General features: G+C 43.3%; 4 protein-coding genes, 1 non-coding gene and 2 pseudogenes across 12 annotated transcripts; 2 read left to right on the top strand and 5 right to left on the bottom strand.

Moving 5' to 3' along the window:
- Positions 1–1,731: 1,731 nt before the first annotated feature.
- On the bottom strand, positions 1,732–9,317 carry LOC142861122 (small ribosomal subunit protein uS5 pseudogene; annotated as a pseudogene).
- A 135-nt stretch (positions 9,318–9,452) lies between these two features.
- On the bottom strand, positions 9,453–17,358 carry ZNF134 (zinc finger protein 134). 2 transcript variants are annotated; one of them, XM_012763575.3, is made up of 3 exons: positions 17,094–17,358; positions 12,542–12,640; positions 9,453–11,201 (listed from the first exon to the last, which is right to left on the bottom strand). In XM_012763575.3, exons 2-3 carry the CDS (start codon positions 12,579–12,581, stop codon positions 9,967–9,969), a joined length of 1,275 nt encoding a protein of 424 aa, XP_012619029.1. In that variant the 5' UTR covers positions 12,582–12,640; positions 17,094–17,358; the 3' UTR covers positions 9,453–9,966. The 2 variants fall into 2 exon arrangements, with proteins under 2 accessions (XP_012619029.1, XP_075849422.1); XM_075993307.1 differs by having other exon boundaries at positions 17,261–17,347.
- Positions 17,359–64,156: 46,798 nt separating this feature from the next.
- On the bottom strand, positions 64,157–66,497 carry LOC105863870 (ethanolamine-phosphate phospho-lyase pseudogene; annotated as a pseudogene).
- An 8,118-nt stretch (positions 66,498–74,615) lies between these two features.
- Positions 74,616–86,370, bottom strand: ZNF530 (zinc finger protein 530). Its single transcript, XM_012751394.3, has 3 exons — positions 85,988–86,370; positions 82,455–82,584; positions 74,616–81,330 (listed from the first exon to the last, which is right to left on the bottom strand). Exons 1-3 carry the CDS (start codon positions 86,018–86,020, stop codon positions 79,064–79,066), a joined length of 2,430 nt encoding a protein of 809 aa, XP_012606848.2. The 5' UTR covers positions 86,021–86,370; the 3' UTR covers positions 74,616–79,063.
- Positions 86,371–91,948: 5,578 nt separating this feature from the next.
- On the top strand, positions 91,949–92,052 carry LOC142861535 (small nucleolar RNA U13). Its single transcript, XR_012912761.1, has one exon. It is a non-coding gene; the product is annotated as a small nucleolar RNA U13 (small nucleolar RNA).
- A 1,634-nt stretch (positions 92,053–93,686) lies between these two features.
- ZIK1 (zinc finger protein interacting with K protein 1) lies at positions 93,687–121,210 on the bottom strand. Of its 3 annotated transcripts, none has more exons than XM_075993306.1 (4): positions 119,012–121,210; positions 118,510–118,548; positions 98,907–99,033; positions 93,687–97,390 (listed from the first exon to the last, which is right to left on the bottom strand). In XM_075993306.1, the coding sequence occupies exons 1-4, from the start codon at positions 119,042–119,044 to the stop codon at positions 96,126–96,128; spliced, it is 1,464 nt and encodes a 487-aa protein (XP_075849421.1). In that variant the 5' UTR covers positions 119,045–121,210; the 3' UTR covers positions 93,687–96,125. The 3 variants fall into 3 exon arrangements, with proteins under 3 accessions (XP_075849421.1, XP_012606849.1, XP_012606850.1); XM_012751395.3 differs by lacking the exons at positions 93,687–97,390; positions 98,907–99,033 and adding exons at positions 112,310–114,472; positions 116,288–116,414 and having other exon boundaries at positions 119,012–119,629; XM_012751396.2 differs by lacking the exons at positions 93,687–97,390; positions 98,907–99,033; positions 118,510–118,548; positions 119,012–121,210 and adding exons at positions 112,310–114,472; positions 114,860–116,277.
- Positions 121,211–127,690: 6,480 nt separating this feature from the next.
- On the top strand, positions 127,691–142,493 carry LOC142860979 (uncharacterized). 5 transcript variants are annotated; one of them, XM_075993304.1, is made up of 4 exons: positions 127,691–127,967; positions 128,679–128,717; positions 135,658–135,814; positions 140,513–142,493. In XM_075993304.1, the coding sequence occupies exon 4, from the start codon at positions 140,635–140,637 to the stop codon at positions 142,372–142,374; it is 1,740 nt and encodes a 579-aa protein (XP_075849419.1). In that variant the 5' UTR covers positions 127,691–127,967; positions 128,679–128,717; positions 135,658–135,814; positions 140,513–140,634; the 3' UTR covers positions 142,375–142,493. The 5 variants fall into 5 exon arrangements, with proteins under 5 accessions (XP_075849419.1, XP_012606836.1, XP_075849418.1 ...); XM_012751382.3 differs by lacking the exon at positions 135,658–135,814 and adding an exon at positions 130,766–130,892; XM_012751383.3 differs by lacking the exons at positions 127,691–127,967; positions 135,658–135,814 and adding exons at positions 128,001–128,195; positions 130,766–130,892.
- Positions 142,494–142,975: the final 482 nt, after the last annotated feature.

Raw genomic sequence — 142,975 nt, 5'->3', positions numbered from 1 at the left:
GACGCTAGCCTGCATCAAGCTTGAGAGGGACATTTTCAGCCGATGAGTCACTTTGGGTCCTCATAATGGTGAGGGTCATGTTGTAAACTAGGCTAGCTGAGTTCTCCTCAGGCCCTGCCACAAGTTGATTTTTGCCTTTTCTCCATCTTGCTGTCCTTTGACATTTCCTTCCAGGTCTATCTCCCAGGATCTTGTTTGGCTAGAAGGTTATAGATGAAATTGCGATTGCTCCTTGTGGTTCTATTTTTTTTTCCTTTTTAGATATATAAATATAATTTACTTTTTTTTATTATGTCTCTCTTTCACAACAATCTATACATTTTCAACCTTGTGGTTCTAAACATGAAAGCAAAGCTTTCCCAGGTGAATTCCAAAGGTCTCTGTACACCATTCTGGACAATAGAAATAAATGTACCCTTCTCACCACTTCTTCTCAACCTTATATGGAATGTCTAGCTAATGTAATAAGACAAGAAAAGGAAATAAAAGGCATACAGATAGGGAAGGAAGAAATAAAACTATATTCACAGATAACACAAACATCTTTTTTTTTTTTTTTGAGACAGAATCTCGCTTTGTTGCTCAGGCTAGAGTGAGTGCCGTAGCGTCAGCCTGGCTCACAGCAACCTCAAACTCCTGGGCTCAAGCGATCCTCCTGCCTCAGCCTCCCGAGTAGCTGGGACTACAGGCATGTGCCACCATGTCCAGCTAATTTTTTCTATATATATTAGTTGGCCAATCAATTTCTTTCTATTTATAGTAGAGATGGGGTCTCGCTCTTGCTCAGGTTGGTTTTGAACTCCTGACCTCGAGCAATCCGCCCGCCTCGGCCTCCCAGAGTGCTAGGATTACAGGCATGAGCCACCGCGCCCGGCCCAGATAACACAAACATCTATGTAGAAAATCTGAAATTGACAAAACTCCTGAAACTAATAAGTGATTATAGGTTTCAGGATGTGAGGCTAAAGTACAAAAGCAACTGCTTTCCCGTATACCAGCAATGAGTTGGTGGAATTCAAAATAAAACCACATTAACATTTGTGTTATGTCTTAAAAAAAGATTTGTGTTAGCACCCCAAAAATGAAACACTTAGATAAAAATGTAACAAAACAAGGGCTGAGAGACCGCAGTGACCAACACAACTTTGCTTTTATCCTCATGGGGCTCTAACCCAGGGGGAGGTGGCATTCCACAAGGGGCTTGGGGGAGTCACTGAGCATCATTACCTGTGGTAGGGTCCCCATCTCAGGACAGGCAGCCAGTCCCTGGGAACCAAGGCCAGGGAATCTGCCTGCTCCTCCCACCTCCCTCGATGAACACCTTGTCCATCCACCAGCCCTCCTGCCCAGGTGATCCAGCAGCCTCCTCCCTGGTCCCTTGAGGCCACTCTGGCCCCCATCATCCATCCTTGAAGTTGACCCTGTGCCTGGGCGTGGGGCAAAGTTCTGATGGACGTTCGGGTGGACTGTGAGTGAACCAGTTTCTGATGCCTACACAGGACCCACTAGCTTGTCACATGAGTCCAGCCCCTCAGAGATGCAGCCACTCTGCCAGACACCTGACTGCCCTTGTGGCAGGGCCTGTGTGGGCTCAGAGGTCAGGGAGACTGACCAGGGTCATAGTCCTGGGAACCAGAGATGACCCAGGCTATCAAATCCAAAATTAAATAAAACATACACATTGTAAAAAAAAAAATCTAACAAAACATGTACAGAATTTATATGAGGAAAACTACAAGACTGTGATGAAAGAAATCAAAGATGAACTAAATCAATGGAGACATATTCCATATTTATAGATAGGAAGACTCAGTATTGTCAAGGTGTCAGTTCTTCCCAAATTGATCTACAGATTCAACACAATCCCAATCAAAATCCCAACAAGTTGTGTTTGAATATTAATAAAATGGTTCTAAAGTTTATATGGAGAGGCAAAAGACCCAGAAAAGCCAACTCAATATTGAAAGAGAACACAGAAGACTGACACTACCCAACTTCTAGGTTTACTATAAATTTACAGTAATCACAGTTTGGCATTGGCAAAAGAATAGACAAATAGATCCATGAAACAGAATAAACAGCCCAGAAGTAGACCCACATAACTGTGGTCAACGGATGTTGGACAAAGAAGCAAAGGAAATACAATGGGGAAAATATAGTCTTTCCAACAATTAGCACTGGAACATCTGAATGCAAAAAAATGAATGAATCTAGACACAGACTTTACACCCTTCACAAAAATTAACTCAAAATGGATCATAGACCTAAATGTAAAATACAAAACTACAAAACTCCTAGAGGATAACATAGGAGAAAACCTAGATAATCTTGGGAATGGCAATGACGTTTTTTTGTTTTGTTTTGTTTTGTTTTTTGGCATCCCATGAATGCTAGCTAAGCAATGAGTTTGTTGTTTTTTTTTTTTTAACAGACTTAATTTCACTTTATTTTTCTTGTATAAAAATGCCATGTTGCAGCCACAGCTGGAGGCTGGGTCCTCTGCACAGAGACGCTGGTGTGGGTCTTGACAGGATGGTCAGTGAATTCCTGGTAGGGAAACTTGGTGAATACTGTCTCTTTCCAGAGGTCAGGAGTCAGATAACTGTAGGTCTTGGAGATGGCATCAAAGGTGCCCTTTGCGAAGTTGCCCAGGGCAGCAGTGCAGCCCCTGGCTGAGGTGTAGCAGTCATCAATACCAGCCCTCAGCAGCAGCAGTTCTTGGGCACAGGGGCCGAGATGATGCCAGTTCCCATAGGGGCAGGGATGAGACGCACCAGCACACAGCCGCAGCGGCCTGTCACCTTGCAAGGAACAGTGTGGGGCTTGCCGATCTTGTTCCCCCAGTATTCTCTCCGCACGGGGACGATGGAGAGCTTGGCTTGGACGATGGTCCCTCGGATGGCACTGGCTACTTCCTTGGAGCACTTAACACCCAGACCGACATGGCCATTGTGGTGCCCGATGGCAACAATCGCCTTGAACCTGGTCCGCTGGCCAGCGCGGGTCTGCTTTTTCACCGGCATAATCTTCAAAACCTCATGTTTTAAGAGATGCCCTCAGGAAAAAGTCAATGATCTCAGACTCCTTGATGGACAAGGAGAAGAGATAGGTCTCCTCCAGGGATTTGGTCTTCATGTCCTTGACCAGGCGGCCCAGCTGGGTGGTGGGCATCCACGCTTTGTCCTCGGCCTTGCCTCCGCGGGCTCCGCGACCTCGGCCCGGCCGCGACCACACCCGCGACCACGGCCACGAATGCCGCTGCCGAGGCCTCCACGGGAGCCGCCGCGGTCCCATTCCAGGGCCCCCGGGGCCTCCGCGCCCTCCCGCTGCACCGGCATCCTCCGACATTTCGTGTTTTCCCGAAGAAGAAGCAATGACTTTTTAGATGCAACACGAAAGGCATAATCCACAAAAGAAATGATGAGTTGGACTGTATTAAAATTAAGACACTGTGAAAAGAATGAAAAGACAAGCCACAGACTGAGAAAAAATATTTGGAAATATTTTCTGTTAAGGACAGTTATGCTAAATATACCAAGAAAAACTGTTAAAACTCAACAATAAGAAAACAAACAAAACTTAAAAATGGGCAAAAGATCTGAACAGACACCTCCCCAAAAATATACAGATGGCAAGTAAGCATATGAAAGTATATTCAACACGATATGCCCTTAGGGTAATGAATGCAAATTAAAACAAGATACCAGTATACACTTATTATTAATAGAATGGCCAACATTAAACACACTGAGCACCAAACACTGCTGAGGATATGGAGCAACAGGAACTCTCATTCATTGCCAGTGGGAGTGTAAAGTGGTACAGCCACTTGGAAGACAATGTGGTAGTTTCTTACAAAACTAAAGACTCTTACTACGTGATCCAGAAATTATACTCTTGGTATTTATTCAAATGAGTTGAAAATTTGTGTTCCATAAAAACCTGTACATGGATGTTTACAGCAACTTTATTCATAATTGTCAGAACTGGGATACAATGCAAGACGTCCTTCAGTGGGTGAGTGGGTAAACGAACTGTGGTATATCCAGACAATGGAATATTAGCACTAAAAATAAATGAGCTATCAAGCCATGAAAAGACATGGAGGAATCTTAAATCATGTTACTAAGTGGAAGAAATCAATCTGAAAGGGCTACATGATATATGATTCCTGCTACATGACATTCTGGAAAAGGCAAAACGATGGAAATAGTAAAAAAGATCAGTGGTTGCCAGGGGACAGGGCTAAAGAAAGGATGAACACATAAAACAGAGGATTTTTAGGGCAGTGAGACTATTCTGTACACTGTTAAAAAAAGACCATGAGATATGAAGAGGAAATAGGAAGAGTTTTATTTTTCATTAAAAATAATTCTGTATATTGGGGAAGCTCAGCCTTCACCACAAGTGAAATTGTGTTCTCTGAAAAACAAAAGGAGAGTCTGGCTCAAATAGGAAAGTTCTTGACCCAGTCCTCAATCAGGTCTGTTTATGCAAAGGAAGGATCCAAATTTGTGTAGCTCTGATTGGTCAAAATAGTTGAGGGTGGTTTCCAAGCCCCAAATCAGAAGTCTCTGTCAGCCAGATGTCTTTCAAAGGGGTGTGTGTATTCCAGCCATAGTTTATCTTGGCACTGACACCCAACAACAAGAACTACCATGTTTCCCCGAAAATAAGACAGGGTCTTATATTTTTCCTAAAGAAGACACCCTAGGGCTTATTTTCAGGGTATGTGTCATTTTTTTTAAGTACGGTACAACAATCTACATTTATTCAAATATAGTTAAGTCGTCGTCTTCTGGAACATCATGATCACTCTCCAAACCCCGAATTCCATCCTGAATGTCTTGCGACTCTATTTCTTTCAGAACCATCAGCCCCAATCTCTCATGTGGGGCAATAGAGCTCTGACGGGGCAGATGAGAAGGGCCGCTCGTCTTCTTTACCACTCCATGACGACATGCTTGGGGTGTGCAGACGCGCTGCGTGGCCACGTCCATCACTAGGGCTCATTTTCGGGGTGGGGCTTCTATTGCGAAAATGCTTAGGCATCCTGCTAGGGCTTGTTTTATGGGGAGGTCTTATTTTCGGGGAAACACAGTGGAAAGGGGAGGTCCTGTGACACTTTCACATCCTTCTGAATCTTTCTGAGAACACAGAGTGTATGATGCTCCCACCCAGCCATTGCCACTTTGTTCTGTTTTAACTTTGAACACCTCAGCCACAAGGAGTGCATTTGTTGGCCAGGGGCATGCTTTAACGCTGTAATGGATACATGTCATTATACTTTTGTCAAAACCAACAGAATATACAATACCAAGAGTGAACCCTAATGTAAACTACAAACCTTGGGTGATAAGTTCATTGATTTTTAACAAATGTACCACTCTGGGGATATTGATATATTGGGTGATAACCCAAAATAAGTGACTGAGGCAAAGATCTCAATCAATGGAGGTTTATTAAGCCAAAGTATGAGGATGTGCCCAGGAAAAAGACAAACCACAGACTGTTTTTGAAGGGGGATTAGGGAACTTTAGTATTTAAAGGGGAGGAGACATACAAAAAGAAAAAGGAGGAGGGGGTGGGTAGAGAGGGAAGTAGTTACATTCTTATGAGGCTGAGGAAATCTACATTTTATATAAGGTAAGGTAAATTTCTGAAGAGAAAAAGGAGTGAAGAAAAAATCAATTATGCAGATATCCCCGGGTAGGTGGAAGAATAATTGATCTTATCCTTTCTCTGTTCTGCACCAGGGAAGATAAAGTTTTAATCAACATTATTAATGTGTAATGAAACAGACTTTAGTTTTAGGAGTTAGACTTAGCTTGCAGAGCTTATGGGAGGCCAGAGAGGAATTTTCTTATGAATGAACTGGGGGTGGGGGCTGAGGGATGGGCAGTCCTTGATAGATACTTGAGGCTTTTTACCTTCCCCATGGGAATCTGACTGATGCACAATGTTACAATGTTAGGAACAGCTGTTCATTTGGAGAAGGGTGTTGCATGATTCAGCCTCCAGGCTTGACTTTCCCTTTTGCATAAGGAGTTGGGGGGTCCTGAGATTTCTCTTTTCCTTTACATGGGGAAGGTTGTACATATTGTAGGGAAAGGGGGCATATGTGAACTCCTGTACCTTATGCTCAATTTAGCTGTAGACCTACTACAACTGCTTTTAAAAGAATACTCTTATTTAATTGGCAGGGAGAGGCCGGGTGTGGTGGCTCACGCCTGTAATCCTAACACTCTGGGAGGCCGAGGCGGGTGGATCCCTCAAGGTCAGGAGTTCGAAACCAGCCTGAGCAAGAGCGAGACCCGTCTCTACTAAAAATAGAAATAAATTAATTGGCCAACTAATATATATAGAAAAAATTAGCCGGGCATGGTGGTGCATGCCTGTAGTCCCAGCTACTCAGGAGGCTGAGGCAGGAGGATTGCTTGAGCCCAGGAGCTTGAGGTTGCTGTGAGCTAGGCTGACACCACAGCACTCACTCTAGCCTGGGCAAAAGAGTCAGACTCCGTCTCAAAAAAAAAGAAAATCAGGTATGGGTGAGGGTTTGAGCATAATTCATCCTGGGGCACACTTCCTCTCCATCTGTGGACCTGCAAAATAGAAAACTAGTTATCTGCTCCCAAAAGAAAAAGGTGGGACAGACCTAGGATAATAGTTTTAACGCATTTAACAGTAATAATGCATTTTTTCAAAAGGGGAGAAAATGGAAATGGGGGCATGAGTCCTAAAAAATTTTGAAATCCAGTTTAGCAAAATCCTTTAGGTATCAAGAGCTGGGAATGCCATCTGTGGTCAGGGCCCTGCCCACAGGGCTCCCAGCTCTGCAATCTGGGCTCTCCTTTGTTGAGTCATCCTTGCTTCTTCATGTAAGGTAGCAAGGACTGGCAGCTCAGATTTCTATCAGTCTCATATGTATAGAATGGAAGTTCTAGACTCCTTAATTTCATTCTCTCACTGTCCCTTTAGATCTACGGTGACAGTGTTCCTACTAGTATAAAATTTTCAAGCCAAGTGTGGTGGCTCACACTTGTAATCCCAGCACCTTGGAGGCCAAGGTAAGAGGATGGCTTGAACTCAGGAATTCAAAGTTACAGTGAGCTATGATCATGCCACTGAACTCCAACCAGAACAGAGCAAGACCCCATAATTTTCAAGAACTTTGTGAGTCTCCTGTGTATCACTGGGATTCCCTCCATTAGACAAGAGGTTTATCTGATTTTTTTCCCCTCTATAATCCCATTTATTTTTGGCTTTTGCTGGGATGATTGAAGAATACCTTTAAACTTCTTAGATGCTCTCTGTTTGTACTGAGGGGACCTGCAAGTCATACTTAATCTCTTAAAAGAGCTTTTTATGATGCAATATCCTGATCTTTTGATCTTGATATTAGCAAAAGGTTGTGTAGCCACACCCATGGGTATTTCTCTAGAGCAGGCGTCCTCAAACTATGGCCCATAGGCAACATGCAGGTGTTTTTGCCCGTTTCTTTACTTCAAAATAAGATATGTGCAGTGTGCATAGGAATTTGTTCATAGTTTTTTTTAAACTATAGTCCAGCCCTCCAACTGTCTGAGGGACAGTAAACTGGCCCCGTTTAAAAAGTTTGAAAGACTCATGTGTGAATATTTGTAGCAGCTTTTCAATATTTTAAAATGGGGGATATGCAAATGCCAATTAAGATAAATGGATAAACTGTGATGTATCCCTACAGTGGACTACGACTTAATTTTAAAAATGAGCTATTCATACATATAACATAGACAAATCTCAAATTATGTTGCATAAAAAACAGACCCAAAAAACCCAAAATCAAAACACTTAGATTTACACAAAATTCTAGAAAAGGCAAAATTTAGCTGTAGTGAAAAGTACTCAGTGGTTGCCTAAGGATCAAGGGAAGGAGGGCTTCAGAAAGGGCTGAGATTCAGTCACATTGTCTTCAAAAAAAAAAAAAGAAAGGGCTGAGAGAGGGGTTATGAAAGGGCATGAGGCTAACTTTGGGGGTAATAGATGTGTCCAATGTCATTGCTGGGGTGATGGTTTCATAGGTAATTAGATATATCAAGACATCAAGACTTACCAAATGGTACACTTTAAGTATGTGCGATATACTGCCTACTGATTGTACCTCAAAGAACCTATAAAAATTTATTCCATTTAAAAATCTGTCTTCCACTTCTATTGGAAAACTAGGTGACTGGACATCAATAGCAACTCTTCTACCTCACTCCAAATGCCTTGAGATGATCACCTTTTCTGTAGAAGCAAGAAAAACTGGCAAGCAGTGAAGGTCATTTCCAACAGTCACCAGGAACTTTGGCTGTTCACAAAAGCTACATCCTCGGACCACATTATCTTGTTACTCTCAGGGTTACTGCCTGTGTGGCAAAGACATTAGGTAGAGAACTCTAGGAGGCACAATAGTCTAAGAAAACTGCATCTTTTGCTGCACCAGTGACCTTGGACATGAGCGACACAGTCCTGGAAACCTTGAGAATTTCTGTACATCTGATCCCATACGGTCAGTGACCAAAATGTTTGTGAATGTGTTTTTACAATGGGGGACCTCCCCTCTAGTTTGCTGCAGTCTCCCCCAATCCCAATTATTCATACCCAATGTTTCTCTATCAAGTTAGTTTCCCTCCTGGATGCATTAGGTTTTACCCTCAGTGGTGACCTGTGTGCTAGATTCTGACCTTCAGCTCAGCAGGTCCTGAGGAACAGCTTTCTCTCAACGGTGTTAGGACTATGGGACATACACTGGAAACAAGACACCCAATCCATGCTGCTTCCAAATGCACTGTAGGTTGTCACAACAGTTGCACCCTTACGGTGATGTGTGGGCCCTCAAATAACTGAAATCCAGACTAATGAAGCCCACAAAGATCTGAATTCTTACTTAATAAGCTCTTGTCGGCCGGGCGCTGTGGCTCACGCCTGTAATCCTAGCTCTTGGGAGGCCGAGGCGGGCGGATTGCTCAAGGTCAGGAGTTCGAAACCAGCCTGAGCAAGAGCGAGACCCCGTCTCTACTATAAATAGAAAGAAATTAATTGGCCAACTGATATATATATAAAAAATTAGCCGGGCATGGTGGCACATGCCTGTAGTCCCAGCTACCCGGGAGGCTGAGGCAGAAGGATCACTCGAGCCCAGGAGTTTGAGGTTGCTGTGAGCTAGGCTGACGCCACGGCACTCACTCTAGCCTGGGCAACAAAGCGAGACTCTGTCTCAAAAAAAAAAAAAAAAATAATAAGCTCTTGTCAGCAATGGAATTTAACACCAAAACTGGACTGAGAACTGTTCTCCACGAACCCACTGTCCCATTTGAGGCACAAAAAGTTGGATGCCCCCACAAAGGCTGTTTTGTTTACCAATTCAGTTTGGCACAGCCTGTTTTCAATCCACTCTGGACAGTGAAAAGAACCCCCAAGATTAAAGGTGGCTTAAACTATAAGGCCTTTATTATCACAGAGCAACAGGAGGGAAGTACTTTCCCAGGCTGGGTGACAATGGAGGCTGGAAAATCCATCACAAGTATCACATGAGACCAACAATGTCCATAAAGAAGGTAAACCTTCTCTGTAAGCTACCAGCAGAATACAGCTTAGGTCCTCTTGGCTAAAGATGGGTCATTTCAACACCTATACTAGGCAGAGAGATGGGCATGAAGATCTCTGGTAAATTCAAGAGTCTCATGATTCTCTCCATTGGAGAGAATACAAAGTCCTGCTTTCTGTGAGGATGTTAGGGTCACTAAGCTGGTAGAGTTAAAATGGTTTCAGCCACAGTGACAATGACATAAATATGGCAAGGAGTCTGAGAAGGTGAGAAAGTGCAACACAGTCCCTGGAAACTTCCTATGTACCTGGCACTCAAAAGGTATCTCCCTCATGTCAATGTTCAGATATCTGAGGTTCAACATCTGACTGATGAGTCTTGTGTTAAAAGTACTCCTACAGCCTGCCTGCAGTATGAACTTTCTGGTGTCGATTGAGGTGGGAGCTTAAGCTGTAGGCTTTCCCACATTCACTGCACTCATATGGCCTTTCTCCAGTGTGAACTTTTTGGTGCCGAACAAGGTGGGAGGTTCTGATGAAGTCTTTCCCACATTTGCTGCACACAAAAGGCCTTTCACCAGTGTGAACCCTCTGGTGTGCAATAAAGTCAGAACTTCGACTAAAGAATTTCCCACATTCAGTGCATTCAAAAGGCTTTGTCTCAGTGTGAATTCTCTGGTGTTTAATAAGGGTGTATTTGTGGCCAAAGGATTTCCCACAATCACTGCAATCATAAGGATTTTCTCCAGTGTGAATGCTCTCATGCTGAACGAGTGTGGACTTGTGTCTGAAGACTTTCCCACAATCACTGCACTTATAAGGCCTTGCTCCATTGTGAACTCTCTGGTGTACAATTAGGTTGGAGTGATGGCTAAAGTATTTCCCACACTCACTGCATTTGTAAGGCATTTCTCCAGTGTGGACTCTTTTGTGCTGAGTAAGGTTGTCTTTTCGACTGAAGGTTTTTCCACATTCACTGCATTCATAAGGCCTTTCTCCAGTATGGATTCTCTGGTGTTGGACAAGTGTGGCTTTGCGGCTGAAGGCTTTCCCACATTCGCTACACTCATAAGGTTTTTCTCCACTATGGATTCTCTGGTGTTGGACAAGTGTGTCTTTGCGGCTAAAAGCTTTCCCACATTCACTGCACTTGTAATGCATTTGTCCAATGTAAAAGTCCTCCCCACTTTCAGTGTTCCTGGGTGTCTTCCTCTTGCTACGAGAAGTTATTTGCTGATGACTACCCAAACTATCAAGGAATTTCTTCTGGTCCTTTTCACACATAAAGGGCTTCTCTGATAGGTGAAGTTCTTCACAAACTGTACCATTCTTCCCAAATGAAGCCTTGCCTTCATCCCTTCTTAAGGGTTTCTCTACACTGTAATGCTGCTGGCCCACATTTGCACTGAACCAGAGTTGTCTCCCACATGCCCCACACGTGTGAGGTTTCAGTCCATGGTGTGTTCCATGGTGTTCATCCAGGTGTAAAATATCTTTCAAGATGGGGCCACATATGCCACAAGAGTGAGGCGTCTGTGTGGATGAACCTGCCTCAGAAGTATTAACATGTGACGCTCCAGAAATGCTCTGCTGAGAAGGTGCCTCTTCATCCTCCACCCCACGCCAACAATCTGAAGGCAGAAAAATACTGGTGATGTACTTTGGTTAGAGGAGGCAACCAGATCACAAATGTGTGTCTAGCCTACTCAGGATTGAGTCCATGGGTTGTTGGCAGAACAGAGCTAGGATGGGGTTGAAGAAAGGGTTGCTGTACAATACTGGGATTCAAGAATCACAGAATTGAGAAAGCCTCATGAGGGACAAAGACACAGAATGGGGTGTAGTGCAAAGAGAAGAGGCAAGCATTATCTCCAACTTAATCCTCTGCAAATGACTTTTAGCAGGGTCTTGGCTGGCTGGTGACAGGTGAGTGCTACACAGAAATGTGTGTCCAGGTGTTGGGGGCTGATTCTCATGTTATGCCTTATACTAATCATTCACTACAGCCTGTAATGTACATGTGCTGCCTGACGATGCAACAGTAGTCAGCATTTTCTTCAGACACGGTTGCTGCCTTGTGACTTGATAAGAGGCCTGAGTTGTTACACATAAGCAAATGCTCCCAACTCCCACACAGAGGGCCCCCATGGTGGGAGTCTGGAGGCCATGAGAACAAGAATAAGAAGAACTCTCCTAAGAACTGGCCCCCGATGGTTGGTAGTCAATGATGGGTAAGACTCCCCATGGGGGGGGGTGACCTAAAACAGGCACAACCAGGGGGCCAGGGAGGAGCCGCCGCCTGGGATTGAGACCAAGAAGCACTTTAAATGGCTGCGTTGTTTTATGTTGCCTATCTCGGCCTTGGCTTTTGAGCTCTGTCCAGCACCTTAACTTTAGTAACCATTCTGAAGTCTGAGACTATGGGAAATTGTTCCCTTTTGAAACAACTCCAGAATTGACTGATATCACTGCTATGCTCAGATGCTCACATACAAGGACTAACCTTGGGTCTGGGGGATATAAAAATAAAGCAACCGGTGCATTGGTCACTCAAGTCATTGTCATGTCCATGTGTGTCTGTGTTGTTATTTTGTGTTCTGTGTCATCCCCGTCCTGTAATTGGGCCACATCATGCAGGTCCAGGAAAATATGACTAAAAATGAGTAACTCTTTAAGGATAAAGGAACTATTTAAGGATATGTGCACATCTTATAACACATTAATGTAGTCTAATATTAGAAAGCACTGCAGAGGGAGCAGTGGAGAACCTTCTAGTAGAGAGTGGGGGAGGATAGCCCTGGGTATGAAGTCAGAATGGAAATAACAAGAGTGTCCACAATGGGGAGGAAAAGACAGAAATAAGTTATGATCTTTGATCTTGGCACCAAACAGTGGTGGCACAGGACAGGTTACTGGAACTATGTGAACATATATGACCCTGAGATCACACCATGCCCCAGCTCCCACTCACCAGGGCCTATCCAAGCCCCTCCTGCTGTGGCTAGAGTCATGCCCTCTTAGTCAGACATCCAGAGTTCTCTCCTGTTACAGTTCAGCGACCACAGAGGATCTGGAAGACACAAGTCACAGGGGAAAGATGGGACAGGTGAATGTACAAGCACTAGTTCAGAGTAACCTACCTGTGCAAAATCACAAGAAAACAAATATTACAAAATGAACCTTAGAAAACTGTCTTGTAGGACCAGCCCAGGGGGCCCCACAAACAGTGACCATGACTGAAATTCATGTCAATGGCAAACCCAAGGAAATGTTAATTAGAAGGAAAGGGTAGGTAGAGCCTGAAGCCCAGAGGTGTCATGAATATGGACACAGTCATCTGGCCAAGGAGAGGCCAACCAGGGTGGTATCTACTGAGTTGACCTTAAAACCCCTGACCCCCAATCTTTCTGGCAAAGCTTCAGGGAAGCAGGAGTTGGGGAATGCAAGAAGTAGAGGGGGAAATGCATACTGCTGAAGCTTGGCACCCAGAGGACCTATATGAGGCAGCAGAAAAACAGCAGTGCCCATAGGTCCAGCTGTGGGAAAGAAAGAGAAACTCCTGGGGCAAAAAAGAAAGGCAGAACCCAGCCCAGAAAACTGAGATACGTGAGGCCCTCACTGAGATACATGAGTGTTAAGTGCAAAGCACAGAAGGCATTATATCATGCTAGAAGAGTCTCTGAGCCTCATCAAGTAGCTCCCACTCCTCCAAGGAGAAGTATACAAACACTTCTCAAAGGTTGCATAGTCCTGAATGAACTAGATAATTGAGCACAGAGCAGCCTCTCCCCCCAGGACTCCTGGGCTACCCCACACACATCCAACTCTGACAAGATTATAAGGCCCTGGTGTGATTTTTGTCTATTCTCTCCTCATATTCCATTAAACATTTAGAACCACACACAGGTGGACAGATAAGACACCATTTATATTCTGGGCCTGCCATGCAGGGTCCCAACCCTTCTCTTGCCAGTCAGATCCCTGGGTCCACAGATTATTCCTCGTACACAAATCTGGAATCAACATTTTTCCTGAAGTTCTTAGTATCAAAGCCCTGGGCCCATGAATTCACACTCCATCTCTATGTGCGTGTCAATCTTCTGGCCACACCTCCTTCATATCACGTCCATGGACATGCACAAAACCCGTACCTCCTTGGTCTCCCCATATACAAATCTGCACACAGCATCCAGAGAATGCTTGGTTAATGCATCCAGATCACATCTAGCCCTGAACTCAGCTATTAAATCTTCCCATCCTTGCCCTATTTCTTATGTCAATTCAGCAATCCAGAACCATATGCAGATCTCAGTTAAACTTGGTCCCTTTCCACTTTGCTGTTGTACTGCTGAAGATGTTATTTCCTTATTAGTCATGGGCTTTTTCCCAACGCTTGACTTATTCAAAGCCCACACCACTGGGCCCCTACCCCAAGCACAGTTATTTTGCCAGCTGACCCAGTTTGTCCCTGAGCTAATCCACTAGCTTGATTAAAATTCCTCAGGTCCCATCAAAGGTGGGAGAGCACACAAAGAGGTGAATAAGGACCAGCTCTGGCCTCACTGCCAACTTAGTTTTATTACTACAATACTTCAGCATCCATCTCACATCCACAGTCTTCCTGGAACCCTCTGCCACTTGCTGGACCCTATTCTTCCCCTCCCTCCCAGGAACACCACCCTCCTTTTTCTTAGCTCTTAAATGCCTCCTACCGCCACCTTGCTGTGCCTGTACCTACAGTGTGACCCCTAATGGAATAGCCACCATGACATAAAGATGCTCTCTCTAAAGTGGATGCACAGCTCTACCAGATCCACATACTGGCTGCCACCTTGTAGATGTCTCCAAACTGAATCCCTTCCCTGAACTCCAGACTTGTGTTTCTAGCTATCCACTTGACACCTCCACTTAGATGTCTTTGGAATATCGCAGATCCCACATGTCCAAAACTATACTCCTCATATTACCTAAGAAAGCTACCCTTACCATCAACATTGCTATCTCAGTTGATGACAATCTTTTATTTTCTCAGACCAAAAAATGTGGGGTCAGCCCTGACTGACCTTCTCTCTCTCACCCTCCACATCAAAAAATCTGGCTGGTTCCACTTAAAAAAAATCCAGAAGGCAACCACATCTCCCACTTCCACAGCCACCACTCTGGTACAACCTGAACTGCTGCAGTAGGGTCCTCACTGTTCTCCCTTCCTTCCTCCTTAACCTTGGTCTTTTCTTCACTGCACAGCCACAGAAAGCTGGTTAAGATGAAAGTCTTCTAGTTCCAAACTTTCAGGGGCTTCCACTTCTCTCAGAATAGAAACCCAGGTCCTCAGGCTTCCATTCCTGCACTGAATCCTATTCCCTAGTCTCTGATTCCACCAGACATAACAGAGACTTTAGGTTGCATGAACACTTTCGGCTCAGCCTGAAATGAAGTATCTGCAAATGCTGGTTGCTGTGCCTGGGACACTATTCCATACTTCATCCCATTGCTTCCCAGAAATAGAAATTCTTCCACAGAATTCAGGACATAGGACTTTTGGCGATCCTAGGACCCACAAACCAAATGGCAAGAAGGGTAGGTGAAGATTCTCAGGATGCCACCATTCCCTATATTAGGTTGCCAGTATCATGGGGGTGAGCTGGGCTGAATGAGGGCCTGAGATTTTTGCAAGGATCACAGGATTCTGCCACCAACACAGTGAGGCTGGGATTAGGTTTACACAGTAGGGTCTCATGGACTAAATTGTTCCCCTAACCCCTGCTTTGCCCTTCAGTGGGTATGATCTTAGGTTTTCTCTTTAACATCAGGTAACTCAGGGCTCAGTGCTGCCTCCTACCAGCTGTGTGACCATGGATAAAAACCTGTATCTTTCTGTCCCCATCTTTATTGTGGGGGTGATAATGGTACCCACCTCATAGGAGTATTTTTTTGTAACAGACATGCTTGTACATGTCAAGTACCTCTGAAATAGCTATGACTATCCTCAAGTTTAACACTTTTGTAAGTGACCTGATGGGTTTTTGAAAACTTGAGTTTTACCTGCTTTTAAAGAAATATGGTATTTAAGACTTTCCATTGTAACCAAACACTGAGGCCCATCAGTATTTCAACCAATCTCAAGCATTGGTATAAATTTAACTTACTTTATGTACATGCTTTTGATTTTTAGTGGCTAACTTATGTCTACAGGCCAGATGTATACTAGCCCTCTCACCAAACTAGCCTACCTCGTGCACACTCCTCTAAAGGTGAGCTGTCAGTGGACCTTCATTAGAGTTGTTCATCAACTCTTCTTACTTGAAAGTTTGGGGAACTTAGGCAACAGTGCCTAAGATGGGGCTTCTCCACTAATCTGGCTGACCTTTCCTCTGCTCCACAGGCAATGCTCATCATGCTGAGCCCATAGGGTGGCAAATCTATAGCCTCCCACACCTTGGTCTCCATCACAGGGCAGGCCATGCTCCCTATACCCTACAGTCCTGTCTTCCTGCTAATACCACCCAAAATCCTTTCATTTGCCAGCATCCCTCCTTTCTGGAAGGAATCTCAAGGCTATCCACCCCTTCTTCCCTGGACTCTGGCCATAGCTCTCACATCTGTCACGTGAGGGACCACATAACATCCTTAATATCCCTCTTCCCTAAATCTGCTCTACAGGTTTTAACCTAATGCCTTGCCCCTTGGGATCTCCAGCAGAACTCCAGACCTGCATGTCCAGCTGCCCATATGATGCCTCCACTGTGAGACACCTTAGGTTCACCAAGTCCAAAATCCAATTCCTGATCCCCTTGAAAGGTGCTCACTGCTCCAACTTGCCCATTTCCCTTTTTTCAGATGTTCAGGAAAGGGAAAAGAGAGAGAAAAAAAAGGAAAAAGCAGCAACAGCTTAGATAACCTATCCCTCACCCTCACAATCACATCTGATGCAGCAAGAAAGCTTATTGGCTGTATCTTTAAAAACCTATCCCAAATCTAATGATTTCTCCACCTCAGCCCCTCCTGGCTCTGCTCTGGCCCGTCCACCACAACATTCCTGGAGTCTATCACAGTAGCCTCTTCACAGGTCTCCCTGCCTCTGTCCTCATCAACCCTCCCTCAAGCTAGTTTGTTTCCACGTCAACGAACATTGGAATATTTTAGAATCCTTTATCAGATCACTGCCCCCCACCCTCAAAACCCTCCATGGCTCCTAGAGTCCTCGCGACGAAATGACAGGGCTTCATTCTACCATCGCAGGCACAACCACCACTCCCACAGTGCTCCCTGCAGATACAGGAGCGTTTTCCCCAACTGCTCTAGGCTCAGTCGCGCCTCCACGCCTTTGCTCGCGCCAGTCCCTCTGCCTGTCACACCTTCCCACACCAGGCGTTAGAAACGGGGCTCCACTCGCGAGCAAACAAACCGCTGCCCTGGACACGGGCCCGGGCTGCGCCGATCGCTACAGGCGCTTCTCATTCGGAGCTTTAGCATGGCGAGGTGACAGTCGAGACGCGTCCAAGCCTGGGGAAGGCAGCACCCACCTGCCCAGGACCCAGCACCGCGGCCACCGCCATCGCACTCTGGGCCGCGCCGAGCGGTTAGAGGAGAGAACCGGGTCGGGACACAGGCCCCGCGGCTGGCCGGTCCGCCTCACACGCGCCGCCACCGCTGAGCCTCTTCGCAGTGGGGACAGCGTCTCCTCCCGCACCTCTCCGCTTTCGTCACCTCAGAACCACCGCAGCGTTCCCACTTATGCACGGACGGTTCCACCCCAACCGCCAACAAGATGTCCGCCGCGAGGAAGATGCCGGAAATCCCGCCCCAACGGTTTCCGTAAGCACAGAAACGCCCCTAAGAGAGCAGCCGCCGAACTGGCGCTGAGGTTTCTGGGCAATGTAGTTCCCAGGGTGCAATGGACCTGGTCGTCGTGTTGGACCTGTTCCCCTCGCCGCCCCTCGCCCCTCAGACAAAGGCCTCATGGGACCGCAAGGGGCGCCCGGAAATGGTGCCCTGAGGCTCCGCAGGCGGGAGAGAGCGTCGCTCCTCCTTAAGGGTCCGCACCCAGGTTCCAGAGGGCACTGTGTCTGGGACCACAGAAATACTCAGAAATGTTCTCTTTCAGATGTTCCCCCAAAGCTACAAAACCAAATGGACGCCACGTCAAATGTCACTCTGAGTCCACTCATATTTCCCTCAATTTTCTTTTTTTAATTTTTGAGACAGAGTCTGGCTCTGTTGTCCAGGCTAGAGTGAGTGCCCTGGGGTCAGCCTAGCTCACAGCAACCTCCAACTCCTGGGCTCAAGGGATCCTCCTGCCTCAGCCTCCCGAGGAGCTGGGACTATAGGCATGTGCGCTCACACGTGGCTAATTTTTTCTCTATATATTAGTTGGCCAATTAATTTCTTTCTATTTATAGTAGAGACGGTCTCGGTCTTGCTCATGCTGGTTTCAAACTCCTGACCTCGAGCAATCCGCCCGCCTTGGCCTCCCAGAGTGCTAGGATTACGGGCGTGAGTCACCACGCCTGGCCTTCCTCAACTTTCAAAATGAGCTACTGTAGAGGTAAAATTTAAGTCAACTTTGTGAGCTTCAGCTGGATCAGAGGAGAGAGAGAAAGATCCCTGAAGCGGGTCATGGAGTGGACGAAGAACTGTCCCCATGAGTGTCTATGGGGGCATGTTGGAGTCTCTGAGGCAAATGGACTAATGTAGCTCCTTTCCGCAGGGGAAATTCCTGTCATGGGCCCCAGGAGGAAGATGGGAGGGATTCCTGGGCTGCAGGGAGGCAGGTGGTTGGGGCAGGCACCTTTCCTGCCTGTGTGGTCACTGGAGGTGTCCAGCTAGGGTGCAATGCTCTCCCATCTGAGTGGTACTGCTTAACTCCAAAGCTGAGATAGGTTTCCTTTTAGGAATATGCCATCTGCCTGGAAAGGAGAACCATTATAAATGTCCTCATATGCCAAGACGGCGCTGATATGGTCCTAGTGACAGCACATGCGCAAAGGTGACATCTGTACCTGGAAATAAAGATTTGGAATGCTATGATGGAGTTTCTGGACTGGGGGGTGATTATCTTTCATTTGCAATTACAGGGGCAGTTTGACTTGAGATTTGAGATTATTTATGGAAAGAGAAAAAAGAGAGGGAGGGAAGGAGGAAAGAGAAAAATGAACATTTGTGAATTGTTTAAATTACTGAAAGTGAATAATAGTTCTGTAGTTATTCAAAGATATGTGCAGAAATAGCTCTGAGGAAACATCTGTGGTAGGTGGAAACCGTTAAGATGTCAGCAAAATTTGAGCAGGAGACATTGAAACAGAGCATGTGGCTGTGTTAGACCACAGCAGGTTTAGTCTCCAAAATGTAATTTCTTTTCGTTTTTAAAAATACAGAGTAATAGTTGTTGTGGTGGAGAGGGAGAAGAATTAAAGAGAACATTTAGAAAGTATTGCCAGGATGGTGAAGATGAACAGGGGCGCTGTAGTATTATGGTTATTCACATCTCTAACATATGTTCGCTGAAAACCTACTGCATTTCAGGCACTGTCATAAGTGCATGGAACACTTACAAACAAGAGACAAATGAGAGACAAAGACCTCAGTTATCAAGGAGTTTGCACTGTATTCAAGGAAGACAGAGGAGGAAATATGGAAAAATACATGAAATTACCTGGAATATTAGAATATGGAAAACACATGGAGAAGAGAAAGGTGGGAGCATCAAGAAGTGCTGGGATGAGCTGTAATGTTGCACAGCCAAGGGAAGCTAATTTGTAGCTGGGTCTTAATTTGTAAAGGATGTAGAGAAGCCAACGTCATTGAAATAAACTACTTCGGTATGGCGCTCACCGGCCGAGACACCTTGCCCACAGCCGGCACTTGCAGCAGTCTGTGCTGTGCATTGACGACGGATCCATCTTGCTCTTGTGTCATGAGGAAGGGTTGAAAGCACTGAAAGCTTGTTTTACTTTACAGACAGCTTTACTTGTCATGTAAATCAGTATAGGTAACATATACATATATGTTTTCATTACGTTATTTTTAAATGTTCACAATTTTATTTTGATACATGAAAAATTAGAAAAGTCAAGTTTTGTTATTAACGCTAAAGTCAACGCTTGGCTGTGTGCGTTCATCTGTGGCTATCGATTATAGTCCACGTTCGTCCCTGGTTAATGCTACTCGCAGTTCCGCTAGAAATGAGAGGCATAGCACGCCATGGCAGGGCCACAGGAAAGACGACTGGTTTTGGTCAGGAGACAGAAAACCTAGGCCAGAGCCTTTATTGTGTTTTCCTTGGGAAAAGGCAAGCAGAGCAAACAGCTGATGACTGGCTTTGGGCTATGGGCTATTGGGGTTGTTTTTGGGTTGCAGGGGTGATCTCTAGTTGCCTGATACCTGGCCCCGGGATGAATGATTTTAGACAGGAAAAATATTGATTTGGTGTGTAAGAGTTAAATAAAGGGGGTGGTTTGCCTTCCTATAAGAAGCCTGATCCTAAGTTGTGCACTATCTTTAGGAATTAGCTATCTCTGGGAGGGGCAGTCTCTCCCAAACCAGCAAGATTTTTAAGATTTCAAAATATTATAAAATACAGAAAACAAAAAATATAATTAATTCAGAGACCTCCTTAATGAGACAGTGGTCAAATAAACAGTTGAAGGATGAGGGTCCCTCACAGATCATGCCACAATTATACACGGAAAAATATTCACATAATATGTGTGTTTTTGGAAATTATAAGAGGTTCACAATGAATTTATGGGCTATTAATTTAGGCAAGATTTTAAGCTCATAAAATTTTAAGCTCATAAATTTTCAGGATGCATTTAAATACCTCTACATTCTGAGGTTATGAAGCCCCACTCAAGGTAAGCCACTGAGGGCTTAGGTAAAAGCTTAAGCTTTTCTTTTTTTTTTTTTTTTTTTTTTGAGACAGAGTCTCGCTTTCTTGCCTAGGCTAGAGTGAGTGCCGTGGCGTCAGCCTAGCTCACAGCAACCTCAAACTCCTGGGCTCAAGTGATCCTCCTGCCTCAGCCTCCCGAGTAGCTGGGACTACAGGCACGAGCCACCATGCCCGGCTGATTTTTATATTATATATATTAGTTGGCCAATTAATTTCTTTCTATTTTTATGGTAGAGACGGGGTCTCGCTAAGGCTGGTTTTGAACTCCTGACCTTGAGCAATCCGCCCGCCTCGGCCTCCCAGAGTGCTAGGATTACAGGCGTGAGCCACCGCACCCGGCCAAGCTTTTCTTTTTAAAGAAACAATTATTACGTTTGGGGGATGGACACGCCTGAAGCTCTTACTCGAGGGAGGAGGGGAGGCATGGGCAATATATGTAACCTTAACATTTGTACCCCCATAAAACGCTAAAATAAAAAAAATTAAAAAATTAAAAAGAAACAAGTATTATGTTTATAAAATTAGAGATAATAAAAGTTAAATGAGTATTTAGAGATGAAAAAAGGTGAAATGAAAATGAAACTCTTTAAACATTTTTTAAATAACAATGACTGCCAAATTTTCTGAACGTTACTTTCATTTCATTAAAAATATGATAATTTCAACAAAAGCGAGACTCTGTCTCAAAAAAAAAAATATGATAATTTCTAAGATATGTTAAAGAAAATTAGAGCCCTTGATAGAAGAAATAAGACCTAGTGTTAGATAGATTGGTAGAATGACTATAGTTTACAATAAACTATAGTTTAAAATAGCTAGAAGAGAAGAATTTGAATGGTTCTAGCATAAAGAAAAGAAAAAATGTTTAAGGTCATGGATAGCCCAAGCACACTGATTTGATCTTTACAAATGAATGTATTAAATTATTATAAGTACTTTCAAACTATGTACATCTATTATGCATTAATAACAAATGAAAATTAGACTGGGCAAGGTGGCTCATGCCTGTAATCCTAGCGCTCTGGAAGACCAATTTGGGAGAATTGCTTGAGCTCAGGAGTTCAAGACCAACCTGACCAAGAGTAAGACCCCATTCCTACTAAAAATAGAAAATGTGGCCGGGCATGGTGGCGCATGCCTGCAGTCCCAGCTACTTGGGAGGCTGAGGCAGGAGGATCACTTGACCCTAGGAGTTTGAGGTTGCTGTGAGATAGGTTAAGACCATGTCATTCTAGCCCAGACAACAGAGTGAGACTCTGTCTCAAAAAAAAAAAAAAAAAAAAAAAAGAAAAGAAAAGAAAAGAAAAGAAAAGAAAAGAAAAGAAAAGAAAAGAAAAGCAAGCTGGCCAGTAGTTACACCAGTAAAAGCAGATTTCGATCAGGAACTATTGCAATAGGGGGAAGACACCTCAGTATACGACTGGGCTCAGTTCTGAATACAGCATGGGCAAGTGGGAATTTATAGCCAAGAAACAGCATAGAGGGTAGGAGGGGTGTTCAGTAAATGGCAAATTACTAAGAGGAAACATCAGGGTAAAGGTACATTCTTGCAAAAGTAATCTAACAGGATTCTTACTGAAGGCAGGCCCAGGTGTTGGCCATCACCTGCAGGACATTGTGGGTGAAGAATTTGATCAGATATTAAGGTCAATCAGATATGGAGGGTGAGGGATTCTGGCTAAATCAACTTAACAGGATTCTTTTTTTTTTTTTTTTTTTTTTGAGACAGAGTCTCACATTGTTGCCAGGCTAGAGTGAGTGCCCTGGTGTCAGCCTAGCTCACAGCAACCTCAAACTCCTGGGCTCAAGCAATCCTTCTGCCTCAGCCTCCCGAGTAGCTGGGACTACAGGCATGCGCCACCATGCCCGGCTAATTTTTTGTATATATTTCTAGTTGGTTGATTAATTTCTTTCTATTTTTGGTAGAGACGGGATCTCGCTCAGGCTGGTTTCGAACTCCTGACCTTGAGCGATCCTCCAGAGTGCTAGGATTACAGGTGTGAGCCACCGTGCCCGGCCGGATTCTTGCTAAAATTGGGCAATGCAAAGATGAATGTGGAAATCTAAAAGTTGAGGCCTAGTTGCGAGGAAGGTTCAAAGGAGCCTGACTGAAGTCTGTTCTTGTTTAAGGAAAGAAGAGACATTCTTCTTTTCTTCGAACAGCTTAAGTCGATCTCTTGTGCAGTCACCTTTTTGTTCATTAAGGATCAGCTGAACCATTTGCTGGACTTGGTGGCACTGGTGTCAGTGTTACTGGGAGACTTCTCCTTCCCTACTTTATATCAGCCACAAAGAAAGAATACCCATTGGTAAGGCATTTAAGTTTTTAATCCTTTGACCAAAGAATGGAGAAGGGAAGAGCTTGTGTTCTTTTTTTTTTTTTTTTTTGAGGCAGAGTCTCACTGTGTTGCCTGGGTGTCCCCCTAGCTCACAGCAACGTCAAACTCCTGGGCTCAAACAATCCTTCTGCCTCAGCCTCCCAAGTAGCTGGGGCTATAGGCATGTGCTACCATGCCCGGCTAAGTTTTTCTATGTATTTTTAGTTGGCCAATTAATTTCTTTCTATTTATAGTAGAGATGGGGTCTCGCTCTTACTCAGGCTGGTCTCGAACTCCTGACCTTGAGCGATCTACCTACCTCGGCCTCCCAGGGTGCTAGGATTACAGGCATGAGCCACCACACCCGGCCCAGAACTTGTGTTCTAAAGGCACCTTCTCTCGGGAGGCTGAGACAGAAGGATTGCTTGAGCCCAGGAGTTTGAGGTTGCTGTGAGCTAGGCTGATGCCACGGCACTCATTCTAGCCTGGACAACAAAGCGAGACTCTGTCTCAAAAAAATAAAATAAAATAAAATAAAATAAAATAAAATAAAATAAAATAAAATAAAATAAAATAAAGGCACCTTCTTCTTGAGCAAGGGGAGATGTAGGACTTTTAAAGAGTTAGATACAGCCGGGCGCGGTGGCTCACGCCTGTAATCCTAGCTCTCTGGGAGGCTGAGGCGGGCGGATTGCTCGAGGTCAGGAGTTCGAAACCAGCCTGAGCAAGAGTGAGACCCCGTCTCTACTATAAATAGAAAGAAATTAATTGGCCAACTAATGTATATATATATATATATAAGAATTAGCCAGGCATGGTGGCGCATGCCTGTAGTCCCAGCTACTCGGGAGGCTGAGGCAGGAGGATCGCTTGAGCCCAGGAGTTTGAGGTTGCTGTGAGCTAGGCTGACCCCATGGCACTCACTCTAGCCTGGGCAACAGAGTGAGACTGTGTCTCAAAAAAAAAAAAAAAAAAAAGAGTTAGCTACAGGCCAGAGGAGGTGTAAAAGCATGTACAGGGTGGAGCTTTAGATATGCAGACCTTGTTCATGTACATGTTTTTAAATATATCACATGTACAAAAAATGGCAGTGATTTTTCATCTGGGGGAGTAATTTTTAGTATTATAATAACATGTTAATGAATTAAGGATAACAGAGGTCACCTGCTCTGGTCTGTACCGGCCAGGTCTGGACTTCTGGCATTTGGCAGAGGATCACATGGCTATTTGTAGCATTTGAGCCTTCTGGTGTCTTTGAGAAGCTGTGTTTTTAGTAATGAATACTTTTTAAAATGTTAAAAGAAAGAAAAGAGAAAAAAATGGTAAAATTTTTCCATTTGCTTTCCTGGGTCTGTCCAGGTGACAAGAATAGTCAGACATTTTTTGAGAGGAATTTTTATGAAAATAAAAAGAAAAACAAAGATTAATAGGTAGACACCCAGTTCCTTGTCATTCATTCAGTCAAGGAGGTTTCTAGACATTACGCTTAATGCATCTTTTGGTTTGAGTGTCTTTGGTTATGGCATCAGGTTGTGGACGGAAAAAATCCAAGCCCTGAAATATTTGAAAGAAGTTTATTCTGAGCCAAATTTGAGGACCGTGACCCGGAGCCACTCTCAAGAGGCCTTGGGCAAGTGGGCTCGCTGTGGCTGGGTTACAGTTCAGTTTTATACATTTTCAGAGAGACAAAGGTTACAGGCAAGGTCACAAATCAATACATGAGAGGCATACATTGGTTTGGCCCAAAAAAGGTGGGACATCTCGAAGCGGGGGCTTACAGGTTATAGGTGGGTTTAAAGATTCTTTGGCTGGCAATTGGCTGAGAGAGTTAGACTTTATCTAGAAGACCAGAAAGGATATGCTTATTTTAAGATAGGGTTGTGGGCACTCTGGGAGGTCCAGACAGGAGGACATTTTAAATTTACAATGGGCGCCTGCCAGGATGTTTTAAGATGCTTTAAATTTAAGAATAGGCGCCTGCTAGGATGCTGGAGTTAAGACATTTTAGATTTATGATAGGCATCTGCCAGGATGCTTGAGTTAAGACAGGGGCTTCTTATCTTTTAGGTGATGTTAATGCCATACCAGAATCAGGTCAGGATGTAAACCACTGCTTCGTTTGGTTAACAAAAGCCGCTTAGTGGGAATTTACCGTTTGTCAGCCTAACCCTGCTGGCCTCCTTAGGAAGGAGTTTTTAGCAAAGAAAATTAGAGTTCAGTCCTCAGTTCCCCCTGTTGGCCAAAGATCATTCCATGGAATGCATGTGTAGGCCAACAACCAGCATGAGGTCCCAGGGCGCTAGGAAGGCTCATCCCTAGAGTTGTCTATCTGGTCCCACGGTGCTAGGAAGGCTCATTCCTAGAGTTGTCTATCTGGTCCCACGGTGCTAGGAAGGCTCATCCCTAGAGTTGTCTATCTGGTCCCACGGTGCTAGGAAGGCTCATTCCTAGAGTTGTCTATCTGGTCCCACGGTGCTAGGAAGGCTCATTCCTAGAGTTGTCTATCTGGTCCCACGGTGCTGTAGAATAGGCGGTGTTATATCTTAGGGGAGGGACTTGACTCTACTTGATTTAGTAGTCAATTGTTAGAAGGGGCCAGATAGAGTCAGGCCCCAGGCTTAGTCTAAAAAATCGTCTTGGACCAGATCTGTTCTGCGAGCTATCATGATCTGGGCCTTTGATTGATTTTTTTTCCTTTTCCTGTATCTGGTATAGCATTTACAAGAAACATATAATAATAATACGGCAGTGAGTGTCATAAAAGTACTAAACAGAAGGTGCCAAAAAAAGCCATAGGTAGAATCAGAAGGTAGCAAGCAGCCTAACCAGCCAAAAAATCCTCTGCATGCATCATCATATTTTTTAATCAGACTTACAATATGTTTACCCTCTTTATCAACAGTCAATTGAACTTTATGGTAAATTTTATTCGAGGATTGCAAAACTGATACCAATTCAGAGTCTAATAAATTTAAGTTTTCCTCTGGCCAATTAGTCTCCATAGGTATAACATCCTGAGGAGGGTATAAAAAGAATTCGAGAAACATTTGATCTTCAATATTTAAATTATTATAGGACTTGTTTACAGTTAGCAAATTTATTTTTCCCACCACCTTTGTGTTACACCATATACTAGTATTTAGGAGGGAAAAGGAGGTTTTGTTACAAAAGAAATCATATAATTCTATAATGTCATTTTGTTTTCCCTCCCAGCAAAAACGGCCCTTTCCCATATACCAGATGTTATGTTCTATGGGGGTGGATACTAGGGGCAAATCTGGGAGAAATCAGGGTTCCAAGTGTTTTGAGGGCATAGCCATTCTCCTTTTCTATTCTCACAATCTGAGAGGGAAATGGGATGCCAGGTGTTTTCATCAGCTAAAATAGCCCATCGACTTCCCATGGGGAGTATTCTGATATTATTGACAATGGTTCCAATGCCAGCTAGTTGAACTACAGGATATTGTTGAGCCTCATTTAACTTTGGTGCCAGAATTTTTAAAATACAATGTTTAAGATCACATCTACCATCTAAAAATTTCCATAGATTTGGGGAACCATATATTTTCCATAGGTGTCTAGATTGAGCCTCAGCACTGAGTACTGTAGGCCATTGTTTTATAGCCCCTTCAGATTCCATTTGTAATAACATGGACATGAGTCCTTGTTGGGTCAGAGCACATGCTCGCTCCCACCTCTGGGTTAGGGCGTATGTCTTTAGGGTTTGTCTGGTCTCTTCTATCCACTTCATTAGAGCTGCATTATCTTTTAGGGCAGCTTCCCATCCCTTCTCTTCTTCTTGGAACAGCATTCCTTCTATGTGGCCTATTTTTGAGAGGGAATCCTTTTCTAGGGAATGTCTCTCCTCATTAGCTGCGAATTCAGCTTGCCCCAATATACCTAACCCAGCTCCAATTTTTCCCGTGAGATCGCATTTTAGTCTTTTGGATGGCCAATTTTGGTGTATCCACCAGGAATGCTGTTGCCATTGTATATTAATGGCCTCAGTGCAATTCGGATAAATGGAGTTAACCCAGAACCACTGGGTATCCCAGACAATTGTCAGATGGGTGGAGGTTACTCCTAAGTATGCCTTTGTCTGAGTGTGCCATGAGGCTTCCCAGAGGCGCCCTTGTCTTAGGGTGGAATTTGTACTGTCAGGGACTTCTGTCCACCAACCGACTCCCATAGATAGTTCTTTACGGGCAGTGTCAGTGTGGTTGGTGCTAGACAAGGGCATCCAGCCACAAGCACAGGGCTGGTGGTTGTCTGGGCAGCTTATGCTGCGACAGTTTACACAGGAAGCTGCTAGGTTTCTCCCATCATACCCAGGCAGTTGTCTGAGTTTGTCATCACCAATGTCTATTGTGACGCAGTATTCTACCTGATTAGATCCCCTCAATAATCGTCCTGAGCCATTATTCGGTAAATATTCCTGCAGGGCATTACACCTGGTTAAGGCTTTATAGTAGAGGTACCCTGCAAAGGGGGCCCCTCTAGGGAGATTTACAGTGGAACTGTTCCATTCAGTGGCCTTCATTTCATCCTGATCTATGTCATACCAATGATATGATTTCTACCGGCAGGGAAGGTAGTGAGGTTTGCAGGAAGCCAGGAAAAATTTTTAGGTTTGAAGAGAACAGGAGTGTGGGGTAGGCAGATAGGGGAAATTATGAGAAGGAGGGTGATCAGGTGAAATATTTTTCCAATCTTAACAAGGAAATTCATAACCATATCCATTTAGAAAGTTATACCAAGGGAGATTCCACAAATCCCAAACAACTTCTTGGGGGTCTTGGTTAAGGCATTCAGGGTTTGCAGCAATATACTCTATAGCAAGTGAAGTAAGAATGAGAGTTATTTTAGGGTTCATGAGGACTGGCCTGGTCCCATGTCTTGGGAAGACTGTCCGCTTCAGTTGTTGCTTTGGACGTTGCTTTGGAGGCCGGTTGAGACTCAGATGTTTTCTGAAGTCGTAGGCGGGTGTCAGAGATTAATTTAGAAGTCCAGGTGTGGTCGGGAGCGTGGTCAGGCACTCGTTTTAGATGTGAGACATGAATCCAAGAGGCAACCCCCTTTAATTTTGCAGCACAAGAGTTAGTTAAGAGTACCTGGTAAGGTCCTTTCCAGCGAGGTTGTAAGGAGTCTTTTAGTTGGTGCCTTTTCCAATAAACAAAGTCACCTGGCTGTAATCCATGATCCTTGGGGTCTTCAGCTCCCGTAAGCTCACTATGGAAAGACTCTGTTACCATCCTTGCATTATTTGTTAGAGCTTTAAGTAGTCCCTGACAATAATGTAGTATTTCTCCTTTAAGTAAGGCTGGCTCGTATAAGCCCTCGTCCAGCCTCATAGGTCTCCCTGTTATTATTTTATAAGGTGATAGACAGTGCTTCCCAAAGGGAGAGGATCTAAGGTTAAGCAAAACCAGTGGGAGGGCTTTTGGCCAGGGGAGGTTAAAGGCCTCAGTTAATTTAGCTAATTGAGTTTTTATTGTGCCATTTGTTCGTTCTACCAACCCAGATGACTGAGGATGTTAGGCACAATGGAAATGTTGTATTATGGGCCAAATTTTGCAGACGGATTGGATAATTTGTCCAGTAAAGTGAGTTCCACGATCACTGTGTTACTCAGAAGGGATTCCCCAAACTGGAATGATTCTTTCCAGCAGTATTTTGCCTACTGTTAAGGCAGTAGCCCTGCGACAAGGAAATGCTCCTACCCAATGGGAGAACATGCAAACCAGGACCAATACATATTTGTAATTCTGGGATGGTGGCATCTGGATAAAGTCCAGTTGCCAAACTTCAAATGGTCCTGCAGGCAAAGGAAAGTGGCCTTGGGAGCCATGCAAAGGCTTGCCAGGGTTATGTTTTGGACATATAGTACAACGAAAATATACCTTTTGGGCTATTGTGGGGGATGGTTTCCAGAAATATTGTTTTCCCCATAATATCATTTTCTCAGGGGCCCAGTGAGTCATTTCATGAATGAATTGAAGGAGAGGAAATTGTGCACCTAAAGGAACTATAGGTTTTTTGTTGGGACCCAGCTACAACTCCCTATTTGGGTCAAATACACCTCCCTTTTGCTGCCAGATTTGTTTCTCTCCAGGGGTTGGTGCCTGCTGGTACTGTAAAGGAATGTTAGTGAGAGGGTCGGAGGGTCGGAAGGGGCATTCTCGTGCAGGACGGGCCATCTTTCCTGGGGCAGCATTCTTTGCTGCAGCCTCAGCTAGATTGTTTCCCTTAGCTTCTTCAGTGCTATCTTTGGAATGCCCAGGGATTTTTATGATTGCCAGTTGTTTAGGCATTTGAATTGCTTCTAATAGCTCTGAGACTTGGTGCCCATTTCTTATAGGTTGTCCAGATGAGGTAAGAAATCCTCTCTGTTTCCACAGCATGCCAAAATCATGGGCTATTCCAAAGGCATAGCGGCTATCAGTGTATGTATTAGCTACCTTCCCTTCAGCCAAAACACAAGCTCTAGTTAATGCTATTAATTCAGCCATCTGGGCTGATTTTACTCCTTTGAGTTGGGCGCTTTCTATTATGTCTACTGTGGAAGTGACAGCATATCCCGCCTGATAATGTCCCTGATGGTCCTTGAAATAAGAACCATCTGTAAACCAAATTAACTCAGCATTCTCGATAGGAGTTTCCTGCAAATCTGCTCGAGGAGAGAGTAAGATACCAGTTAGTAGACTGCAGTCATGTTTTTCCTCTTGCTCACCTGGAAGAGGGAGAAGAGTTGCGGGTTAAGAATATTGCAGCGCTTCAAAGTGATGTTAGGGGCAGGAAGCAAAAGCCCCTCATAGGAGGCAAGGCGACTTACAGAACAGTGTTGAGTGTGGTGAGAGTTCAGGAGAGAGTCCACAGAATGAGGGGCATAAATTATTAGTGGGGACCCCAGGACAAATTTCTCAATTTTTTTACATAAAATGGCTGCAGCTGATATGGCTCTCATACAAGGGGGGTGTCCTTTTGCTACTGGGTCTAACTGTTGGCTGAAATAACCAACTGGCCTGTGACTGTCGCCACGCTTTTCAGTTAATACTCCAAGTGCATTTCCATCTACTTCATGTACAAAAAGGAAAAAAAGAAGACTATAGTTGGGGTGTCCTAAAGCAGGTGCCTGGGTAAGAGCCTGTTTTAAATCCTCTATATATTGCTTTTCACTTTCCCCCTAGCAAATTGGGTCTGGTTGGTGATGCTTTAGTTTCTTGTATAAGGGCTGGGCCATTAATGAGTAGTTTGGAATCCAACTCCTGCAGTAGCCTGTTAGCCCTAAGAACCCTCTTAATTGTTTTTTTGTTTTGAGCAAAGGAAAGGCCATGATGGCAGAGATTCTTTCTGGGTTTATAAGAAGTCCCTTTGGGCCGGGCGCTGTGGCTCACGCCTGTAATCCTAGCTCTTGGGAGGCCGAGGCGGGCGGATTGCTCAAGGTCAGGAGTTCAAAACCAGCCTGAGCAAGAGCGAGACCCCGTCTCTACTATAAATAGAAAGAAATTAATTGGCCAACTGATATATATATAAAAAATTAGCCGGGCATGGTGGCGCATGCCTGTAGTCCCAGCTACCCGGGAGGCTGAGGCAGAAGGATCGCTTGAGCCCAGGAGTTTGAGGTTGCTGTGAGCTAGGCTGACGCCACGGCACTCACTCTAGCCTGGACAACAAAGTGAGACTCTGTCTCAAAAAATAAAAAAATAAAAAAATAAAAATAAATAAATAAATAAATAAAAAGAAGTCCCTTTGGGGAAATTGTGTGCCCTAAGTATTTAACTTGGGGGAGCCTAAATTGTAATTTATCTCTGGACACTTTGTGTCCCTTTAAGGCAAGCTGTTGCAGCAGGTATATAGTGTCTTCTCTGCATTCACTCAGGGAGGGTGAACACAACAGCAAATCATCCACATACTGAATCAGAGTAGATTCATTTTGGAATACAATATCATCTAAGTCTGCCTTTAATATTTGAGAAAAATATGTAGGACTTTCGGAGTAACCCTGGGGCAAGACTGTCCATGTATACTGGCGATTTTCCCAAGTGAAGGCAAAAAGATATTGACTATCCTGATCTACAGGTGTGCTAAAGAAAGCACTGCATAAGTCAATGACAGAGAAGTGGCTGGCAGTGATAGGAATATTGGACAGTAAGGTGTGGGCGTTAGGGACGACAGGATGCCTCGGAACCACTGTTTTATTTATGGCTCTTAGGTCCTGAACAAACCGCCAGCCTTTCCCATTTGGTTTTCTGACTGGGAGGATTGGTGTGTTGCAAGGGCTGGTGCAGGGTATTATGAGTCCTTTATCTAAGTGGTCCTGAATGATTGGCTTGATTCCTAGTAAGGCTTCAGGCCCAAGGGGGTATTGTTTAATGTTTGGCAGGGGTTTAGACTCATCTATGGTGATCTCTGTGGGAACTGCTGACTTAATTCGTCCAATATCCGTGGAAGAGTTTGCCCATAGAGAATCTGGTATTTTGGATAAGAAAGGCTCTACGTCCCCCTGTTCAAAATCTCCATTAACCTCAGCAAGCACGATACTGCAAAACTTAGGGTTTTGTAAGTCTTCTGTGTCTCCCAAATTGAGAATCATTTCTCCCTTCTGTGAAAATGAGATGTGGGCATCATGGGTCTCTAAGAAATCCCGTCCCAGCAGGTGTATAGGAGCACTATCTACTAAAAGGAAAACATGCTGTCCTATAAGCTCTCCCAGTTGAAATTGGAGGGGATCAGATTTAAAGGCAACAATTGGGGAGTTTGAAACCCCTACCATTTGAATTTTTACTTTACTCCGAGGGAGAGGGTTTTTAATTAAGGTAGGGTTGAGGACTGACAGTGTGGCACCCGTGTCCACAAGGGCTCTGGTGTCTTCCCCATTTATAGATATTTCTATTTCCCCTAGAGTGTTTGTTAGAAGTAAGGGGAAAACCCTCTCTATTCCCTCGGAGCCTCCCTATTCTGGTTTTAAAGTTCCTTTGGTGCCTCCCTCTAAGGCCTTCTGCTCCTTTTGTGCAAGCACCCATTTAAGTTTCTCACAATCCTTTTTAAGGTGTCCCTTCTTTTTGCAGTAATAACAAATCACTTCCTCTGTGGCCAGCTGCGATCTCTGCAGGGGACGGAACCCCTCCGACCTTTTGACTTGGTTACTAAGTTGCTTTAGCTGTAAACTCATAATCTTGGAGGCCGTTTCCTTTTGCTTCTTAACTATTGTTTGTGACAACTGGTCGGCTAGGATGACCAGGCTGCTAGTGGGCAGAGAAGCCCAGGCCACATCATTTCTCTTTACCAAGGTCACTAACTCGTCGTCTAAGCCTTGTATAAACCCAGAATTTAGTAAGGTGTCACTTTTACCATGCTCAAAATTTTCAGAAGGTATCCCTGAATATTGCTTGAATGTTTTTCAAACCTGGTATAAAAGTCAGGTATGGTTCCATTTGGGCGTATTTTACCTTGTTGCACTTTTGCCCAATCTATAACTTTAGGGAAAATCTGTGGTAAGTTTTCACAGAGGCGGTCACAGAGCTCTCTGCATTTTTCCCTTCCATTTGCATCTATTTTATCAAAATCTTCTAAAGGTTGTTTCCAACTTGCTACCCTGAACCATTCCTCAGCTTTGTTTTTGGGGACTAGTAACTCAATTAGCTGGTACAGGTCAGAGAAACCTGGGTCACAGGTCTTAAGTGTTAATTGGAATTCTCTGGCGAACCCGAGGGGGTCTTGAGTTGGATCAGGGAACCCAGACACCAGAGCCTTCAACTCTGTCTTGGTCCAGGGTGTATACAATATATTAGGGTCCCCTCTCCCAGTGAGTTTTATTTTAAAGGGAGCAACAACTATTTTATCTTCTTCTCTAGCTACTTCCGATCCTTTTACAGCTTGAGGTGAGGGAATAGGGGAAGGAGGGGGGAAAATGAAATCATCAGGGTAAGGAAATTCAGAGAACAGAGGGTTAGGGAGAGCAGAAGGAGAGACAATTTTTGGAGCATTCCTGATTTCAGAAGCGGCTTCTGCTGGTTTCTTTAATTCTGAGACAGTCTCAAGTATTTTCTTATTAACTTCCTGGAGGGAGGCAAGTTTATCATTCCCTCTTTTGGACGATTCCAAGTGCCAGCAATAGTATGATTCCCATTCATTTTCCTTAATTCGAGAACCTAGTTTCTCTAGTTTAGCGCGCAAGAAAACCAATTTGGGAATATCAAAAGTTCCCCATTTTGGAAACCTCAGACCTAGGTCATCTTTAGTAAGATCTTCCCATTTATACAAATACTTGCAAGTAGAGGCGCCATAATCATCAAACATAATACCAGCTGGGGTGTCTAAAGGAGGTCGTTCTTCTTGCCTTTCCTCATTCTTACATAATTTGTTTCCCATTTTTTTTTTTTTAAAGAAGGAACCGAACTGTGGTCTAGGGTTTGGTGTCGTGGATCAGAGTGTGCAGCTTGTGTGTGGGGCTCCCCAGTGTTTCACCACTGAGTCGGTCCCACCCTCTTACGGGTCCCGGTTTCTCTCTCGGGGGTCTAGTACCTCCGAGAGGGCTCAAAACGCCGCCGAGTGATCAGCTCTTACGCGCGTCTCCTGGACGAGCCTTTTTTAATTAATTTGTTGGGGGTTCCCTGTGGGGCTACTCGCGCCTCGGGGACTCGCCCCAGGCAACTCCCAATCAGGGCCCTGGTCACCCGGGGCGGCCTTAGGTCTGGGAGGAGTGAGCTGCCCCTTATCTTCCGAGCTGAGAAACAGTCTCTCACTCATCTACGCATAGGACAGTTGGGCTCCTCACGCGAATATGCAGACAAGCCAATCGAAATTGGTCTTCGAGAGGGAAAAGGCGACGGAGAAAGCCCTTTAGCGTGCACTTCCAAATCAAATTAGGATATCAAACAACAATTCCTAGGAAGAGAACAGACAGCTCAGAATAACCCGGGACCCTCGGCCAAGAGTGGGAGGTCCGGATCTCAGGAGGACTCACCGGTTCCCGCCGGAGGAGCGGCTCAAGTCGGACGGGCTTCAATGGGCCCGTGCTGGAACCTTAGCTCCGGGTTCGGGCCACTCCTTCGGGGGTCCCGAGTCTTCTCTGAGATCCTGCCGACTACGCCAAAATTGTGGACGGAAAAAATCCAAGCCCTGAAATATTTGAAAGAAGTTTATTCTGAGCCAAATTTGAGGACCGTGACCCGGAGCCACTCTCAAGAAGCCTTGGGCAAGTGGGCTCGCTGTGGCTGGGTTACAGTTCAGTTTTATACATTTTCAGAGAGACAAGGGTTACAGGCAAGGTCACAAATCAATACACGAGAGGCATACATTGGTTTGGCCCCAAAAGGTGGGACATCTTGAAGCGGGGGCTTACAGGTTATAGGTGGGTTTAAAGATTCTTTGGCTGGCAATTGGCTGAGAGGGTTAGACTTTATCTAGAAGACCAGAAAGGATATGCTTATTTTAAGATAAGGTTGTGGGCACTCTGGGAGGTCCAGACAGGAGGACATTTTAAATTTACAATGGGCGCCTGCCAGGATGTTTTAAGATGCTTTAAATTTAAGAATAGGCGCCTGCTAGGATGCTGGAGTTAAGACATTTTAGATTTATGATAGGCATCTGCCAGGATGCTTGAGTTAAGACAGGGGCTTCTTATCTTTTAGGTGATGTTAATGCCATACCAGAATCAGGTCAGGAAGTAAACCACTGCTTCATTTGGTTAACAAAAGCCGCTTAGTGGGAATTTACCGTTTGCCAGCCTAACCCAGCTGGCCTCCTTAGGAAGGAGTTTTTAGCAAAGAAAATTAGAGTTCAGTCCTCAAGGTGTTCTGGTGAACTTTCTGGGTGGCCCAAAAAACAGCAGGCATGAAGGTGACCTATACATGGTCTATTGTGGTGATTTCTTTGAAGTTTATATCAAGTCTTCCAGCTTTAGCGTTCAGGGCTTCAGGAAAAGGGCACCTTTACTTCTCAATGATACCAATTCAGAGGGTAGATGAAAAATTGAAAATGTTAGTTTGGAGAATTGTAGCCAGATATTAGAGGAACCAGAATAATTGAGAACCCACAGGTCCATACAGTTTTCCACTGAAACATAAGATTTCTCTTTACAGTCACCCCCTTTTGATTCTTATTTGCAAAATTTGTCTAGATTCATTAAATTTGGCCTGATTATTTACATAAGTGGAACAAGAATGATAACTGACTACATAGGCCTTTGTAAGTCTGCTTTGCTGGAAGTTTTCACAAGGAATTTCAAATTAGGCATTTTAAAAGATTCTCAGGCTAGGAAGCCAAGCCAAGAACTTGCCACCAGATTTTGCCGTCAGTTTCTATAGATGTGGATAAATTCCTCTCCTCTTAAGATCCCTAAACTATTCCAAGTTTCCTAGGCCTACCAGGAAGTAAACTCCCTTACTTTCTGGAAGGCTGGGAACTCTGTAAGCCAGGTACCAGGTCAGCTTTTCAAGAAAGCCAACCTTGGTTCATTAAAACTGGTCTTCATAGCTGGGTGTGGTGGCTCACGCCTGTAATCCTATCACTCTGGGAGGCTGAGGTGTGCGGATCGCTCAAGGTCAGGAGTTCAAAACCAGCCTGAACTAGAGCCAGACCCCGTCTCTACTATAAACAGAAAGAAATTAATTGGCCAACTAATATATATAGAAAAAATATTAGCCGGGCATGGTGGCGCATGCCTGTAGTCCCAGCTACTCAGGAGGCTGAGGCAGGAGGATGGCTTGAGCCCAGGAGTCTGAGGTTGCTGTGAGCTAGGCTGACACCACGGCACTCACTCTAGCCTGGGCAACAAAGTGAGACCCTGTCTCAACAAACAAACAAAAAAACACTGGTCTTCATTCTCAAATACGACATTCCAGTCAAGGCCTTGGTAATATAATAAATGTTTCCAATAATGTCCTATCATAAGGAGAACAGACTCCTATTATGCTTGTACAAATGATTATTTTATTGTGAAAATAACAATATCCAAGAAGAGTTTCCAAATTCTGGATGGATAGGGGAGGAAGAAAAAAATAAAAGTTTTCTTTCTGTTTATGAAAGTGAAATTTAACAAATGTGATAATTATAGATAAGAGAAAAGGAAAAGGGATTTCTTATATCTGGAAAATAGAACACTAAAGATCCAGGAATATTCCAAACAAAACCATAATTATCTTTTATCAGTTCAGTAGGTCTGCATAATTAGTTCTCGTCCTGCTTGGTCTTGTGTTAGCAATTTCACAAACCCATGTGATTCTCCTCTGGAGTCCTGGGAATTCTTAGGTAGTCAATGGTATGACCTCAAAGTTATCTAGGCAATGTCATCATGAAGGATTCTGGCTGGGAGCAGATTGCAAGCTGATTGTATCTAGGAAAGAATCAGAGTAAAACAGTAACTATCCGTGAATGATAAACGGCTTTTTGGCTATGTTTAAGCATCTAATGAAAGTTCATTTAACAAGGAAATTTGGTTATTTCTGTGACAGAAAGCATTTTAAAATAACAACCAGATTTATCACTGATAACATTATACTAGGGCAGATCATGGACAGCAAGGACATTGAGAAGTTTCTAGAAATTTCATAAATATTTATATTAATAATATCTACTCATACGAATATAACCTAGGAGAGACTAAGTATCATTTGACAATGTGTTACCGGTGTGTCATCTTCCTTGGTCCTTGTGTCCAGTAACAAAGAATTGAAACCAAACACCTAAGTAGTGAAGCATGACCAGAAAGTTTTATTTAGCAAACACACTCCCAGACAGACATGGAAGTGGGATGTTAAAAGTGGTCAATAATGGACACAGTTATTTAAGCATGCATGACAGTACACTCCAAAGGGGCCAGGGCCGGAGTGAGCACACGTCCAAGTGGACAGTGGCCTGGGCGGGGTCTCTTTGGGTTCCCTCTTCTTTTCTCTTTTTTGATTGTTGTTTCCCTGACCAATCAGAAGGTTACCTCTGCCCATACATCGGGTGGGGAGTTTTTTACTTTGTTCAGGCCTGGATGTGTCATGGCTTCCAAAGCCCATTGAGGGGGGATAATAATTTATGGAAATGATGGTAGAATGAAGTAAAAGTTGCTTGAGGACAGTGCTGCCTTCCATCTGCACAGGCATTCCTGAGGAGCTTCCCCAAACTGGAGTAAACAAGGGACTTTTGCAAAAGTTACAATAACAGCAGGACTATGGCTTTTTTTTTTTCTTTTCTGAGACAGAGTCTCACTCTGTTGCCTGGTCTAGAGTGCCATGGCCTCAGCCTAGCTCTCAGCAACCTCAAACTCCTGGGCTCAGGCAATCCTCCTGCCTCAGCCTCCTGAGTAGCTGGGACTACAGGCATGTGCCACCATGCCCAGCTAATTTTTTCTATATATTGTCAATGGAAAAAAAGCCAAATGCTGCAAAATAATTTTAAAGAGATTTATTCTGAGCCAAATTTGAGGACCATGACCCGGAGCCACTGCCAAGAGGCCTTGGGCAAGTGGGCTGGCTGTGGCTGGGTTACAGTTCAGTTTTATACATTTTCAGAGAGACAGGGGTTACAGGCAAAGTCACAAATCAATACATGAGAGGCATACATTGATTTGGCCCAAAAAGGTGGGGCATCTCGAAGCAGGGGCTTACAGGTTATAGGTGGGTTTAAAGATTCTTTGGCTGGCAATTGGCTGAGAGAGTTAGACTTTATCTAGAAGACCAGAAAGGATATGCTTGCTTTAAGATAAGGGTATGAGCACTCTGGGAGGTCCAGACAGGAGGACATTTTAAATTTACAATAGGTGCCTGCTAGGATGCTTGAGTTAAGATATTTTAAATTTATGATAGGCATCTGCTAGGATGCTTGAGTTAAGACAGGGGCTTCCTATCTTTTAGGTGATGTTAATGCCATACCAGAATCAGGTTGGGAAGTAAACCACTGCTTTATTTGGTTAACAAAAGCCGCTTAGTAGGAATTTACCATTTGTCAGCCTGACCCAGCTGGCCTCCTTAGGAAAGAGTTTTTAGCAAAAGAAAAAGATCAGAGTTCAGTCCTCAATATTTTAAGTTGTCCAGCTAATTTCTGTTGTAAACCAGCGGATCAAGGGGACTCAGACACCAGAATCTAATCAGCCAAATTAGTTTATTGATACCTGTGCAGGGGCTGTCACCACTCCATGCATGGAGGGAGAAGCAGCAGCGAACAAAGCCTTTGTGGTTTTTTATACCCTAGGGTATAAAAAAGGCTGGCAGCTATGCAAGGGACTCTTCCTCATTAATCAAGCGAACAATGGAAAGGTACATGGAGGGACAAGGGACTCTTCCTGGAACAGGACCTCTCTATTCTTTTTGGGAACAGGCCTTCTCAACTCCCTCTTCCCTCTCCTGGGAACTTCTTCTGGGAACTTTTTTTTTTTTTTTTTGAGACAGAGTCTCACTTTATTGCCCAGGCTAGAGTGAGTGCCATGGCGTCAGCCTGGCTCACAGCAACCTCAATCTCCTGGGCTCAGCGATCCTACTGCCTCAGCCTCCCGAGTAGCTGGGACTACAGGCATGCGCCACCATGCCCGGCTAATTTTTTGTATATATATTTTTAGTTGGTCAATTAATTTCTTTTTATGTTTGGTAGAGACGGGGTCTCGCTCAGGCTGGTTTCGAACTCCTGACCTTGAGCAATCCGCCCGGCTCGGCCTCCCAAAGTGCTAGGATTACAGGCGTGAGCCACCGCGCCCGGCCTTCTGGGAACTTTTTAAACAGTCACGAACTTTTACTAATAGTTAGAGCAAGACTGACTCCATTTTAGATTTACAGGAGCCATCTTTAGTCTATCTACTTCATGTCTTTCTTTCTTTCTTTCTTTTTTTTTTTTTTAGTAGAGACAGTGTCTCGCTCTTGCTCAGGCTGGTCTTGAATTCCAGAGCTCAAACAATCCACCGACCTTGGCCTCCCAGAGTGCTAGGATTACAGGCGTTAGCCACCCGCCCAGCCTAGACTACAGCTTTTGTTTTCATTGATCTGTAGCTCAAATTCTGTACCCATCATTCTGCCCCACCAGTGTTTCCTATTATGATCTCCTGCCTCAAATGCTTCCTATGCAATTTAACATGGGAAATAAAAATAGCCATTTTTTTTGTTAACACTTCTCTTTTTACAACGTGAAAAAATAAATCCCTTGTAGATTTATTACCCCTAGGGCTCCTTGGGGGAAATCTTTTATTTAGTTTTATTTAGTGTTATAGTCCTTAGTGTGAGAAAAGACCACCTTAGAAACCGAATTGGGCAAAATTGTGAGTCTTTATTTACTGGCCAGGACTACTCCTGTTCTGCAGAGAGTCAGGCACAGCAAGTAGTGATGAGAATGGAAAAACGGCCCCTTTTAAAGGCATAAAACACACTCCAAAAATCTGATTAGCAAGCACTTTTACGGAAGTGAGAGAAAGCATCGATCTTATAATCTTATCTTGTTTTAGCACAATGGGGTGGTTGGAGCCTTGAGATGGGTTTTGTAGGAGTCACCGGCTGCAGCTAAGATTCAGCTGAGAAGAAGCCTCTGAAGTATCCTAATTACGGACAGCATCAATCTTAGTTGAAATCATCCTGCATCCTGTGATCTAAGCCCCAGCGCATTCCACTGGATACATGAAGCATGTCAGGCGTCTCAGGGGTCCAGGGTGCTTCGACTCTGGCCTAGACGCTATATTTTGTGGGCAGTTGTGCCATGCACCACCACCCTCTCCTTAGTTTCTAAACTTAATCACACTAGCAAAGTCAGGATGGCGGGTGTGGAGTCAGAAAAGTGTCAACTGAAAATTTCCCACTCTCCTAAGCAAGCAAGCAAGCAAGCAAGCAAGCATAATACAGAAGCTAATGGGCCGGGCGCGGTGGCTCACGCCTGTAATCCTAGCACTCTGGGAGGCTGAGGTGGGCGGATTGCTCGAGGTCAGGAGTTTGAAACCAGCCTGAGCAAGAGCGAGACCGTCTCTACTATAAATAGAAAGAAATTAATTGGCCAACTAATATATATAGAAAAAATTAGCTGGGCATGGTGGCGCATGCCTGTAGTCCCAGCTACTCGGGAGGCTGAGGCAGGAGGATCGCTCGAGCCCAGGAGTTTGAGGTTGCTGTGAGCTAGGCTGACGCCACGGCACTCACTCTAGCCTGGGCAACAAAGCGAGACTCTGTCTCAAAAAACAAAAAAACAAAAACAAAGAAACCTAATAAAGAGAGCACAGGGATTATCTGACAAAGCATAAATTTTTTTCTTTTAGGGCAATTACCAAAATTAAACAAAAAACTTTTTGTATTATATTACTTTTTATATTAAAAGGAAAAAAAACATGTTATAGAATTAAAACGAGTATACATTATGTCATTTTATTAAGAGTAAATTAATAGTGACAGAAATCTTTGTTTTGGCCAAAATTCTTTAATAAATTTTCTTTTATAAACTTTATCCTCACCTGCACGTACCACATATCATCTATAAAACATACCTTAAAACTTTTGATTTTGTCTTAACATTTTCTTTTTTTAAATAACCAGTCATTTTAGGACAAAAATTTTATGCAAGATCCTTTTTTTAAATTATTCTTTCTGTCTAACTTTTCTTACTAAAAATATATTTCTATATTCATTGCCCCTTTACATTTTTTTCTTATATATAAGTGGAATTTTGTTTTTAATTTCTTTTTAAATTTATTTTGATTTAACCTTTAAATAACCTCTGAATTAGACAAAGTTATATTATTTAATAAGAACACATTTTGTTTTATAAATTTTTTTATTGAAAAATTTTAGTTTTTGGTACACCTTATATATAGAATTATGCACATTGACTAGAATTTTTTATTTTTAGTAACTTTAAATTTTAGTGAAAGCTTAAAAAGTAGGAAGTTATAAATTGTTTAAGACACTTGTCATGAAACAAGATTGTAGGTTACTATGAAATTATAACCAAATTAATAATTTAAATATATATATATATATATATTTTTTTTTTTTTTTGAGACAGAGTCTCACTTTGTTGTCCAGGCTAGAGTGAGTGCCATGGCGTCAGCCTAGCTCACAGCAACCTCAAACTCCTGGGCTCAAGCAATCCTGCCTCAGCCTCCCGAGTAGCTGGGACTACAGGCATGCGCCACCATGCCCGGCTAATTTTTTATATATATATCAGTTGGCCAATTAATTTCTTTCTATTTATAGTAGAGACGGGGTCTCGCTCTTGCTCAGGCTGGTTTTGAACTCCTGACCTTGAGCAATCCGCCCGCCTCGGCCTCCCAAGAGCTAGGATTACAGGCGTGAGCCACAGCGCCCGGCCTTAAATATATATATATTTTTTTAAATGCCAAAATCTTGTTTTTGATTTTGTTTTTTGTTTTTTTGAGAAAGGAGACTTAGTGTCTAAAACAAGACTTAATAGACAGACTGTAGTACAAGTTAATAAGGAAGCTTTTTTTTCTTTCCATTTCATTTTGCAGTTTATTAAAAGGTGAATAAAAAAATCTTTTGTTATTTCTATTAATATTATATGACAATCTAGTTTAAAAGAGAAAACTAAGTTTTATTGTATTAGTGTATTAATGATTAAAGTAAATTTTAATAAAATCTTATAAATAAATCTTTTAAATTTTAAATAATTTGACTTTTATAAACCTTTTAAAACCTTTAACTTTTATATCTACTTAATTTTTAATGATCATTTACATATTGAATAAGTAGTTTTAAAAACCAATAAGTTAAATAAAATAATGGACTTAAACAGAACTCTAGAACAAATGTTGTATAACATTTTTATTAAAAGAATTTTTGTATAGAGTTGTTTTTTTTTTTATTTAGAAGTTTTAATTATACGTACTAATCATAATGTCAACTCTTAGAAAAACTTAGGAAGTTAAAGTAACTTTGAACTGTTAGTCACCAATTTTATTAGTATTCCTAAATATAAAGCTATGAAGGTATAAACTTAAACTTATATTTAAGAACTGATGTTTTAATATTTTAAACCTATTTATAAGGGACATATAATGATATTTTATGATTATCTTTTTTAACTCAACATAATGACTTTAAAATTTTAAATTATATGAAAACTTTATTTGTATTTATTGCATTTGTATTTACCTAATTTATCTATATTAGCAGTTTACTTAGATCTTAGCTATTAAAAATTTAAGTAACTTTTTTATTAACCATTTTTATACCCTGTAAATGAGATATATATAACAGAACATAGATTAAAATATAAACTTAAATCTTATAAAAAATAAGCCTTTTAATAAGACTTGTTATTTTAAACAAATATCACTTCTAAATTTTTAAATATAGTAGTCATTTTAGAATATTTTGTTTAAAGGTATTAGCTAATTAGATCCTTCTAAAACATCACATCCCCAAACAAAATCTATTGGCATCATAGGGCTTAAAATATCTCTGGCACCCAAAGTTTGGGAGCAAAGGCCACTGTTTTCTTAAAGGCTTGCTGAAAATCTACTGACATTAAAATTAATAGGATTAATAAGAGAAGGACTTAAAACTTATACATGGACGCCTTTAGAATGAACACAAAGATGCAGGGGAAATTGTCCATTTTTTATGTTTAAAGTATGGACAGCTGTGTAGAAAGATGATTGGACAAGAAGGATATGACCTAATTTTAACAGGCTTAGAGGCAGAACCAGCAAGGCATTTTATATTTAGATTTTGCTTGGCCTCTTCAGTGTGCATTTTTCCCTTCTGGGTGTAGGACAAAGCCCTTTCTGGCACAAGGTTTTTAGTTAATTGCTTTATGGCCATTTTACATAGAATAATTTTAGGTTTTATGGCTAGCTTCAGGGAAGAATTGGCACAAGAGGCAGGCAAGGTCAGAAAATTTTGCTTCTGAAGCCTTTATTTTAAGCTAGTTTTTTTTAAATCTCATTAACATAAGATCTCCTGATTGTAGACTGAGAAAGAAAAACTTTCAGCACCAATTGTTAGCACCTCAAGCAATGATATAAAGTGGTAACATGCTTTTTACATGAGACTTAAGATTAAGCTGTATTTTTAAAAAAAGCAATCTAAATGGTCTCAGAACAATTTTAGTGTATAAACTTGAGCACATTTATAGAGTAAGATTTGTGAACTAAAATGCTCAACCCCTACGGGCTGACTGAATGGACCCCCTCGTGGCCAGAGGAATGTTCAAGGGCAAAGTTGCCAGCCAGGAGGAGGGAGGTCAGACAGGCCTTATCATGCCCCCCTCCCTTCTTGGAGACTTCCTTTGTAACCCACTAACAGGCCTAAGGGTATGCAAGACAAACCTGCAGGCCCTCAATTTGCAACAAAATGGTGGCTTATCTCTGGTAAACAGTTTATGTTAAAACATTCCAAGTCTTTAGACAAAGCTTCATGTCTTTAGCCAATTACAATCCAAAGAATCTTTAAACCCACCTATAACCTGTAAGCCCCTGCTTCGAGATGGCCCTCCTTTCTAGGCCAAACCAATGTATGCCTCCCACACATTGATTGATGGCCTTACCCATAACCCTTGTCTCTAAAATGTATAAAAACCAAACTGTAACCCAGCCACAGCGAGTCCACTTGCCCAAGGCCTCTTGGCAGTGGCTCTGGGTCATGGTCCTCAAATTTAGCTCAGAATAAATCTCTTTAAAATTATTTTACAGAGTTTGGTTTTTTTCTGTTAACAATTTTGGCGTAGCCGGCAGGATCTCAGAGAAGACTCAGGGCCGCCTAAGGAGCAGCGCGGACTGGGCGCCAGGTACCAGCATGGCCCTTTTAGGCCTCCGACTCCGAGCTTCTCCTTTGGTGGGAACTGGTAAGTCCTCCTGAGATCCGGACCTCCCGTTTTTGGTTGATGGTCTTGGTTTATTCTGAGCTGGTTCTTTTCCTAGGAATTGTTGTTTGGGATCCTAATTTCGTTTTGGAGGTGCATTCTAAAGGGCTTTCTCCGTTGCCTTTTTTCCACTTAAGAGTGAGAAAGGGCAAAGAAAATGACTCCTGTTGGGGCACCCCAGTTGGTTTGTGGCATCTCTACTTGCAAGTATTTTTGTAAACAAAAAGATTGAAAGGCATGCCAGGTTTTCAAGAACTCCAGCTGGTTATAGCTAATTCTTGTGCACAAGTTTTTAAGAAAGGGCAAAATTACATCAAGAAAAATTCAGAGCTGAAATGGTCGACCCCCCACTATTAAAATGTCTCAAGCTATCTCTCTTCCTTTCTGGCTACTCTAAAATCTGCTAACTTTTTCTAGTGATGTTAAGATAACTCATTGTTTGTGGTATTTACAATTGAAAGGCTACCTGGAGACCTTGCTGCCAGTTCCAGCTAAAATGCTAACATAGAAAACCCATTTTACACTGAAAAAAAAAAAAATCAAACTGCCATAAAAACTGCTTTACCCAAAACTTTGATCCACAGGCCTAATTAAGTTACCTATCAGGTCAACTAAAGTTTGCCAGGTGTACAAGTTCCAGTCTCATCAAAAAAAATTTAGATCCAGCTTTCTTTTACAGATTGGTGAGTTTGTGTTACCATTTCATGGCTAACATTCTAAGGTAAAATTTATCAGAACTTTGTGTATATGTATGCGTCTGAAAGAGTGTATATGTTTGGGTATGTTTTATGTCTGTCCATGTATCACATGTTTGTGCTTATAGGTTTCGGACTGTTTTAAAATTAAGAAAGGGCTCATAAATTAAACCCAAATGCTTCATATAAATTTAATAACCGTTGGTAAATAAGCTGTGTTATTATTTTTTTTTTATTTTTTATTTTTATTTATTTTTTTTTTTTGAGACAGAGTCTCACTTTGTTGCCCAGGCTAGAGTGAGTGCCGTGGCATCAGTCTAGCTCACAGCAACCTCAAACTCCTGGGCTCAAGCAATCCTCCTGCCTCAGCCTCCCGGGTAGCTGGGACTACAGGCATGTGCCACCATGCCCGGCTAATTTTTTTTTTTTTTCTATATTAGTTGGCCAATTAATTTCTTTCTATTTATAGTAGAGACGGGGTCTCGCTCTTGCTCAGGCTGGTCTCGAACTCCTGACCTCGAGAGCTAGGATTACAGGCTTGAGCCACCGCGCCCGGCCAGCTGTGTTATTATTAATAAGGTGTTATTAGTAAAGTAATAGTAAAAATGCTTTCAAACTGTCAGCATACATTTGTTTTTGCCTGGCTTTTACTAGACATTTTTAAGTTCTTGAGGTATAAAGGTTTGATAAAAATGTCAACTCAGCCAAAGACAAAGTAATGGGTGATTTTTGATAAGTAAAGTAAATTTAATATTTGGTCAAATAATAATCACTAAATCTGGGTTACCAACAAAAATACTTATATGTTTAACTTTAAGGTAAAAATACAAATGTGCCTAAGTGACAGCAAATTAGAATAAATAAAACACCAAGTAGAGCACAAAAAAAAAACAACAAAAAAAACCAAAACCAAATTTAATTGTCAAGGTTTATAAAAAACATTTTGGTTTTGGTCTTTTAATCCTAACTGCAGATATAGTTTACCTCCACTCATTCAATGCCTGTAGAGAGGTGCACAAGGTGTGTTCAACTCATTTAACAGTACTGTTAGGGATTCAAAGTTGTCCTGAAAGTTGTAAAGATCTTAAATTGAAAGCTTTAGTGTTACCTTGGTCTTGTCCATTTTTGTCCTACTTTTTACAATCTAGCTGGTTATGATTACATTGTGTTACTGTAATAAAGTTTTTGCCTAGAAAAAAAATTCTAAATTATTAATTTTTATATAGCAATTTATTTTAAGATAAAAAGTGAATGATGGTTAAAATCCATAAAAATCTCAAAGTAATCTTACTCTATAAATGTGCTCAAGTTTATACACTAAACATTGTTTTGAGACCATTTAGATAGTTTTTTTTAACAGCTTAATCTTGAGCCTCATGTAAAAAGCATATTACCACTTTGTATCATTGTTTGAGGTGCTAACAAATGATGCTAAAAGTTTTTTTCCTCAGTCTACAGCCAGGAGATCTTATGTTGATGAGATAAAAAAAAAAAAAAAAACTAGCTTAAAATAAAGTCTTCAGAAGCAAAATTTTCTGAACTTGCTTGCCTCTTGTGCCAATTCTTCCCTAAAGCTAGCCATAAAACCTAAAATTATTCTATGTAAAATGGCCATAAAGCAATTATCTGACCTACTTTGTTTGTACTTTGTTTTACTGTAAAACCCCATGCCAAAAAGGGCTTTGTCCTACACCCAGAAGGGAAAATGCACACTCAAGAGGCCAAGCGAAATCTAAATATAAAATGCCTAGCTGGTTCTGCCACTAAGCCTGTTAAAATTAGGTCATATCCTTTTTGTCCAATCATCTTTCTACACAGCTGTCCATACTTTAAACATAAAAAATGGACAATTTCCCCTGCATCTTTGTGTTCATTCTAAAAACGTCCATGTATAAGTTTTAAGTCCTTCTCTTATTAATCCTATTAATTTTAATGTCAATAGATTTTCAGCAAGCCTTTAGGAAAACTGTGGCCTTTGCTCCCAAACTTTGGGTGCCAGAGACATTCCCCTATGATGCCAATAGATTTTGTTTGGGGATGTGATGTTTTGGAAGGATCTAATTAGCAAATACCTTTAAACAAGATATTCTAAAATGACTACTGTGTTTACAAAATTTAGAAGTGATGTTATATTTTGTTTAAAATAACAAGTCTTATTTAAATGCTTATTGTTTCTGATAAGATTTGAGTTTGTATTTTAATCCGTGTATAAAAATGGGTATAAAAATGGTTAATAAAGTAACTTAAACTTTTAATAGCTAAGATCTAAGTAAGCTGCTAATATAGATAAATTAGGTAAAAAACAAATGCAATAAATACAAATAAATCTTAAAGTCATGTTAAGTTAAAAAAATAATCATAAAATGTCATTATATGTCCCTTATAAATGGGTCATTTATAAGGTAAAGTACTAAAACATCAGTTCTTAAATATAAGCTTAAGTTTATACCTTCATAGCTTTATATTTAGGAATATTAATACAATTGGTGACTAACAGTTCAAAGTTAATTTAACTTCCTAAGTTTTTCTAAGAGTTAACATTATGATTAGTACGTGTAATTAAAACTTCTAGATAAAAAAAGAACAACTTTGTACAAAAATTCTTTTAATAAAATGCTATACAGCATAAGTATTAGTTAAAAGATAATTTTGTTTATAGGCATTTATGGAAACAAACTTTCCTCTCAGGACTGCTTTAGCTGTGTCCCACAGGTTTTGATAACTTGTGTTTAATAACTTGTGTTGTCATTTAGTTAAAAAAAAATCTTTTTCCATCTTGATGTCCTCATTTATAAAGTGATCATTTAGTAAAAGGTTGTTTAGTTTCCATAATTTTATATAAAAATGAGAGTTCCTGTTAGGGTTGATCTCTACATTTACTCCATTGTGATCTAAAAAAAGACATGGTATAATTTCTATTTAAAAAAAAATCGTTTGAGATATGCTTTGTGTCCTAGGATATGGTCAATCTTAGAGAATGACCCATGAGCTGATGAGAAAAATGTGTATTCAGTGGTTTTGAGGTAGAATGTCCTATAAAATGTCAGTCGGGCCCATTTGTTCTAGAGTTCTGTTTATTTTATTTAATTTATTAATTTCTTTAAAACTACTTATTCAATATATAAATGATCATTAAAAATTAAGTGGATATAAAAGTTAAAGGTTATAAAAGGTTTATAAAAGTTTATAGTCTTATAGGTTAAAATGAGATAGATTTGTTTATAAGATTTTATTAAAATTAACTTTGGGCCGGGCGTGGTGGCTCACGCCTGTAATCCTAGCACTTTGGGAGGCCGAGGCGGGCGGATTGCTCAAGGTCAGGAGTTCGAAACCAGCCTGAGCGAGACCCCGTCTCTACCAAAAATAGAAATAAATTAATTGACCAACTAAAAATATATATAGAAAAAATTAGCCGGGCATGGTGGCGCATGCCTGTAGTCCCAGCTACTCGGGAGGCTGAGGCAGTAGGATCGCTGAGCCCCGGAGATTGAGGTTGCTGTGAGCCAGGCTGACGCCACGGCACTCACTCTAGCCTGGGCAACAAAGTGAGACTCTGTCTCAAAAAAAAAAAAAAAAATTAACTTTGATCATCAATACACTAATACAATAAAATTTGGTTTTCTCTTTTAAACTAGATTGTCATATGATATTAAGAAAAATAACAAAATTTTTCACCTTTTAATAAACTGCAAAAAAAAATACACAGATTCAGCTTCCTTAAAACTTGTACTGCAGTCTGTCTAATAGGTCTTATACTTGGTTGAGACACTGAGTCTCCTTTCTTAAAAAAAATATGATTTTGGCAAAAAAAATTATATATTTAAATTACTAATTTGGCTATAATTTTATAATCTACAATTTTGCTTCATGACAAGTGTCTTATGATAAACAATTCATGACTTTTTAAGTTTTCACTAAAATGTAAAGTTACTAAAAATAAAAATTCTAGTCAATGTGTGTAATTCTATATATAAAGTGTACCAAAAAAATAGATTTTTTAATAAAAAAATTATAAAACAGAATGTTCTTATTAAAATATATAACTTTGTCTAATTCAGAGGTTATTTAAGGGTTAAATCAAAATAAATTAAAAAAAAATAACAAAATTCCACTTGTGTAAAAAAAAGATATAAAGGGACAATAAATATAGAAATATATTTTTGGTAAAAAAGGTTAAACAAAAAGGATAATGTAAAAAAAAAATCTTGCTTCCACAGACCCATTCAGTCAAAACAAACAAACAAACAAACAAAAAAACCAAAAAAAAAAAAAAAAAAGAATCTTGCATAAAATTTTTGTCCTAAAATAAATGGTTATTTAAAAAAAATGTTAGGACAAAAGTTTTAAGATATGTTTTTATAAATGGTGTGTGGTACATTGCAGGTGAGGATAAAGTTTATAAAAAAATTTATTAAAAAATTTTGGCTAAAACAAAAATTTCTGTCAATATTAATTTACTCTTAATAAAATAACATGTATACTCATTTTAATTTTATAACATGTTTTTTTTCATTTAATATAAAAAGTAGTGTAGTACAAAATGTTTTTGTTTAATTTTGGTAATTGGCATTTTATGCTTTGATAAAACATTTTATACTTTGTCAGATAATCCCTGTGCGCTCTTTATTAGGTTCTGACTAACTAAAAAAACTAAAAAAAAGGGTTAAGATTTATATCCATATAACTTTATCACCTTTAGATTTATTTGATGTCTCTCTTTCTTTGTTAAATTATTTTATAGTGGTTTATGATTATATATAAACAAATGCTTTAAGTCTTTGATATTTGATGACCTTTCCAAAAGTTAAATTCTAAATCCAGCCTTTTGACCTTAAACTAGCTTTTATACATTAGGATCACTAAAAGTCTAAAAAAGACATTAGATTTATTTAATGTGTCAAAACCATCCAAAAACATTGTCAAATATAAAATGGTGTTTAATTTTCTTTGGGCTATACTTATATAAATATGTTATTAATATACTAGTTTTGCAAAATATTGGCATGTCTTGGTATGTATATCAGTAATAATTATGGTTATTATGCAAATTGCTATATGTCACAAAATAACCAATTTGGTTTGTCAATTGTCTATAACCATGGCTGGTCAAGTTTTATCATCTTTTATTTATTTATTTATTTTTATTTTTTATTTTTTTTGAGACAGAGTCTCCTTTTGTTGTCCAGGCTAGAGTGAGTGCCGTGGCGTCAGCCTAGCTCAAAGCAACCTCAAACTCCTGGGCCCGAGCGATCCTTCTGCCTCAGCCTCCCGAGTAGCTGGGACTACAGGCATGAGCCACCATGCCCGGCTAATTTTTTATATATATATCAGTTGGCCAATTAATTTCTTTCTATTTATAGTAGAGACAGGGTCTCGCTCTTACTCAGGCTGGTTTTGAACTCCTGACCTTGAGCAATCCGCCCGCCTAGGCCTCCCAAGAGCTAGGATTACAGGCGTGAGCCACCGCGCCCGGCCTATCATCTTTTAAGTTATTATTTTACTTTGATTCATTTCAAAAAGTAGTTCTTTCTGGCTAAGTCTAAAATTGGCTTCTTCATGTAAAGGCCATAAAAAGGACTGACAAATCCACTTAAATACTGGTTTCTAATAACTTTAGAGATTATATATAGCACTGGACTAAAACAAAACAAAGTTCCAAGACTTTAATTAAAAATCTGATATGACCATGAGTATAGCTAACTCAAACCTCATGAGATGGAACTAAATTTTCATATAAAGACTCTTTATTTAAAACATTATTAATTCTTTTGTTTTGTTTTCCAGAGTCCTGACAAATTTTAGGTAATTAGCAAGTTTACCTGATCTCTGGGACCTTAAAATCTGCAAAAGCCCTGTTCAAATATCCTCCCTCTGAGCCCAAGAAATATTGCGGAAGAGGGGACGTGCCAGATTATAAGGGCCAATTCTGAGGGATAAAATTAGTTACCCTCCAGATATAAGAGAGACGCTCAAAAGCCTGAAAAAATACTAAAAAAAATACTTTGTCTTTTCAGGCCACATGCTGCAGATATCCATCCCAATCATAAAAGTTCTTTTTTTTCCTGCTTTTTATAAACTTAAAACTTACTGAGTATAATTTTTATCAGTTATAGATTATACAAAAAAAATATAATAAATAATTTATCAGCCACCTTAGTATAAATTACTAAACTTCCTTAGCTTAAATGTTAATTAATGATGCTTATATTTGCTACAAGTCTACCACTAAACCCAAAAATATAGTATATCTCAATACTAATTTACTTGTAGGTAAATTAGTTTTATAGCCTTGCCTTTAATATTTTGCATTTTACTCTTATGTCATCTAAAAATTTTAGCATATTAATGAGTGCCTGTCTACCTCCCATCCTGTATGGCTTATTTAATTGGCTATAAGCCCCAGTTTGCGTCTTCAGGTCCTCTTGACCACAGGGTCCCACTGAGGGACTAGATGGACCCAGGGCAAGTAGCCACACCACCCTGGCAACAGATGGGACAAAATAAAAGTTTGGACATAGATGCTGCCTATGACAGATCTTGGCCAAAAGGGGAAAATTGTAAACTAAAATGCTCAACCCCTACGGGCTGACTGAATGGACCCCCTGGTGGCCAGAGGAATGTTCAAGGGCAAAGTTGCCAGCCAGGAGGAGGGAGGTCAGACAGGCCTTATCATGCCCCCCTCCCTTCTTGGAGACTTCCTTTGTAACCCATTAACTGGCCTAAGGGTGTGCAAGACAAACCTGCAGGCCCTCAATTTACAACAAAATGGTGGCTTATCTCTGGTAAACAGTTTATGTTAAAGCATTCCAGTCTTTAGACAAAGCTTCATGTCTTTAGCCAATTACAATCTAAAGAATCTTTAAACCCACCTATAACCTGTAAGCCCCTGCTTCGAGATGGCCCTCCTTTCTAGGCCAAACCAATGTATACCTCCCACACATTGATTGATGGCTTTACCCATAACCCTTGTCTCTAAAATGTATAAAAACCAAACTGTAACCCAGCCACAGCGAGTCCACTTGCCCAGGGCCTCTTGGCAGTGGCTCCGGGTCATGGTCCTCAAATTTGGCTCAGAATAAATCTCTTTAAAATTATTTTACAGAGTTTGGCTTTTTTCTGTTAACAGATTACTTTCAGATTCTCATGGATTTTAACCATCATTTACTTTTTATTTTAAAATAAATTGCTATATAAAAATAATTTAGAAATTTTTTTCTAGGCAAAAACTCTGTTATAGTAACATAATGTACTCATAACCAGCTAGATTGTAAAGAGTAAGACAAAAATGGACAAGACCAAGGTAAAACTAAAGCTTTTAATTTTAAGTTTTTTACAACTTTCAGGACAACTTTGAATCCCTAATAGTACTATTAATAGTGAGTTAAACACACCTTGTATACCTCTCTATAGGCATTGAATGAGTAGAGGTAAACTATATCTGCAGTTAGGATTAAAAAACCAAAACCAAAATGTTTTTTATACACCTTTGACAATTAAATTTGGTTTTTTGCTCTACTTGGTGTTTTATTTATTCTAATTTGCTGACACTTAGGCACATTTGCATTTTTACCTTAAAGTTAAACACATAAGTATTTTTGTTGGTAACCCAGATTCAGTTATTATTTGACCAAATATTAAATTTACTTATCAAAAATCAGACATTACTTTGTCTTTGGCTGAGTTTATATTTTTATTAAGCCTTTATACCTCAAGAACTTAAAAATGTCCACTAAAACCCAGGCAAAAACAAATGTATGCTGACAATTTGAAAGCATTTTTACTATTACTTTACTAATAACATCTTTTTATTTATTTATTTATTTATTTATTTATTTAATCATAACACAGCTTATTTACCATAGATTACTAAATTTACATGAAGCATTTGGGTTTAATTTATGAGCGCTCCCTTAATTTTAAACCAGTCCGAAGCCATATAAGCACAAACACGTAATACACGGACAGACATAAAACATACCCAAACATATACACTCTCTCTCTCTCTCTCACACACACACACACACACACACACACACACACACACACACACACACACAAAGTTCTAATATATTTTACTCTAGAACTTTAGCCATGACATGGTAACACAAACTCACCAGTCTGTAAAAGAAAGCTGGATCTGAATTTCTTCTGATGAGACTGAAACTTGTTTAAGGCAAACTTTAGTTGACCTGATAGGTAACTTAATTAGGCCTGGGGATCAAAGTTTTGGGTAAAGCAGTTTCCCTGGCAGTTTGATTTTTTTTTTTTCTAGTTTAAAATGAGTTTTAATGTTAGCATTTTAGCTAGAACTGGCTGCAGGGTCTCCAGGTAGCCTTTCAATTGTAAATACCACAAACAATGAGTTATTTTAACATCAATAGAAAAAGTGAGCAGATTTTAGAGTAGCCAGAAAGGAAGAGAGAGAGAGAGAGAGCTTGAGACATTTTAATAGTGGGGGGTCGACCATTTCACCTGTGAATTTTTTTGATGTAATTTTTCCCTTTCTTAAAAACTTGTGCACAAGAATTAGCTATAACCAGCTGGAGCCCTAGAAAACCTGGCCTGCCTTTGAATCTTTTCATTTACAAAAATACTTGCAAGTAGAGATGCCACAAACCAACTGGGGTGCCCCAACAGGAGTCATTTTCCTTGCCCTTTCTCGTTCTTAAAGAATTTGTTTCTCTCTCTTTTTTTTTTTATTGTTGTTTTTAAGGAACCGAACTGTGGTCTAGGGTTCAGTGTAGTGGATCAGAGTGTGTTGCTTGTGTGGGGGGCTCCCCAGTGTTTCACCATTGAGTCGGTCCCACCCTCTTACGGGTCCCGGTTTCTCTTCCGGGATCTAGTACCTCCCAGAGGGCTCAAAACCCCGAGTGATCAGCTCTTATGAGCGTTTCCTGACCCAGCCTTCTTTTAATTAATTTGTTGGGGGTTCCCTGTGGGGCTACTCGCGCCTTGGGGAATCGCCCCAGGCAACTCCCAATCAGGGCCCTGGTCACCCAGGGCGGCCTTAGGTCTGGGAGGAGTGAGCTGCCCCTTATCTTCTGAGCTGAGAAACTCAGTCTCTCAAACAGGACAGTAGGGTTCCTTGCGCAAATGCGCAGACAAGCCAATTGAAACTAGTTTTGACAGGAAAAAAGGCAACGGAGGAAGCCCTTTAGAGTGCGCCTCCAAACCTAAATTAGGATCCCAAACAATTCCTAGGAAAAGAACCAGCTCAGAATAAACCAAGACCATCAACCAAAAACGGGAGGTCCGGATCTCAGGAGGACTTACCAGTTCCCACCAAAGGAGAAGCTCGGAGTCGGAGGCCTAAAAGGGCCATGCCGGTGCCTGGCGCCCAGTCCGCGCTGCTCCTCAGGTAGTCCTGAGTCTTCTCTGAGATCCTCCCGACTATGCCAAAATTGTCAACGGAAAAAAGTCAAACTCTGCAAAATAATTTTAAAGAGATTTATTCTGAGCCAAACGTGAGGACCATGACCCAGAGCCACTGCCAAGAGGCCTTGGGCAAGTGGACTCGCTGTGGCTGGGTTACAGTTTGGTTTTTATACATTTTAGATACAAGGGTTCCGGGTAAAGCCATCAATCAATGTGTGGGAGGCATACATTGGTTTGGCCCAAAAAGGAGCGCCATCTCGAAGCAGGGGCTTACAGGTTATAGGTGGGTTTAAAGATTCTTTGGATTGTAATTGGCTAAAGACATGAAGCTTTGTCTAAAGACTTGGAATGTTTTAACGTAAACTGTTTACCAGACATAAGCCACCATTTGTTGCATAAATTGAGGGCCTGCAGGTTTGTCTTGCATACCCTTAGGCCTGTTAATGGGTTATAAAGGAAGTCTCCAAGAAGGGAGGGGGCATGATAAAGCTTGTCTGACCTCCCTCCTCTGGGCAGGCTACATTGCCCTAGAATATTCCTTTGGCCAAGAGGGGTCCATTTAGTCAGCTGGTGGTGGGGTGGTGGTGAGCATTTTAGTCACAACACTATGGCTTGGAGGCAACAAGCTTAGGAGGGCATACGGATTAGGCACAGTTGGATAGATGGTCTCAATCCTTCTGTTGACTTCCCGGAGGGCCTGTGCTGGTGGGTAGAGTTCCAGGCTTCTGTACCCGGAGCAGAGGAGTATTCCAGGCTGACTGGCAGGGAATTAAAATACTCGCCTCCCGGAGTCTTTTAATATGCCCAGCAGTTAGTTCCCTTCCTTGCCTTTAGGCTGCTAGGGCACTGCGGGACCGGGACCGATGGGGGTGGCAGCACCAGTTAGCTGCACAACGGGAGGAGGTGAGTGGGAAGCCAGTCCTCGGATTAACTTCAGCCCACACGATGGGAGTTTTCCTCTGAAGCCCGGACAAGTATGGGTTCAGGACCTGTTGCAGGGGTGTCCCCTCGGCTAGCAAGTATTCTCCTGACAGGGGGCATGTAAAAAGAATGGTGGAGGGTCCTTGATTAAACGAAAGTTCAGTTGTGTCCCTCTGAAATGATATGGTTGCCCGTAGTTTTTGGAGCAAATCTCTTCCCAGTAAAGGATATGGGCACTCTGGCACTACTAGGAGTGAATGGGTAATGGAGCCGGCTCCTAAATCGGTTATTCCAGTCTTTGCCCAGGGGTGTGCCTTCATCCTCCCTGTAGCCCCCTGGAGTAAAGCTGTTTCTTGGAGGATAGCCCCTCTGCTTCTTGTAGGACTGAATGTGTAGCACCGGTATCTACTAGAAATTCTACGTGCTTGCCCCCAACATTTAAAGTTACCTTGGGTTCCGGGGGCTCATTAGAACGGAGCCCCGGCCCTGTCACTCACCATTTTTTACAAGGACAGGTGTGGGCTTTTTTTTTTTTTTTTACCCGTGGCAGATGGGGGCATTCCTGTCTCCAATGCCAGTATTCCTTACAAAAGGCACTCTGCTGGGGGTCTAGGGTGTGTCTTTCCCTTTTACTGGTCCTTGTTCCTGGTTCTTTTTGTTGGCATGTTGCAGGTCTGCCATTGCAGACACTAAGATTTTTGCCATTCTTTTAGACTGCCGTTCCTGGATCCTCTCGGTTGTTGTGAATCTTCTGGGCAATCTCAACTAACTCAGACAGCAACTCTCCCTCAACCCCTTCTAACCTTTGTAACTTCCTCCGAATTCCGGGCCGACTGAGTAGCAAAGGCAATATTTACAGAGCGCCTGTTTTCTGGCGCTTTCTGGCGCCTCCGGGTCTATGGGAGTTCACAGGTGATAAGCTTCAAAAAGGCGATCTAGAAACGCCACAGGAGCCTCATTCGGTCTTTCACTCACCTTAGATAAATTAGTCGGTATGCCCCTAAGCAGAGTCTGGCGATGTGGATCGAGAGCCCCCTTACCTTTGTCTCGTTAGGGTCCCGGCCGGCGCGTGGACGGAAAACCATGCTGTACACGGACTGTGGTGGGTCGCTCATCAGGGCCAAGGACCGTCTTAACTGACTCTCTGAATATGGTCCCTTTCCTCAGAGGTGAAGAGTGCTTGGAGGAGTTGTTGACAATCATCCCAAGTGGGCTGGTGGGTAAAGAAAATAGTTGCTAAGAGAGAAATTAGTCCCTGCGGCTTCTCCAAGAAGGGACGGTTTTGATTCTTCCAATTGTACAGGTCACTAGTTGAGAAGGGAACATATACCATACAGGGCAGACGGTCGAGCCCAGGTAGAGTTGGGGCTTGTCTTAAAGGAAGGATGGGAATTTCAGGGGTTAAGCCTGTGGGCTGACACTGTGAGCCGACACTGTGAGGCACTTCGAGTATGGGGTGGACTGACTAAGCTTGCAGAACTCAGGGGTTCAGAAGCTGCTTTCGGTTCTGAGGTCTGGGTGGAAGTTGTGGCGAAGGTAGAGGGCAAGGCTGACAGGTAAGTAGGAGGCTCAGGTGTGGATCCTCAGAGGAATCTGTTAGGACTGGATTAGTTTCCTTTTCTTCTCAGGGGACGGCTTAGAGACCAAAATCATCCTGGCTTTTCCTTTCTGCTTCTTACACTGTTGTAAACACCTTAGTTTATCTACCAAAATATCACTCCAAATTTGTCTATAGGGGATCTGATCAGGGTGACCAGGTTGCCCAAATATTATGGCCTGGACATGGTTAGCCAGAATAATCTGGGTACTCCTTTCTGGGGGCCAACCCACTCCAAATGTGGGCCATTCTAGTTCACAAAATTTCTGTAAGTCAAAGTGGTTAACAGAAAATCCATACTGTCCTGTCCTCCGTTTGAAATCCTGAAAATTGTCCAGAATACATTCAATAGTTGTGCAGTTAACGTGAGACCTAGACCGACCCATGGTTGACACTCAAGAATACAAAATGTTTAACAGAGAAGAAAAGGTAGCCTCAAAACTCGTTCTATTTAAATGATAACAATTTGACTAAAAAGGGTAGGGTTTTAGTTAGCCTGGATGCCCACGAAGAGACAGCCTGCTGTGAGGTGTCTTCTGCAGAGTCAGCAGCGCGGCTGCGGGTTTATTGGCTCCCCCCTCCTAAGGCCCTGAAAGACGAGCAGCTGTGTGTGGTGCAGAGGTTAACGAGGACACAGATCAGACGACGAGAAGTCGGTTCTCAAAAGGAGAACGAAGCCCACTGTCATCCAACATCATCACTGAAAGAACGCTTTCTGCCCGAGTCCTCTGGAGCCACTGAATAAACACCTCTACGGAGCACAGGAAACCAACAGGCCAGGCGGCCAGTACATTCACCCAGTCACTGAGATAGCAAATCCGCTAACACCTTGAAGTTGAACCTGGAGGGGACGCCGATTAATTGAAGCCACTGCAAAAAGATCATGTCTCTCCTGTGTTAGTAACAAACAGCAAACCGCAAGCAGCAGGTAGCAAAAAGCAAATGGCGCTGACAAGGAATGCAAAAACCAGGACCGAGCCAGGGAGCCGGCGCGCAGGCCCTGGGGGCGGCGGGCGGCGTCTGCGCTGCGCTCCTGGGACCCTTGCGAGACAAGCGAACAGGTCCGCTCCCGTCATGGGAAAGCACGACGCAGAGGGATCGTGGAGTTAGTCCTGCTTCCGTGTGCAGACGGGCGGCGGCCTTCCCTGCTGCGCCGTCCACTGTTCTCTCCCCACAGCCGGGCAGCCCCGCCGGCCCGACCGCGCTCCTCACTCCGCTTGTCCTGTGCTGGGTCCGCCGCCGGACTCATTTCTGTTTTCACGTGCCGTTCGAACACGTTTACAATGACACAAGGCGACACATAGTAAGACCGGACAGCAGTCCACAAGCAACAAACAGGACCTTCAGGCAACAGGCCGCGCATGCGCCGCCCCCCCCCCCCCCCCCCCGCCGGCTTCCCCAGCGCCCGCCAGGCCCCGGCGGCGGCGCTCGGCCTCCCCACCGACCCGAGGGGCCGCGGGACAGACTAAGCAACAGGCCAGGCGCCGCCCCGCCGCCAGGCGCCCTGTGCCCCAGTCTCCTGGGGCCTCCAAACATCCAGTCTGCAGTGCGCGAGAAGCCCACCTTAGAAACCGACTTGGGCCGAATTGTGAGTCTTTATTTACTGGCCAGGACTACCCCTGTCCTGCAGAGAGGCAGGCACCGCAAGTAGTGATGAGAAGGGAAAAACAGCCCCTTTTTAAAGGCAAAAAACACTCTAAAAATCCGATTAGCAAGTGTTTTTACAGAAGTGAGACAAAGCATTAATCTTACAATCTTGTTTTATTTTATTTTTTTACATCATCTTTTATTTTATCATAGTCAATAAATATACTTTTTATATAGAAGATCATCATAGAATTCATATTTTAAGGCACTAAATCTCCAAAGTTAAGGAACCTATTACTATACTTTGCTCTCTAATATCTTTTTTCCCTTTTTTCCCTTCATGCTGCAGTAGTGCACTATGCTCTTGAATTTCAAACACCAGAACATGGGAAGCAAAACTACCGACTTAGTTTTGAATTTGCAAGTTTACATTTAGTACAATAAGTAATACCTTCAGAAATCTCAAGTAAGAAATTAATAGGCCAGAGGCCGAACTAATATTCCTGACATGGTTTGATTATCACTTGGTTTCTTCTTCTTCTTCTTTTTTTTATTTTGGCATATTATGGGGGTACAGATTTTAAGGTTTCAATAAATGCCCTTTCCCCCCTCCCCCCACAAGTCTGACTTTCCAGCATGACCATCCCCCAGATGGTGCACATCTCACTCATTATGTATGTATATACCCGCCCCCCTGCCCAATACCCTATAACTGTAATACCCATGTATCCACTTAGGTGCTGCTCAGTTAATACCAGTTTGCTGGTGAATATATGAGGTGCTTGTTTTTCCATTCTTGAGATACTTCACTTAGTAGTATGGGTTCCAGCTCTAACCAGGAAAATATAAGATGTGCTATATCACCATTGTTTCTTAGAGCTGAATAGTACTCCATGGTATACATATACCACATTTTATTAATCCATTCTTGGATTGATGGGCACTTGGGCTATTGCCACAGCCTTGCAATTATGAATTGTGCTGCTATAAACATTCGGTGCAGGTGTCTTTTTTGTAGAGTGTCATTGGATCTTTTGGGTAGATGCCCAGCAATGGGATTGCTGGATCAAATGGTAGATCCACTTGTATCGCTTTAAGGTATCTCCATATTGCTTTCCACAGAGGTTGAACTAGTTTGCAGTCCCACCAGCAGTGTAGGAGTGTTCCTCTCTCTCCGCATCCTCTGATGATTAGAGATGTTGAGCATTTTTTCATGTTTATTGGCCATTCTTCTGTCTTCTTTAGAAAAGTTTCTGTTCAAGTCCTTTGCTCACTTTTTAATAGGGTTATTTGATTTTTTTTCTTGCTGATTTTCGTGAGTTCTAAGTATATTCTGGTTATCAGCCCCTTATCAGATGCGTAGGATGCAAAAATTTTCTCCCATTCTGTAGGTTGTCTGTTTACTTTCATGACTATTTCTTTGGCTGTGCAGAAGCATTTTAGTTTGATCATGTCCCATTTATTTATTTTTGTTGGTGCTTTGATTGCCTTTGGGGACTTCTTCATAAACTCTTTGCCTAGGCCGATGTCTAGTAGAGTGTTTCCAACATTTTTCTCTAGAATTCTAATAGTTTCATACCTTAGGTTTAAGTCTGTTATCCAGCATGAGTTGATTTTTGTGAGAGGTAAAAGGTGTGGGTCTTGCTTTAGCCTTCTACAAGTGGCTATCCAGTTTTCCCAGCACCATTAATTAAAAATGGATTCTTTTCCCCAGCGTATGTTTTTGTCTGCTTTGTCAAAGATTAGATGGCTATATAAGGATGGTTTTATATCAGGATTTTCAGATCTGTTCCACTGGTCCATATTCCTATTTTTGTGCCAATACCAGATTGATTTAATTACTACAGCTTTGTAGTATAATTTGATATCTGGCATATTAATACCTCCCTTTTTTTTGTTGTTGTTGCCTAGAATTGCTTTAGATATTCAGGGTCTTCTTTGGTTCCATACAAAGCGTAAAATTATTTTTTCTATATCTGTGAAGAATGCTGGTGGGATTTTAATAGGTATTGCATTGAATCTGTAGATCAGTTTGGGTAGTATATACATTTTGATGATGTTGAGTCTGCCGATCCACCAGCATGGTATGGATTTCCATCTGTTTACATCCTCTGCTATTTCCTTCCTCAGTGTTTCATAGTTCTCGCTGTAGAGGTCTTTTACCTCCTTGGTTAAGTGTACTCCTAGGTACTTTAATTTCTTTGTTGCTATTGTGAAGGGAATTGAGTCTTTGATTTGGTTCTCAATTTGATTGTTGTTGGCGTATATGAATGCTGCTGATTTCTGTGTATTGATTTTGTATCCTGAGACTTTACTAAATTTATTTATCAGGTCCAGGAGTTTCTTGGTTGAATCTTTGGGGTTTTCTAAATATAATATCATATCATCAGCAAACAGTGAAAGTTTAATCTCTTCTGCCCCTATTTGGATACCTTTAATTCCACTTTCCTGTCTGATTGCTGTAGCCAGGACTTCCAGCACTATGTTGAATAGAAGTGGAGATAGTGGGCAGCCTTGTCTGGTTCCGGTTCTAAGTGGGAATGCTCTCAATATTTCCCCATTCAGTATGATGTTGGCTATGGGTCTGTCATATATGGCTTGTATCATTTTAGGTATGTTCCTTCTGTGCCTATTTTATTAAGTGTTCGTATCATGAAAGGGTGTTGAATTTTGTCAAAAGCTTTTTCTGCATCTGTTGAAAGAATCATGTGGTCTTTGTTTTAGCTTCTGTTTATGTGGTGAATTGCATTTATAGATTTACATATGTTGAACCATCCCTGCATCCCTGGGATGAAGCCCACTTGGTCGTGATGGATTATTTTTTTGATAAGCGTCTGGATTCGGTTAGCTAAGATTTTGTTGAAAATTTTTGCATCTATATTCATTAGGGATATTGGTCTGTAGTTTTCTTTTTTTGTTGCATCCTTTCCTGGTTTTGGTATCAGAGTAATATTCGCTTCATAAAAGGTGTCGGGGAGGTTTCCGTTCTTCTCGATGTTGTGGAATAGTTTCTGCAAGATAGGTACTAGTTCTTCTTTGTAAGTGTGGTAAAATTTGGGTGTGAAACCATCTGGACTGGGACTTTTCTTTTTAGGGAGATTTTTAATTGCTGTTTCTATTTCAGGTCTTGAGATTGGTCTGTTCAGGAAATCTATTTCTTTCTGGTTGAGCCTAGGGAGGCTATGTGTTTCTAGAAATTTATCCATTTCCTCCACATTTCCCAGTTTTTGTGCATAAAGATTTTTGTAGTATTCATAAATTATATCTTGTATCTCTTTGGGATCAGTTGTGATATCTCCTTTTTTGTTCCTGATGGAGCTCATTAGAGATTTCTCTTTTCTGCTTTTCGTTAGCTTAGCCAATGGCATGTCAATTTTGTTTATTTTTTCAAAGAACCAACTTTTTGTTTCATTAGTCTCCTGAATAGCTTCCCTGTTTTCAATTTCATTTAGTTCTGATTTGATCTTGTTGATTTCACTTCTTCTTCTGGGTTTGGGGTTAGGCTGTTCTTCTTTTTCCAGCTCTTTGAGTCATTTCATTAGATTGTCTATTTGTGATCTTTTTGATTTTTGGTTATAGGCATTTATGGAGATAAACTTTCCTCTCAGAACTGCTTTAGCTGTGTCCCAGAGGATTTGATAACTTGTCTTTCCATTGTCATTTTTTTCATATTTTTTTATTTCCATCTTTTTTTTTTTTTTTAGCCCACTGTTGTTGCCTATATTTCCATCTTGATTTCTTCATTTATGAAGTAATCATTTAGTAGGAGGTTGTTTAATTTCCACGTTTTTTGTGTAGAAATGTGAGTTTCTGTTAGGGTTGATTTCTACCTTTATTCCACTGTGATCTGAGAAGATACATGGTATGATTTCCATTTTTTAAAATTTCTTGAGGTTTACTTTGTGTCCTAGGGTATGGTCAATCTTAGAGAATGTCCTATGAGCTGATGAGAAGAATGTATATTTAGTGGATTTGGGGTAGAATGTCCTGTAACTGTCAGTCAGACCCAATTGTTCTAGAGTTTTGTTTAAGTCCATTATTTCTTTATTAATTTTCTGTTTGGAGGATCTGTCTTGTGCTGTCAGTGGGGTGTTGAAATCTCTGGTGATTATGGAGTTGCTATTAATCCATTTGCTTAGATCCAGTAAGGTTTGCTTTATGAATCTGGGTGCACCTAAGTTGGGTGCATATATATTTAAAATTGTTATCTCTTCTTGTTGAACTGTGCCCTTACCGTTATATATTGACCCTCTTTATCTTTCACTACTTTTGTTGGTTTAAAAACTAAATCGTCTGAAATTAGAACTGCCACACCAGCCTTCTTTTGGCTTCCCCTTGCTTGGAATACTGATCTCCACCCTTTTACTTTTAGTCTATATGCATCCTTGCAGGTTAGATGTGTTTCCTGAAGACAGCATATACTTGGCCTGTATTTCTTATCCATTCAGCCAGCCTATGTCTCTTGAGTGGAGAGATTAAGCCATTCACATTTATGGAGATAATTGATAGGTAAGGTAGATTACTGTTCATTCTGTTGGATTGGATGTTGTTGGTTTGATTTCTCTCTTGAGCCATTGTAATATCTGGCCTTTAATCTTTGAGTGTTGGTTGTTTTTATATTCGTGAGTTTTTATTATGGTGTTCCGTGCATAACACTGTTTTGAGTACTTCTTGTAGGGCTGGTCTTGTCTTGGTGAATTCTCTGAGACTTTGCTTGTCTGAGAATGTCTTTATTTCTCCTTCCTATATGAAGCTTAGTTTTGCAGGGTATAAGATTCTAGGCTGGGCATTGTTTTGTTTCAGAAGAGTGAGAATGGGGCCCCAGTCTCTCCTTGCTTGTAAAGTCTCATTAGAGAAGTCTGGTGTTATGCGAATTCGCTTTCCCTGGTATGTCACTTGCTTCTTTTGTCTTACAGCTCTTAGAAGGGCCTCTTTAGTTGATATTTTGGTCAGTCTGATGACTGCATATCGTGATGTCTTCCTGTTTGCATTGAATCTCCCAGGGGTCCTCTGAGCTTCTTGAACTTGTATATCGAGATTTTGAGCAAGGCCTGGGAAATTTTCCTCTATTATATCTTCAAATAGCTTGTCCAACCCTTGAGTGTTGTCTTCTTCCCCTTCTGGTAACTCTATGACCCTCACATTAGGTTTCTTCACATAATCCCACATCTCTTGTAGGCTTTGCTCTTTCCTCTTGTTTCTCTGCTCTATCTCTGTGACTGATTTATTTAATTGGAGGATGTTATCTTCAATCTCTGAGATTCTTTCTTCTGTTTGATCTACCCTGTTCTTGAGACTTTCCACTGTATTTTGTAGTTTCCTGAATTGATTCTTCATTTCCAGGCGTTCAGTTAAACTTTTCTTCATTGTGTCAATTTCTTTAATGAACTTTTGTTCCAGATCCTGGAGGCTTTTTGTGGCTTCTTTGTGTTGGTTATTGAGTTGTTCTTGCAGGTCGTTGAATTTTCTTATGATCCACATTGGAAATTCCTCTTCTGTCATTTTGGTTGCCTGATTTTGGTTGGTGTCTGTTTCTAGGGAGCTGGTGCTCCTCTTTGGGGGTGTGTTTTCCATTTGGTTCTTCATATTTCCAGAGTTCCTTCACTGATTTCTTCCCATGTCCATTGGTTGTTGTTTCTTTCCTTTAGGTTTTCGTTTGGGTATTCACACACCTTGTTTCATTTGTGAGCCAGTAGGTGGTGTCTGTGGGTGAGATTTGACCACTCCCTGTATAATGAGTCAGTAGGTGCCGTGAAAAGGGTGTGCAGGATGTCCTCCATGGCAGTAGGTGGCGCTTGCTTGGAGGAACAGGCTACCCTGTTGTTTTTATGTCCTGTTATCAGCTCTTATTCCTATAGAGAGGCACTCAGTGCCTCAGGTGGTGGGTGGGGCCCTGGGACTTCCAGGCGTGTCCTTTTCTCCCCCTCAGTGAGGGCTGGTCTGTGAGTGAGTCTGGGTGGAGCTGGGTTGGGTCAGCCTGCCCTCAGGCACCACCAATGCCGTTAGCAGGGGTCAAAGTTCTGTTCTCTGCTTCCAGGAAAAGCTGCCAGGGAGGGGCTGGAATGGCCCCGCTCAGCCAGAGAGTCTGCGTGTGGGGGTGGGGCTGTCTCGCTTCTTTCCACCCTCCCCAACTCTGAGGCTACTCCTGGGCCTCTGCCACCAGGCCTCCCATGACTGTGATGCCGGCGGGGAGGTTCCCTGTGCAGGAACGCCACCTGGGCTGGGTGCACGGCCTCCCTTTGGGAGGAGGGTTGCCCTCTAGGACGCTGATCTGCCCCTGAAGGCACACACACCTCAGTAGGCTGTTCACGTATATCCCTTCTGTGCCCCAGGCAACGCGAGACCTCGGTGCACGGGATCTGTTCTGCAGGTCTGACCTCTGGGTCCCAGAGTTCAAACTGTATCCCCACCAGGGAGAGGAGTGCTGGTCCCAATTCACCCACAGGGAGCCCACGCTGGGTCTATGTCTCTCAGCCTCAGGGTCTGCCCCGTTCTTCTGGGATCACCGTGCCAGCAGCACCTGGGAGGGCTGGCGGGTCGGGAGCTCACACTCTGAGTTCCCCTGAGTCAGCTGTAGGGCCCCACAAGGGAAGGTCCTGTTCCCTGGAGGTGCCTCTGGCTGGTGGCTGTATTGTCTCCCTGGGCAGCAGCGGGTAGGGTTGGCGGAGGGGAGGAGGAGGCAATATGGCGTCTGCCGCGCGGCTCGGGTCTGTGCACACGGAGGTGCCCGAGGGATTTGGGAGCCTGGTGCCATGTCTGCTCCTGGCTTACTGCTCGCTGGCGGCGGCTGTCTCTGGGCTGGTGTCTGCAGGTCTCTCCACCCGTTTGGGAGCCCACTAGCAGTCCGGGATGCAGGGGAGGGGAAACTTGGCTGATTCACCTACACTTCCTGCTGGTCTCCGGGCTGTGGCGGTCTCAGCTTCCAGTTCTCCTCCGTAACCTCCTCCCGTGGAGTCTCCTGTGGTCTCAGGTACCCCTCCTTCCAGCCGCTGTATGCTCATCTGCTTGCTTCTTCTAATTTCTGCTAGAATCTGTCTTTTCTGCAGAGACACTCTGTCTGGCGGTGTTTCTCGTCCGCCATCTTGATTCCCCCCATTCTTATTATTAATCTACCTTTTTATTTACAAATCTAAGCTGAGTGACAATTCTAGCTTTAGAATAGGGTATGATATAGCTAACAGATGAGACGCATCTGCTCACTCTCCGGAACTCTGCATGTGTATCTTGTTTTTAGCTGCTAATCATTCACGTCTTGAGCCTCTTACTGAGCAGGGTGTGCTTACCTGTGCACGCACCGTTCCTTTTTCTGCTGCGGCTTTCTCTGGAGTCGGTGGTGCCGCCGCTGAGCAGTTCCAGGTGTGCTTCCTTCGGCACCTCTGTTTTGCATGGAGGAGTCTCAGAAATCACACTTGCAGTTTGGGCTCCCAGGGCTTCTTCTAAAACTGTTAGGGTCCTGTCCAGCTGGTCCACCAGGAACTCTGCATCTTCTTCAGCGAAGCACCTAGGTGGCTTTATTTGCAGCACATTTCTAGGGGCCGTCGGCACTGAGCAGCACACGCCTTTCTTTCATCTCGTAGACGACGTGCTGGGCTTCGGCTGTGGCAGGGTCCTTTGCTGAGGGTCCTTCACTAAGTCGATTCCGACAGAAAGGCCAACGCCCCTAACATCTCCTATCAACGGGTGTTTAGCCTTCTGCGTATTCCGAGACTCAGTAAGATAATTCCCTACTTTCACGGCGTTTCCTTGAAGGTCTTCATTTTCAATTATATCCAGGACAGCCAAACCAACAGCACAAGATACCGGATTTCCTCCAAACGTATTGAAATACTACACTTCCTGCTGGTCTCCATCCCAGCTCTGGTCTTCCATCCCAGAGCTGCTGAACGCTTCCGCAACGTCTTTGGTTGTGACCGCACAAGCCATGGGGTAGCCGTTGCCCACTGGTTTCCCCATAGTGATGATGTCTGGAACAAAGTCTTCGCCATGCATTTGGAAGCTCCAGAAATGTTTCCCAAAGCCTACCTGAACTTCCTCCACCATAGACACACCCCCTGCTCCACGCACATATGCTGCCACTTTCTGGAAGTAGCCTGCTGGAGGAATTATTTGTCCGCCACAACTCTGCAAGGATTCAGGAATAAAGGCAGCAATCTTCCTTCCGCTGTTATGCGCTTCTTCAATGACGTTCTTTACTTCTTCTGCATATGCAGCGGCTGTGTCTGGGTGGTCTTCTCTGTATTTTCCCCTGTAAGTATCTGGAACTGGTGCCACATGTACAGATTCTTTCTTGACATCTTTGCCCTTCCAAAACTTGCACAGACTGATCTCAATTAAGGATGATAGGTGGCCATGGTAAGGATGCTCAAGAGTGATCACTTAATGGTGGCCTCTGAACTGCCAGGCCAGGTGTAAGGCTAAGTCATTGGCTTCAGATCCTGATTTAGTACAATAGCAAACAGAGAGTTTCTCCGGCAGACTTGTTGAAAGGCACTTGGCATACTCAACAATGTTGTCGTGGAGAAATCAGGAATTCGTATTGAGCAGCTCCATCTGCTTCAGGGCAGCTTTGACCACTTCTGGGTGACAATGTCCCACGTGGGCAATGTTGTTGTTGCAATCCAGATAACATTCACCCTTCTCATCAAACATGTACTGCCTCTGGGCTCGCACTATTTTCATGGCATCTGCAGCAAAGAAAACTTTGCATGAGGGCCCTCGTGCCTGCCCCGCAGCGCCAGGGTGTCGTGCTTGCTGTACAGCTCGCACATGGGGTGCGTGGCCTCTCTCGGGTCGGCACCCCGCTCCCGGCTGGGCCGCCTGCAGCTGCAGCCATCCTCTGCGGTCCCTTGTGGGGCTCCCTGGCCTTGGGCATCCGAGGTCACCGTTTTAGCACAATGGGGTAGTTGGAACCTTGAGATGGGTTTTGTAGGAGTCACCGGCTGCAGCTAAAATTCATCCGAGGGGAAGCCTCTGAAGTATCCTAATTACGGACAGCATCAATCTTAGTTGAAATCATCCTGCATCCTGTGATCTAAGCCTGAGCACATTCCACTGGGTACATGAAGCATGTCAGGCACCTCAGGGGTCCAGGGCACTTTGACCCTGGCCTAGAGGGTATATTTTGTGGGCAGTCGTGCCATGCACCACTGCCCTTCTCCTTAGTTTCTAAACTTAATCACACTAGCAGAGTCAGGATGGCGGGTGTGGAGTCAGATAAAGTTCAACTGAAAATTTCCCATTCTCCCAAGCAAGCATAATACAGAAGCTAACGGCTGGTTATTGGCTATCTATGGGCCCTAGGCCCTAACATTTAGATATTGATTTTGGGAAGGCAAAATTGTCAAAAATGTAAACAAGCAAACAAAAAAACTTTAGAATGTCAGGTGTCCTCAAACTATGGCCCATAGGCCACATACACGTGCCTAGCACATTTATTCGGCCCTCTGGGTGTTTTTGCTGCCACTGCCTGTCCTGCTTAGCAGCTGACTGGTCCCAGCCCCACAGTGCGCACTATCCAACGATCTGAGGGGCAGTGAACTGGCCCCCTGTTTAAAAAGTTTGAGGACCCCTGCTTTAGATCTTCAAAAGTGAGACTTATACTCTTAAATAATCAAAACAATAAATGTTAACATACAGCATAGGAAATTATTCTGATAAAGCACAGAATCTTTGTTTCCTATGTAAAAAGAATATCAAAATCTCAGGACCACACCTCCCAACTCCTTATGCAAAGGGAGGGTAAAGGCCTCAGGCACCTGTGAAGAACTGGACCCACAGATCATTCATTAAGGCAATCCCTGCTGACTTCCCATAAGCAGGGACATGTAAATTGTAACTATGTCTACACCAATAATGAATTACAAGTTTATCTTTATAGGTAACAGTACTGGAGACAAGACAGAATCAGACATTCTTCCACCTACCCAGAGACATCTACATGATAGATGCTTCCTTCACTCCCTTTTCCTCTTTTAACATTCCCCTTATTTTATGTAAAATGCAGATTTCCTGGCCCTCACAAGAAAGTAACTATTTTGCCTCATTGGTCCCCCAGGCCACCTTTTCCTCTCTCTCATCTCTCTGTATGCCTTTAAATGCTAAAGCTCCCAAATTACCCTTTAAAAAAAATAGCTACAGGTCTGCTTGTGGTTCATGTTTTTCCTGAGCACATCCTAAATTTGACTTAATAAAGCTCCATTGATTGAGATTTTTGTCTTGGTCACTTATCTGGGTCAACAACTAGGTAGATTACTTAAAAGGAAAAGAAAAACCTTTTACTGCCTCTTATTAAGAACAGACCAGTAATCCAAAAAACTTTGTCATTTTAACAGAAAGAAAACCAAATTCAGGCCGGGCGCGGTGGCTCACGCCTGTAATCCTAGCACTCTGGGAGGCCGAGGCAGGCGGATTGCTCGAGGTCAGGAGTTCGAAACCAGCCTGAGCAAGAGCGAGACCCCGTCTCTACTATAAATAGAAAGAAATTAATTGGCAAACTAATATATATAGAAAAAATTAGCCGGGCATGGTGGCGCATGCCTGTAGTCCCAGCTACTCGGGAGGCTGAGGCAGGAGGATCGCTTGAGCCCAGGAGTTTGAGGTTGCTGTGAGCGAGGCCGATGCCACGGCACTCACTCTAGCCTGGGCAACAAAGCGAGACTCTGTCTCAAAAAACAAAACAAAACAAAACAAAACCAAAAACCAAATTCCAGTTTTGTATCAGTATACTATTGGATTCATATTTTTTAAAGCCTTATAAATAAATTCTTTTAATCTTTCCAGCTTGATCACACATAAAATTTCTTTTCCACAAACCTATAATTTTCTATATCCATTTGGGTTCTGTCCTATATTTTCCTTCTTTCTCATTCTGGATCAACTCACTGTATTATGTTAGGATGAAATTATTTTATTTTTCCTTTAACAAAAGCATATCCATCATATCTCATACCTTTCCTTATAAAAAAACACATCCTTTCCTTACATACCTTTCATAGTTATTTCCCTTATTTTTAGCAGTTATATTTTCACATCTTAATTATAATTTTTAGCCATTAGTAAACTACTTTTACAAAGAAAGCTAGGCAGTAGACAATAGTGAATTGTCTGTCACATATCAATGTTCTGTAACAGGCTAGCAAAGTCTATAACAATTTTGTAAGTATATGTTTCTCATAGTACAAATGTGGTATTTATTCACCATGGAATACTATTTGGCCATAAAAAGAGTAAAATCCTGTCATTTTCAGTAATATGGATGGAACTGGAGGTCATTATATTAAACGAAACAAGTTAGAAATAGAAAGACATTTATTGCATGTTTTCACTCATATGTGGGGTCTATAAGAGATTATCTCATGGAGGTAGAGAGTAGAATGAAAGCTACCAGATGCTGGGAAGGGTGTGTGTGTTGAGGGCAAGGAACAAAGAGAGGTTAGTTAATAGGTGCAAACATACAGTTAGGTAGAGGGATAGGTTATAGAGTTCAGTAGCACAGTAGGGTGAATATAGTTAAAAATATAGTGTATATTTCAAATAGCTAGAAGAGATTTGAAATGTTCCCAACACAAAAAAACATAAGTGTTTGAGGTGAACAATATCCTAAATACTTTGATTTGATCATTACACATTCTGTGTATGTATCAAAATATCACATGTACCTCAAATATGTATAAATATTATGGACCAATTTTTAAAAATAAATAAAATAATTTGAATGTGTGAAATACAACTGTGAGATAGGAGATGATATTATCTACAGACATACATAATATCCACCTTAATGTTTCCTACATTATTTCCACAAGGACTTTTAATTTCTATCTCTCTGCCTGATCTTCTTTCCCTCAGATAGCCATACATAATCTCAATTCAAGTCTCTAGCAAAGTTTTGCTTTCATAGAGTCATTTCATGACAACTGTATGTAAAATAATTTATTAATTTCTTTTTTATGTTTAAGATACAATTTACATGCTATGAAATTTATAATAGAGAAGAGGTGCCAAGTAATGTCAGAAAATGGAATGAAGCTGAAATGAGATGGTAGAGGTAACCATTTTCTTTCAAAAGAGTAGAAGTTAGACAATATATGTGTGATAATGGGGGAAACTGCAGATATGACAGAGGAGAGCAAAACAGAAACACAGCTGGGGAAAATCCCTTTACATGTCAGTGGCAGCCAGAATCCAGAGCCGATGTGTTGTGCTGTCTTTTGACTGCAGGACATTTACTCTACATTAGGAGAGAAGAAAGAGACTGGGGACTCTGCTGCAGCTGTACTTGTCAATTGGGGGCAGGTACACAAAGAGAACATGCATGGAATAAAGTTATTAGGTGAATCAATCATATTAGGTTCTGGGGGCCATAGACTACGAAGCAGGTCTAGAGGGAAAGGGGAATTTATGAATTAGAATGGGCAGTGAAAATATTTAAAGGTATTAAAGGTAAAACAGGAGGCCTTGATAATCTCAGCACTACTAAGAATTAGTTTTCTAAGAGTAAATAAGGCTAAAAAGGAATTTAAACAGTAATTCTTAGAATAAAGTGCTTCATATATGATAAGATAATACTAACAAAACTGACTTTCTAGGTTTCACAGATATAATACATATTTTATTTGCTGAAATTTACTTATAGAGTCAGTTTCCTCTGAAAGAATTTTGCATCAGATCTATTTTTGAAAAAACAATTTATCGCAAAACTAACTTTAAAAAGGGAGGGGGACCTGGCATTGTCCACTGAACTCACAGAAAATAAAGATCTTATATGATAGGTGAAGGACTTCATTTGAGAATTCAAGAAAAAAAAAATTACACCTTGGAGAAACTATGACATCTGCACTTTCGTGGCTCTTTTTGTGCCCCATCAGCATCTAGCTACCTCAAGTATGTGGTAGTCTTTCTCTTTAGAGACCCCAGTCCTGGGGTAAGGAAGAGGAATGCTAAGGGATGACACTGCTCTCAGTATCATCCTGGCAGACTGAGCTTGTCCTCAAAGAGTTATATTGTCATCTAATAACTTGGCCCCTGTAGTCCTCACCCCTCAAAAGTGGAGGTAGTGTGGGCTGGGTATGGTGGCTCACACCTAGCACTTTGGGAGGCCAAGGCAGGAGGATCACTTGAGGCCAGGAATTCGAGACCAGGCTGAACAATATAGTGAGACTGTCTTTACAAAAAATTAAACAGTCAATTTTTTAAAAAGTGCAAAAAGAAAAAAAAAGAAAAGAAAAAGGAAAAAAGTGCAGGCAGTGTGGGTGCCTGGAGGTGACTCTGAAACCCATGCTCTGTGGCACTAGATGTAGGGCCTGTCCTTTCAAGGAATTCAGACATGGCCTCAATCTGAAAGACAAGAGTGTGGAGAAGAACCTGTTGGATGTCAGGAGACCTGCATTCTAGACTAAGGTCTGACATACACAAATTGTGTTTCCTTGAATTCCCTTAACTATGCTTTGTGACTGTTTTTCACTTTGTAATATGGGAAAGTTTGACTATTGATCCCAGTGGTTCCAAATCCTGGCTGTCCATATAAATCACCCAGAAATTAAATTATTGCCCCATATATAATACCCAATAATTTTTAATCACTTTATTAAAATATAATTTACAAACAGGAGGCACCTACTTGAAGTGTATGGTTCGAGTTTTTTTTTGTTTTGTTTTTTTTTTTTTTTGAGACAGAGTCTCACTTTGTTGCCCAGGCTACAGTGAGTGCTGGGGCGTCAGCCTAGCTCACAGCAACCTCAAACTCCTGGGCTCAAGGGATCCTCCTGCCTCAGCCTCCCGAGTAGCTAGGACTACAGGCATGCGCCACCATGCCCGGCTAATTTTTTCTATATATATTAGTTGGCCAATTAATTTCTTTCTATTTATAGTAGAGACGAGGTCTCGCTCTTGTTCAGGCTGGTTTCAAACTCCTAACCTTGAGCTATCCGCCCGCCTTGGCCTCCCAGAGTGCTAGGATTACAGGCGTGAGCCACTGCGCCCGGCCCAGATGGAAAATTTTTAAATCCAGCTTATCAATTTTTCCTTTCTTGAATTATGTCTTTCATATCCTATCTAAAATGTCAACACCCAACTCAAGGTCATTTAGATCTTCACTTATGTTTTCTTCTAGAACTTTTAGAGTTTCCATTTTATATTTAGGTCTGAGATAAAGTTTTAGTAAATTTTGTGAAGGGTGTAAGGTCTGTGTCTAGATTCATTTTGAACTCCTGATAGATCCATTTTGTTTGCATGTGAATATACAATTGTTCTAGCACTGTTTGTTGAAAAAATCATCTATTCTTCCTTGTCTTGCATTTGCTCCCTTATCAAAACCAGTTGATCACATTCATGTGCACCTATTTGTTGCTCTCTATTCTTCTTCACTAATCTATTTGTCCATTTACTTACAAATACAATATCATCATGAGTGCTGTAGTTTTATGGTAAGTCTTGACGTTGGGTTGTGTAAGTCCTTTAACTTTCTTATTTTCCTTTAATATTGTGTTGGCAGTTATGAAACTTTGGTCTCTACATATAAATATCAGAATCAGTACATCAGTATCTGAAAGATAACTTGGTAAGATTTTGATGGAATTAAATCTATATATGAAGTTGGGAAGAACTGTCATCTTGTCAATACTTGACTCTTCCTATCCATGAACATGTAATACCTCTGCATTTCTTTAGTTCTTTGGTTTATTTCAAGAGTTTTTTTGTTTATTTTCTGTTAAAGATCGTGTACATATTTTGTTATATTTATACCTGTTTCATTTTTGGAATGCTAATGTAAATGGTACTGTGTTTTTAATTTCAAATTCCTATTATTCATTGTAGATACACAGAAAAGAGGTTGACCCTTGTGTATTGACCTTAAGTCTTGCAACCTTGCTATAGTCACTTCTTATATCCCAGAGGTTTTTTGGTCAGTTCCTTCAGCTTTTCTGCAATGACAATTATGTCATCTGCAAAAAAAGACAGTTTTATTTCTCCTTTCCAAATTATTATACTTTTACTTCCTTTTATTTGTTGTTATTGCATTAGCTAGGACTTCTATTAAAATGTTGAAAAAGGAGTAATGGGAAGGAACATCATTGCCTTGTTCCTTGTTTTGTTTGCTTTTTTCAATTTCTTTTTTTATTTCATCATGCCACCTTGTCTAAGAATTGTTGTTCTCAATCTTAATAGGAAAGTTTTATTTTCTCAGCACTGTGTGTATTTTCTTAGCTATTTGTTCTTTTGTAGGTATCCTTTATCAAGTTCAGGAAGTTTCCTTTATTCCTGGTTTCTGAGAATTTTTATGACGAGTTTTGTATTTTGTTAAATGCTCTTTCTTCATCAATTGATATGATCATGTGATTTTTGTTCATTAGCTTGTTTATGTGATGGATTACATTAATTCATTTTTGAAAGTTTAACCAACCCTGCATACCTGAGATAAATCCCATCGGTCATAGTGTATAATACTTTGTGTATATTGTCAATTTGATATGCTAATATTTTGCAAAGGATTTTTGCATCTATGTTCACGTAAGATGTCAATCTGTAGTCTTCTTTATTTTTTGTTTTTTTTCTAATGTCTTTCCTTTTGACATGAGGGTGATGCTGGCCTCATAGAATAAGCTAATATTCCCTCTGTTTCTGTCTTCTAAAATTGTAGAAAACTGATATAATTTCTTTTTCAAAGGTTTGGTAGAATTCACTGGCAAATTTATCTGGTCTGGTGCTGTGTGTTTGGGAAAGTTATTATTTATTAACTCAATTTTTTAGAAATAGATATAAGCCAATTAAGATTGTTAATTTCAGGCCTGGCATGTTGGCTCATGCCTGTAATCCTAGCACTCTGGGAAGCCGAGGCGGGAGGATTGCTCAAGGTCAGGAGTTCGAAACCAACCTGAGCAAGAGCGAGACCCTGTCTCTACTAAAAATAGAAAGAAATTAATTGGGCAACTAAAAATATCTAGAAAAAATTAGTCAGGCATGGTGGCACATGCCTGTAGTCCCAGCTACTCGGGAGGCTGAGGCAGAAGGATCACTTGAGCCCAGGAGTTTGAGGTTGCTGTGAGCTAGGCTAACGCCAAGGCACTCTAGCCTGGGCAACAGAGTGAGACTCTGTCTCAAAAAAAAAAAAAAAAAAAAAAAAAAAAAAAAAGATTGTTAATTTCTTCTTGCATGAGTTCCAGCTGATTGTATCTTTCAAGGAATTCATCCATTTCATCTAGGTTATCAAATTTGTAGCCATAGAGTTGTTCATGCTATTCTTTTATCATCCTTTTTTTTTTTCCATGAGGGCAAAGATATCATCCTTTAATATCCATGAGATCTGTAGTCACATCTTCTTTTTCATTTGTGATACTAGCAAGTTGCATCCTCTGTGATTTATTCTTAATTAGCCTCCCTAGAAGCTTGCTGGTTTTATTGATCTTTCCAAAGATCCAGCTATTGGTTTCTCTATTAATTTTCTGTTTTCAATTTCATCGATTCTTGCTCTAATGTTTATTTTTTCTTCTGTTTATTTCAGATTTAATTTGTTCTTCTTTTTCTGTTTTTCTTTGTTTGTTTTTGTTTTTGTTTTTGTTTTGAGACAGAGTCTCGCTTTGTTGCCCAGGCTAGAGTGCCGTGGCATCAGCCTAGCTCACAGCAACCTCAAACTCCTGGGCTCAGGCAATCCTCCTGCCTCAGCCTCCCGAGTAGCTGGGACTACAGGCATGCACCACCATGCCCGGCTAACTTTTTTTCTATATATATTAGTTGGCCAATTAATTTCTTTCTATTTATATAGTAGAGACAGGGGTCTCGCTCTTGCTCAGGCTAGTTTCTAACTCCTGACCTCGAGCAATCTGCCCGCCTCGGCCTCCCAGAGTGCTAGGATTACAGGCTTGAGCCACTGTGCCCGGCCTTCTGTTTTTCTTAGGAGGGAACTTACATTACTAATTTTAGTTCTTTCTTCTTTTCTAACATATGCATTCAATTCTACAAATTTCCCTCTAATTTACATAAGTTGTTTTATTTTTAAAATAAAAATTTTTCCTGTAAGCACTGCTTTTAAGCCAAATTTCAAAAATTTGATGTTATGTTTTCATTTACATTTAGTTCAAAATACTTTAAATTTCCTGTGGGATTTCTTCATCTTATGTATTATTTAGAAGTGTGTGGCTTAACCTCCCTGAATTTGGCAATTTACCACTTATCTGTTATTGATTTGTAGTTAAGGTACATTGTACTGTGAGAGCAGACATTGTATTTTTTTTCCCTTTTTAAGTTTGATAATGTGTTTTTATGAATGAAAATGTGGCCTATTTTAGTGAATGTTCCACGTGAGCATAAAAATGCTTATTCTGTTGTTGTTGAAGTAATCTATAGATGCCCATTTTATAGATGATTGGTAGTGATGTTTAGTTCACCTGTGTCCTTACTCAGCAGTCGCCAACCTTTTTGGTACCAGGGACCGTTTTCATGGAAGATAATTTTCCCATGGATGGTGATGGGGTGGGGGGAGGGATGGTTTGGGGATGATTCAAGCACATTACAATTGGTATTAATGGATCAACACTTAAGTGGACACATAGGAATAACATTTATCGGGTGTCGGGCAGGTGGAGTGGGGAGGAGGGGATGGTATATACAAACATAATGAGTATGCAATGTCTGGGGGATGGTCACGCTTGAAGCTCTAACTAGGGTGGGGAGAGGGGGCATGGGCAATATACGTAACCTTAACATTTGTACCCCCATAATATGCTGAAATAAAGAAAAAGAAAACTTATATTCACACAAGAACCTATTAAAAGAAAAGAACAATCATAAATAATGGAAGACTGAGGAGTTCACAGAGCTTCACAGGAGGCTTTTCCACTTTTGTATATATTTGAAAACAGCCATTACAAAAGATAAACTATGCCTTTTTATCAGTAAATCAGTAATTTTATATGTTGAGAAAAACAAATGGATATTTTAAATATGTGAAGTTTAAATCAATTATACATCAGTTAAGTTGTTTCAGTTATGAATACTGAAATTTTGTCACTCTTTAATCATTTTACTATGTTGTATCATTACCTACATGCTTGATGTTATTTATAGCTACTGCAACAGGAGGAAAGAAATAGTGTGCTACTGGCAACTTTTTACTTATCCACAGTCAGTGACAAAATGTTGGCAATTTGAAATTGGTTGTGGTGGAATTACTTACATCAAGTAAGATGGCAAACACTAAAAACTGGGGCTTCATTTATGCTATTATTAAAAATCTACACTCAGAGGAGTGATGAAAATGTTATTAATGCTGATAAAACATCAATTTATATATTAAAGGTGGCCATTACATTGTGCATACCACAAAAATAAATCAAAGAAAATGACAGGTTTTGAGTATTCAAAATCAAGGACATCATTCATATCACTGAATAAATAAAATTCCAAAATATATGTTGTTTCATTGTCTATTTGTCACTAAAACGAAATTAACCAAAAATTCATAACATATAAAACAGGCCAGGCCGGGCACAGTGGCTCACACCTGTAATCCTAGCACTCTGGGTGGCCGAGGCGGGAGGATTGCTCAAGATCAGGAGTTCGAAACCAGCCTGAGCAAGAGCGAGATCCCATCTCTACTATAAATAGAAAGAAATTAACTGGCCAACTAATATATATAGAAAAAAAGTTAGCCAGGCATGGTGGTGCATGCCTGTAGTCCCAGATTCTTGGGAGGCTGAGGCAGGAGGATCACTTGAGCCCAGGAGTTTGAGGCTGCTGTGAGCTAGACTGACGCCATGGCGATCACTGTGGTGATCACTGTAACCTGGGCAACAAAGCAAGACTCTGTCTCAAAAAAAAAAACAAAAAAAAAAAAAAACAGGCTAGATACACATTTACCTCAAGAATTACCTAAGGCTAATAAATAAACACGATAAAAATGCTCAACAAGGTGAGTACGAAGGGAAATACATTCAAAAACAGTGTGATGCCATGACAAACATATTTTTAAAAATTAACATTAAAAAATGACCCTTCCATGTATACGCAAAGGAGTAAAGATATTGAATTCTCACACACTCCTGGCAGAAATGCAAAAAGGAACCAGCATTTTAGTTTAGTTTGGAAGTTTCTGAAAAGGTTACATATTCGCCTATATCATGATTTAGACATTGCATTCTGAGTTATTAGTATAAGAGAAATAAAACAAACATCTATAGGAAGAATTGCACACAAATATTTGCAGCTGCTTTATTTGCAATAGCTAAACTTTGAAAATAACCCAAATGTCCATAAGCAGATGGATAGATAAAGAAAGAATCTTATATCCTAAGAAGAAAATGCTACACAGAAGAATGAAATCTGCACATAGGCAACATGTATGAATCTCTAATTATGTAGCATGCATAAAACCATAAAAAATAAAGAAAAAACACTTTATGATTACTATTTGGAAAGTTGAGAAAATGCAAAGCTATTAATTGTAAATGATTATAAATTAAAAGTTGCCTGGAGGACCAAGAACAGATTATAGAAAGGCACAATGAAAATATGTGGGTGAGATAGGTTTATTATTTTGAGTACCTTGATGTCTTCATGGGTTTACACTTATGTAAATCATTATTGTCTCTACCATCTAATTCCCCATGCCTTGTTGGAGCAGCCATACCTCAGTGGCAGGAAATATAGGGGAATAATAAAAGCCGTTTCCAACTGAGTTAAGACTGGGGGCTGAAGCACAAAAGCCATTATCTGTGGACAGCAATTGCCCTTCTCTTCATCCTATTTTCATTGTCTGTGTAGCAATATCCTTGAGGTAAACAGGCCAGAAAGGCTACAGGAATTCATAATGCCCTTAGATTATTTTTTCTGTCTTAAGGTATAAAAGATACACAGTCCTGAAGGCCCTGAGATTTCTGTACACGCTGATCCTGCTGAGCCAGTCACTGGAACATTTGTGGGTACATCTTCAGAAAAGGAACATTCCACCTAGTTTACCACAGTCTGCTTCACTCCCTATTATTCAACCCAATGTTTCTAAATCAACCATGGCCCCCTGCCAGGTCCCTGCAGTTTTATAGCTAGAGAGATGAGACTACAGAATTCCAGGTTTCAAGAAACACAGCTCCACTGCAGATCTGAATAAGGAATTCTCAACATTGCAGGGAATTATGTGATCTCCCCAATGAACAAGAAAAACTTCAAGCTGTCTCCAGAAACAATGGAAATTCTCACAACTGCCCCCTCCTCAGACTGACCTCTGATCCCACAGACCTCTAGGATCTGGGCAAAAAATTAGGAGCAGAAAGCCCCACAGTCTCTCCCAGGAGGCCTTAGTAACAATGCAAACTAGGCAAAAATGTAGTGAGAGCTCTATTTTCACAATGCTGTCCCGCTGGGGCATACAAAGTCTGGACCTTCACAAAAGTTATTTACTCCTTTAAACTAGTAAAGCCCTATTATCCTATCAAACTACTTCACAGTGAATAAAACTTCCAACTTTGAAGGCCCTTTATTGTTGCACAAGACAGTAAAACGTGCAATAGGCAGTTCCTGGTTTAGTGACTTAGAAACTGAAAAACTTCATCAGAAGAAACAATGTCCCTGAAAAAGGCAGTCCATCTCTGCAGGCCTCCAGCAGAACTCAGATCAGGTGCCAGGGCCAAAACTGGGGTGGTCTATACAATAAATAATGAGATAAGAGGAAATGAGAACTGCCTAAGAGCTCAGGTTACTCAAGATTTCCTCCAACAAATACAACAAGTCTGCCTTCCTGAGCACTTTGGTGTGGTAACTGATGTATACTCTGTGGATCTGCCAGGTGGTAGAGATGAAATGGCTTCAGCCACAGAAGCTAACAATGAAATGAATCTGGAAAGATCACTGGAAGGTTGAGAGACCACAACATGGCTACACATGCTTCTCATATGCCGCAAACTTACAGAAATCCATATATCCTCAGATATGTAAGACTGCAATAAGAAGAAGGCTATTCTCAAAGTGTCAGCATACTGGGAAACAAAAAACACTTTCATTGCATATATGAGGCCTCTGTCCTATAGAAACTCTTCATTGTTAAATATAACAAAAAATTTTGCCATATTCACTGCACATGAACCCTCCTGTATTAAAAAGAGGCCACAGCTTCAATTAAAGGTTTTCCCACATTCACTGAACTAATAAGGACTTTCTCCAGCGTGAACTGTCTTTAGTTGAATGAGGACAGATTTCTGGGGATAGGATTTCTCATATTCACTGCACTTATATGACCTTTCTCCAGTGTGAAATCCCCAATGCAGAAGACACAGATTTGGGTGAAGGATTTCCTACACTCACTGCATACATAAGTCATTTCATTAGTGATGAATTGTCTCATGCTGCATTAGGTGAGATTTGTAGATAAAGGATCTTCCACATTCACTGCACTCATAAGGCCTTCTTCAGTGTGAACTCTTTGATGTCGAAGGAGGACAGATAACTGGCAAAAGGATTTTTCACATTCACTGCAGCCATAAGGCCTTTCTCCAGTGTGAACTCTTTGATGTCGAATAAGGGCAGATATCTGGCGAAAAGATTTGCCACACTCACTGCATTCGTAAGGTCTTTCCCCAGTGTGAATGGTCCTGTGTTCAATGAGGTAGTTTTTGCGGGTAAAAGATTTCCCACATTCACTGCACTCATATGGCCTTTCTCCAGTGTGAACTGTCTTGTGTTGAATGAGGACAGATTTCTGGCGATAAGATTTCCCACATTCGCTGCATTCATATGGCCGTTCTCCAGTGTGAACTCCCAGATGCAGAAGGAGGGCAGAGCTTTGGCTAAAGGATTTCCCACATTCACTGCACTCATAAGATCTTTCATTAGTGTGAACTCTCTGGTGTCGCATTAGGTGAGATTTGTAAATAAAAGATTTCCCACATTCACTGCACTCATAAGGCCTTTCTCCAGTGTGAACTCTTTGATGTCGAAGGAGAACAGATAACTGGCAAAAGGATTTTCCACATTCACTGCAGTCATAAGGCCTTTCTCCAGTGTGAACCCTTTGATGTCGAATGAGGGCAGATATCTGGCGAAAAGATTTGCCGCACTCACTGCACTCATAAGGTCTTTCTCCAGTGTGAACAGTCCTGTGTTCAATGAAGTAGTTTTTGCGGGTAAAAGATTTCCCACATTCACTGCACTCATACGGCCTTTCTCCAGTGTGAACTCTCAGATGCTGAAGAAGGGCAGAGCTTTGGCTATAGGATTTCCCACATTCACTACACTCATAAGGCTTTTGCCCAGTGTGAACTGTCTGGTGTTGAATGAGGATAGATTTCTGGCGATAAGATTTCCCACATTCATTGCACTCATAAGGCCTTACTCCATTATGAACTGTCTGGTGTCGAATGAGGACAGTTTTGCAACTAAATGATTTCCCACATTCACTGCACTCATAAGGCCTTGCTCTAGTGTGAGCTCTCCTGTGTAGAAAGAGGCCAGAGCTATGGCTAAAAAATTTTCCACATTCACTGCACCCATAAGGCCTTTCTCCAGTGTGAACTCTCTGGTGTTGAATGAGTACAGATTTCTGGCTAAATGATTTCCCACATTCACTGCACTCGTAAGGCCTTTCTCCACTGTGAAACCTTTGGTGGCGAATGAGGTAAGTATTGCAACTAAATGATTTCCCACATTCACTGCACTCATAAGGCCTTGCTCTAGTATGGGCTCTCCTGTGACGATAGAGGTTAGTGCTGTGGCAAAAGGATTTTCCACATTCACTGCATTCATATGGCCGTTCTCCAGTGTGAACTCTCAGATGCTGAAAAAGGGCAGAGCTTCGGCTGAAGCATTTCCCACATTTACTGCATTCATAAGGCCTTTTTCCAGTGTGAACTTTCTTGTGTTGAATGAGAACAGATTTCTGGTGAAATGATTTCCCACACTCGCTGCAGTCATGAGGCCTTTCTCTAATGTGAACAGTTTGGTGTTGAGTAAGTACAGATTTCTTACTAAAAGATTTCACAGATTCGATACACTTGGAAGGCTTTCTTCTGGTGGGAACTCTGTAGTGTCTACTGCCCTGTGGCCTCTCACTGTTGGTAATGGCCTGATGCTGGAGAAGGCCTGAGGTGGCTGAAAATTCTTTTGCAACCTCCTCAAAGTTTAACAGCTTCCCTGACACATGAAATCTGCAGTTCTTCTCAAATCCCTTCTCAAAAGGATTTTCCACATTCACTGTAGTCATAAAGCCTTTCTCCAGTGTGAACTCTTTGGTGTCGAATGAGGACAGATAATTGGCAAAAGGATTTCCCACACTCACTGCACTCATAAGGTCTTTCTCCAGTGTGAATAGTCCTGTGTTCAATGAGTCTTGGTCCACATCCATTGTTAAGACTTTGTCTCCATTATCAAGCTTCTGGAGCCAGTAAAGGTTTGCACTCAACCAGAAGCCTCTTGATGTCGTATCCAAGTGTAATTTCTGTCCATAGGATGTAGCTTGCAACTCATCCATGTCAACAGTATCCTTCAGGACTGGGATACAAGCCTCACAGGGTTGAGTTTTATGGCTGGATGGACCTGCCTTTGGAGTCCTGCCCTGTGACAATCCTTTAAAAACACTCAGTGCAGAAGGTGCCTTGTCATCTGCTGTTCCATACCAACATCCTGAAAAAAGAGAAATGCTGATGAAGCACAGGTTCAATACGGTAGGAGATAGTACTCCCATCAAAAACATGTATCAGATATAGCAAAGAATGAATCCATAGGAATTTTCTCAGGATTGGAGAGTGGATGGCAAATGAGGAAAGGGCCTCTAAAGTTCACAGAATGGGGTAGGCCTTATGAGAAGAAAGGCAAAGAGATGAGGCACACTTTAGGGAGGAGAAGCAGGGTCTCCTATTCACTCCTCTGCCTACAGCCTTTATCAGGACCTCATCTGCTAAGAACATGGACGTGCTGAACAAGTTATTGGCATTCAGGCCCAAGAAAATCCAATGGAAAGCCTGCACCTGGTGTGCAAGGACTATTTAAACAAAAAAATTAGCAATGAGGTGTGTCCTGTGGAATTGACACCCAATCAATAAGAATACAAGAGAGCTTCATGGTATGATTAGAAAACAGCCATAGTGTCCTGCTCTCCCTTAGTTTTCACTCACCAGGGTCAGTCCTCCTCATAAAGTATCTTGCTATGTCAACCCTATGAAGCAACCAGGGCCAACCCCAATTCCAGTTGTGTAACTATGTGGGACCTGTGACATGCAGGCCCTAAACACAAGAACAGAGAGGCGAGTGGTCAGCACTGGCACACAACTCAGCACATAACAAACTACATGATAGAAAAATGTTATAAGAACACCTTGTAGCAGAGTCTTCATGAAAAGCCTATGGCCCAATTAAGAAATAACCACAATGCTTGCATTTCCTGACATGGGTAAATTGAGGAAATGCTGGCTAGAAGTAAAACGCACAGTCTGGGGCACAAAGGCCCACAGATATAGAAAGAGTCACCCTGCCAGCAAGCGAGCAAGGACAGACCCTTAGGCTGACTGTAAGATTCTTGACTCCCAGAGCCTTCCCTGAATGACTGGAAACAGCAGATGTCAGGGCAGTTTACAGACTACATTGCTCAGGGCCATACAGAAAGCTTGGTGCTTTCCCCAATGGGACATATGCTAGGAAATTGGGGAAGTCAACAGAGCCCAGGGATTGGCTATGGAATAGACAAAGCTACCTCTGGGTTAGGAAGAAAGACAGACATCAGCACACTGGGAGGTATATCCAGGCCTTACCTTGCGATGCTATGAGTGCCAAGTTCTCCAGCATTACATCGTGGTACAGTTGCCTCTGAGTTTCATCAAGGAGGGCCCACTCCTCCAGGGAGAAGTAAATGGCCACGTCCTCAAAGGTCACAAAACCCTGCTATGATGGAAACAGTTCATTCATCATCAGTGTCTCTCTCAGGACCTCAAGTTGATCACCCTATATATCCTTCCCAAGTTCATCCTCCTCCCCACCTCCCCACCTCCCAGAATATAACAGGTGCCAGTGATGGCCACAGATGACCACTCTGTCCTCACAGTCCCACTGGACACTGTTCCTTCAATCAGCAACAACAGAAAGGTGAGCAAACCTCTGAACCTGGCAAGCAAGGAATCACTGTCTTTTCTAAGGCAAGTCCCCTAGAATCCCCCAGATGGCATTCAAACACAACCAATATTCATGTTCACACTTCACCCATGCCAAGGCCCTTAGAACATAAGTTCACACTCTCTCTGCATGTGCACATCACTATTTCCAACACACATCTCTCACCAACTGTACTTGTACAGACTCCTCTAGCCTGATCCCACAACACAGGCATCTCCTGTGTAGTAAGTGCCATAGGAGACCGCCTTCCTGCATGTAACTCAGTACAAGGCATCCAGAAAGTGCATGAAAATTGAACAGAATGCAGTATTATCCAGATCTCTGATGTCTCCCACTGTCATGGGCAGCCCTAAACCCTGCTCTGAAGCCTCCCAACTTGACTGTGTTCCTTCATTCAACTTCAGCCATCCGGAATCACGGGTAGATGTCAGAAATGCACAGCCCTTTCCAATTTGTATTGCTTTTAACAGTAACTGCCTTCCTCTCTTGCCAACCTTCATTCAAATCCTTGCCCCAGTGGCTCTCTACTCAAGTTTCAGTGACTCTCCCAGATAACTACTTATGCACATAAACTGATCCACCCACCTGACTGAAACTTCTGGACACAAGAGTCATGATAAGATCCTGATGAGTACACTGAGCAATAAACAAGCATTGGCTCTGGCTTCGGCGTCATCTTCTCTGAATTACTCCTGGGCTTCTACATCTATTTCATGTTCACACAACCCTCAGAAGCCGTGAACCCCTGCCAGGTCACCCTCTCATACGCTATCCCCAGGGCCATTTTTCTCTGTTGCCTCTGTTTGAGCCATCAACTGCATCCATCCAGATATCCAAGTCTGAGACTGCCCTCCCCTTCCCGCCTGACATTAACATTATCATCATGACCTGGGTTCCCTCTAGTAATGTGACCCATGTTGTTATGGGCTAAATATTTCTGTCTGCCTCAAATTTCCCAGATTGAAGCACTATCACAATGAGGCCTAAGGCAATGTGATAGTATTTGTAGATGGAGACTTTGGATGCTGATTAGATTAGATCAGATCAGAAGAGTGGAAACTGGGCCAGGTGTGGTGGCTCACACCTATAATCCTAGCACTTGGGGAGGCCAGGGTGGGAGGATCATTTGAGGCCAGTAGTTCAAGACCAGTCTGAGCTAGAGTGAGACCCTATCTCTACAAAAGATAGAAAAATTAGCCAGCTGTGGTAAAGCAGACCTATAATCTTAGGTACTTGGGAGACTGAGGCAAGAGGAACATGTGAGCCCAGGACTTTGAGGTTGCCATGAGCTATGATGATATCCTTATACTCTAACCCCAGCAACAAAGCAAGACCTTGTCTCCAAAACATAAAAAAAAGTGGGAACCTCAAGAGACGATTAATGTCCTTTTAAAAACAGGAAGAGACCACTCTCTTGCTCTCTCCACAGCTGCCTCCCAGGAATAGCATATGAGAAAGAATCAAGGCAGCCATTGCACAACAAGAAGGTGGCCATCCGTAGAAACCAAACCTGCCAGAATATTGGTCTTGGTCTCCCCAGCCTCCAGAACTGTGAGAAATAAAATTTTGTTGTTTAAGCAAGCTGACTAAGACACAAAGCCCCATCCTGGTCCACCCACTATCCACCACCCTTTAGAGTCGTGCCAATACCGAAACCCTCTTGAGAGTCCAAAACCCATGTGTTCGCCTACCCACGTGATACATCCACTCATATATTCTCTGAAATATCTCACACCTTTAACATGGACATAACAAACTCCTGACATCCTTAATTAAAAATAATGCTTCTATCTACTTACCCCTCCTATTAGATGGGGTTTCTATCCTTCTAGATGCTAAACCCAAAACCCTGTTGTGTCACCTCTTTTTGTCTCAGCTTCAGTATCAGAAAATTAGAGCATACCTCCAATCCAGAATGCGACTATTTCTACCATGTCACAGGCACAGCTGTGGTCCATACCATCTATACTCACCTGGAGTACTGCAGTAGCCTGGTCCCTGGTCTTGCTACCACCTCCCTCACACTCATATTCTGTTCTTCATGCTAACCCACAGAGACTGATGAGACCTGGGTCAGATTACCTCCCTCCTGTGTTCCAAATCTCTCATTCTCGTGTCACCTCCAGAATAGACTCCAACATCTAAGAGAGCCATTTGAATCCTGACTCTTATACCCCTGATCCAATGAAAAAGAAAGGAGACTTATGGTTCCCTGAATCAGTTCCACCTTACTTTCAAGTATCTCCAAACACTAGTATCTATAACTGGCACAAACTTCCACATCTTATTCCATTGTTTGTGAGCAATAAGAACTACTCCATATAAACTCCAGCCTAGATAAGAATCATGTGCTTAATCCCTTCAGGGTCCTCAGGCCCAATGCCAGGAAGTGTGGCAGGTTAAGAGTCCCAAGACACCTCAGTTCCAGAGATCACACTGCTTGGATGAGTAAGGTTATGGACATCCTCTATTCACCTTTGTAGGGCTCTGTAAGCACTTCTGTATTACTGGCAATCTGGGAGAATTGTTCTGAGAGGCAGGTGACAAGGGTGGGGCTCCATGGGCTCTGGGCTTTCCTGTTGCCCAGTCGAACACTAAACACAGGTGACCTGAGATGACTACACTGTATGTGAGTCTCACTCCTTGGTGCTTTTACCAGCTATGTGACCTTGTAAAAGGACTAAATCCTTGTGTGCCATCTATTATCGTTTTTTATTTTATCCCCTTCCACTGTGTTCCTCTGAATAGCTGTTGTAAAAGTTTTAAAAGTGTAATTGAAGCCGTGTCCCTCTTCTGTTCACAATGCTATGGCTCCTAGTCTTCTAAAAAAAAATAGCAGTGAGCCAATCCAGGCGCGACGCTGCCTCTCATTTTTTGTCCCCTCCACACACACAGCCATCCTGGGTTTCCCGAACCCTCCCGGCTCAGTCGCACCTCCAAGCCTTTACACGAGCCGGCCCCACTCTGTCACACTCTCCCACAGCCCGTCACAGTGGCTGTTAGAAACAGGGACCCCACGCACAGCGCTTCGCTGTCCCGGACACAGGGGCCCGGGCTAGCGACGTCGGCAGGCGCCCTCACTCCAGGCTTCAGGAGTCGGGTGAAGGTGACGACGGGTGAAGGTGACGACGGGCGAAGGTGACGACGGGCGAGGCCCGAAGGACGCAGCACTCACCTGAGCCGGGTCCCTCCGCGCGGCGGCCGCCATCGGACTTCGTGAGCTGAGCAAGGCCTGGAGCGCCGAACGATCGATCCGGTGGGGACCCGGGCAAAGCCGTCACCACTGTCGCGGACCTTCAGATCCCCTGATGTGCCGCGGTGACGACTCTTCTCTACTCGTGCCTCGTCGCTCCCGACACCTCAATCTAGTTCCAGGGCCGGCGTCAACGAGCCAAGACCAGCGACAACGTCCTCCACGCCGGAAGTCCCACCCCAACAGAGTTGGGGCGGCTGGCGCACAGACATCTGGGTAATGTAGTTCTCAGATCTCCCTAGCTCCCTGCAGAAGTCGCTCTTCGCCTGGACCACCAGGAGGAATGGTCACGTGGCATGGGGGTAAGCTTGGCCGGAAGCCTGGGAAATGGAGTCACCGCCTCTGAGGGCTGCGGAGGAGCTTCGCTTTTTTTTTTTTTTTTAAGGCACCCTACAGGGATTTGGGGGAACTGTTGTGAGCAAATAATTGGTTAGAGATATATTATTTCAAGTTCTTTGAAATGCATCTCCCAGAGGCTAAAAATGTTTAATATTATTTTAGGTGCTCCCAAGGACTATAAATCCAAGCGGGCATATCATTTCATAGAGTCATTTAAACGTAAAATGTGTCTGCTTTTAGCGGGAACCTGACAAACATGATCTTCTTTATCTTCAGCTGTGTGTAGGGTGGAACGTTAGAGTCAGCTTTGTGAGTTTCAGTATGCTGAGTAAGGAACAAGAGAAAACGACTCCACATGGAGTCCAGGACGAGAAAGATGGTAGGTGTTTGTACAGATGGCATTCAGACAGGACAATAGTTTAGTTCTGCTTATGGTTCCCACATATTAATAAAATAGCTATTGGTAGTCAGGGATTATGTATAACCCAGTGAAGAATTGTGTGTGTGTGTGTGTGTACACATACATTAATACACTATTTCTTACTTCATATTCTTAAATCAATTCCTTTTAAGAATCTGAAAACTATTAGAAAAGAAGTGCTACATAGCCTGTGTCATTTTGTTTTTTTTTTTTTTTTTTTTTTTGAGACAGAGTCTCGCTTTGTTGCCCAGGCTAGAGTGAGTGCCGTGGCGTCAGCCTAGCTCACAGCAACCTCAAACTCCTGGGCTGGAGTGATCCTTCTGCCTCAGCCTCCCGGGTAGCTGGGACTACAGGCATGTGCCACCATGCCCGGCTAATTTTTTTTTTTATATATATATCAGTTGGCCAATTAATTTCTTTCTATTTATAGTAGAGACGGGGTCTCGCTCTTGCTCAGGCTGGTTTTGAACTCCTGACCTTGAGCAATCCGCCCGCCCGCCTCGGCCTCCCAAGAGCTAGGATTACAGGCGTGAGCCACAGCGCCCGGCCTTCATTTTGGAATAGGACAGCGTCTGTAGTGCTTAGAGTTCGACGCTTGTGCAGAGGGAACAACAGAATGCCAAGATAAAGGTTTAACACATCAAGATCTCATCTCTTTGAGGGAAAGTGATGATCATTTCCACTGTTAGTGCAGGAACAGGGTTTGCATGGGGAGTTGAGATTATCTTAGGAAAACAGCCAGCACCTATAACACACAAACACATTGAACATGATTATTTGTTTCCAAAACTATTTCTCAAAATGAAGCTTTGTTTTCAAATGGCACATTGTAGCTAGATTTTTTAGGACAACCATAGTTGGACAAAATATACAGCTTCTAATCAAATTTGTAAAATTTTACATCAGGTGATGTATAGTCCCATGAGATTTTCAAACTGAAGTTGGATTTTATCCACTAACTTACATTATGATTATGTTTTTGATGTAAGCATCATGAAAATTATATAATTTCATAAAAATGTAATGTGATTAGTTATAATTTTGATTATGTTAAATATTTTCTAAAGTTTGTATGAATGTCATCAAAGTGCATGTCCTAAAGATTATATAAAATTTATAAAAGTCTGATGGTTTTGATGTGATGCTGTCAGTCATATTTCTGGTTGTTATCTAAAAATGCTTCATGCAATGGAAATAACAAAATATCCTTGCCAATTGGGAACTTTCATCAGATTTTAATTGCAGCTATTCTATGTTTATGTCATTCACAGATATTGTTTTGAGTTCTCTTAAATCATTTCCAATCAATAAAGTCCAAAATTGCTTTTCATGGAAAAGACTCTACTCTTCAGCACATATTTCTGATAACTTAAGATCAATGGAATAAATAAATCTTCCAGAATTCTAATAAAAATCAATGCGTTCCTGAAGATTGCTAAGCCAACATCAAATAGAACAAGAATTACATGAGCTTGAATTGATGGAGAACTAAAATTATATGTATAATTTTAGTTTTTTTGAGATGGAGTCTTGCTCTGTCACCTGGGCTAGAGTGCTGTAGCATCAGCCTAGTTGACAGCAACCTCAAACTCCTGGGCTCAAACAATTCTCCTGCCTCAGCCTCCCGAGTAGCTGGGATTACAAGGTGTGTGTTGGGGGCTGATTCTGGCGTTATGCCTTATACTAATCATTCACTACACTCTGTAATGTACGTGCGCTGCCTGACGCAGCGGTAGTCAGCATTTTCTTCAGACACAGTCGCTGCCTTGTGACTTGATAAGAGGCCTGAGTTGTTGCACATAAGCAAATGCCCCCAACTCCCACACGGAGGCCCCCGTGGTGGGAGTCTGGAGGCCAGGAGAACAAGAACAAGAAGAACTCTGCCAAGAACTGGCCCCTGATTGATGGTTGGTAGTCAGTGATGGGTAAGACTCCCCATGGAGAGGGGTGACCTAAAACAGGCACAAACGTGGGGTTCAGAAAGGAGCCGCCGCCTGGGATTGAGACCAAGAAACACTACAAATGGCTGCATTGTTTTATGTTGCCTCTCTCGGCCTTGGCTTTTGAGCTCTGTTCGGCACCTTAACTTTAGTAACCGTTAGAGGTCTGGGACCATGGGAAATTGTTCCCTTTTGATACAACTCCGGAATTGACTGATATCGCTGCTATGCTCAGATGCTCACGTACAAGGGACTAACCTTGGGTCTGGGGGGTATAAAAATAAAGCGACCAGTGCATTGGACTCGAGTCATTGTCATGTCCATGTGTGTCTGTGTCATTATTTTATGTTCTGTGTCATCCCCCGTCCTGTAATCAATTGGGCCACGTCAGGTGTGCACCACCATGCCAGGATAATTTTTCTATTTTTAGTAGAGACGGGGTCTTGCTCTTGCTCAGGCTGGTCTTGAACTCCTGACTTCAAGTGATCCCCCTGCCTTGGCCTTCCAGAGTGCTAGGATTATAGGCGTGAGCCGCCACACCTGACCTAAATTGATACTTTTGGCTTTTTGTTGGAAACATCTCTGATTATTTTTACATTTTGTTTCCCAAAATCAAGAAAGTTTTTAAAATTTTTTTGAGCTATTTATATAGTACAATAATTGAGTAAAATATACTTTTGTGAACAAAATTGTAAACATTTACCTTTCTACCTAAATTCTCCAGATTTGGGAAACTATTCATCAATAGTTAAGGTCAAAATAATGGTGACCTAGTGACTGGAGATAATTTATTATTCAGGAGAATAACATGTAGCCTCATGTCAAAACCAACCTCATGTTGCTAGCAGTCCCTCATGTTGTTATAGCCCACCTATAATAACAAGGTTCTTTCCCCTTGTTGAGGGACATGACTTTCCTGAAAAGAGCCTTCCCTGGGCAGAGTAATGAAGAATGTCTATCACTCTAATCTAAATAGAGATTATCAAAGCTTCCATGGAAAGTCTTTTTAGTCAAAGGGGTAAATGATAACCTACAGGTCAAATTTGGCAGTTTACTTTAAAAGTAAAAAGGCTTCCAAATTAACCCACATGGGGGCAGTGTTGTGATTCATAGTGACATCCTGCCCCTGAGTTAAGAATCTTGCCATGATTTCCTCAAATTGTTGACATACTGATTAATGTATTACCTACTGACACTGGAAAGGATGTTGATTTTTTTCTGAAACGTGAAGTTTTACTGGTTGTCTTGCAGGTAGACATTTTAGCTTGTATGTTGTAACCTGTAGCCAACAATTGTAACCTCTGTGTTGTAACTTCCAATGAAAGGGACAATTGCGGTACGAGGAGTCTTCCTCCCTTCTTCTGAACTTTCCTATAAACAAGTCTTTCAGCTTGTAAAGACTTTGGAACATGCCAAACTTTTTTAGTGTGTCTTGCCAGGTTGGTACTCACTTTTGTTTTCCAATAAACCTTTTTTGAATTATTTCTTTCTCAACAGCCTTAATTTTGGTCAAAATCTGCATGTTCTATGTGTGTATAAAATTCAACTGTACTTTAGATTATTAGATGTCAAAATTTTTAAATGAAAATCCAATTTTGATTTAAAAAGTCATCAGGGAACTGTAGAATTATACCTTTAGATATAGATAAGAATTTGTAAAATGTCTCAGTATTGTTAATAAACTTAATGGTATTAAAAGGCACTTTGCTTTAGTAAAAATGACAAATAAAAGGGGAAATGAACTTTAAGTTTCTTGAAAATTCCCTTTTGGTAAAAGCTGGCAGTACTTTGTAAAAAATTATTTTACTACATTTATTTCCCCAATCTAACTAATCAATATTGAAAATACATTATATTTAACCACTATTAAGAAAAACAAATTTTAAAAACTACAATAAGAGTTTTAGAATGTATATTTTAATAAAATAAAGAAATTTAATTGAATATTCGTTATCTTTTAATCACAAGCAATACTGATTATTTCATTTCTAATTCAATTTTCTGAAAACTTTCACCCCTCCTCTGACATCCTTGGATCATGGTTGAATCCACCAATATTTGCACTGTTTTGTAAATGGGAAAGTAAACGCCTTTTGTGGATTAAGGATCATTGCAGCATAGCTTCAGAAATTAGACTCAGAGAAGGATATAAAATTAAAGGATTTATTGTGCTCACAAGTCCTAGAAAAAGGAGGCACAGCACACCACAGAGGGGACCCTATGATTGGAGCTTCCATGGAGCAGACTTAAGTGGATTGAAGCCTAAATAGTAGGTGGACCCATTGGCAAGTGCCTCTATTGCTGGCCAATGTGGAGTATACAAGCAAAAGGGGTGGGGGTATTTTACTGGTGTGTTTGAATGTCACCAGGTCACAGTAAGGGGATGGCAAGAAGGGGAAGTTGTGGCAGAAAGCAGCTTTATCACACTGGTGTATCTGGTCACCAGGGCATAGTGCTTACAGCCTGTTTATGGGAATGTTGAGGCATCAGAAAATGTGAAATTTTGGAATTTCATAACACTTGCTCCAAGGAGCCTATATTCCCTGTTTCATTCCTTGCCATTTGCCCCACTACCCACTCTACTCCAAACATTCTGAACTTGTTTCTGTTTTTGAACTCTTCACTTGGCTTCTGAAGCCAGAGAATACTCAGGGAGTATAAAAATGGATAATTTCCTCTTCACTTTAAATATCTTTCAACCACTTTGATTAGAAAATAACATATAAATCTGATTGCAACGAATGTCTTAAAGAACAAAGAGATTGTGAAGACAATTGAGAAAACTGAGCATTGACAATATATTTTATGATGCCTTAAATATTTTGTTTGATAAAGTTATAAAGACTATGGGGCCGGGCGCGGTGGCTCACGCCTGTAATCCTAGCTCTCTGGGAGGCCGAGGCGGGCGGATTGCTCAAGGTCAGGAGTTCGAAACCAGCCTGAGCAAGAGCGAGACCCCGTCTCTACTATAAATAGAAAGAAATTAATTGGTATATATATATATATAAAATTAGCCGGGCATGGTGGCACATGCCTGTAGTCCCAGCTACTCGGGAGGCTGAGGCAGAAGGATTACTGGAGCCCAGGAGTTTGAGGTTGATGTGAGCTAGGCTGACGCCACAGCACTCACTGTAGCCTGGGCAACAAGCAAGACTCTGTCTCAAAAAAAAAAAAAAAAAAAAGATCCTTTTGTAGTTCATAAGCGTGATGATTGGGTTTTCACGCGCATGCGTGAGATGTGCCTCCCTCAAACCTTGTTACGACATCGGCACATTACCCGTCTGACGTAAAAAAAAAAAAAAAAAAGACTATGTAAGAGAGCTCTTATATTAGAAAGAGATGCAGCATTGAATGACAAAATGTGCAAATTGTAAATAAAACAATCCAGAAATGTGTATGGGAATAACTGAAATAAGAACAGGCATGAAATGATCAACAACGATGGAAGATTGAGGAAGGGTTCACTGGGCTTACTAACACAGTCCTTCCCATGTGTGTACATACTTGAAAACATCCGTTTGAAGGGACAGAATATGTCTTTGTATCTTGTATCCATTTCATGTTCAGAGGGATGGATTGTAAAGGGCAGGAGGAAACTTTTGATTCAGGGATTTAAGTATATATCAAAATAGAAACTGTATGTTTTAAATATGCACAATTTATCGTAAGGCACTACTTCACTTAAGCTACTTTAAAAAGCACAGATAATATTCAAAAGTTGTCACTTCTTCATTATTTGACTGTTTTACTCTTACATATATATTGTTCTGTGATGGAGCTATATGCAAACTTATCCCCAAAGGCCAAGGGAGGTGAGAGGTCATAGAAAGAGGCTGACAAATCCAGTTTCTCAGAAACATTTAATAGACTTACAAACAGAAGCCATGTCTTCTGCAGCCACAAGATGATGGATTCCTGCACTCATCCTCCAGGAAGTATCCTTTATATACCAAGCTTTCAGGGTAAAACGTGCAACACTCACATCTTCAGATTTTCTTGCCATGACTCATGACCATTGGAGAGGTTAGATAAGCATCTTTAGGAGGGACGGGTTATCTATGCTACAGGCATTGTTTATAAGGACGTTGGTGCAGAACATGGGTTATTTGGTTAAAGATGGCATTACTTGGCCAGGCGCAGTGGCTCACGCCTGTAATCCTACCACTCTGGGTGGCCAAGGTGGGAGGATTGCTCAAGATCAGGAGTTCGAAACCAGTCAGAGCAAGAGCGAGACCCCATCTCTACCAAAAATAGAAAGAAATTCATTGGCCAACTAAAAATATATAGAAAAAATTAGCTGGGCATGGTGGCACATGCTTGTAGTCCCACCTACTCAGGAGGCTGAGGCAGAAGGGTCGCTTGAGCCCACAAGTTTGAGGTTGTAGTGAGCTAGGCTGACACCACGGCACTCTAGCCCGGGACACAGAGTGAGACTCTGTCTCAAAAAAATAGGCATTACTCTTACCATGCAGCAAGCTGTTTTCCTACATATCCATTCTTGAGTTATTTGTGGCTATGGTATCAGTATGGTGAAAATACAATGGTGAGCTGCTGCTCATCTCTTCCCAACTCACGTTCAATGACATCATTTTGACAACTTGGAAATGGCTATGGTGGGAGTATTTTACAAGGAAATTTACAAATACTAAAAACTAGGCTTACTTACTTTATTGAATTATTAGACCTAAGAAGGTGATGGAAAATATGTTAAATAATGAAGATAACACTTAAAATACATAGTGGCTGTGGCTGTTACACTGGGATTTAAAAATAATTATTTTTATATTTTTATATTTTATATAAAAATATAATTATTTTTATATTTATTTAAAAATAACTGGGATTTAAAAATAATTATTTAAAAATAATAATTTTTAAAAAACTGGGATTTAAAAATATCCCAGTTTTTAAAAACAATTTTTCCATTTAGCAAAGAAGTACATCACATTACTGAAGAATAAATTCCAACATGTCTTTGTTATGCTTGTCTTTGTATTTATTAATGAAAAATGAAATATCACCCATATCCACTTAAAAATAGGCAACAGACATTAACATTTTTTCAAAGAAGATATACAGGTAGCAAGTAAACACATGAAAAAATGTTCAACAACATATCAGAAAAATGTAATCAAAATCACAGGGAGATACCATTATAAAGCTACTAAAACAACTAAAATTAAAAAGACTGACAATACCAAGTATTGCCAAGAATATAGAGAAACAAGAAGGCTCACATACTGTTGGTGGGAATGCAAATGGGTACAGTTTAGACCACAGCTTGGCAGTTCACATATACTGTAGTATTGGCACAGGAGAAATAAAACAGTATATCTGCATATTAGGAATTCTATGCCTATGTTCATAGTGGCATTATTTGTAACAGCCCAAAACTGGAAACAACCCAACTGCCAATCAAGAAATAAACAGATAAACAATCATGAGATAGCCACAGAATAGAATATTACTCAGCAATAAAAAGAATGAACTATTCACCTAAGCAATATTTATGAATCTCAAAATAATTATGCAGTGTTAAAAAACAGGATAAAAAAGGAGTAAACATTCTATGATTCCATTCACATAAAATCCTAGAAAAACACAAATTATTCTCTTCTAAATGAAAGTAAATCATTGGATGCTTGCAGTCTGGGCACAAGGTGAATCACGGGTATGTTTATGATCATTATGATGATTTCATGAGCTTAAATGACAAAACTCTTATATACCATAAACACATACAAACTATTGCATGTGATTTAAATATCAAGAATGTTTGTAAAACATAGTTCAAAATATCTGATCTCCCACTTTTGGGAAACCAGAAGCCTTGGCAATCCCATGTTGATTGCCTTATCTCTTTCCTCTTTTCTAGAGAAGGGCAACCCTGCATCCATCAGTGCAGAAAATACTGGCAATGAAGGCTGCTGCACTTTGAGACAACAGCCACACTGGCGGAATCACACAAGCTATATTCCTAACCTATAGAATCTCCATTGTCTCTGTCCTCATTTTCCTGCCTCCACAGCAACGGACTTGAAGTGAACAACCCAGAAAGTCAAGAATCCACAAAACCTTTAGATTATTTTAGCTGACAATGGCCTTGGCTACTAGACATAAGATTTCTAGATCCTGTGACTGCTCACAGCCAGTCACTGAAGATTTGTGAATGCACTTTTATGAGACGCACATTCCATCTGGTTTGCTGCAGGCTCCTGCACACCCAGTGTTTGTACCAAATATGGTTCATACCTGACTCTCATTGTCTTCTGAGTGACATCAGCCTACAGAATGATTGACATCAGGGCACGTCTCCTTGAATAACCTCGTGAAAAGCTTTTCAACAGTGTTGAGCATTATATGACATCCTCTGGGAACAATGAAACAATGTCATCCAACTCTCATGTGCACAAGAACTTGTCATAACTGACTTCTCCTAGGATGACCTCTAGTCTCACAGAAATTATGAGGTTCCAAGCCACAAATTAGGCCAACAGAATCCTTGCATTTTGTCCTAGGAGATCTTGGGCAGCAAAACAAATTTGACTACAACCAGAACAAGAACTACCATCATTTTACTTTTCCTACAGAGGCTCACAAAGTTGAGATGCCCACAAAAGCTGTCCACGCCTTCATACAGAACCTCTTTCCCACCCACTCCACACAGTAAACAACCCCCTAAGATTACAGGTAGATTTAACAATAAGGCCTTTATTAGCACACAAACCAGAGCAATGTGAAGCAGCTAGTTACCAGGTGGTGACTCAAAGGCTGGAAAAATAACCAAATGTCATGTGAGACCAAGAATTTCCATGAAGAAGGGAAGGCTTCCACATTACCCTCTAGCAGAACCCAAGCTGTATCCAACTGGCTAAAACTAGGTCAGATGTATGCTTTAATCAGCCTGAAAAAAGAATGAATTTCCCCTAAAGGTTCAGACTGTTCCAGATCTCCTCTGGGGAATGAGCACAGAAGCTTGTTGTGCCTTAGCATGTCAGGGTGACCCATGCCCACCGTGCAAGGCGGTAGAGGGAGATGGCTTCTACCAGAGAAACTGGCAGTGATTTAACTGTGGCAAGGGCCTCCCTCAGGCAGTTAGAATAAGCAGAACAGCTCCTGTAAGCCTCACGAGACATGCCTGAACTTCATGGGGAACCTCACCCCTATGAAGGCTTGGAAATATGTGGTTCAACTTCAGGCAGCTGGCTCCCACACAAAGGCTCTCTAAGTGCTGTAATACTGAAGAGACAGCACGTTCCCTGCAGGTCTAAAGCCTTTTGCAATTGTGGAGTTTCAGGAGCTAAACAATGTTAGCCCTTGAGTTAAAGGCTTTTCTACATTTGCTGTGCTGATGAACCCTCTACATGTTGTGACATTTTTGGTGGTGAATCAGGCTGGAGCACTGGCTAAAGGAATTCCCACATTTATCACACTCATAGGGCCTTTCTCCAGTGTGAACCACCTGGTGTTGAATGAGGCCAGACTTTTGGCTAAAGGACTTTCCACATTGGCCACACTCATAAGGCCTTGCTCCAGTATGAATTCTCCGGTGTTGAATAAGGATGGAACTCTGACTAAAAGATTTCCCACATTCACCACACTTATAAGGCCTTTCTCCAGTGTGAACTCTCTGGTGTTTAATGAGGGTAGCTTTTTGGCTAAAGGATTTCCCACACTGGCCACACTCATAAGGTTTTGCTCCAGTGTGGATTCTTCTGTGTTGATTAAGAATGGCACTTTGACTAAATGAATTCCCACATTCACCACACTTATAAGGCCTTTCTCCAGTGTGAACTCTTTGGTGTTTAACAAGGGTGGCTTTTTGGCTAAAGGATTTGCCACACTGGCTACACTCATAAGGCCTTGCTCCAGTGTGAATTTTCTGATGGTCAACAAGGCTGGAGTTTTGTCTAAAGAATTTCCCACATTCACTGCACTCATAAGGCCTTTCTCCAGTGTGGATTCTCCGGTGATCATTGAGGTGGGAGGTCTGGCTAAAGAATTTCCCACATTCGCTGCACTCCCAAGGCCTTTCTCCAGTGTGGACTCTCTGGTGCTGAACAAGTGAGTACTTGCCACGGAAGGTTTTCCCACATTTGCTACACTCATAAAGCTTTTTTCCAGTGTAGACTCTTGTACGGTGGACAGAACTCTGTTTGTGCCTGGAAGCTTTCCCACATTTGCCCGACTTGTCATGACTTTTTTGACTGTGAATGTCTTCCCCACACTCAGTGATTTTGCTGGGCTCCTCACCTTTGGGAAAGGCCAGGGACCTCAGAAGCTCCAACATAGCTGGGAGGTCCTTCCCAACCTCCGAACTGGGGAAGGGCTTCCCTGACACATGGAGTAGGCAGTGCTCTGCATAAGAGGCTTTGTCCATGTCCCTCTTTAAGGGCTTTTTTGCCCCATGATGCTTCTGGTGCTGGTGACGGTTTGCACATGCTCCAACCATGTGTGGTTTCTGCCCAGGGAGATCAGCCAGAAGCAATATATCTTTTAGGATTGGGATACACATCTCACAGGGTTGAGTCTTCTGAGTGGACAGACCTGTCTTAGATTGTGACACTCCTACAGAAACATTCTGTTCAGAAGGTGTCTCTTCATCTTCTGTTCCATGCCCACAACCTGAAAGCAGAGAATTGCTGATGAAATGCACGTTGACTACGCTGAGTGGGAAGCCTCGTTACACACACACACCGAAATAACGATTCTATGGGTTTGTTCTGAGGATAAGGGAGCTGGGGGCAAGTTGAGCAGGGAGCTGCTTGGCAATAATGGACCCCTAAAGATCACAGAATTGGAGAAGCCTCACCAGATGAAGGACCCAAGGCTGGGATGGAGCACAAGGAGAGGCAATGTCTCCAAATCATTCCTCTACCAATAGCCTCAAAAGTTTTCCTTGAGTAGTCCCCGAATCCCTAAAAGTCACCACAGTCTCATGGTGCCAGAGACCACTCTGCGCCCCTGGCACCAGCTGGCACGGAGGCAGGGAAATACCTTCTACACTTTGGGCCTAGGATGGAGGGTCATGTCCCCTCTTGTCAGGCAGTTCCCCAGGAGTCCTCCCGATGGTGGAGCACACAACCAAATTCGGGTTCATCTTTTGCCCTAATGTCCCCGATGCCAGGAGCCTGAGTCCGCCCGTTCTCACTCCCTCTCCATGTGCATAGGAGCCTATCTTCTGGGGACACCTGCATGCTGGGCAGAGGTTGGTTATGCCCAAGCCCAGAACAATCCAACTGAAACTGAACCGCAAATGTTCAAGTGTATATAATCACATGCATACTTCATAAGGCATTATATGTCTTATTGGAAAACACTGCAGAGGACCAGGTGATATATGGAGGCCAGAAAGGTGGAGGTAGCCAGATTACAGATGTCACAGATAAAATGGTAAGACAGAAAAGTATCAAGTATGAGGAAGAAAATGTAAGAATGAGGTCTGGCCAGTGGTATGTACACTCAAATAGTGTAAACACAGGGCAGGTTCCTTACATGATTTGAAAACAGCCCAGATATCATGCCTTCTGCTAGTTGCCCAGGCCTTCTCTGAAACCATGTTCACCCTATGAAGAACTAGGTTTCTCCCCACAGCCTAAGTGTCTAAGTATGTGGGACCTGTGCGAATCAAGTCCTCCAGTAAAGACAGAACATGTGATCAGTCAGCACTGATACAGAGCAACTCGGCAAGTAACAGCACACAGGAAAGAAAATTAAAAACCTGGAAGGAAGAGTGGGTAAGACCAGCCCATGGTTCCCATACGTATAGACCATGACAATGCCTGCAATCATGACACTGGTAGCCACGAGAAAATGTCGGATTGCAGAGGTGGGGGAACTTGGGACACAAGGTGTCATGAATCTGGACACAGTCACCCAGCCAGGAGAGGGCAAGTAAGAGGAGATCTAGTCCGCTGACTGCAAGATACCTGCCTCCCAGGCCACCTACAGCAGGAGTTAGGGCTGCTGATGGAGAAAGATGCTTGGGGCGATACACACAGCTCCATATTGGCAACCACAGCACACAGCCTAGTAAGTGGTTAAGTCAACAGAGTCCGAGGTCTGGCTGTGGAAAGGGTGAAGCTGTCTTGGGGAAGAGAAGACAGAGACCAGGATGCTGCAGTTGGTGCCAGGGCCTTACCCAGTGAGGCCACAAGGGCAAAGTTCTCCAGCGTCACTTCAAGGTACAGGAGCCTCTGAGCCTCATCAAGAAGTCCCCACTCTTCCCGTGAGAAGTGAATGGCGACGTCTTCAAAGGTCACATAGCCCTGTCATGATAGGGACAGGTCACTCCACAATCAAGTTCATCTCCCCACTCATTCACCCCGCTCCCTCCCTTTGCCACACGCCTGCCTCAGAGGAAACACGGACCCGGTGCCGCCGATGTGCACCACCGTCTCATGGTGCCAGCGACCACTCTGCGCCCCCGGCACCAGCTGGCACGGAGGCAGGGAAATACCTTCTACACTTTGGGCCTAGGATGGAGGGTCATGTCCCCTCTTGTCAGGCAGTTCCCCAGGAGTCCTCCCAATGGTGGAGCACACAACCAAATGTGGGTTCATCTTTTGCCCTAATGTCCCCGATGCCAGGAGCCTGAGTCTGCCGTTCACACTCCCTCTCCATGTGCACATCACTCTTTGGACCACACTCTCAGTCGCACTCACAGCCACTGCCACCTAACTGCCCCCACACCACAGGCACCTTCTCGGTCTTCCCGCATGTTACGTGGCACACAGCACGCAGAAAGCGTTTGGCAAACTGAGACACAAGTTCAATGCCATCCAAACGTCTGATGGTTCCTCATGTCAGAGGCAGCCCTTGTCCTGTTCTCAAGGCTCCCCTGCCTGACTCTGTTCCTTGTCTCGGCCTTGGCCATCAAGAATCACCGAGCCCATGGCCCTCTTGCGCTACACTTGATGTCCTTTCACTGGTCACAGCCTTTCTCTCACCTTTCAGCTGTCATTCAAAATCAGTGGCCGCAGTGGCCACGCCAGACCCAGTGAGTCATACAGATAAACACTGCACTCCTAAACCTCTCCACCCGCTTTACTGAAACCTGCACCTCTGCCTGCTCACCACCTGCACCCCCACCCCCTGCCCCGGACAGGTAACATCCTGGTGAGCCTGTAGCATGAGAATAAGCAGTAGTCCTGCTGTCTTAGTTTGTGTTGCTGTAACAAAACACCATGAACTGGGGGGGTAATCAACAACAGAAAATTATTTCTCACAGATGTGGAGGCTGGAAGTACAAGATCAGAGTGTCAGCATGCTCAGGTTCTGGCAAGGCTCTCTTCCAGTTGCAGACTACTAACTTCTTGTACCCTCACACGGTGGCAAGAGCACTACTCAGTCCTCTGGCTGCTTCCTTTAAGGTCCTCACTAATCCCATTCACGAGCGCTCCACCCTCATGACCTAATTACCTGCCAAAGGTTCCACCTTCAGATACCATCATGCTGGAATTAGTTTTTTTTTTTTATTTCGGCATATTATGGGGGTACAGATTTTAAGGTTTCAATAAATGCCCATTTCCCCCCTCCCCCCAAAAGTCTGAGACTCCATCATGACCATCCCCTAGATGGTGCACATCTCACTCATTATGTATGTATATACCTGCCCCCCTCCCCTGGAATTAGTTTTTAAGCATATGAATTTTGCAGGGACACAGTCCATCACACCTGGTCTTGGTGTCATCTGCTACCAATTATTCCTCTGTCTCCATGTCTGTCTAATATCCCTAAGGCATTGGAAACCTTGATCACCTGCTACATCATCCTCTTTCCTACACCTTTCCCAAGGCCACTGCTCTCCCATAATTGTTCATGATGCCCCCTACCTCTTCCCAGGTGTCCAGTCATGAGACCCAGTGACAGCTCCTGCCTTTCCTTTCCTGGGCTGTTAACATCATTACTTTCATGACCAAGATTCCCACTCCTAATTGTGACCCTCAACTATACCCTGTGTCAAACACTGGCCACCACCTTTTGGATTTCTCTATCTTAAACCACTCCCCAGAATTCCAGACCTATGTGCCCAGCTACCCACTTGATGTCTCTTTAACTGTGCTTGGAACATCTCAGACTAGAAAAACAGCTAAAAACAAAACTTCTGATATTCCCAGTGAAAATCAACCATACCACCAACTTTACATTCTAGTTGATGGAGCTTCCATCCTTCCAAGTGCTGAACCTAAAAAGCCTGGAGTAATGCTTGACTGCTACCTTTCCATCTCTTTCCCCCAAAATCTGAAAATTCAGGTAGCCCTAATTAAAAAACTGATCCAACTTCTTCCACCTCCACAGCCAGCACACTGGCCCAGCACTATCAACGTTCACCTAAACTATTGTAGTAGCCTCCCCCTTGTTTTCTTATTGCCTCCCTCACAACCCAGAGTATCCTCTATGCTATGGTTCAAAGGCAGCCTGATGAGACCAGTGTCAGATAACTTCCATCTCCTTCTCTAAACCTCCCGTTGCTCCTATCACCTACAGAACAGATGGCCAATTTTTCATAGCCATTCCAAGCCTGAATCCTGTCCTGTTGCTCCCAGTTCCCACAAGAAAGAAAGGAGACCTAGATCTCCCTGAACCAGCTCAGGCTCACCTGCAGGCACTGGCACACTCTGGCACCTCTATGCACAGGCGACCTTTCATACCTCATTCCATCACCTGTCAGCAATAGGAACTACTAAAAATAACCCCAACCTAGAGTCAGGATCCCAGGCTTGGAGTTTGTTAAAGGTTCTTAGGCCCAAGGACTAGATGAAGGGTAAAAGAGATCCAAGAAAAACCCGCAGGACGGGGTCAGGCCCAGTGAGAGCCCGGGACCTGCGCTCACCTCCGCGAGGCCCGTGCGTGCTTGTGTAGTCCTGGGGGCCTGTGGAGAGAGGAAGGGCGTGAGAAGCACGTGACCATGGCAGGGCTCCACGAATTACGGCATCCCGGACCCCTGTCCAAGCCAGAGTCAGGGGACCTGACAAGGACTCCGTCTCTCTGTGCCTCAGTGTCACCCCGTTCTGGACTGTTCTAACTTCGAGCAGCTTTTGGAAACCTTTTCACTCTGACCAAGTGCCTCTTCTGTGCACAACCCTGCATGGCTCCCGGCGTCCTGAGAGCGAAGGTAAAAACTCACTTTGGCACTGCAAGCATGAACGCCCCTGCCTCAGTCTCCAAGATTGCATCACGCCAGTCCCTCTGCCCATCACACTCTCCCAGACCTCATCACACTGACTCTGGAAACGGGGACCTCCCCAGAGGCCGCGCTGTGCTGGACGCGGGGATCCCGAGTATAGGGACCCGAGAAGGCGCCCCTCCCCGGGGCTGCAGAGTCCGGGCGAGGTGAAGGCGAGTGAGGCCCAGAGGACGCGGCACTCGCCTTTGCCGGGTCCCGCGGCGCGGCCGCCGCCATCGGTCCGTGCGCGGGTCTGCGTCAGAAGCTGCGGCCGCCCTCGCGGGGACCCGGCGCCGCCGCCACCGCGCAGTAGGGGCTCGGCCTCGCGCCCCGGCCTCGCGCCCCGGCCAGGCGCAGCGCCGCGAGCTCCGGCGCCTCGGCCCGCGGGGGCTGCAATGACCGCGACCCCAGCGCCGAGCGCAGGCACGACCCTTCTCCGCGCGGTCATTGGCGCGGCGCCGGGGCCGCGGGCAGAGTCTTCTGGGTACTGTAGTTCCCCGTCGGCCGCGGCGGGAAAGGACGGAACAAAGCCCGCGGGGGCGCGGGAGCGGCGCGGGCTTGGCTGCTCCGCGGAGGGCAGGTTCCGGGAGGCTTGCCTGCAGCCGGCCGCCGCAGTGGCGGTCCGCGGGACGCCGCGCAGATGCCCCCGGAAGTCACGCGGCCGCCCCGAAGGCTTTGGACCCGCGAGGACACGCCACCCTACAGGCCCCTCCCCCGGTGGGCGCCGGCCGGGCCGTCGTGGCGACGGGGACAGTCCCGGACAGGGACTGGGACCGCCCTGCACGCGTCCTCCCCCGGGGGCCGCTCCCGAGCCCCGACGCCCGGGCCGAGAACCGGCCCCCGGAGACCCGGGTCGGGCTCGCAGCCGTCGCGCCGTGTCCCCGCGCCTCCCCGGGGTCGCTCGCGCGGGCTGGGACTCAGCCCCGAGGGCGGCGGGCGCGGGCTTGGCGCCGGGGCTGTGCGGGCCTCCGGGGCGGCGAGCCCGCGGGGAGAGCCGGGGCCGAGACGGCGCAGAGCCGGGCTGCGCCGCGGGGCCGCGCGTGGGAGTCGGGCCCCATCGGCGGGGCGGCGCGGGACTTGGCCCGGGGAGGAGAGTCCTCAGGCGCCCGCGGAGGTGCCGATGCGCTCCCGCCGTGCTCCTGAGCCCCCCCAGCCCCGGCGCCGCAGGCGCAGATCCCGCCCACACCGTGTCGGGCAGGCGCTGTGCTCCCGCGGCCTGGAAGCACGCGGATCAGCGAGGGAAAGAACCAGCCAGATTCCCGCGGGGAACAGGGAGAGCCGGATTGAAACCCCAGTCCCACGTGGGGCGCGCGTGGACCGGCCAGACGTGCGTCCTGGGCCTCAGTCCTTCAGAGCCAGGCCCCGCGGAGGGCCAGAAAGGCCGGCGTGGCCTCGCGCCCACCTTCCTCCAGAAAGCTAGCTGTCCGGGAAAGCAGCCCAAAGCCCTGGTGAATCCTCTGGCATAAACACTACCGTGTTTCCCCGAAAATAAGACACGGTCTTATATTTTTCCTCCAGAAGACACCCTAGGGCTTATTTTCAAGGGATATGCTATTTTTTTTTTTAAGTACAGTACAACAATCTACATTTATTCAAATATAGTTAAGTCGCCTTCTTCTGGAACATCATCATCACTCTCCAAACCCTAAATTCCATCCTGAATTTCTTGTGACTCTGTTTCCTTTAGAACCATCGGCCCCGGTCTCTCCTGTGGAGCCACAGAGCTCTCACGGGGCAGATGAGAAGGGCCGCTCATCTTTTTTCCCTGCTGGGGGTCGACAGGTATGGGGTGTGCAGATGCCTGCGTGGCCACGTCCATCACTAGGGCTTATTTTCGGGGTGGGGCTTATATTGTGCAAATGCTTAGAAATCCTGCTAGGGCTTATTTTATGGGTAGGTCTTATTTTTGGGGAAACACGGTAGCAAGAGATCTAGAGTTAATAAGGGAGGAAAGTAAGTTGAAAACTCTTTGAAGAAGTCCTTATAGGATAACATGGTGTGGTGGCAGCTTGAATGCAGGCAGCTGGGGTCATCGCTGCCCACAATTCCTTCTGACCCCACAATCTGCTGCCACTGCCCATCTCGGGATAGAGCATGCATAGCAGGCGATGGCTTTACTGCTAAGAAGGACCCTTTCTGCGGTGTCCACAGACAGCCCAGACTGTCCAAGGAGGTGTCTCCCCTCTGGTCCCTCAGGAATCTGATATCACACAGACTGTGTAGCCCATGCAAACTCCAGAGAGTTCTCAGCCCTGCAGCTCTTCGCTGCTGGCCCTTGAGGAATCTCACTCTGCATGGGCATAGCTCAGTTTTCCAACAAACAGCCTGGTGACCCCCATGCACATTTCTGAGGCTACTTCTCTATGCATGCCCCAGTTTCTGGCAGACACAAGAATTCCAGCAGCCTCCACAGATCTGAGCCATGAGGAAATTGAAATCCACAGAGGACAAGGTGAAACCTCAAACGTGTTTAAATGTAGGAAGAAAATCTTACTTGAAGCAGGAGAAACCTCTACTAGAAAAGAGACTTCCTTGAGTTAGGACAATTATTTTGTGAGCTGAGTAAGTAAGGACAAAAATCGCAAAATGACAGGCTCAAGTCACATATATTAACTCTACTTCAAATAGGATGTGTCCATTTCATGTTGGAGATTTATTTTGCTTTATGGAGTTTGCTCACTGCAAGAAAGTGGATTTCCCTGACTTCATCTGAAGAATGGACAAGAGACTATACGGGAAGGGCTTTAACATCTGGGCTGCAAGCCTGACTGGGAGGAACAGCAGAGAAAAGGAGCCCTGGAAAGAAGGGCAATGCAAAAGAGCTTTAGGAAGGTTATAGAGACAGGAGAGTTTTCCCTTTAAGAGTGGGTATCAGGGCCGGGCGCGGTGGCTCACGCCTGTAATCCTAGCTCTCGGGGAGGCCGAGGCAGGCGGATTGCTCAAGGTCAGGAGTTCAAAACCAGCCTGAGCAAGAGCGAGACCCCGTCTCTACTATAAATAGAAAGAAATTAATTGGCCAACTGATATGTATATAAAAAAATTAGCCGGGCATGGTGGCGCATGCCTGTAGTCCCAGCTACTCGGGAGGCTGAGGCAGAAGGATCGCTCGAGCCCAGGAGTGTGAGGTTGCTGTGAGCTAGGCTGACGCCACCGCACTCACTCTAGCCTGGGCAACAAAGCGAGACTCTGTCTCAAAAAAAAAAAAAAAAAAAAAAAAAAAAGAGTGGGTATCAGGCTGGGTGTGGTGGCTCATGCCTGTAATCCTAGCACTCTAGGAGGCCAAGGCGGGAGGATCGCTTGAGGTCAGGAGTTCGAGACCAGCCTAAGCAAGAGCGAGACCCTGTCTCTACTAATAATAGAAAAAAATTAATTGGACAACTAAAAATATATAGAAAAAATGAGCCAGGCGTGGTGACGCATGCCTGTAGTCCCAGCTACTCGGGAGACTGAGACAGCAGGATTGCTTGAGCCCAGGAGTTTGAGGTTGCTGTGAGCTAGGCTGATGCCACGGCACTCTAGCCCGGGCAACAGAGTGAGATTGTCTCAAAAACAAAAAAAAAGAGTGGGTATCAGTCCATGTTAGTACCCTGATAGAAGGTTAGGATAGAGGAAAATAAATGTGTAAAGGGAACATCAAAAACAGCAGGAGTAAATTATGAAGATGTCAATATGATTAAGTGTTAGGGATATTCAAATCAAAATTACAATGAGAGGCTGGGCACGGTGGCTCAAGCCTGTAAACCTAGCACTCTGGGTGGCTGAGGCTGGAGGATCGCTTGAGGTCAGGAGGTCAAGACCAGCCTAAGCAAGAGCAAGCCCCTGTCTCTACAAAAAATAGAAAAAATTAGCCAGGTGTGGTAGCCTGTGGCTGTAGTCCCAGATACTCAGGAGGCTGAGGCACGAAGATCCTTTGAGCTCAGGAATTGGAGATTGCAGTGAGCTACATTGCACCACTGCACTTGAGCCTGGGTAACAGAGTGAGACTGTCTCAAAAAAAAAAAAAAAAAAGAATTACAATGAATTATAACTTTACATGTACTAAAATGGCTATAATTTTATTTAAATGGAAAATAACATGTATTGAGGAGGGTGTGGAGAAATTGGAACCCTTATATATTGTTGACAGGAATGTAATATGGTGTAGCTGCTATGAAAAACAGTTTAGAAGTTCCTCAAAAAATTAATAGAATTGCCATCTAACCCAGCAATTCTCCTGGGTATATACCTTAAAGAATTGAAAGCAGGGACTCAGATACTTGTAAGCCAATGTTCATAGCACCATTATTACAGTAGCCGAAAGGTGGCAACAACTCAAGTGTCCATGGGCAGATGAATGAATAAAAAATGTTCAATATATCCATAGAAGGGAATAGTATTCAGCCATAAAAGGAATGAAATTCTGATATATGCCACAATATGGATGAAACTTGAAAACATTATGCTAAGTGGTATGGGCCAGATGCAAAAGAAAAAATACTGTATGATTCCACTTATATGAAATATCTAGAATAGGCAAATTCATAGACTCAGAAAGTAGATTACCGATTACCAAGGGTTGGGATGGAGAGGGGCATAGAAAGTTACTGCTTAATGTGTATACAATTTCTGTTTGAGTGGATAAAAACTTTTGGAAATAATGATGAATGCAAAATATTGTGAATTTATATACTACTGAATTGTAAACTTGAAGATGGGTGAAATGGCTAATCTTACATTACATATAACTTGCCAAAGCAATATATTAATATATTTCCCCAAAAAAACTTCCAAGTTAGAGACTTTCTCTGAATGCTTAAACTCAAAAATTTTCCATTATACTATTTCCAAAATTTCATGAAATTTTCCATTGATGGAACTAAACAGTTTGAGTAATCTTTGTATAAATATGTACGTAACGTTCATGTTAGATCTCTTATAGGATTTATGATTTTTAGGTACTAACTGTCCTGTTCTATATAGAATCATACATTCCTAGCAAGACATGTGAAATTATTAGTCCCCTAAATACTAAAAGATGATGGAAGGGATGATTGTATTTCCTATAAGAAACAGCCAAATTAAGAAAAGTGTTTTGCTTGTCTAGCAAGTAAAACAAAACTGAGAGGGCCAAGGATTTCTGTACATGAGCACAAAGGGGCTGAATGTTGGGGGACATGAAGACCAAAACAGAGATGTCCACTAGCCACTGGCCTGGAATAACAAATAGAGTCATCCAAATAGGCAAAAGAGAAAGTAAGTAAAAGAAGGAAAAAAGCTCACAAGTATCAAGAAGGTGCAAGTGGCATTGACCTCAAAAAAGTAGAATTGTAGCTACTAAGAATAGGAAATAATTTTTTTTCTTCTAGAAACAGTGTCTCACTCTGTCACCCCAGCTTTAGTGCAGTGCTGCAATGATCAATGATCATAGTTCACTGCAGCCTCCAACTCCTGAGCTCAGGCAATCCTCTTGCCTCAACCTCTGGAGTAGCTGGGACTACAAGTGTATGCCACCACGCCTAATTTTTTCTTATTGTTTTTCTAGAGATGTGGTCTTGCTATGTTACCCAGGCTGGTCTCAAACTTCTGGCCTCAAGCAATCCTACTGCCTCAGTACTCCAAAAGTACTGGGATTATAGGCATGAACCATCGTGCCCTGCCTAAAATCATAAATTCTATATTAGGGGAGACTTTCTCATAAGAACAATTTCTTCTTCCAGAAATGAACTCATGTTTCATTCCTCAATAATGAAGTATGATGGTGTCTTTAAGTTGAAAAGAAACAAAAGTTACCATCGTCCTGGCATGGTCACTTTTATGGGTCAGGAATTATAGCTGTGATATATATTTCAATTTCAATGATTGAAAATTGAAATAGCTATACACTTGAGAGACATTCTAGAAACACTAATATTTACCAAACTTGAGGACTCAAAACATTTTGAGCATATTTCCATTTATAATTTTTTTAAAATTAAGGTTTATAGTATCTTTTACTGAAAGATTCCCAAATTTAATAGAAAAATAAAATCAAAGAAATACTTAAACATGTAGAACATAATAGGAGATTATAATAATCTTAGTGTTTCTTTTGCCAATGTGAACTCCCACGGACACTGATTAGCATGCTTCATAAGAGAAAACAGAAGGTAAATTCACTCAGCAGTAGACCATGCAAATGCGAGTTAAGAAAGAACTTAGTGAATCAATATAAAGTGGTCTGGAAGGATCCTCATCAAGTGAAACAGTGTTACCTCTCTGGTTGGAAAGGTGAAAAGGAGTAGGGAAGGAATGTCAAAGTGAATATCTGCCTTGTATTTACATATATATTGATTTCTTAAGAATTTCACAGTAAAATTTATAGTTTGTTTTTTTTTTTCCTTTTTTTGAGATAGCGTCTTGCTATGTTGCCCAGGCCAGTCTTGAACTCCTGGGCTTAAGTGGTCTGCCTCAGCCTCCCAAGTGGCTGGGACTACAGGTACATGCCACCACATGGTACCATCTTCATGTTTGTTAGTGTTCTATAGGATGTCTATAGTTAACAATGATACATATTTTCAGATAGCCAGAAAGAGGATATTGAATGTTCCCAACACAATGATAAATGTTTGAGATGATAGATAGGCTGATTATCTTGATCTGATCACTATACATTATATGTATCAGAACATCACTGTGTACCTCATAAATATGTACATTTATGTGTCAATTAAAAAAAGATGAATAGTCAAGTTGAATTTTGAGGAGCAAAATTATTCTACAAATATATATATTTGGATATGTAAACATAAAATTAACATTTCAAAGAATTAATGACTGAATATAGGTTAAGGAAATGAAGACAGTAGTAGCAGAGTTGCTCTCAAGAAATTTAGTTGTAAAGAATAAGTAAAATATGAAGATATCAAGTGGAAAAGGGTAGATTTTTTTTAAGAAAAAGAAAAATATGTAATATTGTACTAATACTTTGTAGAATATGGTAAGTTGAATTCTGTCAAGGAATTTGACCAACCATGGAGTAATGTCACTGACAAAGCAAGGTTAAGTAGGAATCAGAACTGGGAATATTAAGAAATTTACCCGAAATTGGAGGAGTGAGGAGTGATATCATTTCCATTTTGATACAAGGTTTAGTTTGCTAGAGTGCCTCAATAAAGTACTACAAACTGAGTGTCTTGAACAACAGAAATGTATTGCCCCCATTCTGCAGTAAGAAGTCCAACATCAAAGTATTATGGGGTTGATTTCTTCTGAGGGCTGTAAAGAAGAATGTTTCCATGCTTCTCCCCTAGCTTTTAGTGGTTTCCTGGCAATCTCTGTTGTTTCTTGCTGTGTAGAAGCATTACCTGAACTCTTCCTTTACTTTCACCCTGCATTCTGTGGCCATGTCTGTATCCAAAGTTTCCCTTTTCATAAGGATATCATCATATTGGATTAGAGGCCCACACTAATGCAGATACAAAGCGAAAATTCTGTGGATTTCTACTTATATTGATTCAATTACACTCAAAATTAATCCATGGTGATAGAAACAATAGTGGTCACCATTGTAGGCGGGCCTTTTGACAAAAGTGGGACAGTAGGAGCTTGCCAAGGTATAGGAAATACTCTAAATCTTGACCTGAGTGAGAATATTTGGGTGTATACATGTAAAAATTTAAGCTCAAATCTTAAGATTTGTGCCTATCACTGTACATCTCAGTTAAAAAAACCCTAAAACTAATGAATAAATGGAAGTCAAGAAAAATCTTCCCTTTCAAGAATGACTCAATTTCTTATAAGAGCTTGGTTTTATTTTGTTTTGCATTTTTAAATCTCCATTTTACAGATGAACTTTGTTTTATAAGTAGAATCAACACAAGTTAGAGGCTGTTTTTTATTAATTTTTTTTTCATTACAGATTGCTTTTATATTTATTTTTTCCAGCATAGTGTGGGGGTACAAATGTTAAGGTTACGTGTATTGCCCTTACCCACCACACGTCGAGTTAGAGCTTCAAGTGTGTCCATACCCCAGTTGGTGCAAATCGCATTTTTTAAATTAATTTTTACATTTTTCTGTTGCTATTTAAAAACGTTGAAGAGCTCTGTATATGAGAGTATTTTTGTTGGTTTTATGTTTGAATAAATTTGTGCATACTTTTATGTTGAGGAGAGAGATGGTCAGACTCATTAGCTGTATTTTCCTGCCTTTGAGAGGCAGGGAAATCATGAGCATTAAATGAGTGATCATGAACAGTAACTGAAACAGGCTTGACATTAGTTAGTGTCAGAGGACAGTAGGCATGGCCATTGTTACTACTGCCATTGTTACTACTGGTTTCAATGTAAATGGACCCACTTTTTGTGTACCTTAAATAGATTTATTTTAAAAGGTAAACTTAGATTCTCTGGTAAATAGGAAAAACAGTTTGGCCACAAATAAAAAATTATCCTAAAAGGATAACAATGAAATGAAACTACTGCCATTAAGTTCCAGTCAGCTCATGCCACTTGCTGAGGAGTGAGTCCAAGGCTGCTATGTCACAGAAAAGAGAATTAACCAGTCAGGGAGAGATCAATGACTGAGCACTGAACTTAGTTTCTCTTGAAAACATTCAGGTGGAAAAGAGAATGGGAAAAGGACAGGCTTTCTCAGGTTATCTACCGTGCCACCTGATGCCTATGTGCCCTCTAAAATCATCTCCCACACCAATGGAAGAGTATAGCTTAGGCCACAGGAAATAAGAGATCTTGCCAGCACCAGGAGTTTTTTTTTGAGACAGAGTCTCACTCTGTAGCCCAGGCCTGAATGCCGTGGCATCAGCCTAGCTCACAGCAACCTCCAACTCCTGGACTCAAGCAATCCTTCTGCCTCAGTCTCCAGAGTAGCTGGGACTACCTATGTGGGCCACAACACCAGGCTAATTTTTTCTATTTTTAGTAGAGATGGGGTTTCACTCCTCACCAGGAGGTTTTTTTTTTTTTTTTTCCCCCTAGATTGAGTTATTTAAGATACCTGAGAGGCCTGCCTGACTCAGCCTCTTCTCTGAGAACAGCCTACCCGCCACGGTCCTGCTAACTGTTATGTGGGGACACTGACCAAACCAGGCTGGACCAATCAAGTTCTTTCCTCTAGATTCAGGAATAAGGGCCTAGAAATGAGGCCAGAGTGTGCTGGGCACTAGGGCAAGGCTTTGTAGTAAAAGGACTATATTTCTATCCCAATGATCCCTCATGCAGACATAGACCAGATAAAAGTATACAAAACCAGAACACAGAACACTGCAGGGGCTGTGAGTAGAGGGAGGAAGGCTCGAGAAGTCTTGCTTAGCAGGCAGGCATGAGCAAGAGGGTGGAATCAAAGAGGAAGGGTAGGGACACCCATATGGCTTACCCAGCAAGACTAAGAGCCTACAGTCTTCCAGCCTCACACCCTGGTACAAGGTCCAAATGTCCACACTTCTACCAGACGAAGGTCATGGTCAGAGGCAGCTAATTAGCTGTAGACTATTGGATATCAGAACCTATTGTTTGGTCACTGGGAAAAGTAGAGAGACACCCAGGACTTCTGAGGGTTGAGTTCCACCTGGAGCACAAAGAGGAGATGGACTCTGCCTCTGGATATAGTGTAACTGTGGCAGAGAGAAAAGCCTCTGATGGAGGATGCCATTTTTGAATAAAAGCTTCTGCTACCTAGGCTCCCTCTAATTCTCTCCCCATGATGTGTCCTCCTGCACTCACACTGAACCAACCTATTTGAGCCTCCTGGTATGCCAAGGTGTGCACCTGGCTCCATGCTCTGAACAAATTCAGCCCATCATTACAACAGCAGGATGAGGCTGTTCTGTCCAAGCCAGGTTATGCCTGCACTGTCATACTTAGTACATGGAGATTGTTTGCCATGGAAATAAATGAAAATGCAGCCAGTCACTAGATGTGTACATGCATTTTTACCAGAGGCCTGTTTGTTTTGCCATATCCTCCTCCACTCTATATTAATCATGTCCAATACTTTTGTACCAATTATGGCTTATGCTTTGTTCCCATCGGCTCACGAGTGACACCACATATGGAACTATAGACATCAGGGCACATGTATCCTTTGGAGAACATGAGGAAAACCTATTCTCACAAGCACTGGAATTTGCCATAACAACTATACCCTCCTCAGGGTGACTTTGGGTTTCATCAAAAATAGAGGCAGCAGGGCCACAAATTAGAACCACAAAGTGCCGTGTTGTTCCCTAGGTCTTAGGCAGCAAGGCAAATTCAACCCAAACCAAAACTACTCTGTCATTTTACTTTTTCTGCAGAAACCCACAAAGTTGGGGCCCCCACAAACTGTCCATTCATTCATACAAACAGCCCAAATCTCTTTTCCAGTTACCCTACACAGTAGACAAAACACCAAGATTACAGTTGGATTTAACAATAAGGCTTTTATTAGGGCACAAACTAGAGCAATATGAGGCAGCAAGTTACTAGTGGTGACTTGGATGCTGGAAAAGTTACCAAGTGTCATGTGAATCCAAGAATTTCCAAGAAGAGAAGCCTTCCACATAAGCCTCTAGCAGAACCCAGGCTGGATCCACCTGGCCAAAACTGAGACAGATATATGCTTTCATCAGTCAGAAGAAGGAATGAATTCCCCCTAAAGGTTCAGACTGCTCAAGATTTCCTCCAGGGAATGAGCGTAGAAGCTGGCCATGCCTTAGCATGTCAGGGTGACTGATGCCCACTGTGCAAGGTGGTAGAGGGGAGATGGCCTCTACCAGAGAAACTGGCAGTGATTTAACTGTGGCAAAGGTCTCAAGCAGTTTAGAACATGCAGAGCAGCTCCTGTAAGCCTCACACATTCCCTCATGGGGAATCTTACCCCTCTGGAGATATACAAAGTAGTGTAAGGTTCAACTTCAGGTAGATGGCTCCCACACAAAGGCCTGTAGTTCCATAATATTGAAGAAAGAGATCTTTCTCAATTGTGGACTTTCAGGAGCTAAAGAATGTTAGACCTTGGGCTGAAGGCTTTTCCACATTTGCTCTCTTAATGAGGCCTCTCCACAGTGTGAGATTTTCGGTGGAGAATGAGGCCAGAGTGTTGTGTAAAGGATTTCCCACATTTCCCACACTCATAAGGCCTTTCTCCAGTGTGAACCACCTGGTGTTGAATGAGGCCAGACTTTTGGATAAAGGACTTTCCACACTGGCCACAGTCATAAGGCCTTAATCCAGTGTGAATTTTCTGGTGTTCAACAAGGGTATAGCTTTGTCTAAAAAATTTCCCACATTCACTGCACTCAAAAGGCCTTTCTCCAGTGTGAGTTCTCTGGTGCCGAACAAGTTTAGATTTGAACATAAAAGCTTTCCCACATTCCCCACACACATAAGGCCTTTCTGCAGTGTGAACTTTGTAGTGTTTATTCAGGGTGGTTCTTTGGCTAAATGATTTTCCACACTGGTCACACTCAAAAGGCCTAGCTCCACTGTGAATTAACTGATGCTGAATGAGGCCATATTTTAGGCTAAATGATTTCCCACACTGGCCACACTCATACGGCCTTGCTCCAGTGTGAATTATCTGGTGTTCCAGCAGGCTGTGGCTCTGTGTAAAGAATTTCCCACATTCACCACATTCATAAGGCTTTTCTCCTGTGTGAGTTCTCTGGTGCCGAACAAGAGTGGATTTGGACCCAAAGGCTTTTCCACATTCATCGCACTCATAAGGCCTTTCTCCAGTATGAATTCTGCAGTGTTCAATAAGATTGGAACTCTGGCTAAACGATTTCCCACATTCACCACATTCATAAGGCCTTTCTCCAGTGTGAACTCTGTGATGTTTAATGAGGGTAGCTCTTTGGCTAAATGATTTCCCACACTGACCACACACATAAGGCCTTTCTCCAGTGTGGATTCTCTGATGGTCATTTAGGTGGGAAGTTTGGCTAAAACATTTCCCACACACACTGCATTCGTATGGCCTTTCTCCATTGTGGTCTCTCTGGAGCTGAACAATTGAGTACTCACAGCGGTAAGCTTTCCCACATTTCCTAGATTCATAAAGGCTTTTTCCAGCGTAGACTCTTGGGTGAACAAAATTATGTTTGTGGTTAGAAGCTTTTCTGCATTCACCCCACTTGTAATGATTTATTCCAGTGTGAAAGGCCTCCCCATACTCGATGATTTTGTTTGGCTTCTCACAGTTGGGAATGGCCTGGGGCTGGAGAAGGCCAAGTGTGGCTGGGAAGTTCTTTCCAAACTCCTTACTGGTGAAGGGCTTCCCTGACACATGGAATAGGTAATGCTTCACAAACAAGGGCTTGTTCATGTCCCTTTTCAAGAATTTCTCAGCACTGTAATGCTTCTGATCCTGGTGAAAGGTTGCAAACGCCCCAATCAAGTATAGTTTTTGCCCAGGTAGATCAGCCGGGTGCAAAATGTCTGTCAGGATTGGGACACACATCTCACAGGGGTGAGTATTCTGGGTAGATGGACCTGCCTTCGCAGTCCTGACCTGTGACAGTCTTTCTACAGAAATGCTCTGCACAGAAGGTGTTTCTTCATCCTCTGTTCCATGCCAACAAACTAAAAGCAGAGAAATGTTAATGAAATGGATTTTGACTTGACTATGGTGAGAATGTATTAATCATCTAAAAAATCCATTTTCTGTATAATTTGATGTTTGCCATCTTAAAAATTTTGCTGGCTGGGGAGAGAATGTTGCTCCTAGAGCTAGCCTATTCTTAAAAGACAGCAAAGGGTTCAGCTGGGAGCATACCATTAAAATGCAAATTAACCAATCCAGCCTTTATAATCCAAATTATATTTTTTATGTGACTTGGACACCTCAGGAGATAATATTCCTCTACCCTAATCATCCCAAGGTCAGGTAGCAGACCACTTAGGCTAGCCAGCACTTTTGCCCCAAAGCCTGCTTAAGTTATTCAGACTCCCCAATCCTGAGCTATTTACCTTGCCCTGCTCTTCCTGCAGAAACCCAATAAAGTTTAATGTTTTCCCTCCTCTTTTGCTTCTGCCTCCAGACCAGTGGGCACTTCCTCATGTGGCACTGAGTGGCATGGTGTTCATGTTATCTTGTCACTGTAAGTAATAAATTCTTTTGTCATTGACATTAACTTCTCTGTATTGAGACTCAGTCACCTCCATGAATTAAAATCCTACAGATATGTTTTAAAACAAGCAAGAAGCCCCACCACATATACATCAAAGAATGAGTCCACAGTGTTGCTCTGAGGATGAGGGAGCTGCAAGCAGGGTAAGGAAAGGGCTGGAAGTACTGGGCCTCTAAAGATCACGAAAATGGGGAGGCTTCAGCAAAGGACACAGGATGGGGTACAGGACAGGGAGGAAAGGCAGGGTCTCCAATTTACTTCTCTGCCAGAGTCTTCAGCAAGACCTTGCCAGCTGGTGTTGCCAGGAAAATCCAACTGTAACTGAGTAGGAGATTCCAATTGTGTTCATGGAATATTTAATGACACAGGCACACCTCCCAACACATCATGAGCAAGTTGGTGTTGGAAAATATGGTAGAGAGGGTGGTACAGAGAAATAGGCAACACACGGAGGACATAGAGATGGGGCAGCATGAGGGCGGATGCCACAGATGAAACGATAAGCCAATAAAGTGTCAAGTAAGGGGAAGAAAAGGTAGAAATGAGGTATGTTTAGTGGCATTAGCACCAAAATTCTAGTGGACACAGGAAAGGTTCCTGGTATGATTAGAAAATAGCCCAAATGTCAAGCCCTCCCCCAGTTGCTGCTGATCAAGACCAGGTATCCTCTGAAGACATATAGCCATGTTCACCCTATGAAGCAACCAGGACTTTCCTGACAGACACCTCTAGGTGTACCATTACATGAGATCTGTGTGAAACAAGTCCTAAGAGAAAAAACAGGGCACGTGAGTGTCTAGCACTGGCCCAGAGCAACTGAGCACAACACAGACCACAGGAAAGAATATTATTATCACACAGATCCCTGAAGGAGGTTCTGGCAACAACAGGCCATGGTCCATGTAAATATTGATGAGGAAAATGCCTGCTAACACAGGCAGCCACAGGAAATATAATCTAAACAAAGGAGGCAGAACTTGGGACACAAAGTGCCATAGACTTGGACACAGTAACCCGAAAATGAATAAGTAAGGTGAGATGCATTAGGCTGACCCAAGACACCTGACACCCAGACCCTTCTCTGCACGCTTTGGGACAGTTGTCAGTGCTGCTCAGGGAGTGAACATAGCTCATCCCTGACACATATGCCAAGATAGTGGGGAAGTCAGCAGAGCCCATGGTCTGGATCTGGACAGGGCAGAGCTGCCACTGAGGAAAAAGCAAAGAGACAGAGACCAGGACACTGAAGTGGGTGTTAGGGCCTTACCCAATGAGGTTATAAGTGCCAAGTTCTCCAGCATTACATCGTGGTACAGGAGCCTCTGAGCCTCATCAAGGAGCCCCCACTCTTCCTGGGAGAAGTAAATGGCCACGTCCTCAAAGGTCACAGAGCCCTGCCATGGTGGGGACAGATCTTTCCATAATCAGATTTTCTCCCTACAACCCTGAAATTCATCCCACCACCCCATCCTTCCCCTGCTCATCATTGTCCCTAATCCCCACCTCAGAGGAGTCACCAGGGTACTGATTCCTGCCATCTCCTCATGGTCCCATTGATTACTGTGTGCCAACACAGCACCAAGAGGCAAGCAGATCAGGAGATGCCATTTAAATTTAGGCCTGGCACATAGGGCTGGATCCCTTCTTGTCAGAAAATTTTCCTGGGGTTCCCAAGATTGTGCCCCTCAAACACAAACAAATGTGTCCCGAATGCCACGACCATGGGTCCTTCAATTCACACTCCCTCTCCACATGGAGCACATCACTTTTTGGCACACACTCTCTCACATGGTCTCACTTCCACAGCTACTTCCATTCCCATGCCCCACGCCATAGGCATCTCCCTACCCTCCCCACATTACTCAAAACGTGACATCCAGTGATCTTGTCTCAGTTACTCCTAGGCCTTCACATTGATCTCATAACCACTCTTCCCTTAAAGCCTTGGCCACTTGCCAGATCATCCTTGTTCTCACACCCTCCCCATGGCCACTTCTTTCCCATACCTGTCTTTGTGACTCCCAACACAACCACCAAGGTACCCAAGCATAAGATCTAGCAGTGACCCCCACCCTACCTTCTCTAGGCTGCTAACAACACTACCAGAGTGACCAGGATTTCTCCTCCTAATTACGACCCAAGCTACACCACTGGGGAAACATTGGTAACACCTTTTTAACATCCTCATCCTCAATCTCTCAACACAGTTCTAGTTCTACGTGGTCAACTAACCACTTGATGTCTAAACTAATTGTTATTGGAAATGTCTGACTCTAAGGATGTCTCAAAACAAAATTCCTGTTACTGACAAATTTGATCCTACTACCAACTTTATAATACTGGTTAGTGGAGTTTCCATACTTCTAGCTGTTAAACTTAAACACCTTGCTTTCACTCCTGACTCCCACTTTTTTATCTCTTACCCTCAACATCTGAAAATCTAGGCATCCTTCTGTAGTCCTAACTACTTAGGAGTCTGAGGCAGGAAGATCACTTGAGCCCAGTAGTCCAAGGCTGCAGTGAACTATGATTGATTACGATACTATGTTCCATCCTGGGCAACAGAACAAGACCTCATCTCTTAAAAAAAGAAAAAAGAAAACAATGAAACTCTAGTCTTCCTTACTTAAAAAACTGATCTAGAATCCAACTACTTCTACCACCTCCATGGCCACCATTATGGTCTAGCCATCAACAATCCCCTGGACTACTGAGCAGCCTTCTCCTCAGTCTTCGTATCCCAATCCCTCACACTCAGTCTGCCCCCAAATTCCCATTGCTCACTTCACACTGGTAGAGACTCCTAATGTCTGACAGACATTCCTGGTTTGACTCCTGCACCCCAGCTTTCAGTTCCCATAAAAATGAAAGAAGACTTGTGCTTCCCTAAACCAACTCAGCCTTGCCATCAAGCATTTGCTTGTGTGGTGCCTAAAACTGAGACAACTTTCCATACCTTACTGTACTGGTTTGCAGCATTCTTTTTTTTTTTTTTTTTTGAGACAGAGTCTCACTTTGGTTGCCCAGGCTAGAGTGAGTGCCGTGGTGTCAGCCTGGCTCACAGCAACCTCAAACTCCTGGCTCAAGCAATCCTCCTGCCTCAGCCTCCCGAGTAGCTGGGACTACAGGCATTCGCCACCATGCCCGGCTAAGTTTTTCTCTATATATTTTTAGTTGGCCAATTAATTTCTTTCTATTTATAGCAAAGACGGGGTCTTGCTCATGCTCAGGCTGGTCCTGAACTCCTGACCTTGAGCAATCCGCCCACCTTGGCCTCCCAGAGTGCTAGGATTACAGGCGTGAGCCACCGCGCCCAGCCGGGAAACATTCCATGTAGCCCCCAGCCTTGATGTTTGGCCGTGCATTGATGTTTGCTCAGGGTCCCTAGGCCCAGACTGGTAGAGTGCCAGAAGATGAGCCCCAGAAATCAATTCCAGAGGCAAACACTGGGGTCAGCACCAGTGAGTGCTTGAAACACCCTTCACTCACCTGTGTGAATCCCGTAAGCGCATCTGTAGTCAGGGGAACCTGTGGGAAAAGGAAGGCTGTGAGAGGTCGGTAACCAGGGTGGGGGTTCTATGGGTTCAGGCCTCCTTGTTCCCCTGGCCAGCCCTGGAGCCAGATGCCCTGGGGATGAATGCATTATGAGTGCTCCTCCGTCCTCCAGTCCTCACTCTTAACTGCAGTGTGACTTTGCATAAAGACTCGACCTCCCTGTGCCTCGCTATTATTCCATCCCCTTTCCCGGCTGTTCCGTGAACGCTGTCGGCTCAATCATCCCAACAAGGATTTTACACAGACCTGTTCCCCTACCTGTCACATTCTCCCACGCTCCATGGCGCTAGCTTTGGAAATGGTCCCACACACAGCTCTTGCACTGTCCTAGACACGGGGATCTCTACTGTAGCGACGTGAGCGGGCGCCCCTGAGCTGGGCTTGAGGACGTGGGTTGGGCGAGGGGCAAGTGAGGCCCGGAGGACGCGGCACTTACCCGAGCCAGGTTCCTCAGCGCGGCCGCCGCCATCGGTCTGTGAGCGGATCTGGAGCTGCAGGCGACCGGGGTGAAGACCCCTCACCAACGCCACCGACCCACCAGCTGCTATTCAGCGGGGTCGACTCCAGTCTGAAGCCCGACTCGGCGACGATCACTAACGCCGAACACCAAGCCAGAGGACTGCTAAAATGAATGTCCCAGGAACGTTACCGGAAGTCCCGCCCCGCCTGATGGAACGCCTGGTTCTGAACGTTCATTGGCTCGGCGTCTTTGCGCTATGGCATTATGGGTAATGTAGTTCACACGGCTCCCGGGCTCCCAACACCCTCCCTGAGATTCACCGGAACAAAGGCCAGGAGGGACCGCGGGGGCCTCTGGGGAAAAACTTGCGAACCTTCGCGAGCGGAAGCGAAGCTTTCCGTCTTCTTAAAGGCGCCACTGGCCGATTTCCGGGCAGTCCTGTCTGCCCTTGAGCACAGGTTGTTTAGCGGCGAGAGTTCAAACGCATCAAACGCAGATGCTCCCAGAAGTTACGCAGTCGCCCGGAAGCCTGCGGACCCGCGTGGACACGCCATCCTACTGGGCGCCCGGGCTCGCGTGCATCCGGCATCCGCGGGAGTGGCGGAGCCTCATCGCTGCTCTCCTTGGAGTCCGCGCGGGCGCGGCCCTCGTTTCCGTGGGGGACGCGAGGAGAGTCCCGGCCGGGGCGGCCTCCCGGCCCGGGGCTCCCAGGGGCGGCCGGAACCCCACAGGGCCCCTCCCCCGGTGAGCGCCGGTCTGGTCGTCCTGGCGACGGGGACACCCCGGACGGGGACTGGGTCGCGGGAGTCAGGTCCGATCGATCGCTGTGGCGACGGGAGCGCAGGCGATGGGGCGGCCCCGGGGACTTGGCGCTGCGCGGAGTGTCCTAAGAGGCGTCCGCTGAGGTGCCGATGCCCCTGGGACTCCGGGAGTTCTCGGCCTCGCCTGGGGCAGCATAGGCAGCCACCTGCACCGAGGGGTCAGGCGTCCTCACCAGGGCTCCCTACACCCCTAGACCCTACCTGGTTCGATCCCTTCCTCTCTCCCTGGGACTCCAGATCACACCTGCCTCTGAAAACTGGAAGCATACTGGTCTTCAGAGGAAACAAACAAAGCATGTTTCCTTGGGAATGTGTAGCGGGGAGAACCCTCGTGGCCCCGCCCCACGTGCGTGTCCTGGGGCATGCTCCCGAGAGAAGCAGCGCAGAGCACTAGGGAGGCCAGCAGTGGCCCCCCCAAGCCCCCACGCGTCTGCCTGGAGTCAGAGTGTCTGCAAAGCAGGCCACAAAGCCTTGGTGAATTCCTTCTAAGCAATTATCAAAAGAGAAAGTTGACAAGCATTTGGAGAGAATTCAGACCGTGAGAATCTATTACAGGGTAAGAATGTGGTGTGCAGTCTGAGAGCAGGCAGTGAGGATCATTGCCGCTCCAGGTTCCTCCTGACCCTTTCATCAGCTGCTGCCCTAGATCCTCTCCATGAAAGGAGCAAGTGCATTATGTTACCATGTTGCCCATGTTGAGACCTCTCTGGGAGTCTCCACCGAAAGTCCAGGCTGTTCAGGGAGGAGTCTCCCCTCTGGTCCATGGGGTTTCTAACATCATCCAGACTGCTGTAGTCTAGGCAACCTCCAGCCAGTTCTCAGCACCCGCAGCTCTTTTCTGCTGGACCTTGAGGAGTCTCGCTCTGCACAGGCACAGCTCAGTTTTCTGACAAACACATGGTGACTCCGTGCATGTTTCCGAGGAGTATCTCACTTTCTGTCAGGCTAACATACACATTCCAGCAACTTCCACAGTCCTGAGCCATGAGGAAATGGAAATCCACAGAGTACAACATGAAACTTCAAACCTGTTTAAATGTAGGAAGAAAATCTTATTTGAAGCGGGAAGAACTCTTTTTAGAAACTTACTTTTAGGGAAATTGTGAGTTGAATAAGGAGGGATGAAGCTCCCCAAATGACAGGCTCAAGTCACATTACATTTCAACTCTAATTCAAATAGGATGTGTCCATTTCCTGTTGGAGATTTATTTTGCTACATGGAATTTGCTCACTGGAAGAAAGTGGATTTCCCTGACTTCATGTGGGGGAATGGAAGTGAGGCTATGGAGAAAGGCATTTAATATTTGGGCTGCAAGCCTGACTAGAAGGGACAGTGGGGAAGAGAGAAAGGGAGCCTCAGGAAATGGAATAGTCTTAAGTCTTATTAAGTCCCTTAAGGGGTGGTGGAGGCAAGAGTTTTCCTTTCAACAATATAGATGTCAGTCCACATTTGTAAATTGATGGGAGGTGAGGAGAGTGGGGAAAATAGATTAAGGGAATATCAAAAACAGCAGGAATATATTACTTAAAATGTCAACGTAATTAGTCATTAGGGATTTCAAATCAAAATTACAATGATATGCCATTTCACATCTACCAGGATGACTATGAAAACAAAAGAAATTAACAAAGCTGCAGAGAAATTGAAACCCTCGTACACTGTGGTGGGAATGTAAAAAGGTTCAGCTCCTGTGGAAAACAGTTTAGCAATTCCTCAAAAAGTTAAATATAGAATTGCCATCTGTCACCACAATTCTACTCTTTGGTATATACTCCAAGAATTTAAAGCAAGGACTCTAACAGTTACTTGTACACCAATATTCAAAGCAGCACTATTCATAACATCAAAAGGGTGGAAATAACCCAAGTGTCCATCAACAGATGAATAGATTTTTTTAAAATGTGATGCAGTCATACAGTGGAGTAGTAATGAGCCATAAAAAGAATAAAGTTCCTTATGCCACAAGGATGAACCTTGAAAACTATGTGAAATGATATAAGCCAGATACAAAATGATAAATACTGTATGATTTCATTTTTATGAAATATCTGGAATAGGCAAACAAGGTGACAGAAAGATTATAGGTTACCAGGGACTGGAAGGAAGGAGGAATGGGAAGTTACTGCTTAATGTCTATATAGTTTCTGTTTGGGTTGATTTTTTAAAAGTTTTGGAAATAGATACTAGTGGTAGATACACAACACTGCAAATTTACTTAACACCACTGAATTGTAGATTTGAAAATTATTACAATGGCAAATTTTGTTACATATAATTTACCACTAAATACCAAAAATACCCAATGTGAGAGATTTTTTGCAAATTCCTAAACTCAGTTTTTCCTGTATTGTGCTAAGTGAAAATTTCATGAACTTTTTCATTGAAGTTAAAAGTTTGAGTAGTTTTTTATAAGTACATATATAATGTTCATGTTAGACCTCTTATAAGACTTATGATTTATAGGACCTAACTGCTTCAATTCAACACGGAATGACACATTTCCATCAAGGATCTGAATATTATTAGTACCCTAAATACTAAGATGATGGAAGGAATGATTGAATCATATGGTCACTGCCAAACTCAGAAAATGTTGTTCCCTTGTCTAGCAGGCCAAACAAAACTTAGAGAAACAAGTATCACTACAAATGAGCACAAAGGGGCTGAATGTTGGAAAAGATAAAATCATAGAGGTGTCCACCAGCCACTGGCCTGGAGTAACAAATAGTCATCCAAACATGCAAAAGAGAAGAGAATGAGTACTAGGAAAAAAGGAAGCTTACAAGGATCAAAATGGTATGTGTGGCTCTTGCTCATGGGAAGGTCTGGAAGAATGAATGGCTGTTGCTCTGAATATGTTGGGCTCACTACTTGTGCCTGTACAGGAAAAGGACCATGGGGCTACCATCCCAGACCATAAGTCCCAAACACATAAAGTCAATAGTGGAGAATACGAATTCAACTAGAAATTTTATAAATCTACTTGAAGAACAGTATCCATAACTTATTTTCACATTTAAGTTTTTACTGTTCATTGAACCAGTCACTGCTCACTGCTAGGAAAAACATTTGCCAACAGCTTCAGGATCCAGTAGAGGAAACAAAAGAAGCAATGCATTTTGGGAATCTCATTATGAACTCCATCCAGCTAGAGAAACTGGGGAAAGCATTATGCCCTAGAAGCCACTGAGGAGACAGGTAGTGCTGAGGGAAACTTCTCTGGCCACTTTGTGAAAATAAAAGAAGGATTGCTTGAGCCCAGGAGTTTGAGGTTGCTGTGAGCTAGGCTGACGCCACGGCACTCACTCTAGCCTGGACAACAAAGTGAGACTCTGTCTCAAAAAAAAAAAAAATTAATCCATACAAATTTTAAAGTTTCAAAAAATAAATAAATAAAAAATAAAAAAAAATTAATCCTGAATTGAATATTCTGTAAAACATACAAATGCTTAAAAATGCTACTGAGATAAAAAATGGGTGATGAAACAAGTTCAGATAATTAAATAAACATATATGTATTCTGCTTCCTAAATGGTTTTCAAATATTTTTCAATTTCCTGGTCAATCTAAAGGCATACACCACCATGTCTGGCTTATATTTTTTAAAACATTTTTAGACACGGGGTCTCGCTTTGTTGTCCGGGCTGGTCTCATACTCCTGACCTTAAACTATCCTCCTGCTTCAGCCTCCTGAGTATCTGGTACTACAGGCATGGGCTACCATGCCTAGCTAATTTTTCTGTTTTTTTGTAGAGATGGCATCTCTCTATGTTGTCCAAGCTGGTCTTGAACTGGCTTCAAGTGATCCTCCCACCTCAGCCTACCAAAGTGCTAGGATTACAGGCATGAGCCACTGTGCCCAGCAAGGACTTTAAATAACTTGCATTAGATGATTTATTATTTTTTTGTAGACAAGATACATGATGCCACATTACTATCAGCAGAAAATGACCCTATAAATTTCAGCAAATGTTATATATGCTATATTTGAAAGGGGGAAAGTCATAATTAATTTGATTAATACTATCTGATTATTTATGACTGTGATCCCTAACCCCTGGGCCACAGACTGAGACCAGTCGAAGGCTTGTTAGGAACCGGGCTGCACAGTAGGAGGTGAATAATGATGGGTGAGCAAAGCTTCATCTGTATTTATTGCTGCCCTCCATCACTCACATCACTGCCTGAGCTCTGTCTTCTCACAGATCAGCGATGGCATTAGGTTTTCACTGGAGCATGAACCCTACTGTAAACTGCGCGTACGCGGAATTAGGTTGTGTGCTCCTTATGAGAATCTTATGCCTGATGACTTGAGGTGGAGCTCAAGTGGTGACGCTCGTGCTGGTGAGTGGCTGCAAATACAGATCATCATTAGCAGAAAGGTCTGACTAAACAATAAATGTAATGTGCTTGAATCATTCCAAAACCATCCCACTCTGCCCAACACCCCCCTTCTCCTGTGGAAAAACTGTCTTTCATGAAACTGTTCCCTGGTGCCAAAAAGGTTGGGGACCAATGATTTATGAGACATTTAAAACCTATGATTATTTTCTTTTAAGAATTTCTGTTCATTCATCTTGTAATTGCCTAAGAAGAAAAAAAGAAAAAAAAAATAAAAAAAAAAATAAAAAAGAATTTCTGTTCAAATTCATTTGAAGCTTTATTTCCTCTTTCAGAAAACTGATTAGTAACACTATTTAAAGTGGTGTGCTCTCCTGTTCTATCTTCTACATTTTTAAGTTTTTCTATTGTATTGTTTGTGGCATTTTTGTATTTTAGTAATTTTCCTATGTAAATTTTTAAAAAATCTTCTAATAAAAATAATATATATCCTGGAGTTTGGTTCAGTATTGGTAATGATTTACCCAGCCCCAAAATTATACAAATATACTCCAATAATTTTATATAGGAGATCTGTCATTTTAAAATATCTGATTCCCACATATTTCATATATATATTTATATATACATATATCTAGAATGAGTGCTAGAAATTTACCTTTTGACTAAGGCTCCAAATATATTCATACCATATTTTAAATGAACCATTTTTTTTTATTTCATTTCCACCATTCTAGAAATCTGTTGCTTTCAGTAGCTACAATGATCATAACTAGATCTGTGACTTGATTAGAGAGTACAAAATCTTGACATTTTAATTCTATTAATACTTCATGTATTAAGAAATCTCTTCCTTAATGAAGAACCATCCATCATTATCTGTTTTGCTTACCCCAAAATACAGTCTGACAAAGGGATGCTAGACAGAGGAAGGACCATATAAGGACACAGACAGAAGGCGGCCATCTGCCAGCCAAGGAGAGAGGCCTAGGCAGAGGACTTTGATCTCGGACTTCCAGGCTCCAGCACTGTGAGAAAATGTCTATTGGTGAAGCAAAAAAAAAAAAAAAAAAAAATACAGTTTATTCAGGAAAGATGAGAAATGATTGACACTTTCCCCTTTTATGAAAAATCAGTTTTCACCAGCCTGAGCAAGAGCGAGACCTCATCTCTACTAAAAATAGAAAGAAATTAGCTGGACAACTAAAAATATATAGAAAAAATTAGCCGGGCATGGTGGCGCATGCCTGTAGTCCCAGCTACTCGGGAGGCTGAGGCAGGAGGATTGCTTGAGGCCAGGAGTTTGAGGTTGCTGTGAACTAGGCTGACGCCACGGCACTCTAGCTGGGGGAACAGAGTGAGACTTTGTTTCTAAAAAAAAAAAAAAAAAAAAAAAATCAGTTTTCAGAATGAGTTTTCCCCCTAAGATCTCCAGTAATATTAATAAAACATTGTATTTTGAAACAATTATTGACGATATATAGATTTTTTAACATATTGTTGAGCTTCAAATCTTGGAAATTAATATTTCTGCTTGATTTGTAACAATATTTTGCAAAATAATGTTTCAAGTTGAATTGTTTTTCATCTTCAAATAAGCCCACGGATCTGGAACATCCTGGCTTTCTTCGTTGAGAAGAAGTTTTAGGAACACCTTGGATGTTTTTAGCCCCACATCCAGCATCATCACTTAGCCTTAAGATGTTTTGCTTCCTTTTTTTTTCCGTTTTAGGTTTTTAGCTGCCTGAAGCCTCAGTTTTCAGTTTCTCTCTCTGATTGATAAGACGAAGGCCTCTGCCTTTCCCTCTATGGCAGGTCTTCTCTCCGAAGGATTGGGTCCCAGGAGCCAGTGGGATTGTGAATCCTCTGGGAGCCCTATATGGAGCAGGTTTTCCAAGCTCTGCTATTCCTGCTCCCCATGGTATCCAGTGAACTCTGCTACTTCTATGCCAGTGTGGACATGAAGTGAGCTGAAGCAAGCCGACCCGGGGTCAGATTGGCTGAGACTCCAAGTCAGCAGAATGGGAGCCCATTGCTTGTTCCCACAATTAGCAGGACGTGGCTTGTTGACTGGCTGAAGGAACTGTGTCTCCAGGCAAACGGCCAAGGACCTGTGGCCTGGCAAGCGAGCCAAGGTTGCCTGGTAACCAGCACGGTGCTAGGCGCTGCAAGACAGCCAAGGACTCATGGTCTGGCACTTGAGCTGAGATTGTTTGTTATCTGAAAATGGTGCCAAACATCAAAGACGCCTCTTGTAGAAGGCCATGCTTTTTGCTTTGACTGGAAAAGCAGGCGTTGTTGGCCATGGGAAGTCACAGTACCAAAAAGTAGCTGGGAAAGTAGCTGGCATGAGAAAATAGCTGCGGGATGCTTGCCCAATTAAACTGTATATAAATAAATGACTGGCACATTTTTATGCTGCAATCTGAAACCGTCTCTTGTCTCTGTGTCCTTTATTCTTCCGGGACTGTAGCCAATTCTGTCTGTCTGCGTTTTATGTATATGTTCTGTGTGTCATCCCCCATGCTGTAATCCAGCCACGACATGGACAGGCATGCTTGAAGTTTGGGGAGCCACGTGCCATCCGAGATGGCACTTCCGAGGGGACAGTGAGGCAAGGCACCAGCCAGGTTCGGGGAAGGGTGGGGAGTGCATGGGAGGGGCCGCCGGCCTCTGGGACCAGAGAGTAGGGAAGCGCAGGAACCGACAAACCTAGAGTATGTCCGCACCCCAGCGGAGGCCTTCAGGAGAGTCGCTACAGGTCGAGTCCCAGCCGCTAGCTCAGGATGCAGAGCACTGACTTCCCGCTGCAAAACTAAGTGCCTTCTGCGCTATGGCTCCCAAGTCTCCACGGCTCCCTGCAGGCTCGAGTGCTCCCCGGGAGTCCGTGGGGCCTCGTTCCGACCTCCATGAGCTGTGCTCCGGGGCACCCGCCCAGCCGGTGCCCAGACTGTCCCGGCAGCTGAGCGGGATATCGGGTGGGAGAAGGTCCCCAGAGGGGCCCTGGGCAAGTATGGAACCCTTCTGAACCCGGTGCTCGGCTGGAGAGCCCTGAAACGCGGGAATGGCTCGCAGATTCGGAAGGAATTCAGGAAAGAAGAAAGAAGAAAGCTCCCCGGCGCCCGGACCCTACACGGGACTCGGTGCCCTCCCGGGGAGGGCTTCCCAGGTCGCCGGTCGGTCCCGCCTGCGGAGGGGCTCCCTGTGGCGTCGAGGAGCTCCTATGAGCCCCGGGCCCGATGGGGACTGTCTCTGCCGCGTCTCCAGCACACCCGCCGGGACAATCTCAGGATCCGCTCTCAGAGCAGGACGCGGCTGGGAAAGCCGCCCTCGCCTTGGCCCCAGGCCTGGACCCCATCCCCGAGGTGGCGCGTCCGGCGGAGCTGCGGAAACCGCACTACCCACAACACCCCGCGCGGAGAGGGAAGGCGCAGAGCCAATGAACGCTCAGAGAAGGATCGTTTCCGGGTTTGGAACACAGGGTGAGGGCGGGACTTCCTGTGTCATTGCCGGCGGGTAGTCATTTTAGCCCCTCTTGGGTGGGTTCTCCGCATCCCAGTTTCAGGAGCGCGGAGCCGCGGTCAAGGTGGCGAGACGCAGGCGCGAGGGGACGGGTCGTCCTCACCGCAGACCGCCTGCTCTGAGGGGCGGCGGCGGTGGTGACGGCCCCGCCTGGGCACCCCTCCCGCCGCTGCTCCAGTCGCTGTCGCTCCGCGCCCCCGCTCCGGCCCAGAGTCTGAAGACGGCCGCGCTGGGGGACCCGGCTCGGGTGAGTGCCACGTCCTGAGGGCCTCACCGCCCTCACCCCACTCAAGTCATAAAGCCCTGGGTGCGGGGCGCCTGCTTGCGTACCTGAAGCACAGGCCCCTGAGTCCAGGACAGTGAGGCGTTCGAGGGTGCGATGAGGTGTGGGACAGTGTAACAAGCAGAGGGACTAGTGTGTGCATGATATTGTGTGGGCGATTGAGCCGGGAGCATTCACACCTAAAATGGCAAGGTGGGAGTTTTACCTTCATTTTCAGGATGCTGGGAGCCCTGGGAAGTTGTGAACAGAAGAGGCCCATGGTCTGAGTTAGACGTGTCAAAGTTTTCCGAAACCCGATCAGAATTAGAACAGCCTAGAAAGGGGGTGATAACACTGAGGCACACGAAGGTTGAGACCTTGTGCAACATCCCATAGCAGGTAAGAGTCAGCGCTGAGGAGTGAGATCGAGGGAGTCTAGGGGGCTGCGGGAACTGCACTACCCGCGCTGGAGTGGGAAAGTGCGGAGCCAACGAAAGGTCAGAAAAGGATGGTTTCTGAGTTTGGACCACAGGATGAGGGCAGGACTTCCTGTGTCGCTTCCCCGGGCTCTTTAGCTCCTCTTACATCATCTCAGTATCACTTAACTCCAGGGCTGGGCAGGCGAACAGGGGAACCAGAGCCCATGGAGCCCCAGCCATGATGCCCTGCCTCTCACAAACCTTCCTTTTCCCACAGATTTCCATGACTACAGAAGCACTTATGGACTATACGGAGGTGAGTGGAGGATGTTCCAGGCCCTCACTAGTGTGAGCCCACCCTTTGTAGCTGGAATTGTGTCCTGGGACTCTTCATCTGCAACTCTCACTCCTTGAGTCTGGGGACCCTGAAGACACCCCAGACCAAGGGTTGTAAATCCAGGCTGGGGATTATAAAAAGTGGTTTCTCTTGGTGGCAACCAATGGAATGAGATGAAAAGTTACTCCAGGCATAGATTCTAGAATGTGCAGATGCTTGGAGGTGAGGCTGAGCTGACTTAGGGATCCCAGGTTTTCTTTGTTGCTCATGGGAATTTAGAGCAGAGGGTCGAAGTCAGGCCTGGAATGGCACTGTGAAAAGTTGAATGTCTGTTTATCAGGTAATGAGAGCAGTGGGAGGTTTGGAGCAGAAGAGCAAGGTGATCTGACCCTGGTCTTATCAGGCTCCCTGTGACTGCAGCAAGAACAGACTGTGGGTGCAAATAGGGTGATAGAAAATTGAGGAAGGAAGATACTGCAGTAGACTAGGTGAGTGTTGATAGTAACTGGACCAATGTGATGGCCAAAGACATAGGAAATGTAGTTGGGTTCTGGATCAGTTTTAATTAGGGCTGCCTGGATTTTCAGATTTTGAGGATGAAAGAGAAAGATAGGAGTCATGTTCCTCCTAGGTTTTAGTAGCTGTAAGAGTGGAATCTCCATTAACTGGGATGTTAAAGTTGATAGTAGGATTGATTTTCATTGAGGATATGAGGAAGTTTGTTTTTGGTCATCTTAAGAGTGAGATGTTTCAAAGAGCAATTAGTGGAGGTATCCATTTGCTAGCTGGCTGCACAGATCTGGAACTCTGGAAAGGGATTGAGGATGGAGACATCTAAAAGGTGGTGGCTGCTGTCTGCTCTGTAGTATAGCTTGAGTGGCAATTAGGAGGAGAAATCCTGGTCATGATGGGAATGCTATTAGCAGCCCAGGAAAGAGAAGGATCCATGACTGGGTCTCACACTTGGGCATCTGGGTGGAGTTGGTAGGTGTCACAAACACAGGTGAGTGAGTGAATTGGCCATGGGAATGATGTGAGGAAGTGGATCTGGCAAGTGGCCAAGGCTTCCACAGGAATAGTGGACATAAGTCAGACGCAGAAACATAGGAGTAATTGAGGCAAGATGACACTGTGGCAGTACTAGTGCTTATTCAGCAGGCTTTGGACTCACCAGGATGTAGTAATGACCCTTGTTGTGTCTGGGGAATTTAAGTCAGGCTGAGTTTTAGTCAGGTGAATTAGTTCAGGGGTATAAGTGATCATCTGGGGGAATCACTGGGTCTGGAGTGGAGGGCCTCTGGGGCTGGGCATTGAATGATGGTTGGATGCAGAGAGGAAGGCTGTGACTGGTGAGGGGACAAAAAGTACAGCACAACTGGAGGAGGCCATGGGTGTCTGAGATCCCCAGGAGGTTCTTAAGGTTGAAGCAAGGAACAGAGTCAGGCAGGCAGGACTTCAGAGCAAGATAGGGCAGTCTCTTGACAGTAGGTTTGGGTAGCATCAGAGGTTTGAGTAGCACTGGATCCTGTCTCAATTTGCCCAGGTACACTGAGTGCCTTGGGCTGAGTAACTTGTGGGGAGGCCAGGAGATGCCCATGGTGTGGGGCAGTGGGTGGAGATGGCCATGGGAGTGAGACTCTGTGAGAGAGGCGTGTTCCAAGGGGAAATGTGCCCATAGAGATGGAAGGTTATGGTCCAAGGGTACAGGTATTCAGAACTTAAGAGTGAAAGATGAGCCCGTGTTTGGTTGTTAGCAAGGCACAATCTAGGGAACTCCAGTATAATTACCTGACAAGAAGGGATACAGTCCTGCATATCTCGCTGCCCACCTGTCTGTTGGTCCTGTGGGAGGAGAGTGATGATAGAACCATGATGAGAGAGGGAGTATCCGTAGTACCGGGGCTTCGTATCTCCTCAGAGGTGATGGGATGGGGAAGAGAGTGAGTAGGGGGAGGATGTGTGGGTGGATGAACTTAGAATCCTAGGAGAGAAGTTAATCATTGAATGAACTGTCCCCATGATGACAGGGCTGTGTGACCTTTGAGGACGTGGCCATTTACTTCTCCCAGGAGGAGTGGGAGCTCCTTGATGAGGCTCAGAGGCTCCTGTACCTGAATGTGATGTTGGAGAACTTTGCACTTATAATCTCGCTGGGTAAGGCCCTGACACCAGCGCCAGTGGTCCTGGTCTCTTCTCTTCCCCCAGAGGCAGCTCTGCCCTTTCCACAGTCTGACCATGGGCTCTGCTGACTTCCCAGTTTCTTGGCATAGGTGGTGTGGGTGCCAGTGCTGAGCTGTGTGCACTGCCCCAACCATGCTTCTCCAGCATCAGCCCTAACACTTGCTGTCCCGAAGTATTCAGGGAAGGATCTGGATGGCACATGTTTTGCAGTCAGCCAAATGTATCTCACATTCCTCGCCCTTCCGTGGCCAGGTGCATGAGTCCATATCCATGACACCTTTTGCTCCTAGTTCTGCCCCTTTCTTTTAGCTGACATTTCCTCGTTGCTGCCTGTGTAGGGAATTGCAGGAATTGTCATGATCGATACTTATGTTGTTTGTGGGCTGTTTTCCCAGACCCTCATTACAGACTTTATTTATTTATTTATTTTTTTGAGACAGAGTCTCACTTGTTGCCCAGGCTAGAGTGAGTGCCATGGTGTCAGTCTAGCTCACAGCAACCTCAAACTCCTGGGCTCAAGCGATCCTCCTGCCTCAGCCTCCCGAGTAGCTGGGACTACAGGCATGCGCCACCATGCCCGGCTAATTTTTTCTATATATATTAGTTGGCCAATTAATTTCTTTCTATTTATAGTAGAGACGAGGTCTCACTCTTGCTCAGGCTGGTTTCGAACTCCTGACCTTGAGCAATCCGCCCGTCTCGGCCTCCCAGAGAGCTAGGATTACAGGCGTGAGCCACCACGCCCGGCCCAGACTTTATTAATACTAATTTATTTTCCTATGGTCTGTTGTGTGTAGCTCTGGGCTAGTGCTGACCCTTCACCTGTCTCTCCCTAGGACTTGCATCATGCAGATCCCATGTAATTGGAGAACTGGGGGCGTGGGGAGAGCCCTCATTGCTTCATAGGGTGGACATGGCACTAGGCCTCAGAGGAGGCCTGGCCCTGGAGAGTTGCAATGGGCAAGGCATGATATCTGGGCTCTTTTCAAGTCATACTAGGAACCTGTCCTGTGTCTCCAGTGTTGTAGAGGAAATTCCACAGGATACACCTCATTCTACCTTTTCTTCCCCAAACTTGACATATTGCTGACTTGTCATTTCATATGTAATTTCTGGCCCTTGGCTACCCCAACCTTTCTTTTCTTCATTCATAACTTCTTCCTCTCCAAGACCTCTTCTTCAGTGATCTACAACACTGACCCACACTTAATGTTTCATGTGCACATTATCATTAAATAGTTCTGGCCAGGCGCGGTGGCTCACGCCTGTAATCCTAGCTCTCTGGGAGGCCGAGGCAGGCGGATTGCTCGAGGTCAGGAGTTCAGAACCAGCCTAAGCAAGAGCGAGACCCCATCTCTACTATAAATAGAAAGAAATTAATTGGCCAACTAAAATATATATAGAAAAGATTAGCCGGGCATGGTGGCGCGTGCCTGTAGTCCCAGCTACTCGGGAGGCTGAGGCAGGAGGATTGCTTGAGCCCAGGAGTTGGAGGTTGCTGTGAGCTGGGCTGATGCCACGGCACTTACTCTAGCCTGGGCAACAAAGCAAGACTCTGTTTCAAAAAAATAAAAAAAATAAATAGTTCTGAACACTTGCTACTCAGTTTTAGTTGAATTTTTCTGGGCCTGGACACAACCAACTTTCTGCACATCATACATGTGTCATCAGCAGATGAGGTCCTGCTGAAAACTGTTTTCAGAAATCAATAAGTGCCAATGTGGACAGGTTAATGACATTGAAGAACAATCTATTACTTACATTTCCAAGAGAAGATGCATGCCAGTCCTGCCTGGCAGAAGTGCCAAAGCCAGCATGAGGGGAAAACATTAGGCCATAGCTTTTATTGGGGGTTTCTATGGTTCAGGCAGCACAGGTTAAGCAATAGGATTGGCTAGTACGAATAATTTGGTGGCCTTCGGGATATTAGTGCTGGCCTTAGCTACCTGGTACCTGGCGCCAGAATGGTTAGGGCAGAGGAATATTTCCTCTTAGATGGTATGAGCCACATAGAAGAAGTGGTTTGGAATGTAGGCTCTGGATTAGTTTGCCTATGACCAAGGTGCTCCTGAACAAGCTGTGTCTAAGAATTGACCAAACTTAGGAGGAGTAGTCTCTCCCCAGCCACAAGGTTTTTTAAGATGTAAAAACATCATAATATGCAGAAAATTTAAGAGAGTGATTAATACAGTAGATCTCCCGATGTTTTGACATCATATAAAGAAACCTTAGAGTAATGATAGTGGAAGATTTTAAGAAATAGGGCATAAATTATCCTAAACAATATAAAACACTTAATTGTGAATGTAAAAAAGGAGAAACAGAGGTAATAGTATAGGGAGTCCTTGTAGAGCAGAACTTAACTAAGTTTTATTTTATGTGGAATTAGCTAAGAAAATAGATCTGAAATCTTTGGGGCATCTCTGATATTTTACTGGATTTGTCAAGTGCGTAAGAAACTCATTTAGGTAGACGTGATGGCAGGTCTAGCAGTTATGTTGTTAGAGGATATGAGCTGATAAGTTTGTAAGGTATATGTAAAGATCACTGACATTGTAACCAAGAAAAAAGCTTAATGGTGGTCTGGGGTGTTACAAAACCAACAACCAGTTACTCTACTCTTCAGACAGTCAGCTGGTGGTCCTATATTTCAATTCAATTCTGAGTCTATCTACCTGTTAGTAACAAATTCCACAAATTAAAGGCTCAGTCCCAAAAAACTACCCTACTTTCAAATGCCAGCTACAGACAGTTGCCAAGGCTACCCCATTTCTGACTAGCCAAGAACAAATTCAGGACATCCCACAACCCTACACCCCCCAGGTTTGGATAGTTTCCTAGTACATCTCAGAGAACTCAAGAAAGTACTTTACTATTACTAATTTATTATAAAGAGTACAACTTGGGAATAGGCAAATGGAAGGGGGGAAGCACAGGAGAAGGTATGGGTAGGTGGTGTGGAAAATGTCCATTTTCTCTCCAGGTATGCTACCCTTACAGCACCTCAATATGTTCACCAACCTTGAAGTTCCTCAAACCCAATCACGTATGGATTTTTATGTATGTCTTATTGCATAGGCATGATTGATTAATCTCCAACCCCACTCTCCTCTGCAGAGATCAAGGGTGGGCCTGAAAGTTCTAGCCCTCTAGTCAGGCCTCTATCTTTTAGGGGACCAGACCCCACTCTGAAACTATCAGGGGTCTAGCAACTAGTTATGTCTTAGCATACAAAGGACACTTACCACTCTGGAGATTCCAAAGGTTTGGTGAGCTGTTTGCCAGGAACCAAAGCCAAAGATCTACTATTTATTTGTTATTGTTTCACAGGTGGAAACATAGGGCAGGAAAGGGGGAAAGGTGGGGAAGGTAGCAGGAGAAGACACTGGGGAGTGAGTGAGCGGTCCTCTTTTCAGGGGGTGACTGGGTTCGCAGATATGAGGCAGGTGCCCCCTGGGTAAAGTATAAATATCCATTAATTTTTAGAATGGCACAGATATTAGTAAGTTCTACCAGATGTTCCTTTAGGCATGGGAGTGTAGGGGTATATATTTTGATAGAGAACAAGGAATATACCAAGATCATGGGCTGAGCAGATGGCAAGCTCAGAAATATAACAGAAAAACAATAAATGCCCTGTGTCTATTTTGTGCCTTAAGAGAAGCAATCCATGGGTATTGCTGGGGCAGAGGTCTTAGTGTCCAGGGTAAAGTCATCGTGAAAGCGAGGTATCGGGATGTTATCTGAGACAGTGCTATCTCAAGCGGTGAGCTCTGAGCTACGGTGATGTTGTCAGGGATATGGGGCTGAGGTAGCTTTTTAAAGAGGGTACCCCTTCAGTTTGATTGGTTCTTAGCATTTGCCATATTTGGTTGAAATAGTGGCTTACTTGGAAGGTTTGGGCCTCTGGATTATAAACTAATCAGAGCACTTAGACCAGTAGTAGTAAGACCAATAGTTACACCTGACAGTGTTTTGTTGTTGTTTTTGATGTGAGTTTAGGTTCAGATGCATTCTATACCAGATGAGCAGCTGCCTGGCCTTTGGGACAGTCTGATTAATAGCTCCCAGGAGAGTGTGTGCCCTTAATCTGGCCTCTGGCCTTTACTGGATCAGGGAAAGAGCTATATTGATAAAGATAAGTTAAGGTCTAGGGCAAGATAAAGACTCATTTAGGGGTCTTGTGCCTGACTGGAATTTTAAAAGGAGTTGTTTGAGGAGACTGTTCTATCTCTTGGTTAAACCAGTTATTTGGAACCTATTAGAAATGTTAAAGTCCTGTTGAATGCCTTGTCCAGGAGCCTAGCATTGTATAACTTGAAAAGTAAACTGTGTGTCTTAGTTACTACAAGTAGTATCTGTAACTCTGAAGAGGAGTATCCTGACAAGGTTTTGTTTGTGGCCCTAGTATATATGTAGTAATATATGCGATTTTTATTTGTATTTTGTATATCTATGAAGCAAGAGATAGCCAGAGAGTTTTTTGGTTTTTTTATTTATTGGTTTATTTGTTTGTTTGTTTTTTAATCCCAAAGGGTTCAGTTTTTAGGTAGTGACTCAATAGGTTATAATAAATGTGAAGATGGCATGACTTGCTAGCCGAGGCAGTGTTAAGATAACTGCCTGACATTAACACAGTATATTATTTCTTGGGTGCCTTTCTTTATCAGGGACATCCTGGCTAAGGGCTGGAGAGCAGGAATATTCCACTGAGTTTCATCCTGTCTGTTGGTTACAGGTGCCCTTTGTATGGCATACGAAATTCTGTTGCAGTTCACTCAGTTAATCCCAAAGGACTCCTCAGGTAGCCAAGGCGTTTCGGGGAGGGGTTACTTCTTCAGCACCATGGCATCTGGCAAGAAATTGAGGACAAGGGCATCCACTTCCTCCAGCAGGTAAAATATGCCAGAAAGGCCCGAGTTGGCTCCATTCTGTCTTAATGAGACCTTAGTAGCTGTGCTGAGCTTGTCAGTTGCTGTTTTCATGACCCAAAGCATAATGAGTATTTGGGTATAGAGGGTTACAAACTCAGGGTATGGGTCAGCCTCTGTTTTCAGGATAGTCTGGTGTGTAGCCAGACATTGGTTGTTTTAATGGTGTATAGCACATAGCCAAGAGAGTCAGTTTCTTGTATCAGAAGCCCTAAGGTAATTTATATACATCATAGGTGGTTCAGGGACTCTTGAGGCATAGGAGGAGGTTGTTAAAACCCTTTACAGTGAATTAGTCTGTGAGGAGACTAATGGGAATGCCTATTGATTTCAATTTGGAAGTAAAATTTGTAAATGAGGAATATGTTGCCACCAGAACCCAATAAGGACTAAATTATGTTGGACTTGTATGTCTTTGATGAATATGTCAAATGAATCTCTTAGGAGGATGCTGTGATTAATGCAATGCCATCCTTGGGCTCCTGGAACAAGGTTTGTGTGTAGTGATGATCTTGTCTGTAGAGATTGTGTGCAGTCACCAAGCTGTTGAAATACCTTACAGGTAGGCAAAAAAAGTGTATACATCCTTTAGTAGGTGAAGGCAGACTGCAGTTGAGAGGCTGTTGAAATAGGAGCTGGAAAAAACAGTTTGCCAAATCTATAGTAGCATAATATTTAATGGTTGTTGATTGGATAGAATTGGTGATTTTAATAATACTGATGTTGAGTATAGGGGCCCTAAGGGGTGGGACCACAGCATCAGGGTTGTCATAATTGACCACAATTCGCCCTTTGAGTTTTCCAGGTTTAAGAACAGGCAAAATTGGACTATTGAATGGAGAAGCAGTAGGGATGACCACACTGTATTACTTAGATTTTATATTAAAAGTTTTGATTTTTTTAAAGTCCTGTTTAACCTACTTTGGGCTATATTAAGTATTTTAAAACATTAGCTGCCATGTGAGTTGTATTTAAGTCACACTAGTTTTGAGCCCAGGGCTTCGTGAAACATATGTAACTCACATGTCTCTTCACCTTGGGAACTGTGAGAACTATTTTTCAAGTTTTATATAACTCACGCACAGAAAACAATAAAAAAAAAACCCCACATTTTTCATTAAATTAGAAAGGATCATTTGTTTTTGAAGTTTCTATTCTATTTTTGTAATAAAACACTGTGGCCACAAGGAAATTTATTTATTTTTTTCTAGTGTGGCAGTCAGTGTGTTAAATGGGGAGTCTGTTGGGTGCCATTTTACTGAGCCAAAGGCTTGCTTTAATTTCAGTATATTGCTCATGATGTTAGAGTGTCAGTGCCCAATATGGCATATTTTCAGGTAATGAACGCTGTGACATTGGGAAATGTAGACAGGCTATAGTTGGAGCCTGTCTATTTTTTCTCTATGTCATATTTAGTTACTTTCCTAAGATTATAGCAGGTACAATGTTTACACTTAGTGGGATACCCAGGTGTAAGTATAATTTGAGCCTAAGTAGTTATTGAATTTATGAAGTTTGTTAGTTGGTGACTTTTACTAAATGTGAAAGTTAATGTAGAATCATTTGTAGAGGCACAAAAGCCCATCAAGACCCTTTTTATCTTTTTGTTATTTATATTCTTATATATATAAATTTTGGCTATCTAATTTTGTTAAATTATGGACCTTGATTTAATTTAGTGAATATATGTGTGTTTATATATGTATACAATTTATCTGTTATGTATTTATATTAAAATGTTATAAGTCTACATAATTTGTTTTATTATCTTCACCCACCATATATAGGGGTAGCTTTGTTGTTGCTATTATTCTTTCTTCTCTTTGTCTTTCTCTCTCTCTCTCTCTCTCTCTCTCACACACACACTCTTACTCTCACTCTCTCACTCTGTCTTTTTATTTATTTTCTGTTTTAGGCTTTTAGCTGCCTTGAAGCTTTGGTTTATAGTTTCTGTTTCTGGCAGATAAGGGGGAAATGGGAGAGGGGCAAGGGGCCTGGTGCCTGTAAATAGCAGCCTGTTCCTAAGGTGGCCCCTATTTGCAGCATAATCAATTCCTTCCCACTTTTTTTTTTCACTTTTCTTTTTCTTTTTTCTTTTTGGTCAGGCAGAGTATTTCCCTGATAAACTCCTGGTGGTGCAGAGTGGCCTCTGTTGTAAGTGGAGGCCTCCCTTTTTTGAGTATCCTAATCAGCCTTAGAGTGCCTGAGGTCTATATCTTGAGGAGCCAATGGTAACCTCAGCTTTATCTTTTAATTTCTTTGTTGTGTAACAGTTTGCTTTAAAGGAGGGAACTCTTAGCATGTCAATAGGCAGCAGCATTGAAATGTGCTGAAGTATATTCACCAGGAGATTTACAATTTCTAATGAGCTGAGAAACTTTGTCCTGTGTTTTAGGAGGAGCTGGAACAAATGTTCCTTCCCTTTTTTCATTAAACATTGAGGCACAGGAGCCCATATAAGGCTAGTATTGCTTCTACCATCCCAGAGCTGTAACAGCCCCAAGGCAACTACAGCAAAGAGAATTGCCTTTGGAAAAACATTTACATTTCTTGGGTCAGGTGGTTTTCCATGGAGAGGGTGCCTTGCACTTAGCTGGTGGTAAGTGGGGATGGGCCTCTGGTTTGTTTACAACTGATTCAGTAGAATGTCCCCAGGAGCATGATGTCTCAGGTGTTAGACCTTCAGTCATGATTCCAAATGGGTTGTCAACTAGGGATCTTATTTGCCCGGACTGTCACTGCCCATTATGGTAGAGAATAGATGGTAAGGTAAGTGGGGAGTGGCACCTGGGCTTAGTGCTCAGCCTCCTGCCCTCCACGGTTCTGCTTGTTCAGTGGATCAGACTATTCCAGCTTCCTTTGGAGCCTTCTACACTTAAAAAGCTAGCTAGTTGGCCTTATTGCTCCCTGGAAATGCCCCAGGAGCCCATCCTACTCTTACCTTAAGGTACCCAGAAACACACTGGCCCAGAGACACACCAGTCACATGCAGCACAAATGCCCAGAGGCATCCTGGGGACAAACAATATCTACCCTATGCTAAGATCCAGGGTTGGTCTATAACAATTTAAGTTGGAAAACCAAAGCAAGAAAAGAAAGACTCAGCACAAAGCAATTCAGCTAAAGTGCAAGCACACCAATGGGCAACAGTGCCTTCTCAGGCAGAAGTGCTGAGTGATACAGGTGAGTTGTGTAGAGAAAAGCCCCTGCTGTGGAACGGTCACCTTACTCACTGCACCAGTTGTTCTAAACTGTACCCACGAGATTTTGATTTGCAGAGGTAACTGAGTGCTGGCACGGAGAGGCGAATGCCTTGAAAAATGTGTTACTTATGTTTGTGATAGAAGGGAGCACACTATGTCACACAGGGCAATATGGGGAAGCATCAGGTGGTGGTCTGGAGGCAAAATCAAGAAACCATAGCTTTTATTGGGTTTCTGTGGGGAAAGCAGAGCAGGGTAAACAGCTAAGGATTGACTGGTTAGAATAATTTCAGTGTGCTTTGGGAAGAGAGACTGACCTCAGTTGTCTAATACCTGGCTCTGGGATGGTGGGGTAGGGGACTGTACAGCCACAAAACATGGTTTAGAGTATGGGTTTTGGATTGGTTTATTAGCATGTGAATTTTGTGCTCCCAGTTGAGCCCTTTGCTACCTTTTTTTTTTTTTTTTTTTTTTTTTTTTTTGAGACAGAGTCTCCTTTTGTTGTCTAGGCTAGAGTGAGTGCCGTGGTGTCAGCCTAGCTCACAGCAACCTCAAACTCCTGGGCTCAAGCAATCCTACTGCCTCAGCCTCCTGAGTAGCTGGGACTACAGGCATGCGTCACCATGCCCGGCTCATTTTTTCTATATATATTAGTCGGCCAATTAATTTCTTTCTATTTATAGTAGAGACGGGGTCTCGCTTTTGCTCAGGCTGGTTTCGAACTCCTGACCTTGAGCAATCCGCCTGCCTCGGCCCCCCAGAGTGCTAGGATTACAGGCGTGAGCCACCGTGCCCGGCCCCTTTGCTACCTTTTAAGAGTTGGTCAGGCCGGGCGCTGTGGCTCACGCCTGTAATCCTAGCTCTTGGGAGGCCGAGGCGGGCGGATTGCTCAAGGTCAGGAGTTCGAAACCAGCCTGAGCAAGAGCGAGACCCCGTCTCTACTATAAATAGAAAGAAATTAATTGGCCAACTGATATATATATAAAAAATTAGCCGGGCATGGTGGCACATGCCTGTAGTCCCAGCTACCCGGGAGGCTGAGGCAGAAGGATCACTCGAGCCCAGGAGTTTGAGGTTGCTGTGAGCTAGGCTGACGCCACGGCACTCACTCTAGCCTGGGCAACAAAGCGAGACTCTGTCTCAAAAAAAAAAAAAAAAGAGTTGGTCAGGTGCAATGGCTCTCACTTGTAGTCCTAGCTACTCTGGAGGCGGAGGCAGGAGGATCACTTGAGGCCAGGAGTTCAAGGCTGCAGTAAGCTGTGATTGCACCATTGCACTCCAGCCTGAATGACAGAGCAAGACCCTGTTAAAAAAATTGGTTGGCCTGAGAGGGGCAGTCTCTGTTACAAGCAACATTTTTTAAGATATAAAAACATAATATACAAAAACTATTTAAAACACAGTTAACATACTCTTGCCATGGTCAGCATGCATTTCATCAGCATTTCTCTTCTTTCAGTTTGTCGGCATGGAACGGAGGATGAAGAGACACCTTCTGCAGAGAGTGTTTCTATAGAAAAAGTGTCACAGGTCAGGACTCTGAAGGCAGGTCCATCCACCCAGGAAACTCACCCCTTTGACATGTGTGTCCCAATCCTGAAAGACATTTTGCATCTGGGTGATCTATGTGGGCAGAAACCATACTTCGTGGGGGCGTGTGCAATCCTTCACCAGGACCAGAAGCACCACAGTGCAGAAAATCCATTAAAAAGAGACTTGGATAGGGCCTCCTTTCTGAAGAGCTGCATATTCCATGTGTCAGGGAATCACTTCTGTAGGAAGATTGGAAAGGACTTCCCAGCCCATTGGGGCCTTCTTGAGCCCCAGGGTATCCCCAAAGGTGAGAAGCTAAATAAAATTGGAAAGTGTGGGGAGGCCTTTCACTGTGGAAAATGTCATTATAAGTCAGGTAAATGCAGAAAAGATTCCAACCATAAGCATGGTCTTGTTCAGCTCCTAAAAGTCTATGCTAGAAAAAGAGTTTATGAGTCTAGCAAATGTGGAAGAGCCTTCCAAGACCAGTACTCACTCATTCCCTTCCAAAGAGTCTGCACTGGAGAAAGGCCTTATGAGTGCAAGGAATGTGGAAAATCTTTTAGCCAAAAAGCCACCCTTATTATACACCAGAGAGTTCATACTGGAGAAAGGCCATATAAGTGTAACAAATGTGGGAAATCTTTTAGTCAAAGCTCCAACCTTATTGAACACTGCAGAATTCACAGTGGAGAAAGGCCTTATGAGTGTAGAGAATGTGGAAAAGCCTTTGGGTGCAAATCTAATCTTGCTCGGCACCAGAGAACTCACACAGGAGAAAGACCTTATGAGTGTGGTGAATGTGGAAAACTCTTTAGACAAAGCTTCAGCCTTATTGAACACCAGAGAATTCACACTACAGCAAGGCCTTATGAGTGTGGCCAGTGTGAGAAATCCTTTAGTCAAAAAGCCACCCTCATTATACATCAGAGAGTTCACACTGGAGAAAGGCCATATAAGTGTGGAGAATGTGGGAAATCTTTTAGTCAAAGCTCCAACCTCATCGAACACTCCAGAATTCACACTGGAGAAAGACCTTATGCTTGTGGTGAATGTGGGAAATCCTTTAGTCAAAGAGCCACCCTTATTAGACACCAGAGAATTCACACTGGAGAAAGGCCTTATGAATGTGGGGAATGCGGGAGATTCTTTAGACAAAACTTTAGCCTCATTGAACACCGTAGAATTCACACTACAGCAAAAAATTATGAGTGTGACCAATGTGGGAAATCTTTTAGCCAAAGAGCCACCTTTATTAGACACCAGCGAGTTCACACTGGAGAAAGGCCTTATGAGTGTGGGCAATGTGGGAAAGCTTTTGGGTACAAATCTAAACTTGATCGACACCAGAGAACTCACACTGGAGAAAGACCTTATGAGTGTGGTGAATGTGGGAAATTCTTTAGGCAAAGCTACAGCCTAGTTGAACACCAGAGAATTCACACTAGAGCAAGGCCTTATGAATGTAGCCAGTGTGGGAAGTCCTTTAGCCGAAGAGCAGCTTTCATCAAACACCAGAGAGTTCATACTGGAGAAAGACCATATAAGTGTGGTGAATGTGGGAAGTCCTTTAGTCGAAGCACCAGCCTAATTCAACACTGCAGGATTCACACTGGAGAAAGGCCATATGAGTGTGGTCAGTGTGGGAAATCGTTTAGGCAAAAGTCTGTCCTCATTCAACACCAGGTAGTTCATACTGGAGAAAGGCCCTATGAATGCAGCAAATGTGGGAAATCATTTAGCCAACGCTCCAGCTTCTTTCAACACCAAAAATGTCACAACATGTAGAGACCTCATGAAGACAGCAAATGTGGAAAATCCTTCAGGCCAAGGGTCAATGTTGTTTAGTATCAGGAAGCCTATATTTGAGAAAGGCCTTAGAACTCCAGGGAATGTGCTTTCTCTTTGTTCAGAGATACTAGGGATCCTTTGTGAGGGAGCCATCTGCCTGAAGTTGAACCTGATACTTGAAAGCATCCAGAGGGGCGAGATTCCCCATGAGTTCCAGGTGTGTGTTAGCTGTCCATGAGCTTCTGCTTTGCACATTCTAAACTGCCCAGGGCCCTGGCCAGAGCTTAATCACTGCCGGTTTCTCTGGTAGAAGCTATCTCCCCTCTTACACCTTGCAGAGTGGGTTTCAGTAACCCTGACATGCTGAGACAAGGCACGTGTCTGTACTCTCCCCATTTTCTGGAGCAAATTTTGAGTACCCTGAGCCCTTAGAGTGACTTTATTCCTTTTTCTGAGTATGCCATGGATCTGGCTGTTTCGGCCAAGAGTACCGTATCTGGATTCGCCCAGAGGCTTGCAGGGAAGGCTGGTCTTCATGAAAATTGTTGGTCTCACATGACTCTTATGGCAATGTTTTCAGGCTCTAAATCACTAACCG

This window comes from Microcebus murinus, chromosome 16 (assembly GCF_040939455.1).
Source record: "Microcebus murinus isolate Inina chromosome 16, M.murinus_Inina_mat1.0, whole genome shotgun sequence".
Classification (NCBI taxonomy): Eukaryota; Metazoa; Chordata; class Mammalia; order Primates; family Cheirogaleidae; genus Microcebus; species Microcebus murinus.
This window is presented reverse-complemented; position numbering and strand designations above follow the sequence as displayed.

Coding starts and splice junctions, on each gene's coding strand:
- ZNF134 (XM_012763575.3), bottom strand. CDS start 12,581: ATGACTCTAGCCACAGCAGGAGGGGCTTGGATAGGCCCTG. Junction 11,202..12,541: donor AGGGGCTTGGATAGGCCCTG/GTGAGTGGGAGC, acceptor TTCTGCCTTCAG/ATTGTTGGCGTGGGGTGGAG.
- ZNF530 (XM_012751394.3), bottom strand. CDS start 86,020: ATGGCGGCCGCCGCGCGGAGGGACCCGGCTCAG. Junction 82,585..85,987: donor CGCGGAGGGACCCGGCTCAG/GTGAGTGCTGCG, acceptor TTTCCATCATAG/CAGGGTTTTGTGACCTTTGA. Junction 81,331..82,454: donor GGCACTCATAGCATCGCAAG/GTAAGGCCTGGA, acceptor CTCTTTTTTCAG/GATGTTGGTATGGAACAGCA.
- ZIK1 (XM_012751395.3), bottom strand. CDS start 119,044: ATGGCGGCGGCCGCGCTGAGGAACCTGGCTCGG. Junction 116,415..118,509: donor CGCTTACGGGATTCACACAG/GTGAGTGAAGGG, acceptor CCACCATGGCAG/GGCTCTGTGACCTTTGAGGA. Junction 114,473..116,287: donor GGCACTTATAACCTCATTGG/GTAAGGCCCTAA, acceptor CTCTGCTTTTAG/TTTGTTGGCATGGAACAGAG.
- LOC142860979 (XM_012751382.3), top strand. CDS start 128,685: ATGACTACAGAAGCACTTATGGACTATACGGAG. Junction 128,718..130,765: donor CACTTATGGACTATACGGAG/GTGAGTGGAGGA, acceptor CCATGATGACAG/GGCTGTGTGACCTTTGAGGA. Junction 130,893..140,512: donor TGCACTTATAATCTCGCTGG/GTAAGGCCCTGA, acceptor CTCTTCTTTCAG/TTTGTCGGCATGGAACGGAG.